Source organism: Bufo gargarizans, chromosome 4 (genome assembly GCF_014858855.1).
Source record: "Bufo gargarizans isolate SCDJY-AF-19 chromosome 4, ASM1485885v1, whole genome shotgun sequence".
In the NCBI taxonomy this organism is placed as follows: Eukaryota; Metazoa; Chordata; class Amphibia; order Anura; family Bufonidae; genus Bufo; species Bufo gargarizans.
Window position 1 is genome coordinate 102,227,959 of NC_058083.1, and position 144,179 is coordinate 102,372,137.

The 144,179-nt window shown below is 44.7% G+C and overlaps 1 protein-coding gene across 3 annotated transcripts; it reads left to right on the forward strand.

The window, feature by feature from the left end:
• The first annotated feature begins 7,369 nt into the window (after positions 1-7,369).
• On the forward strand, positions 7,370-99,977 carry PER2 (period circadian regulator 2). Of its 3 annotated transcripts, none has more exons than XM_044291357.1 (23): positions 7,370-7,487; positions 27,545-28,171; positions 33,539-33,631; positions 34,102-34,256; positions 35,642-35,763; positions 42,615-42,816; positions 51,097-51,148; positions 64,604-64,746; positions 65,506-65,584; positions 66,172-66,278; positions 68,544-68,697; positions 68,801-68,909; positions 73,221-73,349; positions 75,543-75,633; positions 77,281-77,428; positions 83,338-83,432; positions 83,901-84,269; positions 86,761-86,973; positions 87,094-87,923; positions 88,028-88,211; positions 88,334-88,523; positions 91,248-91,398; positions 99,505-99,977. In XM_044291357.1, exons 2-23 carry the CDS (start codon positions 27,591-27,593, stop codon positions 99,601-99,603), a joined length of 4,296 nt encoding a protein of 1,431 aa, XP_044147292.1. In that variant the 5' UTR covers positions 7,370-7,487; positions 27,545-27,590; the 3' UTR covers positions 99,604-99,977. The 3 variants fall into 3 exon arrangements, with proteins under 3 accessions (XP_044147292.1, XP_044147294.1, XP_044147293.1); XM_044291358.1 differs by lacking the exon at positions 7,370-7,487 and adding an exon at positions 24,855-24,908; XM_044291359.1 differs by lacking the exon at positions 27,545-28,171 and having other exon boundaries at positions 7,446-7,487.
• The last annotated feature ends 44,202 nt before the right edge of the window (positions 99,978-144,179 follow it).

Consider the following 144,179-nt stretch of genomic DNA (forward strand, 5'->3'; position numbering starts at 1 on the left):
AGTGTCTTTGCTCATCCCTTGAATCTTTGATGCCCTTGCATATATTGTTCTATTGGGCTGTGCAGACTGTACAATAGGCTGATTTGCATGCCCAGACAAAACTTGTTCCTCAGGTTCTGTAAAGCCAGGAAACTGTGGTAGAGTCAAGTGTGCGCACATCTCATCATCTGATTCTGTTGTTAATTTTGTTGCTACGGGATACAATGGCACGTATGGGGGTGGGGCAGGAGTTGGATTCACAATGGGGATTCTACTTTGTTGTTTTGTATTTGAACTGCACAAGTCAGTCCAAAATTTCTGCACAGATAGCCATGCTTGGCCACAAGTATTCATATACATTTCATTCCAATGAGGGTCTCCTTTGTACCATGGAAAAGTCATGGAAAAGTGTCTATGTCATTCAGACATAGGCCCTTGATCATGGCCATATGAAAGTCTGAAAAAGACCCTTCTTTTGGGAACGGGTCAGTACATTTCATTCCTTCTGTCCATTTACACATATTATCAACCCAAGGATCAGTACAAAATGGACCTAAACACCTCTGGACAAACATTTTTTTAGACTTTCCCCCAATTCATTTTTAGGAGACAGTTTCACCATAGAGATTTGCAGCAGACTCAGGGTACATGATTTTCAGTTCCAAATTTTAAAATTGTTTCTTTATGGGATCCTTCTTACCATAAGAATTGCCCATTTTTTTTTTTTACTTAGCTAAAATATACAGTGAGATCAGCTGAATTTGAAGGTTTATCTAAGGATAATTATGTTTGTGTTCAGTGCGAAAATACTTACTGATAAACCTTATGCTTATCAGTTTATGTTTTTTGTTTTTTTTTTTTTTTTTCCTATTTCTTCTAATTCAGGTTCATAACTACTCCTGAATTTATGGCAGATTTTATACTATTCTGGATGGTATTACTTCTAATTCAGGCTCATATTACTCCTGAATCTATGGCAGATTTTAAACTATTGATGGCCAATTTTATACCTCTAATTTCAGCATGAACTCGCATACAATCTATACATAATCTATACACAGTCTATACAGTAAAATTCAACCTTATACATATATATAACGACTAAAAATGCTTAAGCAACTATACAGCTACATACAGGTTTAGCCAAGGATATTCGTTGCACACAATACTGTTTTTCAAACTAGGGGAATACAGACCCCATTTTTTTCTTCAGGAATATCAGATTCCTGCGGGATTTCAGATCCCTCTATTACTTTAGGAATATCAGATTCCTCTGGGATTTCAGATCCCTCTATTACTTTAGGAATATCAGATTCCTCTGGGATTTCAGATCCCTCTATTACTTTAGGAATATCAGATTCCTGGGAGACGCTTATCAGAAGCGCTTACCGGGTTCAAATAATCCACTCTTACAGTATAGGGCAGTAATAATATATATCTTAAATATAGAATCACTTACCCGATACTGCTTTGGCGGATCCCACCTTCTGACACCAAACTGTTAGCGGTTTTTCTCCGGCAGGTTATGATGGTTATATTATGAGGCTTCAGACCTCCAAACCCATGAATATTTCCCTGTGCAACGAATATCCCATTTGCTTCTGATCAGAGAGATAAGACAGCCCTGACTCAACATAGGTTGTCAATATCTGAAATCTTTATTCTCCCAGCACATAGTTTATAGGGTTTGTTGGGGGTGGGAACATAGTGTCCTTCCAGATTCAATTGGACCAATCCTCCTAGAACTCAGCAGGCGTTTGGGAATCATGTGTTTGTCAATATACAGTTGAAACTTTGCTAAACAATGCTGACATCTGCTATATATAATACATGAAAGGGTTATTTTACATTGAACAGGTTTCTCTCTCCATGCTAATTAAAGCAAGTTAAATAGGAAATCACACGTTCCTGTCAATGTATGCGAGGTGAGATGTTAAATAGCCTTTTGGTCAGGAAGGCTGCTATTGTGTCCCGGACTGGCAGGGTGTGATATATGTTAATGCAAGGTACTGTATTTCCATAAGAGATGAGGCTTGTATAATATATGTGTCTAATCTGTAATGTATCAAAAGTAAGATTATGAAAATCCCTTTCAGAAAGTATGCTCTGATTTTTGCTGCTGGGTGGATAGTGGCAGTCTTGTAGGCTTAAGCTGAGTTTAGAAGGAGAAGTGGAAGATTTAAAAGTGGAAATTGTTAAATTGAGAACTCTTGTCCAGCAGGCAGCTGAAGCTAGTGCTAATTATGAATGTACTGTGAGGTGTAATACTGAGCTGCGCAAGGAGAATGAATGGTGCTGTAAGGGAATTGTCTGCTCTCTGCAGGAGGACAGAAGATGAACATTCTCAGTGCTTAGTGCAGCCAGAGTCATTGAAACAACCATTAGAGAGTAATGTGTCTGGGGTTAGAGGAAATGTATGGGCGGTAAGTATGGAGAAGTCTGAGGACGGTGGGTCACATAGTGGATCCGACTCAGGGATGGAGATGGACAATTTGTCTGACCCTGGAGTTGGAAGTGTTAACACAATGCCAGAAGATTCCTCAGATGAGTCCGTGATGGTAAGTGGACTCAATACAGATAATAGTGTGGGATCTAGTCACGCTGGGATGGTTAATACTGTGCAGCAAGTCAGATCACCATGTGCCCATGCCCAGAGAAGGTATTGTGCAGGGAGACAAGCTATTCGTTGTTTTGCATGCAGGAAAATTGGGCACATTGTACGATATTGTGATGTTGCTAATGGCAACAGACACAGGTATGTTTAGTACCCCAGAACCACACCTAGCAGTAAAGTGGTTTATTCAGCAAGGTGGGGTAATGGTCCCAGACATAATTCTTTGCAAAGGCAGAGAACCCAGGGACAGCCAAGGTCATTGATCAATGAAGCAGATTTTAAATCCCAATATGAACTGTGAAAATGTGAAGCTCAGAGAGGAAAGAGATCGGTTCCTGGAATTCAGCAGTTTCTAATTTTGTGTGCCAGAGAAGGGTAAATTAAGGTCTTAGAGTGATGCAGAGGAAGCCTTTTCTCCGCCCACAGCACAAAAAGTGCGGCTTGAGGTGGGCTAAAGCACATTTGGACAAGCCAGCTTCATTTTGGAATAAGGTCTTGTGGACTGATGAAACTAAAATTGAGTTATTTGGCCATACCAAGGGGCGTTATGCATGGAGGAAAAAGAACACAGCATTCCAATAAAAACACCTGCAACCTATAGTAAAATATGGTGGTGGTTCCATCATGCGGTCGGGCTGTGTTGCCAGTGCAGGGACTGGGAATCTTGTCAAAGTTGAGGGACGCATGGATTCCACTCAGTATCAGCAGATTCTGGAGACCAAAGTCCATGAATCCAGGAATCAGTGACAAAGCTGAAGCTGCGCCAGGGCTGGATATTTCAACAAGACAACAACCCTAAACACTGCTCAAAATCCTCTAAGGTATTTATGCAGAGGAACAAGTACAACGTTCTGGAATGGCCATCTTAGTCCCCAGACCTGAATATAATTGAAAATCTGTGGTGTGACTTAAAGAGAGCTGTCCATGCTCGGAAGCCATCTAACCTAAATGAACTAAAAATGTTTTGTAAAGAGGAATGGTCCAAAATACCTTCAACCAGAATCCAGACTCTCATTGGAACCTACAGGAAGCGTTTAGAGGCTGTAATTTCTGGAAAAGGAGGATCTACTAAATATTGATTTCATTTCTTTTTTGTGGTGCCCAAATTTATGCACCTGCCTAATTTTGTTTAAACAATTATAGCACACTTTCTTTAAATCCAATAAACTTAATTTCACTTCTCAAATATCACTGTCTGTGTCTCCTATATGATATATTTAACTGACATTTTTTATTGTAACAACCAACGATTTATACAGGAAAATCATGACGATTAACAAAGTTGCCCAAACTTTCGCATCCCACTGTATATAGCAAGACTTCCTGTAACTGAAGTTTTCTACATTTTCTTTTACTAACCCATTTTTAGTCTATTATTCCGTTTTTCCTTTTTCATATTTTGGCGCTTTATTCTCTTTCTCTCCCTCTCTCTTCTCTGTAGATTTGGTTGGGAGTACTGGGGGTCTCGTGATATTGTGTGGGAACTACTGTCTGAATTCAAGGGTTGGTGCTGAGCAAGAGGTTTTTGATCAGTCACTGCAAAAAGGGCTTTGTGTGCTGTTCAGCTTGACTATATAGAATAATATAGGCAAAGGAAAGTGAGTTGATGAGCTTTTTTTTTTTAAGGAGACAAGGTGGTATATATCACCTAGGCATACCAATAGCTGTGTGAGTAACCCCTTTCCCCACAGGAGTACTGTGTGTTTCCTGTGCGCCCTTCGTCCCCACAGAGGTACTGTGTGTTCTCTGTGATGACCCCCTTTTCCAACAGCTGGTACTGTATGTTCTCTGTTGATCCTTCCCCCACGGGAGTACTGTGTGTTTCCTGTGCGTTTCTATCATAGTGGATAAGATGTTCAACGAGACAGTCGAAGCCATGAGAGACGTCTCCTCCGAACAGCAACAGTTAAAAACTCTTCTCCTCCAGGAGAAGATGGCTCTCGACTATCTTTTAGCAGAAAAGGGGGGTTTCTGTGAATTCATCGGGGAAGATTGCTGAACCTGGGTGGAAGATACTGGTGACAAGGTTCAGGCCCATCTAGATAGAGTTAAGGCGTTACAGGGGCAAGCACAAGTGATTTCAGATGAAGGTTGGAACCCCTTTAAAGGTCTGGTGGGCTTCGGTGATATGTTGTTTTCTATAGGATCGTGGCTTAAGGAAATAGGAGTGTATGTCCTGTTACTTCTGTGCTTTCTATTTCTTTCCTTTGTGGCGGTGAGAATGACCTGCTGCTTGATTAATCGAGTCGCGAGGAGCCATTCAGAGGACCAAGTTATGATCGCAGAGAACCATCGCCCGGAGCAATCGGATTCTTACTCCAGGAGTACCAACCCAAGAAAAACCACCGCATTTTAAGGAACCGTCATGGAGAATCACCCTTCCTTTTGAAGGCCTTTCTTTATTAGAGACTTTTCACTGTCACCACCCTTGCCGGACGTCACGGTCAAGCAACCGAAGAGGCTCAAGAATGATAGGCCAGGTTCTTCTTGAGAATGTCTCTGTGATGTTATTTTGGAGGAATTGCACACACATCGACGAACACTACACTAAGGATTTCCCGATAGTACTTCTGGCGGTCGTTTTTGGTTGTGAGAACGAGACAAAGGAGCAAACGGCGATATTATATACAGTACAGACCAAAAGTTTGGACACACCTTCTCATTCAAAGAGTTTTCTTTATTTTCATGAGTATGAAAATTGTAGATTCACACTGAAGGCATCAAAACTATGAATTAACACATCTGGAATTATATACATAACAAAAAAGTGTGAAACAACCAAAAATATGTCATATTCTAGGTTCTTCAAAGTAGCCACCTTTTGCTTTGATTACTGCTTTGCACACTCTTGGCATTCTCTTGATGAGCTTCAGGAGGTAGTCACCTGAAATGGTTTTCACTTCCCAGGTGTGCCCTGTCAGGTTTAATAAGTGGAATTTCTTGCCTTATAAATGGGGTTGGGACCATCAGTTGCGTTGTGGAGAAGTCAGGTGGATACACAGCTGATAGTCCTACTGAATAGACTGTTAGAATTTGTATTATGGCAAGAAAAAAGCAGCTAAGTAAAGAAAAACGAGTGGCCATCATTACTTTAAGAAATGAAGGTCAGTCAGTCTAAAAAATTGGGAAAACTTTGAAAGTGTCCCCAAGTGCAGTCACAAAAACCATCAAGTGATACAAAGAAACTGTCTCACATGCGGACCGCCCCAGGAAAGGAAGACTAAGAGTCACCTCTGCTGCGGAGGATAAGTTCATCCGAGTCACCAGCCTCAGAAATCGCAGGTTAACAGCAGCTCAGATTAGAGACCAGGTCAATGCCACACAGAGTTCGAGCAGCAGACACATCTCTAGAACAACTGTTAAGAGGAGACTGTGTGACTCAGGCCTTCATGGTAGAATATCTTCTAGGAAACCACTGCTAAGGACAGGCAACAAGCAGAAGAGACTTGTTTGGGCTAAAGAACACAAGGAATGGACATTAGACCAGTAGAAATCTGTGCTTTGGTCTGATGAGTCCAAATTTGAGATCTTTGGTTCCAACCACCGTGTCTTTGCGCGACGCAGAAAAGGTGAACGGATGGACTCTACATGCCTGGTTCCCATCGTGAGGCATGGAGGAGGAGGTGTGATGGTGTGGGGGTGCTTTGCTGGTGACACTGTTGGGGATTTATTCAAAATTGAAGGCATACTGAACCAGCATGGCTACCACAGCATCTTGCAGCGGCATGCTATTCCATCCAGTTTGCGTTTAGTTAGACCATCATTTATTTTTCAACAGGACAATGACCCCAAACACACCTCCAGGCTGTGTAAGGGCTATTTGACCATGAAGGAGAGTGATGGGGTGCTGCGCCAGATGACCTGGCCTCCACAGTCACAGGACCCGAACCCAATCGAGATGGTTTGGGGTGAGCTGACTGCAGAGTGAAGGCAAAAGGGCCAACAAGTGCTAAGCATCTCTGGGAACTCCTTCAAGACTGTTGGAAGACCATTTCAGGTTTGTTTCATTATTAAAACACAAAAAAACTAAACATATGTTGTAATCGCACTGACCCAGAGAATGAAGGGCACAGGTCAGTTGTGCCGCACAGGGAACGTCGTATGGACAAAACCTGTAAAACTGGAGGAATTGCTTTTTTGCTCCCCAATTCCACCCCACTTGGAATGTTTTTCCCGCTTCTGTCTACGTTGTATGCCATGTTAAATGGTGGAATTAGAAAGTACAACTTGTGTCGCAGAAGACAAGCGCTCATAGGGCTATGTAAATGGAAACATAAAAAAGTTATGGCTCTGAGAAGACAGGCAACAAAAATTAAAAACACACAAAACTCTGGTATCCAAGGGGTTAAGGCTCTGTCACAGAATGGAAAAGCTTATTCTAGTCAATGACAGCAAAGAGCGTAAAACCCCCTTTAATGCAGAAGGAACGAGAAGCTCCGGTAACAATGTGTCCCCTCACGTTCATACTAGCTTAATATCACTCCATTATACAACCCAGCGCTCAGGCGTCTCCCGGTAACGACCACTGCGCCCCCAGGGCCCGCCATGGCTTTCCACGTGAATCTTATGCAATGAGCAAGGCCGCGCCCTCAACCAATCAGCTAACGTGCCCTAGTGATGGACGTCCGCCGGGCCCTATCAGAAGAAGAATCGGGTATGAGAAATCCCCTGGAGACGTCCATCTTCCTGCCAACCAATGACTAGGCAGATGGGGCGGGCCTCTGCGGTAGAAGACCAATGAAAGGGTAACGTAGGCGGAGCTCGGCGCTGCGCTCACGTTGATCTCTGTGTGAAGCAGGGAGTCAATACTGTCAAAGGAGAAGAAGTGGGTAGTAGTGGGCTGTTAGCCGGGTCACTGAGCGGAAGTACCGGGACGGAGCCGGACGGACCGGAGGTGGGTCAGCAACTGGTACTTCTTAGGGTGGGTGTAGCCTGCTGCTAGTGGGGGCGTCCCATGCCGCACTGCTGTGGGTGGGCAGCCCCGGGGAATGCATTATTATACCTGATATCACTGCCATTCAGTATCCGACTGATCTCTGCTGGTATTATTATTATTACTGCTAACAGTTATCATTATTACAGTACCTGTTATTACTGTCATTCGTTATCTTACTATTCATTGCTGCCATTTATTCTTATTAACAGTCATCATTATTTAATATTTCTATTCCTTGCTATTATTTATTATTATTATTAGTATTACTACTACAGTTAACAGTCATCATTATTACTACACTTATTACTATTTATTACTCTTTTTATTACAGAGACCATTTATTATTAACAGTCATCATTATTTAATATTGCCCTTCCTTGCTATTACTGTTGTTATTATTATTATTACTGATAGTAAGTATTACTACTATGGTTACCAGTCATCATTATTACTACACTTATTGTTACAGAGACCATTATTGCTACCAATCATCACTACACTATTATTACAGCTCCATCTTTATTAGTATTTTTCTAAGTACTGCTCATTACTATTAGGCCTAGTTCACACGAACGTTTTTTTTGCGGGTGTACGGGCCGTTTTTTTGTGTTCCGTATACGGTCCGTATACGGAACCATTCATTTCAATGGTTCCGCAAAAAAAACTGAATGTGTTCCGTATGCCTTCCGTTTCCGTTTTTCCGTTTTACCGTTCCGTTGAAAGATAGAGCTTGTCCTATATTTGGCCGTAAATCACGGGTCGTGGCTCCATTCAAGTCAATGGATCCGCAAAAAAAACGGAACACATACGGAAATGCATCCGTATGTCTTCCGTTTCCGTTCCGTTTTTTCTGAACCATCTATTGAAAATGTTATGGCCAGCCCAATTTTTCCTATGTAATTACTGTAAACTGTACATGGCATACGGAAAAACGGAACGGAACAACGGAACGGAAACGGAAACACAACGGAACTCAAAAACGGAACAACGGATCCGTGAAAAACGGACCGCAAAAAACAATAAAAGCCATGCGGTCGTGTGAACTAGGCCTCAGGCTGAGTTCACACCAGCGTTCAGCCTTTCCGTTCTCCTGCTCAGTTATAGGAGCAGGAGGACGGTGCCCAATCCGTCCTTTCCGTTCTGCTCCTATAACGGAGCAGGAGAACGGAAAGGCTGAACGCTGGTGTGAACGAGGCCTTAGTCTGGTGTCCTGTATTTGAGGAGGTTCTCTGGGAATGATAACCTTTCAGCACTGGCCAGGCGCCTCGCTGAGGATTCCTATACTTCTCTCCATGTTCTCTATACTGAGGGTAGGCCATCACATAAAAAAGGCTGGACAACCCCTTTAAAGGGTTTGCCCAGCATTTTGGACATTTTTAACTTTTACTAGCCGCTTGCTCTACTCTATTAAAAAATAAAAACCATATCTGTTCCGCACCGTTATGGCTCCCTGGCTCTGTTCAGTGGTCTTCTGGTCCCCGGCCTGTAAACTTCAAATGGACAAGGTCACGTGCACTTCTGCAGCCAGTGATGTGCTGCTTGGGGACACGTCCCTGCTGTGGCGGGTCATTGGCTGCAGCGGCACACGTGGCAACATCCATCCGGAATACTTCTGCACGGACCTGGGGAGAAGAGGTGCATGGTTTATTTTTTATTTTTTCAAAAGGTGGAGTATGCAGCTAGCAAACGTTTAAAGTGTCCAGAAAGCTGGACACCCCCTTTAAAGAGCCTTTTTGAATACAGCAGAATGTTGCTATTATGACGAGGTATGTCCAGTGGCCATGCTTCCTAGAATACTCTTTGATAAAATTAACGGTTTGTATTGGAGTATAAAAGCATTAACTAGTTTAGACCAGAGCAGTGCCACTCTTTCCCTCAGGCTGTGGTTGGTACTGCAGCTCCGTTCAGACATCTAGCCTTAGGAAAAGCTATCAGTGTTTGATCAGTATGTCTGGCCCCCATGGACCACCGCTCATCAGCAGAATGACTGGTCACTGTAAACAGTAAGGGTGCTGTAGCACTCCATTCTGCTGACTGGTGGGGGTTCAGTAGGTTGGACCTCCACTGCGCATGGAGCGTATACGCAGTAAAGAAAGATGTGCGATGTCGTCTTCATCAGCTCAGTACAATTGTGTATATGGGATAATACCGTAATATGCGTTTCTTTAATAAGTGCGAGTCTTTTGTAGACACTGACCCTGGGTTCACACCTGAGCATTCTACAGCACGTTCCTACGCGCTGTAAAACTCTCAACAAGGAGAAACCAATGCTTCCCTATGGGAATAGTTCTCACCTGGGCGTTTTACAGCGTGTACGATCGCGCTGTAAAACGCCCGACGCTCAAAAAAGTTCTTGAGCTTCTTTGGGGCGTTTTGTCGCGCGTTCCCGTACATAGACTTTCGAGAACGCGCGACAATGGGCGTTCGCTTGTCTCTGTATGCGCGATTGTAAACGCCGGTACAATCGCGCATACAGAGCGCTCCATCGTGAACGCTCAGGTGTGAACCCAGCGTAAAAGCCACTTTCAGACTGACAATAAGAAACTTGTCTGTGTTCTGGTCATTGAGCATGGACGAGTTCTTAAAGGGGCTGTCCAGTTTCTGATATTGATAATCAGTATCAGGGCTCAGTGACCGTAAACGGTCCGCAATTTACGGGCACTGGCCGTGTGCTCTCCGTGATGTGGACCCATTGACTCGAATGGATCTGCAATCCGCAAGATACAACCAAAGATAAGACGTCACCTATCTTTTACAGAGTGGGGGGACGGATTGGAAGCACTAAGGAGCGTTTTCGTGGGCCTTTGGGTCCGTGCTTCCGCAACGGAAGAAGATGGAACGTGTCCTATGTTTCGCTGTATCTTGTGGATCGCGGACCCGTTTAAGTCAATGGGTTTGCAAACAGAGTGCACATGGCCAGTGCCCGTGTATTGCGGAGAGCTATTTGTAGTTACGCTCTGTCCCCTTCAAGTGAATGGGGCGAAGGATCTGTAACACTGCTCGCAGCTGCAAGCTGGATGGCGAGCATTGTTGCATTCTCTTCAAACAGGTGATCGCGGGGGTGCTGGGAAGTCGGACCCCCGCGATCTGACATTAAGGATAGGTCATCAGTAAAGAAAACCGGACGACCCCTTTAAATGGACTTCATATGTGTGGTCTTTTCTCACAGACCCATTGACACGAGTGATGAGTCATGTGGGAATATCTGAGCAGAATGACTCGTGCCGGGATTCTCTGCAGAAGATCTCTCGTGTGCATATACCCGTTTAGTTAAGCGTTCCGTCTGGGAGCTGTCTGTTTGAAACTCGGATGGCAGCCGGCAGAGCGTGGCTGTGTACTGTCGCCTGCTTTCCGCTATTCCTTTAATTGCTCCAGCTTGTAAGATACGCAGGCAGTAGTACTTGCATCTCCCCTTCTCCCCAGGTAGCTTACAGTCGTATTGTCTTCCCTTAGGCCTCATGCACATGGCCGTTGTGTGGCTGTTCCGTGCATTGGGGACCGTAATTTGCGGTCCCCAATGCACGAGCAACATCTGTGCGGCCGCCGGTACGGATCGAGACCCATTCAACTTCAATGGGTCCGTGATCTGTCCGCACCGTAAAAAAATAGAACAAGTTCTATTTTTTTTTTTGTGGTGTGGAGGCTCGGACAGAAACACCACGGAAGCACTCCGTTCCACACCGCAGCTCCGGATTGAGGACCCATTTAAATGAATGGGTCCGCATCCGTGATGCGGGGAGCACGTGGCTGGTGCCCGCATATTGCGGACCCGCTGTTTGGGGGCCGCAATACAGCTGGGCAACGTCCGTGTGCATGTGGCCTATAGCACCAAGTGGTATGGCTGCTGGTAAAGCGAGCTGTAGCCACTACTTATCCCTGGTGTCCATTATCACATAGCGTTCAGAGACGGTGTATACCAGCAGATAGTGCCGCTACTGGGGAAAGAGGGCAGTCACTACAGTTGTGATAATGAGCGGCATAATGTAATAGGTGTTGATAATGATAATTGGGCTGCAGATTGTAGTTCATGTGCTAGTCATTATTCTGAAGTATCAGTGCCTGTACAGCGCCGCAGGTCCATAGTACACAATTGGCCTTCCTGTAATGCATCCACTGGAGGTAAATACATGCCCACATAGGGCAGAAGTGCCGCACAGGTGCAGGAGTGCACGTACACCACTCCAAATGGAAATTCTGGTATTTACTGAAGATGGTGATGTTAAAGGGTCACTGAGCTTTAAGAAACATTTTGATCTGATCGGCGGGGGTCTGAGTGCTGGAATGTAGGACACACAAGTGTTTTCTGGTTGTATATCACTAGGATATGTTCTCCTTTTGGCAGGGATCCAATCGTGAGGATGAAGCGGATGCAGCACAATTTTCCCCTTGCATTACATTGCCCTGGTCACCCACTGTTCAGGGCAGTGACGCACACACCCATTCAAGGGATTCATACTTACCTGCATTCGACCTCCTTTGGTTTGCTGCTCTTGAGTTCCTTGATTGTCATCATCTGGAGTGGACAGCAGTCAGGTGTGCTGCATGAGGGACATGTCACCGCTGTGGCCAGTAACTGAAGTGCCACTCGTGAGCCCCATTCACTCCTGAAGCTGACGGGCATTGAACTGGAGCACAGTGAACTGAAAGAGGTGGGTAGCAGGTCTGACAGAGAGGATGGGCGGGGGGGGGGGGGGAGAGAGTTGGTGAAAATTGTTTTAAAGCTGGACAACCCCTTTAAGCTTTATTTTCACCAGTAGAAAGATCAGGATTACAGGACACCATACACATTAGGCAGCTGCCCAATGCCTACAATAACAGAATATACTGAAAGGAGCCCACCATGGCTGATTTTCTGAGACTGGATGGCGGCTTGGCTCTGCCCGGTGCCCACTTGCATAGAATTTGGCATTGGTCTTTTATTTTCCCTTTTACTGGCGCTGTTTGTTGTGCTTTATTGGTGATTGGCTTTGCATGCCGCCGATGACGAGGATAATTAGGATAATTATATTTGACTCGTTGTTCTTGTTATCTCTGCCTAATTGATTTTTAATGGCAGTATTACACCGCGGCCATCGACCATGGGAATGTGAAGCTGTTCACACTGCAGTACTGCTGTTATTTCTTATCGTGTGCGCCCTGTAATAGGGATGTGAGCTGCCCCAGTTCTACTGTCTCGGGCCCGTATGCGTCTGATGACATCACCGTAAATTTGCATAGTGTAATAGGGTCTAATGTACACTTTACCGCTGGTGGTAATATGACGGGTAAAGATGAGCAATGTTAAATTCTGTGTTCCGTCCGAGAGACACAAACAAGTTTTTAAACAGACTGGACTTGCATGGTGTCCGTGTGCTGTCCGTTTTTCTTGTAGAACCATTCTCTTCAGCTGGATGGTGTGGAAACACACCCATAGACCTTGTCAGTGTTCAGTCCGGGTGCTCTATATTCTACACCACCCAAATGTGAACATCGTTCATCTGAATGAGCCCCTGCTTTTTACCACAGAAGATGATGGTGCAATATAGAGATGATTAAATCAATTAGTCTCATCGACAAGAGTTCTTCACCCTCAAGGGGCTGTACCCGCTGCTGAAGAGGCTCCTCATACTTTTTGATTGACAGGGGCAGCGCCTCTTTCTGGAAGTGTAGCGGTGCACCCACAGTCACTGCTTGAGAAGCAGGGACACACTGTGCTTGCGCAGCAACTCGGAGCAGGTGTGCGATTGTAAGGGCTGGCCGAGATATCTGCTAGTCTCTAGCATTCTATAAACAAATTAGATATTTTATGGCTGGCATAATTGACTAATCAGCTCTGAACTTATCTATTTTTTTGTACTATAAGATGCATATTTCCCCCAAAATGGGAGAAAAGTGGCAATGCGTCTTTTAGTCTGAATGCTAATGACTGCTTCCATTATGGAAGCAGCAACGTCCATTATGGATATGCCGCGATGTCCGGAGCAAGTGAGATAAGCATAATAATAATATTAATAATATAATTCTTTATATTCTTTATAATTCTTTATATAAAACATCTGATCTGGGACCTGACCTTGAGGGGGGGGGGGGGGGGGGTAGAGGGTGCTTACTGAGGCTGTAGGGGTTTGATCAGAGGCTGATATGGTCTGATGCGGGTTGATCTGAGGCTGAGGCGGGCTGTAGGGGGGGGGGGTCTGATCTTATCTAAGCCTGATGGGTTTGATTGGGGGTCTGCTCTGTGTCTTATTGGGGCTGTGGGGTCCCATTTGAGGGTGATTGGTGCTGGGTGGTCCGATCTGAGTCTGATGGGCTGATCTAAGGCTAATGGAGGCTAGGGGGTTCTGATCTGAGGCTGATGGTTCATGGGGGTCTGCTCCGAGGTCCTCCAAATCCTAGGTGTGTGTGTGTGTGTGTGTGTGTGTGTTTTAGTCTAGTGCGTCTTGTAGTCTGAAAAAGAATACGGTAATAATTTTCAATGTAATCCTCCTTGGCTTCAGCACACATTCTATTTCACCTCCGTGATTGGATGCCCTCAGAACCTCTTTGACTGCATTATCATCTGGAAATCCTTGCCCACAGAGAAATGTCTTCAGGTTCTGAAAGAGAAAGTAATAAATGGGATCCAGGTCTAGACTGTAGGGTGGATGGTTAAAGAGGACCTTTCATGCGTCCTGACATTAAAAACCATGTATCAGGATACGTAGGGCATAGTGCTGGGATCTAACTGCACTTACTATTTTTCCTGGGCGCCTCTCCGTTCGCCCGCTGTGGCCCCCCGTTGTATTCTCCTGCCTGGTATGCTAATTAATAGCCCCGGAGCAATGAGGAGGAGACTGAGTCTTTCTCCGTGGGCGTCTCCTTCTCCCCTGGCTGTAGCGCTGTCCAATCGCAGCGGAGAGCGTCACAGCCAGGTAGAATTATATTTTTTTTTCCTCTGGCTGTGACTCTCTCCGCTGCGATTGGACATCGCTACAGCCAGGGGAGAAGGAGACGCCAACGGAGAAAGACTCAGTCTCCTCCTCATTGCTCCGATGCTATTAGCATACCAGGCGGAAGAATACAACGGGGGCCGGAGCGGCGCCCAGGAAAAATAGTAAGTGCAGTTAGATCCCTGCACTATCCCCTACGTATCCTGATACATAGTGTATAATGTCTGGACCCATGAAAGGTCCTCTTTAAACTCCATAAAGCTGCATTCCCTGATAGCAACTTGTGATTGGCAAGACTTGTGAGCTGGCGAATTGTCATGAAGCAGCAACACACCTGCCGACAACTTCCCATGGCGTTTCTCTTTGATAACTTCATTGTTGAAGCCCTAGATGTCTCCAGTAATTGTTGTCTTGTGTGGCATAAATTCTAGTAATAAAACCCTTCTGTATCCCCAAAAAATTGTTGCCATGATCTTTCCAGCTGACTGCTGCACACAAGATTTCTTAGAACTTGGTAACCCATTTTGCTTCCATTTCATGGACTATTGTTTGGTCTCAGGACCATGGTGGTGGACCGATGTTTCGTCACGTTTTAATAATTTAACAATAGAAGTCTCCTGGATTTTCTCTAAGCATTTCTAAATTGCTGGCAACAAATGTAAAATTTTTTTTGCTTAGGCGTCAACATTCGTGGCACCCACCGGGAACTGACCTTGGACATCATCGAATGATACTGGAAACTGTGCAAACTGAAATGCCGAAATTCACGAGCTATAAGGCCTCATGCACACGACAGTATTTTTTCACTGTCCGCAAAACGGGGTTCCGTTGGTCCGTGATCCGTGACCATTTTTTCGTCCGTGGGTCTTCCTTGTTTTTTGGAGGATCCACGGACATGAAAAATGAAAAAAAAATCTAAGTCAAGTTTGCCATTGAAATGATAGGAAAAAACGGACACGGATCACGGACACGGATGACAATCTTGTGTGCATCCGTGATTTTCACGGACCCATTGACTTGAATGGGTCCGTGAACCGTTGGCCGTGAAAAAAATAGGACAGGTCATATTTTTTTCACGGCCAGGAAAAACGGATCACGGATGCGGCTGCCAAACGGTGCAGTTTCCGATTTTTCCACGGACCCATTGAAAGTCAATGGGTCCGCAAAAAAAAACGGAAAACGGCACAACGGCCACGGATACACACAACGGTCGTGTGCATGAGGCCTAACACTGACTTTGACCCAATTGCAGGTCACGATGGGGATGATCCTCCCTAGCATCACGGGTGACGCTATGGAGACTCGTTCCTGTTATGGCCTACTATTGGCTGACCCTGGATCTTTTCATCTGCGTGGCGGCCGTGCCGGTATGAGAAGCAACGTTGGTGCTGGGGACAAAGATAAGTACAAACTCTGCGAGGCGCCCGGGCATATGGGGGGCGGGGATAGAATAGAACTTGGATAACCCCTTTAAGATTACCTGCACTGAAGGACCGGCTGTCTCTGAAATTTCTGTGAATTTCTGAATGGAACGAAAAAAGCCAAGTGTACACGACATTTGTCTCATACACTATGCAGGTATTGTATCACGATGTGATGTTTCCGCCAATAATCCGCAACATGTGCTGGTCGCCTTAGGGTGCACCCACAAGAGCTTCAAACAAATCTCATCCGCCCTCTTTGTAAAAGATCTGTACAGAAATTGACAGGCTGTGCTGATTTCAAATTTGCACTTGCACGCTTGTAACACGTAGATTTTTGCCATGGATACACAGAAAAATCTATGACAGATTTTTCTGCAGCAAATTACTCCCTGTGTAGATGCACCCTATGATTTTATATTTTTTATAATTGGCCCTTTTTATAATGTTTTTTCACATTATTTGTTGTGCACAATTATCTGCTTAGATCACAAGAAGTATACAGTCAGGTCCATAAATATTGGGACATCGACACAATTCTAACATGTATGGCTCTATACACCACCACAATGGATTTGAAATGAAATGAACAAGATGTGCTTTAACTGCAGACTGTCAGCTTTAATTTGAGGGTATTTACATCTAAATCAGGTGAACGGTGCAGGAATTACAACAGTTTGCATATGTGCCTCCCACTTGTTAAGGGACCAAAAGTAATGGGACAGAATAATAATCATAAATCAAACTTTCACTTTTTAATACTTGGTTGCAAATTCTTTTCAGTGAATTACAGCCTGAAGTCTGGAACGCATAGACATCACCAGACGCTGGGTTTTATCCCTGGTGTTGCTCTGCCAGGCCTCTACTGCAACTGTCTTCAGTTCCTGCTTGTTCTTGGGGCATTTTCCCTTACGCTGGGTTCAGACCTGAGCGTTCCGAAAGGAGCGCTCTGTATGCGCGCTTGTATGGGCGTTTACAAGCGTGCATACAGAGACAGGCGTGCACACATTGTCGCGCGTTCCCGAAAGTCTATTGTACGGGAACGCGCGACAAACGCTCAAAAAAAGGGTCAGGTACTTGTTTGAGCGTCGGGCGTTTTACAGCGCGATCGTACGCGCTGTAAAACGCCCAGGTGAGAACCATGCTGATAGGGAAGCATTGGTTTCTCCTTGTTGTGCGTTTTACAGCGCGTAGGAACGCGCTGTAAAACGCTCAAGTGTGAACCCAGGGTTAAGTTTTGTCTTCAGCAAGTGAAATGCATGCTCAATCGGATTCAGGTCAGGTGATTGACTTGGCCATTGCATAACATTCCCCTTCTTTCCCTTAAAAAACTCTTTGGTTGCTTTTGCAGTATGCTTTGGGTCATTGTCAATCTGCACTGTGAAGTGCCGTCCAATGAGTACTGAAGCATTTGGCTAAATAGGAACAGATAATATTGCCCGAAACACTTCAGAATTCATCCTGCTGCTTTTGTCAGCAGTCACATCATCAATAAATACAAGAGAACCAGTTCCATTGGCAGCCATACATGCCCACGCCATGACACTACCACCACCCTGCTTCACTGATGAGGTGGTATGCTTAGGATCATAAGCCGTTCCTTTCCTTCTCCATGCTCTTCTCTTCGCATCACTATGGTACAAGTTGATCTTGGTCTCATCTGTCCATAGGATGTTGTTCCAGAACTGTGAAGGCTTTTTTTAGATGTCGTTTGGCAAACTTTAATCTGGCCTTCCTGTTTTTGAGGCTCAACAATGATTAGAATCCTCTGTATTCACTCTGGTGAAGTCTTCTCTTTGACTTTGACACGCATACACCTACGTCCTGGAGAGTGCTCTTGATCTGGCCAACTGTTGTGAAGGGTGTTTTCTTCACCAGGGAAATAATTCTTCAGTCATCCACCACAGTTGTTTTCCGCGGTCTTCCGGGTCTTTTGGTGTTGCTGAGCTCACCTACGGTTCTGTTAATTCACGGAGGGACAGATGATATCAAGTTCACATCACTTTTTATTTAGGGTCCGATTTCAGGAAGTTTACATTACATGCTTTTTAGTGGAACCCAGGATTTTGAGTATAGCAGTAACAAATCACAAAACAAAAGCCTTCCCGTCTGGGACTAACTAATAACACAAAGAGTTTGACATTCACACAGCATGTAGTCTGTTCCCTGGTCCTCAGTATTCACAGCACTGTGTGCTGTCCTTGCAGGCTTCCGCCTAAGTGAGCCACAGCACTCTGTATATAGTAATCTAACGAGGTTAACTACCTTAAGGTGTTTCAGAGCATAACAACAAACTGGCCTGGAAGGAAGGGAACGGTTGCTCCCTCTACCAACCTTAACATCCGTTCCGCATAATCCAGGTCCCACGTATTCCAAAAATAATCCTGCCTAAACAACTAAGTTTGTTCAGGCCACAGCACTCCCTGGATTACACTTACTTCACCCAGGTGAGAAATCTGGGTGAAATATACCTTCCTTCCACCAGTATTCCACCTGCATGACCACACAAGGTAACACGAAATGGCTGTTTTGGCACTTTTTTTGTTGTTGTTTACAACATTCATCTGACAGGTTAGATCATGTGGTATTTTTATAGAGCATGTTTTCACGGACGCGGCGATACCTAATATGTATACAATTTTTTTTATTTTTCTAAGTTTTACACAATGATTTAATTTTTGAAACAAAAAAAATCATGTTTTAGTGTCTCCATAGTCTGAGAGCCATAGTTTTTTCAGTTTTTGGGCGATTATCTTAGGTAGGGTCTTATTTTTTTGACTGATTTATTGGCACTATTTTGGGGTGCATATGACTTTTTGATCGCTTGCTATTACACTTTTTGTGATGTAAGGTGACAAAAAATGGTTTATTTAGCACAGTTTTTATTTTTTACGGTGTTCACCTAAAGGGTTAGGTCATGTGATATTTTTATATTTTATTTATGTAAGTTTAACACAATAACAGCTTTTTTAAAACAAAACAAATTATATTTTAGTGTCTCCATATTCTGAGCCATATTTTATTTTTATTTTTTGGGCGATTGTCTCAGGTAGGGGCTCATTTTTTGCAGGATGAGGTGACTGTTAGATTGGTACTATTTTGGTGAGCGTACGCCTTTTTGATCGCTTGCTGTTGTACTTTTTGTGATGTAGGGTGACAAAAAAGGTTTATTTAGCACATTTTTTTTTTTTTTTTTTACGGTGTTCATCTGAGGGGTTAGGTCATGTGATATGTTTATAGAGCTGGTCAATACGGACACGACGATACCTAATATGTCTATATGTCTTTTCCCTATTATTTACAATTTTTTTTTTACTTTATTTTTGGAAAAGGACGCTTTTTTTTATTTTTTATACTTTAAATTTTTTCTATTTATTATTTGGGACTTCAACATTACAGGGTCTGATCCCTGTTTCAATGCAGCACGATACATCTGTATTGAACTGTTAGTGTCTTACACTGTAAGACGCTAACAGTTGCCTAAGAGACCCAGCCTGGGGGCTGGGCCTCTTAGACCTCCGTACATGCCAGGCCCCAAGCCTTGAAATGGCTTGGGGCTGCCCTGGAAACCATTGAGTCACCGCCACAGCAGCGCGGGGACTGATGGATGAGGTAAGGGAGCGCAAACCTCCCATATGCCGCGGTCGGCGCTGACCACGGCATATGAGGGGTTAATCCACCGACATCGGCATCATCACCGATGCTGGTGGATGCAGCAGGGATCGCGGCACCGCACGTGGGGGGGGGAAAGGACCGCAGGACGAGAATGCTCGTCTTCTAGCGCTAAGTGCAGTTAAAGCACCTCTTGTTCGTTTCATTTCAAATCCATTGTGGTGGTGTATAGAGCCAAAAATGTTAGAGTTGTGTCGATGTCCCAATATTTATGGACCTGACTGTATCTGTAGGTGAATTTTCCCAGGGTTGTATGCTGGAGGGATAGGCTTCTTGGGAATCATCTGCTATAAGTTGGAGTTGTTGCTCCTGATGTCTTTGTATTTATCCCTCTTGTACTCTTCTCTCCTTTTAATTGGTGTGTGGGAAAAACACAGGAAGATATTGCATTCTTGAATGGGGGTAGGAAGCGGAGTGCTCCTTTTACACTTTCTTGACGACCTGACCTATTTTAGTTTGCAGGTAATACACGTGGCTTCAGGTTTCTGAGACGCTGTGTGCTAAGCAGGGCATCAGAGAAGACCTTTCACCACTTGTCTGCGTGTTACAAGCAGGAGTTCTCGGGTGTTTTGATCCCTGACGTCACTCTGCCCAGGGACCCCCACTCTTCTTCTATGGGTTTGATAGTATACTGATGGTTTTCTGTCTTTTTGTGGTCCAGCTATTACCTCCACAAAGGGCTAACAGAGTGTCTCTTGTTTTCTCCCTGAATCTTACCAGAAACTAGGCATGGTGTAATAAAATGCACAAAAATATCGTAAGATACCCATAAACGGTTAAACTAGGAGGCAAGGCCAGTCTTTCAGCTCCTCAATGCCAACCATTATTGAACCGTCGCTGTCATTGGGACCGAGAGTGACTCATAACAATCGCTCCTCCCAAATGTCCCTTTCAGCTGAATGCCGAGCACAGTATGCAAGCCGACCCAAGCTCTGGAGGCAGCCATATTAGGCGTCTGACGGCACGCTTGTTTTTCTGTTTTAGTCATACAGAAACCTTCAAGGGCAATTTCACAGGTTGCCGGTTTTGTGCAGAATCTGCACAAAATTACAGCACAGTGCTGGTCACACTGTACATTCTGTGTATTTTATTTTTTTTATGTTTAAAGGGGTCGTCTCACTTCCCCAAGTGGCATTCATCATGTAGAGAAAGTTAATTCAAGGCACTTACTAATGTATTGTGATTGTCCATATTGCCTCCTTTGCTGGCTCGATTAATTTTTCCATCACATTGTACACTGTTTATTTCCATGGTTACGACCACCCTGCAATCCAGCAGCGGTGGTCATACTTTCACACTATAGGAAAAAGTGCCGGCCTCTCTGTTGGTCTGGACGGTGGGAGCGCACACGGGCTAGTGCTTTTTCCTATACTTTGTAAGCACGGCCACTGCTGATGGATTGCAGGGTGGTTGTAACCATGGAAACTCAAAGTGTATAATGTTATAAAAAAATGAATCAAACCAAGCAAAATGAATCAAAGGAAGCAATATGGATAATAACAATACATTAGTAAGTGTCTTGTGTTCACTTTCTCTACATGACAAATGCCATTTTCTGAAGCGAGAACGACCCTTTTTAAGATTCCATTATGACATCTGCAGCTGATTAATTTTTGGATTATGTGCAGATTTGCCACTGATAGCATCGCTAGGATATGCCATCAATGCCAGATAGGTACAAATCCCACCTCTGGGACTCGCTTCTGAGAAACAGAATGGGGTCTCCAAAGTGAAGGAGAGAGCACTGTGCATGTGTGGCACGCCCTCCATTCATTGCGAAGGGAGACCTGAAATAAGCCCTGCAAGTATTTTCAGAATAACTCTCGTAGAGGTGAACCGAGGGTGGCTGCTCTCTGTTCACTTGGTGGGACCTGCCCCAATCCTAGGGATATGCTGTCAAAGAATACTATACCTAGAAGGAGAAATGAATTTATTCTGCCACTTTTATCCGTAGAAGGGATCTTTCACATGAGCGATTCGAATCCGAATTTCCATCCGAATGTGATTGATTTTGTGAATGAACAACATCCAGACTGAATCCATTGATAGCAGTGGGTTTATGCCTTTTCAGTGACCATCTTTGCGTTTAGCAAAAATCCCTGAATTCTCTCTCTTTAAGTAATATATAAATATAAACATTTTTCACTCCGCATTGGTCCTATAGAAATGAATGGGGCTGCATGAAAAACTGAAGGCATGTGGATGCAATGGCGGATTTTGATCAAAGCTGGTGTGAAGGAAAACTGGCTTAGTTCTCCATAGGGACCAGTCAGATTCCACCCTTCACTTTTCACAGCTCCTTTAAATTAAATTAAATTAAATAAAATTAAAGGTGGAATCTGGTTGCAAAGAGGAATGAAAGTTTTATGGTGTCCTAACTAAGGGCAACATAAATAAGTGACTGATTCTCTTAGCAAAATGCTGGGTCACTTTCTTTAATTGACCCAGTCAATCTGCCAACATCTTGTATTGAAAAGCTCCAGCTGATAATGATGAGTCATGAATATTTATGAGCTCCTGACTCTCCCCGCCTACTTGCTGCTGATTGACTGACAGTTATTTTCCATATGAACCAGCAGCAGGTGGGCAGGGGAGTGGCTATAGCTCTGAACTAAATATATGCTGGACTCAATAACATCACGCTGGACTCAAATCGGCTCATTAGCATGCGGCATCTCTGTGTGTATATTATGAGATAACATCTGTCACACCAGTAAGTGAATACATCTAAGGTACTTTTTAGTAGTTAATGATTGTATATAATTAGTTAGATTATAATCAAATATCCACATGACAGGTTCCCTTTAAGCCAATTCTACTTTACAGCAGTTTAAGAAATCTCCCTCTTAAGGTTGTATTACACAGCTTGATTCTGCAGGCGATTGTCGGGAGGGAAGCGTCCCTTCCCGGTAATTGCTCGCTTGCTAGCGAAGAAGACCACTGCTATTACTCCACAGCATTGTGATTAGACAGCACAATATGCCGGCAAATCGCAATGTTTCAGAACGCCAAAAGATCTTGATTGCCATTGAATGAGCTCGTTCATCGGGTAATTGGCGTCAGATACCAGATGATTGTTAACGAGCGTTACTACGAATGCTCATTAGCATCTGCTAATCTGCTGCTGTTTTCACACCTAAACTCCTGAATATTTCTGGATTATCAGGTCCGAAGATTTACCAGAGTTGGACTTGTAGCTATCACCCTGGAGATGTTCCATGTTGGGTGCGTTCTCACTACAGAGGAAATGTTCCAGGTCCCTAGGCAAGGGGCGGGAACTTTAGGCATGGTCACTGTGATTTTCTGGAACATTTACTGCTGTTTTCACAAATGCGCTCACTCGGACAAAACCCGGAGTTAGTACTAGGGCTCGAGGGTGAAAAAGTCTGGGTAAAGGCTGGGACGGATACTGCGGATGTTTGCATTTACACATACAGCTCCTCCGGGTAAACTCCAGAAAATGTCTGGATTCCACTGTAAGGCCTCATGCACACGACCGTTGTTTTGATCCGCATCCTAGCCGCAGTTTTTGCGGCTTGGATGCAGACCCATTCACTTCAGTGGGGTCACAAAAGATGCGGACAGCACTCTGTGTGCTGTCCGCATCCGTTGCTCTGTTCCGTGGTCTGCAAAAAAAAATAACCTATCCTATTCTTGTCCGTTTTGCGGACAAGAATAGGCAGTTATATCAATGGCTGTCCATGTCGTTCCGCAAATTGCGAAACGCACACGGACGCCATCCGTGTTTTGCGGATTCGCAATTTGCGGACCGCAAAACACACAACGGTCGTGTGTTTGAGGCCTACGTGTGAATGGGGATTGCCAGTGAGATACATGCTTTAGCGTTTGATAAAGGATTGTGAGCCAAAACCTGGAGTGGAGCCTCCACAGAGATAAGGTATAATGGAGAGATTTGGACATGTCCTGGGTTTTTGACCAGCACCTGGTTTTGCCTCACAATCGCTGATGGAAATCACTGACTGGACACTCTGCCCAATGCCTTATTCACACAATCAGTGTTTGATCAGTGATTTTCAGCCAAAACCAGGCTTTAAACAGAGAACAGGTCCAAATCTTTCCCTTATACCTTATCTCTGTGGAGGCTCCAGTCCTGGTTTTGGCTCACAATCACGACGTGTGAATACATTGCCTGATGGGTCACCCATAAATCACATGTACACTGATCAGGCATGACTTTCCAGCCACGTTTATAATATTGTGCATGTTGTCCATTGTAGGCGCTTTCGGTGATGAACAGGGGTCCCCATGGACTGGTCTGTGGCTACACAACCCCATACACAGCAAGCTGTGATGTCCTGTGTGCTCTGACACATTTCTACCGTAACTTTAGCAAATGTGTGCAACAGTAGCTCCTCTAAGCACATTAAAGGGGTTTTCCCATCTCGGACAATGGGGACATATCGCTAGGATATGCCCCCATTGTCTGATAGGTTTGGGTCCCATCGCTGGGACCCGCACCTACAATGAGAATGGAGCTGGAAAATGAACGGAGGGCGCACTGTGCATGCACTGCCGCTCTCCATTCATTTCTATGGGGCCACCGGAAATAGCAGAGCGCTGGCTCGGCTATTGCCATCTGCCCCATAGAAATGAATGGGAGCATGGGCTGCGCATGCGCCGTGCGCTCCCATTCACGTCTATGGAAGCAGCGCTTGGTGGTAGACTGATCCTGGGAAATCCGGGATCATCCAGCCACAGCGCTCCTTGCTTCGTTCTCGTTGTGGGACCCACACCTATCAGACAATGGGGGCATATCCTAGCGATATGCCGCCATTATCTCAGATGGGAATACCCCTTTAAGGAACCTTGGGTGCTGGTCCTCTGGTTGTCCTTCTTTGAACCACATTTGGTAGGTACTAACCACTACATACTGGGAGCACCCAACAAGACCTGCCAGAACTGATCTTTAGCTGCCTGATATTTCCTACCCCATTGACGGGCGCCATAGCCACGATAATCAGTGTTAACCTCTTTCCCTTGCCAGTGGTTTTAATGTTATGGCTGATCAGTGTAAATCTATTTTATGACCAGAAATGTAGTCTCCCGTATGACACAGGCATTTAGTTGAACTATTTGACAGCAATTTAATTATCTGAGAAGTTCCTGAAATTCCTGACTGTACACAGGCCCGGTGCTGCAGGGGTTAACGGGAACTTGGGGCTGCTGAGAATTTGGCTTGCTGCTTCCCTGCGGAGAGAGAATTTGTGATTATAAGGGATCTGGCGTTGGTGTGCTTCAGTCACATGGGTGCATAGCCTAGATAGGAGCGGGTTTATATAACATGTTTGCGAGGGAGGTGGCGGGGTGAGGTGACTTCTGTGCTTCTCCTTAGCGCTGAGCGATGGCAGGACTCAGATGTAGGTTGTTGCTCCTGCTTACACAACAGCTGTTAGATTCAGGGTCATCTGCAGCCACGAGCTTGGAGACAGGGTGTTCGGTGGTTCTCATTTTCTGGAATTCAGCAGTGTAAGAAGCTGGCTTTTATCGCAGACACTGGGGGTATTTGTGGAACTCTGACCTGCTTTACACATTGTAGAAATCCACTTTACTTCTTAGAACCTGGGCTTTGTGCACACGACCGTATTTTTTCATCTGTGTGCTATACATGCTTTTCTGGAGATGGTACCCTGACCCATTCAATTGTTTACAGACATGTTTATCGATGCGGCCATTACGCAAATTATATAGCGGGTCCTTATCTGGTCTGTATTGGGGATGAAAATAGCAATTTCTCTTGATGGGAGTGAGAAAAATGCAGAATGCACATGGAAGGTATATTTTGCGGATACGTTGTTTGCCAATCAAAACATGGACATGAAGGTGTGCATGAAACCTTATTGCCAGATGTACGATATAGAACATTGCAGTGGTCGGGAAAGATTGTTTCAGGCATGTTATAGTATTATTGTTAAAGCGCTGTATATATGAAAAGGAGTGAACATATATAATACAGACAGTTACACTAAGCGTGAACAAGACGAGTTACAAACTGGTACAGAAGGAGAGAGGGCCCTGCGCATGAGGGGTTACAGTCTACATGTTGTATATATAGGTGATGTGGCTTTTAATGTTTCATAGTGGTGCAAGACTATGTTCGCACTTGGTGGTTTTAAGACCCCCCTTTAAATTTCGTCATTTAAAAATCAGCAAAAATTCTAACACTGGAGTGGGGGACGGACAAGGGAGGACACATCAGAAAAGACATGGGTGACGAGGTGGAGGAGAGAGATGCATTGTCTTTGCAGATAGCACGCTGATCTATTCATTTTTATACAGACAAGGTGGAGGGGTTGATCTTGGGTGACGAGGTGGAGGGGGCGTGATGGTGGGCGACGAGGGGGAGAGGGCGTGATGGTGGGCGACGAGGTGGAGGGGGCGTGATGGTGGGCGACGAGGGGGAGAGGGCGTGATGGTGGGCGACGAGGGGGAGGGGGCGTGATGGTGGGCGACGAGGGGGAGGGGGCGTGATGGTGGGCGACGAGGTGGAGGGGGCGTCATGGTGGGCGACGAGGTGGAGGGGGCGTCATGGTGGGCGACGAGGTGGAGGGGGCGTCATGGTGGGCGACGAGGTGGAGGGGGCGTGATGGTGGGCGACGAGGTGGAGGGGGCGTGATGGTGGGCGACGAGGTGGAGGGGGCGTCATGGTGGGCGACGAGGTGGAGGGGGCGTGATGGTGGAGGAGTGAAGGCAGGCGCCGTGGTAGTGATGTAAGGCCCCTTTCACACGGGCGAGTTTTCCGTGCGGGTGCGATGCGTGCGGTGAACGCATTGCACCCGCACTGAATCCTGACCCATTCATTTCTATGGGGCTGTGCACACGAGCGGTGATTTTCACGCATCACTTGTGCGTTGCGTGAAAATCGCAGCATGCTCCTCTTTGTGCGTTTTTCACGTAACGCAGGCCCTATAGAAATGAATGGGGTTGCGTGAAAATCGCATGCATCCGCAAGCAAGTGCGGATGCGGTGCGATTTTCACGCATGGGTTCTAGGTGACAGTCTATTCACTGTATTATTTTCCCTTATAACATGGTTATAAGGGAAAATAATAGCATTCTGAATACAGAATGCTTAGTATAATAGTGCTGGAAGGGTTAAAAATAATAAAAAAGTTAACTCACCTTCTCCTCTTGTTCGCGTAGAGGCCGGTCTGTTCTTTAGCTGTGGCTGAAGGACCTTTGATGACGTCAGATCACATGCTCCATCACCATGGTGATGGACCATGTGATTGGAGCATGTGATCTGACATCACCTCAGGTCATTCAGCCCACAGCTAAAGAACAGACCGGGATCTACGCTAACAAGAGGAGAAGGTGAGTTAACTTTTTTATTATTTTTAACCCTTCCAGCACTATTATACTAAGCATTCTGTATTCAGAATGCTATTATTTTCCCTTATAACCATGTTATAAGGGAAAATAATACAGTGAATAGACTGTCACCTAGAACCAATGTGTGAAAATCGCACCGCATCCGCACTTGCTTGCGGATGCATGCGATTTTCACGCAACCCCATTCATTTCTATAGGGCCTGCGTTACGTGAAAAACGCACAAAGAGGAGCATGCTGCGATTTTCACGCAACGCACAAGTGATGCGTGAAAATCACCGCTCGTGTGCACAGCCCCATAGAAATGAATGGGTCAGGATTCAGTGCGGGTGCAATGCGTTCACCGCACGCATCGCACCCGCACGGAAAACTCGCCCGTGTGAAAGGGGCCTAAGAGATTATAGAGTCATGCAAGATCCAGTCAACAGCTTTCAGTACAATTGTTTCCAAGAAGATCAGAGGTCATCTTCTGGTTACCAACTGATGAAGTTTTCATATATCCAAGAAAACATTTCACTATGGTTTAAAGCAATAAATTGATCAATTTTTGTAAGCTAAAGTAGATTAATAATGTTAAAATAATTGTCACTAATCAGCACATTTACTAGGCTTTGTATTGTCTGTGTAGCATGGATCCAATAATCACCTTTTTTATTTTTCTTATTAGGCATTTCTCCAATATCTAAACCTGATTAGGCCTTTTGTTTAATGCAATGCCCAGCCAGAGCAAAGGTTTTCAACAGCAAGATCTCCCACTGCAAGGTCCACCTGTTCCCCTTGGGGTGGTGACACGTGTACTAGAAAACGTACACCCTCAGCCAGAATTTTCATCTAGCCATCCACATGTGTGTACAGGAATGCGTAATACCAGCCTTTCCTGTACACAGGGAGACCCCTTTCCACAGGATTACAAGAACAATCGGTTGCCAGTTTCACAAAATGTAATGTGTAGCATGCAAGGGGCTAAAGACTTTGCGAGACCACCTCTAATGGATTCTGTAAATGAAGGAGGCTTTCAAGTCAAAGAGACTTCAGGTAGAAGTTGTAGCTCATGTCACATTATAGACCCAGTAATACAAGAAGACTATAACACATATGAGACAACTCTGCCAGTTAGCAAATCAAGGTCCCACCAGACGGAAGATCTGCAGATGCATAATTCCATGGACGTTTTTGTAAATCCTGCCATACCTTCCCAAGAGGACGGGGAAACGTGCAACGACTCCAGCAGTAATGAACTTAGGAATGAACCTATGGATTCGGATGAAAATGGAAAGGAGCATACACTGGACAGGTAGGAGATGGATGTGGAGCTAGCTTAGAAGTGTGTGTGTGGTCACCCAGTTGGATTTCCTTTGGTCAACTTTTCTATCACATGTGCAAAACTGATGCTTTACAAAAGGATTTATTCTGCTCTTGAAGGTTGCCCATTATGTACCCCAGAGCATACGTTACCCCACAAATGTAAAATCCATTTCTTGATTCCACAAAAACAGTCATTTTTTCCTTAGAAATGGTGCCAGTCTTGACCATTTGAGGTTTGGTATTGTAGCTCAGTCCATATTTAATGAATAAAGCTGAGCTGCAAGACCAAAGCTAGCCTGTGGACAGAAGTGGTGCTGTGTTTGGAACAAAAAAGTAGATCCTTTTTTTTTTTTCTCTAATTCTGGACAAACCCAGATTTTGACCAGATTCAAAAAGGCATGTTGACCTGTTTTGGTTGACTTACTTAACCACTGCCAAATAGGAGAGGATCGTCCGACTTCAATCTCTCCTTGACCTGCCCAGGTATCACTGACCATTATGGCGATATGATGCTTCCATTCAGAGAGAACATAATTACGAATCACTGCTATACTGGACAGTGCAGGGGAGCAAATTCTGCATTACTGATATAAATAAGGGGTAAATGTGGATTACTGCTAACGCTGCACTACTGACCACAGAAGGGGGACAACCGGGTTGTTACATTTTCTTGTCCTGCTATGATATCATGGGGTATTGAAGCAAGGAAGTTCCCTCTGCTGGCCAAAACAGCTCCTGCTTTGGAGGACTTGGTGTAGTTATCTGCTACAGCTTTGCCCGTTCTTTAATACAGACACCACCAAACATGGCAGCTGCAGGAAAAGGTGTGCCTGGCCCCCCGGCGATCAGCTGGTGAGTCAAGACAACTTTTAAAAGTTTTTGTGTTTGCATGGCCACATTGGGCCAGATTTACTAATCCTATAGATGGCATAAATTTACACAGGCAGTCTAGACCTGCACCAGATTTATTACAGGGGCTCAAGACTGGATAGTAAATTGGGTGCAGAGGTAGATACTTCTGTTTAACTCTACGTATAGTGATGGCAGAGTTGTGCTGCAAATAATTTGGGGGCAGAATAGTGCATATTAGTCCATGCCCCCTTTCTAGCAAAACCACATCCTTTCCCAATAAGCCATGCCTCTGATGGGCCTGGTGCAGATTATATCTCTAAACCTAGGTGTGCCAAGTGACTCCATAGAATCTAGGGTCCCTCACATTAGTAAATATGGGATCATTCTTTCATGTCCCTCTTCCTGGGGAGGACTAGGAGGCAGGACACAATTGGGACCAGCTAACTCTGGTTCAGTCCATACCAGATTTATTGGGTGCAGCTGCACATCTCACTCCTGAAGTCCTTCAATGGTTCACCAGTGCCCAGGTACGTTTTCATCAGGTAGTATGATGAGCACTCTGATTCTCCAGCCCTGATATAGTCTGTCCCTGACATTGGAGTTGTTTTTCTGCTGACGTTCGGATGGCGCTTTACTATTGTGCTTGCTTTGATGAAGGGCTCATGTACACAAACATATTTTCTTTCTGTGTCCGTTCCGTTCTTTTTTTTTTTGGTGGCGGACCGTATACGGAACCATTAATTTTAATGGGTCTGCAAAAAAAAAAAAAAAGGAAGTACTACGTGTACATTCTGTTTCCATATGTCCGTATTTCTGTCCAGCAAAAAAATTGAATATGTCCTATTGTCCGCATTATGGACAAGGATAGTACTGTTCTATTAGGGGCCAGCTGTTCCGCAAAATACGGAATACGGACGTCATATTGGTTGTGTGCAAGAGGCCGAAGGCTGATGCTCTTGCACTGAAACGTTAACATTTCTGACACCATGCTAACAGGAGAATGTGGCATTATTCACACTGAAATACTCCAGCTCCAGGGATCACAGTTTAATGCAGTGTTCTAAGCTTTTGCCAGGTTCTATAAATATTACATAAATGACAGTAATACAAGTTTACATCTATTTGTGATGGCCTTGACTCCACGTCCATTATAAAAGCAGATTCCCCCCCCCCCCCCCCCCTTTTTTTCCCCCCTTTATTCGGTTTAAATATCATGGCATCTGCAGTCATGGTAGTTTTGTGACTTTCTCCTTACTGAAATGTTTGCTGAAGCCTGTTGACTCCCAGCTCTGGAACATATATATATATATATACCTGTCCAGAAAATACCCTATTCCAAGCTAGGTCGTCACTTTCTGATCAGTGGGTGGTCCGACACACCTCGCCCCCATTAATCAGCTGATCTGCAGTAGTTCTGCTGCTGAAAATGCACAGTTCTGTGGACTATACAATACACAGAAATGTGTAGTTCTGGCACTTGAGCTGCTGCAGAACAGCTGATCAGGGTGGGATGCGGAGTGTTGGATCTCTGCCAGTCAGATAGTGATGGCCTATCCTGAGTCGACGCCATTAGGCTAGGCCTACACGGTGACTCGTCACATGACAGCAAGTCTCTTCAGAGTTGCGCTACAAAAAATTGTTCAACTTGTCTGCAACTTGCTGATGTGAAGCTATTGAAGAGCTGTTTGGCTAAAAAAAGCACAGCTAAGCCACAGAAAAGTCCCTCGTAAGTCGCAGTTGCACTTGACTTGCATTGTGGTCTACGAGAGCAAAGTCTTGTGTGCGACTTGCAACCTATCACCAAGAATCAGCAGTGTTGGAATTTCTGCACTTCAAAAAGTTGTAAAATAGAGCTTTTGTGATTTTTGTGCTTTCACTGTAGTTTTGAAAGTCACAATTTTGTAATTGTCGCAATCTTTGGAGTTGTAGAAATGTACAGTCCTAGTTCAGCGTAAATATATTACCTCTTATTAATATAATGTGATTAATTTATTAACTTTTATAAACTTAGGAAACTTAAAAAATGTTAATCATAAATATATTTTACGTTCTATCAATCTTAAGGCCCTTATTTATCAAAAGCATTAATGGGCAGGGTGTTCTAGTGGCAATAGAAATTAAATTCTCTCCTGTCCCTTATACTAGTAATTAGCAGGGTGTTCTAGTGGTGACAGAAAATCATTTCTCCCATCTCATGTGTTCTTCCCTGTCCTGTATACTACTAGTAAGCAGGGTATACTAGTGGTGATAGATAATCAGTTCTCACCTCTTCTGTGTTCTCTACGGTCCTTATAGTATACACATTGATGAGCAGAATGTTCTAGTGGTGATAGATAATCTGTTCTCATCTCTTGTTTTCTCTACTACCCTTATAGTATATACAGTAATAAGCAGGGTGTTCTAGTGCGGATAAATAATCGGTTCTCACTTCTCTTCTCCCCTGTGCTTTATACGTACTAGTAATACGCAGATTGTATTAATCGTGATAGAAAATCAGTCCTTACCTCTCCTGTGTTCTCTCCTGTCTTTATAGTATAAACAGTAATAAGCAGGGATGATAATCGGTTCTCACCTCTCCTGTCCCCTATACTATAAACAGTGATTAAGCAGGGTGTACTAGTGGTGATAGATAATCAGTTCTCACCTCTCCTGTGTTCTCCCCTCTCCTTATAGTATACACAGCGATAAGCAGGATGTTCTAGTGGTGATAAAATAATCATTTCTTGCCTCTCTTGATTTCTCCCCTATACTAGTAATAAGCAGAGTGTATTACTGTTGATAGAGAATCAGTCCTTAACTCTCCTGTGTCCTCTACCATCCTTATAATATCAACAGTAATAAGCAGGGTGTACTAGTGGTGATAATCAGTTCTCACCTCTCCTGCTCCTTATACTAAGTATCTTCATGCTGCTCCATGACCCTTGGTAAAATGCTTGAACCTGTGCTGCGCATGCTCAGTAGTGAAGACCAGAGGAGGAAGTTCATTACTGGGCATGCCTACAGTCATCTCAGACAGGACAGGAAGACAACATTGAAGGTATTGTCCAGGAATAAGTAACTTTTCACAGTAGCTCGTAGCCTGCCTCTGGAAAAACACTTACCTCCTTGTTTATCTGCTCTGCTGCAGCCAATAACTGGCCCTTGTAGACACACGGGAGCCCACGGGCATAAACTAGATGGACACACGGGCGCCCACGGGCGTAAACTAGATGGACACACGGGAGCCAGTGCACAGGACCGGAGCTGCAGTTAGAACATGGATATGAATCTTCCCAAAGTGGAGGCAGTAATACAATGTATGTTGGGAGCAGACGGCTCCATCCACAGTGTAGTGGCAGCATCACTACCATTCACTAAAACTTGCACATGAAGCAAAACTCAAGGTCATAGAAACATGTGCAAAACTGTTCTACTTATATAAAGCCGGCCAAGACAGATAAGGCACCTTACATAGCTAACCTATTTTCACGTGTTCTTAAGAACCTGTACATTCCGGCTGTTTCAGCTTTATTATCTTCATCGGCAGAGAGGAAAACGTCATCATTCACAAATAGCAGCAAAGAACTAAAGATGTGGAGCTACATCTACAACATAACCACAGTGTGCTCCCATTTTTATCTATCTGCATAATAGCCTTCGGGGTCATTATAAATATGGGCAGCGGGCAGGCAGAGCACTTCTGGATTCAATGGCACAAAAAAAAGATAAAAGCCATAGGGGGCCCAGCATGCAGGCGGAACCTACACCCCCTGAACTTCATGGTCGCTGTCATGGCACTTAACAGGTTGAACTTAGTGTTAGGTTCCGTCTTACAGAGATCGCCTTGACGTGTGGCAGACGGGCTGAAATCATTTTGTACAAAGTGTATTTGCCAAGCATCTCTAATTTATAAGCATAGCATTAGCAATTATCATGCATTTTTGTACTTTATTTGGTTTGCAGAGAGCTGTTGCGCTGTATGTTGTGACCTTCTCCCCTTACGTCATGACAAATGGTCACATGATGCAAGGGGATCTGGTCACCTCTGTGGCCAGTGATTGGCTGCAGGGAATGTCAGACCAGGCCTGGAGGAGAAGGAGCGGGAAGCCAGCGCAGGTAAGCTTCCCTTTACAGATCCAGGCATGTGGCCCTTTAAGTGACACTTCACCGCTGATGCTAGTCCTTGGCTGCAGCAGCATATGTGGCCATGTTCGTGATCCTGAATACCCCTTAATACCGCAGGAATTAAGTGCTGCTGCATGTACAGCACAACTTGCTCTTTTGATGTCCTATTCAAGTTTTATCATTTTTGCAGTGTAAGCTCTGGAAGTAAATGATGGAGGCATTCACAGTTCATTACTTCTGTCATGTTTTATATAAGAGAGCACAAATGACATTGACAAGCAATTATATTGTATCAGATTCCTTTGCCAATTTTCATGACTGTAACAGGCCTATAATGCGGCATTTCACGTTCTGTTTCTGTATTAATATTTATATTGTTTTTTTTTCTTCTTTTTTTCAGCTGTTCTAGTTGCCGGCTGTCTCCTTGTAGCTCCGATGCCTTTCCTTTGATGATGGCTGACTCTGAACACAACCCCTCTACTAGTGGCTATAGGTAAGCCCCCATTAGTCATGATTCTTTCTATGAACCCTAAAGGGGTTGTCCAACCGTTAATATTGATGCCCTATCATCAGGATAGGTCATCAAAATCGGATCGGCAGGTGTCCGACACCTGGCACCCCCGCCGATCAGCTGTTGGAGTAGGCGACTCTCCATGCGAACGCCACTTCCTGGACTTTACACTACGTCTCGTCTCCTGTGCAGCAGTGGTGTAGTGTAATTACAAGTACTCACTTGAATGGAGCGAGTACTTATATTACACTGCACTTCTGAGACGTAGTGCAGTTTAAGGTTTAAGGACCAGGAAGCGTCTTTAAAAAGCCTGGGGTCAGCCCCCCGCCAATCAGATATTGATGACCTATCCTGACGATAGGTCATCGATATTAATGGCTGGACAACCTCTTAACTGCTGCCAAGTTCCCGGGCAGCTGATGATTGTCCTGGACATTTATTGTGTTTTGTAGCAGCGAGCAGCCAGCAAAAGCCAAAACGCAGAAGGAACTGATGAAGATACTCAAAGACCTCCGCTCTTATCTCCCACCTGAGAAGCGACTGAGGGGCAAGTCGAGCACTACTTCTTCATTGCGTCATGCACTGCACTGCATCCAACAAGTGAAAGGTAATGCAGCTGAGTATGAGCCTCCTTATATGTATGGCCCAGTGCATGCACTCCATGGTGCTATTCTTTTTGAAATAGCGCTAAGCCTAATATTTTAGTGTCTCTTATGCTTTCCTATCTGAAGGCAGCAAACAGAGCCATGACTACGTGGGCCCCAGTGCAAAGGTTTAGCTTTGGGAACCCTTGTCACCAATGACAAAGTCAAAATGTCGTCCTGTATATAAGTGTGTATACATCAGACAAGTAAAAAATCATACAAAGTGGTGTAATAGACATAATACTGCAGCCATTTACCAAGTTATCTACTTGTACCAGGACCAAATATTACCACGGTGCAATGATTAAATATTACTGTGCAAAGCGGCCTGTACTATCAGTGATACCACTATACAAGTCCTAAATAATACTGCCTCACCATGAATACTACTACAGTATTGTGACTAATTACTACAAAGAATAATGCCCCAGTTGTGTCTTCTACAAAGTAATAATGCCCCAGTTGTGTCTTCTACAAAGTAATAATGCCCCATTTCAGCTTTAAAACACCAAAAATTATTCTCATTGTGTCCTCCACACAATACAATTGCCCAACTTCGTGCCCCCTAACAGTTTATAGAGCCCCCAGAACATATATATTATACCTAAGCCTAAATCTACTAATCTACAGGAAGCCTAAAGATGCAAATTAGGCATCCTGTGGCCTGTGAAGATTCTGGTCTGGCATCGGTGGCACATCACCCCAGCACCAATGAAATAAAATACTTACCTTTCCTGTAGGGGCGCCGCATTCATACATAGTTTCATTTAAAGGGAACCTGTCACCTGGATTTTGTGTATAGAGCTGAGGACATGGGCTGCTAGATGGCCGCTAGCACATCCGCAATATCCAGTCCCCATAGCTCTGTGTGCTTTTATTGTGTCAAAAAAACGATTTTATAGATCTGCAAATGAAGCAAAGATGAGTCCTGTCTCCTCCATGCTTGAGAGATGAGTCCAGCGTTCTCTGACTCTGAGCCCAGCCTCGCCCACTATGAAGGAGCCCAGCACCGCCCTGCATCCTCCGAATCTCCTTCTTGCTCCCTGACGTCACAAAGCTAGAGTGCCGTAATCTCGTGATGCGCGAGCTAGCGCATTCGCAGTTCGTTCCCTGAGGCTGATGCGCTCCGGAAACGTTAGTAACACCTCCTTGGGCTTCTTACTTGCCTCATTTACATATATATATAAAATCGACCCGAGGAGCTTGTCTTCACTGTAATGCAGTTTATTAAATGTAGCTCTATTATATACTATGTATATATTTTAATTTTTTTTTATCCTATGAATTAGAGCGTCCACACATACAATTCCTTTTAGTATTGAGCTGATGTGTATGGTGTGTTCTGCAGCAAATGAAGAATACTATCAGCTGCTGTTGGTTAATAATGAGCACTCGTCCGGCCAGGATCTGTCGTGCTATACTGTGCAGGAGATCGCTAGCATCACCTCGGAGTTCACAAAGAATAATATGGTGAGTAGGGCTGCAGTAAACGATTATTTTTGTAATCAAGTATTCTATTGATTATTTTTTACGATTAATCGAGTAATCTAATAAGAAAAAATTAATTAATAGACTGTTTTCCTTTATAAAAACTCAAAAGACCCCCTGCCATTAGTCCCCAACACCCTTAGGTCCCCACTGTGCGATCAGCCCAAGTACATCAGCTCCGTCCCCCCCCCCCCCCCCCCAGTGCCGCCATGGGCTCTCCCCCAGCCCAGTGCCGCCATGGGCTCTCCCCCAGCCCAGTGCCGCCATGGGCTCTCCCCCAGCCCAGTGCCGCCATGGGCTCTCCCCCAGCCCAGTGCCGCCATGGACTCTCCCCCAGCCCAGTGCCGCCATGGGCTCTCCCCCAGCCCAGTGCCGCCATGGGCTCGGTTTCACCAACTTAGCGTTCCAGCAGGGGTTACGCCGACACTCCATCGTTCCGTGCTGCTCTGTGCCTGACTCCACACAGCGCGTCAGGTCACGGTGTGCGTACGTCAAAAGGTCAGTGCTGCGTGGGACCATGGACGTGCTGTGAAGGCGAGTATTCCAAGCGCAACGGGAGACCACAGAGCGGGAGTAATAGCAAGCGCTTCACTCCCGCTCCGTGGTCGCATGACACAAACGAATCTTTGATGCAAAAAATTTGCATCGAGGATTTTTTTGTGTCGAATTACCCGATTTTTAAAGGGTTTCTGTCATCAAAAATGATGTGCTAATGTCAGCAGAACATAACTGTATGACTTATATCGCCCTGCCTGCCGCCGTTCGCGCTAAATAATGACTTTTATAATATGCTAATGAGCCTCTAGGTGCCAGGGGGGCATTGCTGCAGCACCTGGAGGCTCCGCCCTCTCACCGTTTGTCACGCCCTTGTATCGGTGATTGACATCCTCGGTCTCCTCCGTGCCCCGCAAATCCCGCGCCTGGACTGTTCATTTTAATATTAGGCGCAGTGAGGTAAAGGACGGCAGCAGGCAAGCCTCCTTCACTCACTGCGCCCACTCTAATACTAAAATGACCGGTGCGATATTTGCAGGGCACAGAGTAGACCGAGGATGTCAATCACTTTTACAAGGGCATGCCAAACGGTGAGAGGACGGGGCCTCTAGGTGCTGCAGCAATGCCCCCCTGGCACCTAGAGGCTCATTAGCATATTATAAAAGTCATTATTTAGTGCTAGCGGCGGCAGGCAGGGCGATATAAGTCATACAGGTATGTTCTGCTGACATTAGCACATCGCTAACGTCAGCCAGCTACATTTTTCTGATGACCGAAACCCTTTAATCGAGTAATCGTTTCAGCCCTAATGGTGAGAAAAGCATTAGAAAGTTCAAGGCTTGATAAACTTGTAGTGCTGCTGATTTAACCACTTGTATACAGTGTACAGGTGAAACTCGAAAAATTTGAATTTCGTGCAAAAGTTCATTTATTTCAGTAATGAAACTTAAAATTAGAATATTGTGAAAAGGTTCAATATTCTAGGCCCAGAGTGTCACACTCTAGTCAGCTAATTAATCCATATCCCCTGAGCAAAGGGTACCTGAGATTGGGACTTTGGGGTTTTCATAAGCTGTAAGCCATATTCATCCAAATTATAACAAATATCTCGCTTTGCATGTAATGAGTCTATCTCATATGTTAGTTTCACCTTTTAAGTTGGATTACTGAAATAAATTAACTTTGCCTGATATTCAAATTTTTCGAGTTTCACCTGTATATGGTCTTGATCTCTAGCTAGCATATGTGTTTGCCCCTATAAACACCACTTAAAGGGGTTGTCCAGCCTTTATTAAGTAATGGCCTATTCTCAACACAAGCCATCAATAGCTGATAGTCGTGAGTCAGACAAACCCCGACCCGATCATCTGTTTGGGTGTACCTCCGTCGCCAGAAGTGGCAGGTGTAGTTCTGGTTCCGGTGCTGACTTCTGGTGACAGAGCTACACCCGAAGTCAGCTAGTGATGTCCTATGTTGAGAATTGAGGCTGGACAAACCGTTTTATAGACAATCAAAATAGAGTAACTAAATGTGTAAGCTTATGATAATCCCTTTTTGTTAGACAGGTCTTCTGTTGGTAAGCTTCTCGCTGCTTGTACTATCCGCGATCATCTGTAACCTTGGGGAAAGGTGGTGGTGGGGGGTCGCGGGGTCTGCAGGAAACTCCTTTTCCATTACATGAAGTGATACCCCTTTCCTATTGAAATCAGTGGGTTGTCCATCTAATGCATGGATGTGTTGCTTCTTCCACACCTACTGTGTACAACTGCAGTTCATTCTGGCTAATAATTGGGCCCTAATGGAGGACAATCTACTCCCCGCAGTGACGTCATGTTCATCGATCACATAGTGTAGGCTCAGCTCATTAAAGTGAACAGGGCTGAGCTGCGATCCCAAGCACAACTGCCATACAATGTACGGCACTGTGCTTGGTGAGCATAGAGAAGGTGCCTCCTCAAACAGCTGATTGACAGGGGTCCCGGGTGTCAGACCCCCACTGATGAGACACTGATGTCCTGTCCAGAGGATAGGTTATCGGTAAAAAGATCTTGGAAAAACCTTTTAAGGCCTCATGCACACGGCCGTGCTCCATGGCCGAGAGCGGTCCGTGGTAGCCCGGCCGGGATTCCTACTGACAGCAGGAGCGCATGGCGTCATTGGTTGCTATGACGCCGTGCGCTTCATGCCGCCGTTGCACTACAGTAATACACTCTAGTGTATTACTGTAGTGCAGTGGCGGCATGAAGCGCATGGCGTCATAGCAACCAATGACGCCATGCGCTCCTGCTGTCAGCAGGAATCCCGTGTGCATGAGGCCTAACTCAGAATTCCCTAATAAGGTTTTTAGTGATGGATTTTATATACCAGACAATTCAGTATGCGAGTTGTAACATACCGTATACGGGTATGACTGCATGGGGCGTGATTTACCTGTAGAAAATTTGTTGTGGATTTGCTGTAGAGGGAAATCTGCAGCAGAAATCCACAACATAAATCAATATGCTGCGGGTTTAAAATCTGCACCACAGGTCAATGCATGCTGCACATTTTTTTTTTTTTTTTTTTTCAGTGTGTGAATGAGGTTCTTAAAATCTAGTCCCCAGAACACACATTTGCCTCATGCAAATCCTCAGTGGATACGCAGTGTATATGTTCAGTGTTGTGTGTGTGTGTGTGTGTGTGTGTGTGTGTGTGTATATACCCTTAAAGGGGTTTATCCCATATTTAATGCTAAAAAATAAAATTGGACATGATATAGTACATGACTGTCTCTTTATAACAAAGCTAGAACCAGCCCTGTACCTCACATGGATCCAGAGATCACCCCACATATTGCATCAATAGCTCTGCTAGATTTATTTCATGCTGGCAGCTCCGGAGGTGTGTCCTTTCTGCTGCAGCTCTCTCTACATAACGGTCACTGGAACAAGAGTAGATATAGCTATTGGCACTTGAAGGGTGGAAGTGAGCATGTGTGACCACCTCAGCGATATTAGTAAAGTGGACGAAGATATAAAGAAAGGAATAAACAGCAGGTGGTGCTATTTAAATACATCTTATTAGGGTACTTTCACACTTGCGGCAGAGGATTCCGGCAATCCGGACGCAAACAGATATCATTTGTCAGATAGATCCGGATGCGTTGAAATAGCGGATCCGTCTCTCCGGTGTCATCTGGAACAACTGATCTGGTATTTATTTATTTTTTCACAGATTTAGGGTCCATTCACACGTCCGCAAAATGGGTCCGCACCCTTTCCGCAATTTTGCGGAAAGGGTGCGGACCCATTCATTCTCTATGGGGACGGAATGTGCTGTCCGCATCCACATTTGCGGATCCGCACTTCCGCATCCGTGCTTCCGTTTCCGCAAAAAAATAGAACATGTCCTATTCTATTATGTCGGCAATGTGCGGTCCGCAAAATGCGGAACGCACATTGCCGCTTTCCGTGTTTTGCGGATCCGTGTCTCCGTGTATCCGCAAAACACATTGCAGACGTGTGAATGGAGCCTTAAAGAACTGATCTGTCGATGCGGCAGAATTAATGCCGGATCCGGCATTCCGGCAAGTGTTCAGGATTCGGCATGCTGCGGTATTTTCTCCTGTCAAAGAATGGAAGAGGGACTGAACTGATGCATCCTGAACGGAATGCTCTCCATTCAGAATGCATGGGGATAAAACTGATCAGTTCTTTTCCGGTATTGAGCCTCTGTGACGGAACTCTATACCGGAAAAGAAAAACGCTAGTGTGAAAGTACCCTAAAATAACTTGGTGGCTGTATGAAATGTTTAATTAGTTGCAATTACAAAAGTATTCAGATCCACTAAACTAATCCCCATTTTTGCGTGGGGCAACCCCTTTATGGTGAGCTTGTGCTTTATATGTGAAGCTGGCGCTTGGGTATGCTCACACATTCCTCATTTTTGTTTGGCTGCTGCAGTCAATTACTTTATGCTTTTGTAGAGAACAGAATTTTAAAAATCCCATTGACCAACGTGGCTGAAAAGCACGCTCTGCCAATATAAATGTTGCATCTAAATTTGTGTAAATGTCTTTTGTTTATAGAGCTGGAAATTAATGAGTTAAAGGGGACATAGCATTTGAGTAGAGAAGACTGGAATGTGCACTCTCAGGCCTCATGCACACGACAGTATTTTTTCACGGTCCGCAAAAACGGGGTCTGTAGGTCCATGATCCGTGACCGTTTTTTCGTCCGTGGGTCTTCCTTGATTTTTTTGCCTGGCCGTGCGGAGCCAAACGGATCCGTCCTGAATTACAATGCAAGTCAATGGGGACGGATCCGTTTGACGTTGACACAATGTGGTGCCATTTCAAACGGATCCGTCCCCATTGACTTTCAATGTAAAGTCTGGAGTCCCTTTTATACCATCTGATCGGAGTTTTCTCCAATCCGATGGTATATTTTAACTTGAAGCGTCCCCATCACCATGGGAACGCCTCTATGTTAGAATATACTGTTGGATATGAGTTACATCGTGAAAACTCATTTCCGACAGTATATTCTAACACAGAGGCGTTCCCATGGTGATGGGGACGCTTCTAGTTAGAATATACTACAAACTGTGTACATGACTGCCCCCTGCTGCCTGGCAGCACCTGATCTCTTACAGGGGGCCGTGATCAGCACAATTAACCCCTCAGGTCCGCACCTGAAGGGGTTAATTGTACTATCATATCCCCCTGTAAGAGATCAGGGCTGCCAGGCAGCAGGGGGCAGACCCCCCCCCCCCCCCAGTTTGAATATCATTGGTGGTCAGTGCGGCCCCCCTCCCTCCCTCTATTGTAATAATTTGTTGGTGGCACAGTGTGCGCCCCCCATCAACCCCCCCTTCCTCCCTGTATTGTAATAATTATTCGTTGGTGGCACAGTGTGCGCCCCCCATCGGGCCCCCTCCCTCTATAGCATTAACAACATTGGTGGTGGCCAGTGTGCGGCCTCCCATCTCCCCCCCCCCCCCCCACACTGTGCCACTAACGAATAATTATTACAATACAGGGAGGAAGGGGGGGGGGGGGGCGATGGGGGGTGCACACTGTGCCACCAACGAATAATTATTAGCCCCCCCTTCCTCCCTGTATTGTAATAATTATTCGTTGGTGGCACAGTGTGCGCCCCCCATCGGGCCCCCCCCCTTCCTCCCTGTATTGTAATAATTATTCGTTGGTGGCACAGTGTGCGCCCCCCATCGCCCCACCCCCCCTCCCTGTATTGTAATAATTATTCGTTGGTGGCACAGTGTGCGCCCCCCATCGGCCCCCCTCCCTCTATAGCATTAACAACATTGGTGGTGGCCAGTGTGCGGCCTCCCATCTCCCCCCCCCCCACACTGTGCCACTAACGAATAATTATTACAATACAGGGAGGAAGGGGGGGGGCGATGGGGGGTGCACACTGTGCCACCAACGAATAATTATTACAATACAGGGAGGAAGGGGGGGGGCAATGGGGGGTGCACACTGTGCCACCAACGAATAATTATTACAATACAGGGAGGAAGAAGGGGGCGGGGGGGGGCGCACACTGTGCCACCAACTAATTATTACAATAGAGGGAGGGAGGGGGGCCGCACTGGCCACCAATAATATTCAATTTGGGGAGGGGGGAGGGGTCTGCCCCCTGCTGCCTGGCAGCCCTGATCTCTTACAGGGGGATATGATAGTACAATTAACCCCTTCAGGTGCCGCACCTGAAGGGGTTAATTGTGCTGATCATGGCCCCCTGTAAGAGATCGGGTGCTGCCAGGCAGCAGGGGGCAGTCTTGTACACAGTTTGTAGTGTATTCTAACTAGAAGCGTCCCCATCACCATGGGAACGCCTCTGTGTTAGAATATACTGACGGATATGAGTTTTCACGAAGTGAAAACTTAGATCTGAAAAAGCTTTTATGCAGACGGATCTTTGGATCCGTCTGTATGAAAGTAACCTACGGACACGGATGGCAATCTTGTGTGAATCCGTGTTCTTTCACAGACCCATTGACTTGAATGGATCCGTGAACCGTTGTCCGTCAAAAAAATAGGACAGGTGTTATTTTTTTGACGGACAGGATACACGGATCACGGTCTCGGCTGCAAAACGGTGCATTTTCCGATTTATTATTATTTTTTTCCACGGACCCATTGAAAGTCAATGGGTCCGCGAAAAAAAAAACGGAAAACGGCACAACGGCCACGGATGCACACAACGGTCGTGTGCATGAGGCCTCAGAAGAAGAATGTGGAGAAAGTGCTGAGTGTCTGCAGTCTTCAAGGATGTTTTGGCTGAGACTGCTGCCGGACGACGGCTCCTAATGTTCTGCATTTCTTTACACACAGGATGTATTTGCTGTGGCAGTTTCCTTAGTAACTGGGCGGATACTGTACATTTCGGAGCAAGCGTCAATCGTGTTGCGCTGCAGTGCAGACCTGTTCTCCCAGGTTCGCTTTGTGGAGCTCCTTGCGCCACAGGATGTTAGTGTGTTCTACAGCTCAACTACTCCCTACAGGCTGCCATCATGGAGCATGTGCAATGGAACTGGTAAGAAAAACGGAACGTTGGATGCATTCCTCAAGTTAAAGAAAAATATCTAATTTGCAGTTCAGTTCTGTATGGAGTGGCACTACATACTTGTTTGGTTCTTTAGCCTCTTTCTATGATCCCTCTATACGTTTTTGCCTGTATTACTAAAACCAGTTGGTTACTACAAAGACAGATATTCCTCCCTCAAAATACTAGTACCTCACAAATGATGCCTCCTTCCATAATTATTGCCACACTGTGCCCTCCAAAATATTGCACTCAGCAAATAGTGCCCTTACATTAAGTGCTGTAAATGGTGTCCCCCGAAAATAATTGTGATCAGCTGATACTGTACCAGGGTGCCCAGAAAAGTTGCACAAAAAGTTGTAATTTTCTCCCTTAGTAGTAATAATGTCCCCTGTTGTGCCCCAGAAATAATAATGAATGCCCATTAGTAGTTATAATTCCCCTTATAGCCCGCCAGTATTAGTAGGGCCCCTCATAACACCCGCCTATAGTGCCCCCAGTATTATTAATGCCCGGGTTTGTCCTGCTTTGGATGAACCTGATTAGTTTAGATACATTTCTGAGATTCTGATCGCATACATGTATTATTTTGTATGAGCTCCGCTGAGAGTATATTAAGATGGCTGCCATTTTAGTCTGTATTTCATAACGAATCCGAACCTGGATTTGTCGCTTGCACCACATTCATTAACGAATTCCTGCATGCGCCGCTACTTACAGTGAAGGGGTGTGCGTGAGACTAGTAAAGTCTTGTGAAAATGGCAGCCATCTTAGCGTGGTCTCGGTGGATCCCATACACTATAATGTACTCATTGTACAGCAATCGGGAACTCCGTTATTGATTTAAACAAATCGGGTTAGTCCTAAACAGGACGAACCCGATTCGCTCATCACTACCTTCTAAAATGGTGCAGTAGTAATAAAGTCCATCATAGTTCCCCCAATAGTAGTAGTAGGGCCCACCCTAATGCCCCCAGTAATATTAAAAGCACCACGGCAAGAAGGACTTGTGGAAACAGCCGAGCAGGCTGATGTAGCAGAACAAGCTATGTTGCTTCGTTACGTTCAGTGACATTGCAGCCCCTTGGTGCAAAAACCTATGATATTTACTCAAGTTTTTCAGTTTTTTACCTAATATTCTACATCATAGACCATTTCTCACATGGCCTTTGAAACTAGCAGCAAACTGTGTGTACCTATGGGTGACTATGTACCAGTGCTTCTTGTAGACTGTGCTGTAACACATTGAGAGCGGCTGAATGCTGATTTGGCCTACATCTATTCCTTCTGACCTCCCCCCCCCCCCCCCCCCCCCCCCCCCCCATACACGTGCTTGCCCTGCTGTATGCGTTCAGAATGGGAAGAGGGGACTACGCCACTGCCAGACACCTTTGGCAGTTTACCAATTCTGTGAACAAAAAGCATCCCTATGAACTCAAACAGCCCATTGCTTCTCTCCGTCACCATGAGTTTAGAGAGTAGGACACAAAGTGTGGAGGTCCATAGTGCGTAAAAGTCACCACCCTCTGCTGGCTCAGTAACTGCAGAGCTTCAGACCTTAACACTAGCACAAAAACCGTGTGCTGGGAGCTTCTTGATATTGCAGAGGTGGAGTGGCCATAAACTCTACAGGGATACTCCAGAAGGCCACCTGAGCCCTCCTCACTGCCTCTGGCTAGGTACATAGTACTGGGGGCACTGCTGAAGGTAGGGCTGACTTGGTGCTGTGGACCACATCTCACCTCCTAAGCCTCCTGCTCCATGTCTTAATTAGAGCCCTAGGAAAAAGAGGGCAGAATGTGGCAACTATCGATGGCCTCTACAGAGGGACAGCTTCTGGGGAGTTTTTTTGTGCTACATTCTGGTATTTGGTTCTTTAGGATGGGATTCTGTGGTGCACTATGGTATTGCTGACCCTGCCAACTTATATTGGCCCCATCTGCTTGTGTTGCCCTGCCTTCTATCAATTTGGACCAACCTACAACATTGGGGATGCCTTTAGGTTATTCCAGGGCCACTTTAAGTTCCCAATCCACCTCTGTGACATGGGTTTCCCTTGCCAAGCAGCTGCATGCAAGCCTGACATCACCAAGTCCAATGCCAAGAGTATATATCTGTAAAGAATAAATCAAGGCAACTGGACGTACTGTAGATTTCTTGAAAACGTTTCACTCGTTCTTCCAACAAGCTTTCTCAATTCTTTCTCAGAATTGAGAAAGCTCGTTGGAAGAACGAGTGAAACGTTTTCAAGAAATCTATAGTACGTCCAGTTGCCTTGATTTATTCTTTACAGATATATACCATGACCTGGATAAATGAGAACCTTCACAGACAATGCCAAGAGTGTTGTAAAGCATACCGACACTGTCCTCTGGAGCAGTGGAAATGTCTTCTGTGGAGTGATGAATCTCACTTCTCTATTTTGCAGGCTGATGGATGAGTCTGTGTTAAGTAAATGTCAGGAGAACGTTACCTGACTGCATTGTGCCAACTGTAACATTTGGTGTATAATACTATGGGCCTATTTTACAGGGTTTGACCCCTTTAGATCCAGTGAAGGGAAATCTTAACACTTCAGCATACCAAGACACTTTGTACAATTGTACACTTCCAACTTCATGGGAAGTAGTTTGGGGAAGGTCCTTTTCTGTTCCAGCATGACTGTGTCCCAGTGCACAAAGCAAGGACGATAAACGCATGGTTGGGTGAGTGTGGTGTGGAAGAACTTGACTGGCCAATCAGAACCCTGATCTCAACCCTATCAAAGATCTTTGCATGAATTAGAATGGAGGCTGTGAACCAGTCCCTCTTGTTCAACATCAGTTCTGACCACACAAATGCTCCTGAATGGTAAAATCCCTATGCACACTCAACATTCTAGTAGAAATTCTTCTCAGAAGAGTGGAAACTGTTCTAGCTGTAAAGAGGTGGCCAACTCCATATTAATGTCTGTGCATTTAGAATGTTATAAAAGATCCTGCAGATGTAATCATGCCTTCAGAAGGATAATGCTCGCCCCCACACACAGCAAGGGCGCCTGTTCCCTAACCATATTTATCATGAATGGAGTATTTATGGGACCATCTGTGGAAAAATGTGCTGCAGAATACCGTGCACAACCTGTATGCCTCCATGACCAACCGTATCTCATCTTGTATCCAGGCTAGAGGCGCCAACAGGATACTAGAGCCTCTTCTCAATTGTACAGTTTCACCCAATCAATGTATCCTTTCACTCTAATATTGTAATCACTTACATATATAATAATAACATTGACATATAGAAAGTTTCATTCAATTCCAGCAACTCCTTTTTTTTTTTTTCTTTTCTTGTGTGTGTGTGTGTGTGTGTGTGTACTGCTCAAAAAAATAAAGGAAAACTAAAATACCACAGCCTAGATCTCAAAGAATGAAATATTTCAGTTGCAAATCTTTATTCATCACATAGTAGAATGCATTAAGAACAATAAAACATAAAAATGATCAATGTAAATCAAAATTAATATCCTGTGGAGGGCTGGATTTGGAATAATACTCAAAATCAAAGTGGAAAATCAAATTTCAGGCTGATCCGTCTTCAGTGGAAATGCCTCAAGACACGGAAATGAGGCCCAGTAGTGTGTGTGGCCTCCCTACAACGCCTAGGCATGCTCCTGATGAGGCGGCGGATGTTCTCCTGAGGGATTTTCTCCCAGACCTGGATTAAAGCATCAGTCAACTTTTGGACAGTCTCTGGTGCAATGTCGCGTTGTGGATGTAACGAGCACGATGTCCCAAATGTGCTCGATTTGGATTCAGGTCTGGGGAACGGACAAGCCAATCCATAGCTTCAATGCCTTCATCATGCAGGCACTGCTGACACACTTCAGCCACATGAGGCCTAGCATTGTCATGCATCAGAAGGAACCCAGGGCCCACTGCACCTGCATATGGTCTCACAATGGGTCTGAGGATCTCATGGCAGTCTGGCTTGCACATGCCACACACCATTACTGACCCACTGCCAAAACAGTTATGCTGGAGGATGTTGCAGGCAGCAGAACATTCTCCACAGCATCTCCAGACTCTCACGTCTGTCACATGTGCTCAGTGAGAACTTGCTCTCATTCGTAAAGAGCACAGGGGGCCAATGTCAAATCTGTCAATCATTGTGTTCTCTGGCAAATGCCAATTGCCTTGGACAGTGTTGCTCCTCCTTGCACAAAGGAGAAGGTAGAGGTCCTTCTGCTGGGTTGTTGCCCTCCTATGGCCCCTCCCACTTCTCCTGGAGTACTGGCCTGTCTCCTGGTATCTGATCTATGCTCTGGACACTGTGCTGACAGACACAGTTAAACTGCTTGCCACAGCTCGCATTGAGGTGCCATCCTGGATGAGCTGCACTACCTGAGCAACTTCTGTGGGTTGTAGGCACCGCCTCATGCTACCTCTAGGGGTAAGAGCAGTGACAAAATCCAAAAGTGACCATAACGGATGAGAACAGAGAAATGGTCTGTGGGGGTTGTCTTTCTAATTGCCTATCATTTCTACCTGTTGTCTGTTCAATTTGCACAACAGCAGGAGAAATTGATTCACAATCATTGTTGCGTCATAACTGGACAGGTTGATTTTAGAGAAGTGTTATAAGATCTGGGATAGGCTGTCTGCACACATATCCCTCTGCAGTCATGGGTTAAAGGGGCAAATTATCAGAGTAGCTAAAAGGGAGAATTATTGGCTTTTGGGGCAAGGGTGGAAGTATTTCTGAAACTGCGCAGATTGTGAACTGTTCTCGTGCTGCTTTTGTGAAAGTCTCTATCGCGAGTGGACAAATGGCACCATTGTGAATAAGCCACGTAGAAACTGTGGAGCACCAGGTGCCAGTTATGAAGGTGCACAAGGGTGGACCTACATGCTGCGTAGAGCAGCTCACCACTAAAATGAACCAGAGGTTACAAACATGTGTCTAAAACGGTTTATTGAACCCTACTGAGCATGGGGCTCCAAAGCAGACAGATTGTCACGGTACCTCTGCTAACGAAGTTGCATTAGCAGAAAAGGCTTTTATCTTTGCGACCGTATGAGAATTGAACCTCCACTGGTTGGCAAAAGGTAACCTTCTCAGATGAGTCGCATATTCTGTTCCATCAAACAGATGGACGTTGGTGTGTCAGGCGAGAAAGATCAGAGAACAGACACCTTGCAGCCATTGCTGAAAAAACACAAGCTGGTGGCAGTGTTATGGTCTAGGGGATGTTTTTGGAGCATCCTCTGGGCCCACTGATCCATATGTATGGCACTCTCAAATGATTTGTGTGAATTCATCCTTGCAAATCGCGTTCGGATGGAATCTTCCAGAAACACGTCTAGAAATGTCCACGTATGACCAAGACTTCCAAGTACTATCCTGGACCTCTAATTCCCCAGAGTTGAATCCAATTGAGCATCTGTGGGACGACCTCGATAGTTTGGTTGCTCTATGGATCCTTCTCCATACAACCTCCAGTAGCTGTGGGATGCACTGCAGTCAACCTGGCTCCTGATTGAAAGTGTACAAGCTTTGGAATTTCTCCCCTATCTTGTTTCTTGCTGGAATATTAGTGTCGGCCTCTCTTACAAAATTCCTTAAATATGATGAAAAAGTAGAAAAAGTATAACAGAGGCTTGGAAATAAAATGGTCTATGGGTGTAGCCACAGTTGCCGGGGCAATTTCTTCTCCTTTTAGCTCCCACTAAAGATACTTCTGTGAAAGTAAAGCTTTTAATGAGGTGCACAAGCAGGATTTTATGTGTATGTTATATAATTTGATGTGTATTTTTTATAATTCGATAAAGATTGGAAGTATAAAATAAAAAACTTTGTAACCACCACTTACAAAAGCTAGAGAAATACAGGGAGATAGGCCAGTAGGTCAAGGTAGAAGAGGCAAGAAGGAGTAGAAAAGAGTGGAGTCTATTCTAAGGATCCATTCAATGCTGTGGAACGGATCCGGACCCATTCATTTTTAATGGGGCCAGAAAAGATGTGAACAGCACACGCTGTCTGCATCCGCACTTCCGCTCCGCAAAAAAATAGAACATGTCCTATTCTTGTCTGCAGACACGGACAAGAAAAGGCATTTCTATTTGAAGTGCTGGCGATGTGCGGTCCGCAAAATGCGGAATGCACATGGCTCGTTGTCCGTGTTTTGCGGACCACAAAACACTTAGATGCTTGAATGGACCCAAATGGAGTAATATTAGTATGTTACAAGAACATTGTAGCGTAAGTGACACTAGTGGAAGAAAACACGTTATGTACTCCAACTGGGTGAAATGTTCTTATTTATTTTCGCCTTTTTATACACGTGTAAATGTGTCGCTTGTAGGCCCAGGCAGGCAGTGTCCTCTCCTCTACTAGTTTGTGATTAAAGGGGTTTGCCGAGATATATTTTTATTGATGACCTATCCTCAGAAATGTTATCGCTGCAGCCAGCCAGCAACAGATATGACCTGTTCCCCTTGTGTGACATGACCATTTGTCTTCTCCCTGGTCAGAGACACGTCAGCAGAAGTGACAGATCCTCTCTGAACTCATTCAGAGGGTTTGTACCAGGAAATGTTTATAAGCACCTGATCGGCGGGGGGTCTCAAGTTCCTTGAATGAATAGAGCGGCAGTCAAGCATCCCTGCTGCTGCTCTATTCTTTCTTTATGGAACTGCTGGAGTTCACGGTGTAGAGCGAGCGCTCAGTTACCTCCAACAGTTCCATAGATAATAAATGGACCAACAACGAGCATGTTTGCTTGATTTAGGGTACTTTCACACTAGCGTTAGTGTGATCCGGCAGGCAGTTCCGTCGTCAGTGTGACAATTGACAGCATTTGTAGACGGATCCGGGTGCGGATGCAAATGCATTGCAAGAACGGATCCGTCTATCCGCTTGTCATGCGGATGGACGGATCCGTCTTGCAGTCGTTTTCATGGATCCGTCCTTCAGTTGTTTAGCAATGCCGGATCCGGCACTAATGTAAGTCAATAGGAATTAATGCCGGATCTGTCATTCCGGTGACTGATCAGGCATTTTGGACGGACATAATTACCGCAGCATGCTGCGGTATTATGTCTGGCCAAAACGCCTGACGGTGACTGAACGAAAGGCATAACGATGCAAACTGAATGGATTTCTATGCATTCAGAATGCATTGGGATATGCCTGATCAGTTCTTTTCCAGCATAGAGCCCTTTTGACAGAACTCTATGCCGGAAAATAATTACCCTTATTGGAGGTGCTCAGGACCTCCATATTTGTGATTGGTGGGGGCCCCATCAGTCTGACCCCCATCGATAAATACAACATTTAGTGGAAAATTGTTCTAGCAGTGGCCGGGTTAAAGGGCTTCTGTCACCCCACTAAACCTTTTTTTTTTTTTTTTGGTTTACTTATAATCCTTACACTGCGATTTATGCATACATAATCTAATTAATCATTTTGGTCCAGTAGATTTTGTTTAAAACGTGCTTTTAAAATATGCAAATTACCTTGCTACCAGCAAGTTGATTGACAGGGCCAGGGAACTGGATCGTTCTCTGCTGGCCCTGTTGGCATTCAAAATCTCGCGCCTGCGCCGTACCTGTCTTCAATCGGCGCAGGCGCACTGAAAGGCGGCCGCTTGCTCGGCCGCTCCATCCTTAATGCGCCTGCACCGGGTGTAGATGTGACGTCATCGGCGCAGGCGCATTGAGGATGGAGCGGCTGCCTCTCAGTGCGCCTGCGCCGACTGAATATCGTTACGGCGCAGGCGCGAGTTCTTGATAGCAGACAGGGCCAGCAGAGGAGGATCCCGTTCCCTGGCCCTGTCAATCAACATGCGGAGGGGGCGTCATTATGATAGGAGGATGCGGCTGCTACCAGCAAGTAGCCGCCCTACTTGCTGGTAGCAAGGTAATTTGCATATTTTAAAAGCACGTTTTAAACAAAATCTACTGGACCAAATGATTAATCGCAGTGTAGGGATTATAAGTAAATAAAAAAAATTAAAAAAACAGGTTAGTGGGGTGACAGAAGCCCTTTAAGTTTGACTAGTTGATTGCATTGTGGTAGAACAAACATGCTTGAGTGTAGACCTAATGATGGGTAAAGTTCATCTCGGGACGAGTGCATAGCTTGTCTGTACATACTGTCATGTCTTGGCTAACCTGATTATTAGGCCTTTGAGGTGTTGACCTCATTTCTTAGTACTAACTGTTCTTTTTCACATAGTTAGGCTTGGCAAAGAAACTTGCCGCCCTAAAATATGTTCTATTCTTTCCTCAGATTCCGGGTATTTGGATGGTTTGGAAGAAAAGTCATTTTACTGCCGTATCGGGTAAGCCGAAGTTAAAGTGAATCTCTGATTCGGAGCTACTTTCAAGGGCTTGTGGAAGAATGCGGGTGGGGATTTGGCAAACATTCCCACTTGGCCAGACCTGTAAAGGGAAGCTTACTTACCTGCTTCTCGGCTGTGGCTCCCCGTTCCTTTGTCATGACGTTAGAGGAGCCGGTCACCGCCATGACATCTCTGATTGGAGACTCTCGCTATTGAGAACCCTCTTAAATGCTAGGTGACTGCTGAGGAGTATACGATCAGGCCCAGACTTTCTGTCTAGAGAATTTAGCGTTGCCTGGTTTTCCTATAGGTGTTTGTCCTGTCTCAGTAGGTTTGGGCATTGCAGGGATACGTTTTACTAGCTCGCATCTGTCGCACTGACTGCCTGTAATGAAATTCTGCTTATTACGGCTCCTGCGAAAAAGGAGTTGTGAGAAAAAGATTTGAAATCTGCAGGCACCACTTCTTATTCTGGTAGGATTGCTTGGGAGGTCCATGCTGTGTATGACAGCAATTTTTCCATGCTGTTCTACTGGTGAGAAATACCTAAATCCAGTGTTCCTCAACTCTAGACCTCAGGGCCCACCTGCCGGTCATGATCTGAGGCTATCCCACAGAATGAATACCTGTGGTGAGTCCTGATGCACTGACACTAATTATATCACCTGCTCAGTACTAAGGAAATCCTGAAAACCTGACCAGTAGGTGGGCCCTGAGGACTGGAGTTGGGGAACACTGCCTTAATCCACTTGTAATTCCCTCCCTATGGATTCACTGTAGCGTTCCGCTCTGGCGGCCGGATATGTGTCTCATCATAGAATTATGATTTCTTCAAAATTGACTTGGACAGAGCCTATTATAAAACCATATCCCCGCTGTGGGGTGTACTTTGGGAAGTCAGATTTTTTTGTATTGTTCTATGCGTGCCCAATATCGTCGGGGTATTTCACAGCTAGTCAAATGGGTAAAAAGCTACAGATGACATTAATCTATTGTGCATGACCAGTAGTAGGGGACTAAAGGAAAGGACATGACTGCAGGATCAGACTACATGGCGGTGACAAATTGGTCTATATAGAGGCTGAAGGCATAGATTTTAATTAAGTAATTACTGCTGAGGACAGTGATTGGCTGCAGCAGTCACCTTCTGCAGAAGATGGAAGCGAGATGGACTCGATAGGAAGTCTGTGGGCCGATCTCGTCTCCTGCAGTGAGGAAAGGGCACGCTGTTTGAGCACTTATTTCTCCTCCACCTAGTGGTCGGTCGGAGTCTCACTACTCAGATCCCACCAGTCAAAAACCATTGATATAGGTTTCTGACATATCAAATATATTTTTTGAAAGCTCAGTTTAACTTTCTTGGACAGCCCTTTTAAATGTAAGGTAGAGCATTGCTTGTCATTTCTAGGTCAAATGCTTACGAAATACATGTACTGTAGTTCTGGGAACATTTCCAGGAACAACTTCTTGGAAAAAAAATAAAAATAAGTGTCAGAACTGCATGCATCTTAAAGCTGGGTTTTCTGCGGCTTTTGCAGCACTGGTCACTCATGTTATAGCCTGAAAGGATGTAAGACGCTCCTTAAACAGTCAGCTGGCCAAAAAGTTGTATATAATAAAAAAAAAAAAAAATCCCTGCCTCATCAGTGCAGTCTAATGACTTAATTTGCTTAACTTTGTTCCCAGAAGAAGGCTTTGTGAATTCGGTCAACGCCATAATTATGGACTCCTTGACTACCACTCTTAGGTCTTTTTCCTGCACCTGTTGAAGTGCTTTGTTCTGCACATAGACTGCAGAGTCCCTATTCGAAGCGGCAGAAACGGCATTCTTTGTATGCCGCTCAATCTTTGTATACAGTAGTCTTTTATGGCAGTTTTGGGTGTAAATATCTCCGGCCCACCTTTACCACGGCTGATGGGATCACCTAGTTGGCATATGGTCTGGAAATGTATTAGTGGCACACTTCTGTTAGGATACTTTCACACTAGTGTTATTCCTTTCCGGTATAGAAATCCAGTAAAGGGTCTCAATACCGGAAAACAAACGCATCAGTTTTGTCCTAATGCATTCTGAATGGAAAGCAATCCGTCAGTATGCATCAGGATGTCTTCCGCTCCGTCCCTTGTACGGTATTTGACTTGCTGCAGTATTTTTTTCCGGCCAGAATCCCAGAACAATATTGCACTTGCCGGATCCGGCATTAATTTCCATAGAGATGTATTAATGCCAGATCCAGTACCAAGTGTTCCGGAAATTGTCACATCGCCGGGTTTGGTTTTCCTGTTTGTGCATGTGCCGGCATATAGAGGAGCTACTTTCTCTTTTGATCTTTGAAAAAATGTAAATACCGGATCCTTTATTCCGGATGAGACTGATCTGGTATATCACCGGATCCGTCTAACAGATCTAGAAAAAAGAGCTATCCGTTTGTATACGGCCTGCCAGATTCTAATAACACTAGTGTGAAAGTACCCTTAGAAAACGTGGCTTATTAGGCTCACAAGAAGCCAAACGGGGTCATGCTGCCGCCTGGCGTGTTACAGATTTTATCGATGGGCCTTTAGAATTCTGTCTAAACAACCACCTCTTTGATCCATGGCAGTATTTGGGTACTGCCAGACTTTTTTTAAAGTTTTTTTTTTATGCAGTTTTTGAAGCCAAAGCCAGGAGTGGATTGAAAAAAATTAGAAGTTATGTCTGCCCTTAATACTGTTATGATCCACACTTGATTATTTTTTTTTCTTCAAAAACGGCATCAAAAAGCCTGAACGTGTAGCAGAGGCTTTATTCTGTTCCAGACCTCAACCAGGTGGTCTCTGCATCAGGTGTAAAGATGGAGTGGACAAACAGCTCAACATTGAGGCGTCCTCCTGTAGGTTGTCTGGGTAAACGACTGGTCCCAGAGCGTCCTGCTATACAGCCCATTGTTTCACGTTACGACGGCATTTCCTTCCCATGCTGAATTCAGCCGAGTGTGCATGTGCTGTGATTGGGGAAAGGGGAGCAAGATGCCTGCCCGGAACCTGTGGTGGTAGTATAAAATGAAAATCCTCCAATACGTTGCCTGGATAATTAGCTGCAGCAGGTCCCAATGGTGATGTGGGCTTGATTCACACTTAGTTCAATGCGTCTTATAGGACCGTGAGCACAAGGCTGCTGTTTTATCTTTTTTTTATGAGCCTGTAAAATAAAAGTATAATAAAAAACCTGTTTACATACACTTTGGCGACCGTGCTTCACTATCTGAGCAAATTTTCTGTAGAATTGCCTATGGGAGAAAAAAAGAACATGAGGAGCTCGTAATGATGGTATTCGTCTGATGTGCTTGTATATCCACGTGCGCTTGTCAGTATAACACCAGGAGTGCATGGGGTTAATGATAAAAATACTTTATTAGGTTTGAGTGGTTTAAAAATAATTTGAAACGGCAAGAAAAAACAAACCCACTGTGTTTGGCTAGTTTTATGCCTGACTCAGACGTAGCAGATGACAATTTTGTCCATAGCTCCATATAGATGGAGAGATGGAGTCCATTGTAGGGTGCCATAACTGTCCTAAAACACCACGGCACTCAAATTGTAGTTGAAATGTAAAGTAGAATTTTATTGATCCATCCAGTTACATAAATTAGACATGGCCAAATTTCGGTCCCTCCCAAGACCTTGTTCATGGCCAATGAGTCAGGAGATGTTGATGGATGGGGGCTGCGTCCACGTGTCCTGACTCAACTATGATCCAAGTGCTGTGGTGTTTTAGGACATTATATGTGGGAAGTTTCCCTACCATTGAGCACCAGAGCGACAGTGATACGTCATGGTGGCCAAGCATTTCCTTTTCTTCATTAGATACCACAACTTGTTCTAGAGAAAACCATGGGATCAGTTCTGGCCTTGATTTCTCTCCGGTGTTTCTGCACCACCCTGGAATTAAACTACAACAGATGTCTGAAAAATTGAAATTCTAGAATAATTAAATGCCGTATTTGTAAAAAAAAAAATGTACAGAAGATGAAGCACTATTTGTTATGAAAAAGACACAAGAATCATGTTAACAATTATAAAAGCTGTGCCCATTATATCTGCTCAAGCAAAAGTTGCTAAAAATTGTGCGGTCGTGGTGACCCGCAATGCCTGCAGTACTCAAGGGTTAATACTGTTGTGCGCTGCTTATATGAACTGCGGGGTACTCATCAAGAATGGTCCAGAACTGTCATGAATGAGTTTCTGACTCATGAATGACTTGGCCACCTGTGTGAACAATGGATGCTCGCAGGCAGCCGATCGATGTGCTGTAGACAGGGCGCCTGCCATCAGACGAGCAGCTCCTCATTGAGAATTCAGGAGTTGTCGCTGAGGTTTTAATACATGCAGATGAAGCGCTGTGATTTTGTCTGATGTTTTACATAATAAATGACTGCGCAGAAAATGTTCTAGCACTTGGTCATCTTTAGGTGCAAAATGAAGGAATAAGGTTACCAGGGCGTAATCCACCAGAAGCTCGGAAACCATACATTGTCCCCTATGCAGCAGGTCCCGATATAAGAAATGGGAAAGCGCTTCCCTGCCTCCATACCTGCAAGGAATGATTGCTATAGTAGCATTAAAGATTTAGTTATTTATTTATTTTAATTTTGACCAATAAAAAAAAAAATCATGACAAATGATTCGTTCCTAGCACATATTATGCCGGGTCCACTGGGCAATTATATCAAATGACATATAAAAATATTGTGCCCTCTGTATAATGGCAGCTTATTGTGTCATAATCTTTTCATTTAGCCATTAAAAGGTATCGACCACTGAGGAATCTCTTCTAATAGCAGCTAAGAAAGAATAGAGCGGACACAGGCAGATTCATTAGCAGACATTGATGCCGGGGGGTTGTTTGTTACATAATTGGCACAACGTTGTTTTTTTCCCTTGCGTTTGCTTTTTAATAGTCCTTTGATATTCTGCCCTATTTTCATGATAGTTGTGATTTAGCCTGTAAATGCGTGACTGTCTTAGACTACTTTCACACCAGCGTTTTTGCTGGATCCGTCATGGATCAGCAAAAAACCCTTCAATCATGACCAAGACGGATCAGTCTCTAAAACCATTGTAAGTCAATGGGGGACGGATCAGTTTTCTTTTGTGTCAGGAAAAATGGATCCGCCACCATTTACTTACATTGTGAGTCATGACTGATCTGTCTTGTTCCGTACCATATCGTGGACAGAAAACCGCTGCTTGCAGCGTTATTCTGTATGCGATCGGGAAGCAGCTAAACGGAACGGAATGCAATCTGGTGCACTCCGTTTAGGCTAGGTCTACACGACGACATTTGTCACGTGACAGAAAGTCGCGCGACAGGGCGCAACAGTTGTCGCGCGACATTTTGTTGCACTAATGTCGCGCGACAATTTTTATAATGGCAGTCTATGGTGTCGCACTGCAACATGCAACATGTTGCGACTGCGACGTGACAGTCGCAGAAAAATCCATCTTGAATGGATTTTCTGCGACTGTCGCGTCGCAGTCGCAGCATGTCGCATGTTGCAGTGCGACACCATAGACTGCCATTATAAAAATTGTCGCGCGACATTAGTGCAACAAAATGTCGCGCGACAAATGTCGTCGTGTAGACCTAGCCTTAGTTTAGTTTTGTCCCCATTGACAATGAATGGGGACAAAACTGAAGCGTTTTCCTCCGCTATTGTGATCCTATGACTTATCTCAATAGCGGAAAGGGAAAGCGCAGATGTGAAAGTAGCCTTGGGTTAAAACTCCTGCAGTTTAGCCGAAGCAGGTTGGGTGCCTGGTTATGAGACCACCAGTAACCCTGAGACGACAAAAGCGGTGTACAATCACTTCTGTCTCTCTCCGGCAGAATACAGGCAGGAGCACGACAATTGTGTGGTCGCCGGGTGCACCTCAGCATGGCAGAGCTGCTGAGTCTTAGCATACCTAGATCAGCTCTGCCAGTTACTAATGTCACTATGGATGCAGATGAGCAAATTTGGCATTTCACTCACTTTTTATTTATTTTTTTAAAGCAAAACATAATATTTACCTGCTATCTTATGTGCCCCTAACACAGTGATGTACACCCAACACAGTGTAATGCCCCCATAGCTGCCTCCAACACAGTATATTGCCCTGTTATGCGCCCCCAATGCAGTGTAATGCCCACATATGTGTCTCCAACACAATATAATGCACCCTTATGTGCCCCCAACACAATATTGTGGCCCTTTAGAGTCTCCAAAATTAATACTCCTAACTAGTGTTCCAACGATGAACAGAGCAGCTCTCAATGTTTGGTGGCCAGGTACAGCAGCCCCATTGACATCTCTTTATTGCACCTGCCATCGCCATACCACCGGTCACAAGGTGAAAGGTTGAGCAAGGAGCTCAGGACGTGGGTGCAGGTGAATGTGCGCTGCTGCTGGGGGAGCTAATGCAGATGTGGCCTGCAGCAGGAGGCCCCCTGATCTCTGAGACCCCAGCCATTTGCTGGTCAGTGGGAGTCTCACCACTCCGATCCCACCAGTCAAAACCATTGATATGTGTTTCTGACATCAAATATTTTTTGAAAGCTCAGTTTAACTTTCTTGGACAACCCTTTTTAATGTAAGGTAGAGCATTGCTTGTCATTTCTAGGTCAAATGCTTATGAAATACATGTACTGTAGTTCTGGGAACATTTCCAGGAACAACTTCTTGGAGAAAAAAAGTGTCGTAACTGCATGCATCTTAAAGCAGTTTTTCCTGCGGCTTTTGCAGCACCGGTCACTCATTTTATAGCCTGAAGGGATGCACTGTAAGACGCTCCTTAAACAGTCAGCTGGCCAAAAAGTTATATAAAATGTTTTTTTTTGTTTTTTCCCTGCCTCATCAGTGCAGTCTAATGACTTAATTTGCTTAACTGCGTTCCCAGAAGAAGGCTTTGTGAATTCGGTCAACGCCATAATTATGGACTCCTTGACTACCACTCTTAGGTCTTTTTCCTGCACCTGTTGAAGTGCTTTGTTCTGCACATAGACTGCAGAGTCCCTATTCGAGGCGGCAGAAACGGCATTCTTTGTATACCGCTCAATCTTTGTATACAGTAGTCTTTTATGGCAGTTTTTGGTGTAAATATCTCCAGCCCACCTTTACCACGGCTGATGGGATCTCCTAGTTGGCATATGGTCTGGAAATTATTATAGTGGCACACTTCTATTAGAAAACGTAGATTATTAGGCTCACAAGAAGCCAAACAGGGTCATGCTGCAGATTTTATCGATGGGCCTTTAGAATTCTGTCTAATAAACCACCAGTTTGATCCATGGCAGTATTTGGGTACTTTTTCATTTTTATTTTTTTTTATGCAGTTTTTGAAGCCAAAACCAGGAGTGGATTGAAAAAATAGGAGAAGTTATGTCTGCCTTTAATAATTTCTCTCCTGTTATGATCCACACTTAATTTTTATTACTTTTTTTGTCAAAAAGCCTGAACGTGTAGCAGCGTTTTTTTTTTTTCTGTTCCAGACCTCAACCAGGTGGTCTCTGCATCAGGTGTAAAGATGGAGTGGAAAAACAGCTCAACATTGAGGAGTCCTCCTGTAGGTTGTCTGGGTAAACGACTGGTCCCAGAGCGTCCTGCTATACAGCCCATTGTTTCATGTTACTACGGCATTTCCTTCACGTGCTGAATTCAGCCACATGTGCTGTGATTGGGGAAAGGGGAGCAAGATGCCTGCCAGGAACCTATGGTGGCAGCTCATTATCCTTCAGAACAAAGGAAGGGCCATGTCAAAATCCTTTTTTCTCCAACATTGGTTGACCTTCATTCTGCGAATCATCAAATACAAATTGTATGGTCTTCCAGTCCTGCTGAATTGATGGGTTTGGCTGACCATCGTCTAATACACGTGGCCTTCTTTAGTCTCAATACCGTCCTTCAACTAAGAAAAGTAATAGTAAAAAACAAAAACAACTATGGGTGTCAGTAGCCAAGTACGTATACACTACAATAGCGCAGCAATATAAACAGGGCACCCAACATTATATAACTGGGCGAGCTTATAAGATACAAGAAAGAAACAAGAGAACTAAAGCTCATAAACGACCAATAATGAAAAATAGTATGCTTTATTAGTTACAAAAAATCAATAGATAATAAATACCATAAAAAAAGGGGGAAAAATGGAGCAGAAAACAAACACTATCCCAGCGTTACTGAGTCCAAATATATAATATCACATTGACACATACAAAAGTTGATGAAGGCGAGTCCTAATATGAAGACATCATAGTAAAAGCTGTGGCAGGTAATGACTCCACATATGTTATACACAGAGATGCAGCAAGTAGCTGCTATATAGACCTACCAAAGTTCTATACTGACTATATGTAACAGACCATAAATTTAAATAAAAATGACACTCGCCTAGAAATAGCACGGACCTGAATACCTGGGATGGCGTTACCCCGACGCGCGTTTCGAAGGTTTGCTGAAACGCCCGTCGGGGTAACGCCATCCCAGGTATTCAGGTCCGTGCTATTTCTAGGTGAGTCTGTGTCATTTTCATTTAAATTTATGGTCTGTTACATATAGTCAGTATAGAACTTTGGTAGGTCTATATAGCAGCTACTTGCTGCATCTCTGTGTATAACATATGTGGAGTCATTACCTGACACAGCTATATTATTTAGCAATTTTACTATGATGTCTTCATATTAGGACTCGCCTTTATCAACTTTTGTATGTGTCAATGTGATATTATATATTTGGACTCTGTAACGCTGGGATGGTGTTTTCTGCTCCCCCCCCCCCCCCCCATTTTTATGGTATTTATTATCTATTGATTTTTTGTAACTAATAAAGTATACTATTTTTCATTATTGGTCGTTTACGAGCTTTAGGTCTCTTGTTTCTTTCTAAGAAAAGTAATAGCGGACACCTAATTTAGGCTTCCTCTTTATGATGAAAAAATCTGTATATCGTAGTTCAAAAAAATTTGAACCGGCAAGAAAACAAAAACACTGTTTGGCTAGTTTTATGCCTGACTCAGACGTAGCAGATGACAATTTTGTCCACCTTTGTCCATAGCTCCATATAGATGGAGAGTCCATTGTAGGGCGCCATAACTATGCCCTAAAACACCACGGCACTCAAATTGTAGTTGAAATGTAAAGTAGAGTTTTATTGATCCATCCAGTTGCATAAATTAGACATGGCCAAATTTCGGTCCCTCCCAAGACCTTGTTCATGGCCAATGAGTCAGGAGATGTGGGCGCAGTGTTGATGGATGGGGGCTGCGTCCAAGTGTCCTGACTCAACTATGAGCCGAGTGCTGTGGCCTTTTAGGACATTATATGCGGGAAATTTCCCTACCATTGAGCACCAGAGCGACATAGATACCTCATGGTGCCAAGCATTTCCTTTTCTTCATTAGATACCACAACTTGTTCTAGAGAAAACCATGGGATCAGTTCTGGCCTTGATTTCTCTCCGATGTTTCTGCACCACCCTGGAATTAAACTGCAACAGATGGCTGGATATACGGCCTGAAAAATGGAAATTCTAGAATAATTAAATGCCGTATTTGTAAAATCTATATAGAAAATGAAGCACTATTTGTTATGAAAAGGCCCACAAAAATCATGTTAACAATTATAAAAGCTGTGCCTGTTATATCTGCTTAAGCGGAAGTTGCTAAAAATTGTGGGGTCGTGGTGACCCGCAATGCCTGCAGTACTTAAGGGTTAATCCTTTTGTGCGCTGTTTTTATGAACTGCGGGGTAATCGTCAAGAATGGTCCAGAACTGTCATGAATGAGTTTCTGACTCATGAATGACTTGGCCACCTGTGTGAACAATGGATGCTCGCAGGCAGCCGATCGATGTGCTGTAGACAGGGCGCCTGCCATCAGACGAGCTCCTCATTGAGAATTCAGGAGTTGTCGCTGAGGTTTTAATACATGCAGATAAAGCGCTGTGATTCTGTCTGTTTTACATAATAAATGCCTGCGCAGAAAATGTTCTAGCACTTAGTCATCTTTAGGTGCAAAATGAAGGAATAAGGTTACCAGGGCGTAATCGACCAACCAGATTCCCAGGCTGGCCGCATGGGATCGCGGCCCATCTTGGTTAACCTCTCTAGTCACCTCATGAGGGTCATATTGAGGCAGCTATATGAAGCTTGTTACGCCATTTTTATCTCGTAAACCTTGATTATGCTGCACACCATATTTGTGACTTTTCAGAAATGGCAAGGAAAGTGGGTGTGGTTAGCGGGAAGGCGTGGCCTCTAATAGCCCAACCTATTTACTATCATTTTATACTTAATAGCTGATATAGATTTGAATTTCTGGCTCATGGACTACTAGGAGATGCATCAAATTTATCAAGAGGCTTGTACCTAAGGCGCCCGACTATTTTTGGACATGCTGTTGAAGTGAACGGAGGGAGCCGCACATGCACGACCACCCCTCCATTCCTGGCCGAGTGTGGCGGGGAGCAGGTCCTAGAGGTGTCAGACACTTATGTCATATCCTGTAGATATGCCATACCCCAAATGGGAATACCCTTTTAAAGGGGTTGTGCCATTAACATTGTCTACAGTTTTCCAACCAGCAATTGCATCTGAGTATTTTTGTAATTGCATGAAATAAAAAAATTTGTATAGCCACTAAATTGAAATGAAATGTATCTGTATAGCGTCTACTACTGGGTGTTCTTTTCCTTATTATTTTTGTCCCCCTCACTGAGGTGGTCGCACATGCTCAGTTTACATATGTTCTGTCAGAAGCTGTGACAGTTGCAGGAAAAGAAATACAGCAGAAAAGACACGTCCCCCTGAGCTGTCAGCTTGATATAAATCTAGGAGAGCAATGATTGGGGGGATCTCTAGATCCATGTGAGGTACAGGGCTGGTTCTAGCTTTGTTAGAAAGAGTCATGTACTATATGAAGTCTGATTTTCATGTTTTACATTACTCAAGGGATAACCCCTTTAATGACTGTTTTATACTGACTTGTGAAGGTCAGTCTGACCATTGTCTTTATTTCTCGGGTATACCTCACCATGTAAATTGCTTTATGTTGGGCCAGAACATTGTTGTTTTTTCATTTTCTTCATTCTGCGTACAGATTTGTAGCTCTTTTTATTACCTTCATCGGACTTTCACATGTATGTATCGAATGTACACTTCATTTGGACCAGTGGTGTGTCCAGTCTGGCACAGGTTTATGACTCCCATTGTGAACAGAAACCAGGTATAGCGAACTTATCATAGTTAATATGGTTAAAAAAAGACCTAAGTCCATCAACTTCAACCAAGGTAGCTCCAGCAGAGCTCCGTCTTACAATGCAGGTGTCAGCAACCTCTGGCACTAAAGCCGTTGTGAAACCATAACTCCCAGCATGCTCCATTCACTTCTATGAACGTTCCGAGAACAGCTAAGCAATACTGCATGTTGGGAATCGTAGTTTTACCACCGCTGGTGTGCTAGAGGCTGATGATCCCTGGTATAATAATGAGTCAAGCACTGGAGTGACAAACGCTTAACCAGGACAGATCTTCATGTGAATGATGTGCCCTTCAGTAAAATCATATGATGCAGCCGGGTTCCCCATGACGGCAACCTAGCATGAGCGCTCCTGTTCTCTGAGCCAACGATAATTGGCTATATAAAATATTCAGAGCCATACAGAAGTGCCTGCTCTTGAATGAGAGCTGGGCTGCACTATGTCGGCGTGGCCACTACACAGTAGATGGAGCCTTCTTTCCTCCCGGCGCAGGCTCCCCGCTCCTCATCTTCCAGCCCTGCGATGCTCCGCTGGGCTTTCTCACTGTAAACATCTGGTTTGAAGGCATCTGCAGCCAATCACTGGCCCCAGCAGCAACCCACTCATGACAAATGGTCACTTGACACAAGGGGTTCCAGTCTCCGCCATGTCCAGTGATTGGCTGCAGGTCGTGTCAAACTAGTTGTTTACAGCAAGGGAGTCCAGCGGAGCAGCCCAGGCTGGGGGAGAAGGAGCGCGGAGCCAGCGCCAGGAAGGAGGTAAGTAAGTTCCCCTTTACAGATGGCTCGGCTATTTCCGTCTGCCCCGTAGAAATGGATGGGAGCTCGATGCGCTCCCATTCACTTCTATGGAAGCAGCGCTTGGTGGTCCTCCAGCCACAGCTCTCCCCGCTCCATTCTCGTTGTAGGTGTAGGTCCTAGCGATATGCCCCCATTGTCTGAGATGGGAATACCTCTTTAATCCCCTGAAGCAGACCCGCTTTGTCCTGATGGGTTTCTCAGCAGGGTGACATGGAAGCTATTCCTCAGGGGACTTCTGGGAAATCTATAGAGCTAGCATAGTTAAACCCCTGAAGACCATGATGAAACGCCCTATTCTGGGTGATTGCACTTGGAACATCTCTTATCCACGAGGTGCAAAGAAAAGGTATCCATGGCAGAACTGGTTGCTTTGGCCAACATTCACATTCATGCTATGTTGACATCTGTGCTGGAGGGTCCTCCAGGATACAGCGCCATTCTTCATGTCACTGTGATTTACATCGCCGCCATTGGTGTCCATCGCGTGACTCGTGGTTCTCTCATTTTCAGTTTTTTTTTTCTCCTATGACAGACTAGAAAACCAGAAATTATTACTCAAATGAATTCAGCCTAACGTGTATTGCTTCCTCACAGTTTTCAAAATGTCTGCTAACGTTCAGTGAATGGAAACATTGCCCTTGGTGACATAGTCCTGGTGACGTAGCTTGTGACAGTGTATGAACAGAGGCTTCTGTTTCTGCTGGGTTGAAACGGGTTGGCCAGGATTTTACTACTGATGGCTTATCCTCAGGATAGGCCATCAAGATTTCATGGCGGGGGTCCGACACCTCGCACCCCTACCAATCAGCTATTTCAGAGTAGCTTTGGTGGTAGAAGTTGTAGCTGGAATTAAACAGTTCTGTCCATTGAAGTGATTGCAAGCAGTGCTGCAGTAACCCAGTTCATCCACTACACGATAGATGGCGCTGTGTAGTTCTGCTGCTGACTTTCGATGCCAGAGCCAGCCTGCAATAACGGATTGGCGGGGTGTCAGATCCCACCAGTCACATATTGTCCGCCTATACTGAGGGTAGCCTTATGCCCCCCTGGATTAGTTATTTAAATTTATTTAACTAAATTTCTTGATAAAATATAAAACAAGCAATAAATGATGTACATCAATCATAAACTATCACCGAAGATATTGGCAGATGTTAAGACTTTTTAGTGAAATAAACTAAAATAAATAATGCAGGGGGCACGTTCTGCACTAATGCAGTAAATCAGAGCTTGATGTGTGATATGGCTATGATATGGATATCAAATATTTTATGATTGTTTTTTGCTTTTGCCATGTTATTATATGGCAGTTGTTTTATCTTTTGACTATAGACTGCTTTTGTTCACGTGTATTTTCGACACATTTTCGTGTCTCTTCAGTTGTGGGCGTGAGTCTCGAAAAGAAATCTCTTACCAGCCATTCCGCCTCACACCGTATCTGATCCGTGTTCAGACTGAGGAGAGCACCGTGGAGCAGCTGTGCTGCGTACTGTTTGCGGAGCGAGTGCACTCCGGTTATGAAGGTATGTATAGCGGCCAGTTACTGGTCTGGGTTGGGGCTCCTTAGGAGCACGGTGACGCTCACATTAGTAGTTTTGCGGTAGGACCTGCCATCTATTCTATGTTTTATTTTCTGGAAACAGTCCTGGTAATGGCACTTCGCCTCTGCCGTCCCTGGTCATTAGTGCAGGAGTAGTTCCCATTTATCATTGTCAGGTGTCTTTATTTTCCATCTGGTTGCTCCTCTCTGCTAAGGCTGGGTTCACACTTGAGCGTTTTACAGCGCGTTCCTACGCTCAACAGGCAAGAACCAATGATTCCCTATGGGAATGGTTCACACCTGAGCGTTTTACAGCGCGTACGATCGCGCTGTAAAACGCTCGACGCCCCAAGAAGTATATGAACTTCTTTGGGGTGTCTTGTCGCGCGTTCCCTTACATAGACTTCAGCGGGAATGCGCGACAATAGGCGTTCGCTTTTCTCTGTTGGCGCGATTGCAAACGCCTGTACAATCGCGCATACAGAGCGCTCCATCGCGAACGCTCAGGTGTGAACCCAGCGTAATACTGGAGCAGCGGGGCCTCCGCGTCACAATGTTTCCAATTTGATCCTGGCAGATACCCCCTAGCAAAAAACATCACATGGCGGTATTATTCCCCCATGAGGGGGCACCTCTCTGATTATTTCTAGTAAGTTGCTCTGGTTATGCGTTATATTAAAACTGCGTTGTGCAAAATAAGTAAATTGTGTTCCATTTTCGTGTTTTTTATTTTTTATTTTAGCTCCTCGGATTCCGGCAGATAAACGCATCTTCACCACCACTCACACCCCAAGCTGTTTGTTCCAGGATGTCGATGAAAGGTGAGCGGACTGCAGAAACCTATGTCCCGACTTGGTTTGCGTTCATCTCTTTAAGGCAACATTCACACGACCGCATGTATTTTGCAGTCCGTAAAGCGCAGATCCGAAAAATACGGATACTGCATCTTTTGTGTGCTTTCCACATCCGCAAGTCTGTTCCGCATGAGATAGACCATGCCCTTTTCTTGGCCACAAATCCGGACCACGGACCCATTGAAATCAATAGGTGCTCAAAAATGTGAAGGGCACACAGATGGTATCCGCGTTTTGCAATCCATAACAATACAGTCATGTGAATGTACCCTTAGGCTACATGCACACGACCGTATGTGTTTTGCTGCCCGCAAAAAAAAAAACGGATGATGTTCCGTATGACATCCGTCTTTTTTTTTTTTTTTTTTGCGGATACGTTTTTTTTTTGCAGATCCATTGAAGTGAAGCACGGTGTGCTGTCCGTGTTTTTTGCGGACCCATTGAAGTGAATGGGTCTGCATCCTATCCGCAAAACAAAACGGATCAGACACGGAAACATAATACGGTCTTGTGCATGGGGCCTTACCCTCATCTTTGTGCTTTGTTCCCCACAGAGCCGTGCCCTTGTTGGGCTACCTGCCTCAAGACCTCATTGGCACTCCCATTATTCTGCATTTGCATCCAAGTGATCGCCACCTCATGCTAGCTGTGCACAAAAAGAGTATGTATATATTATCGTATATCCATTCCAGGTCATGCACTGCTGCAGAAGAGTCATTAAATGTCTTACTTGGCATTCGTATAGCACAGAGCTTTGCCCACCCCATCAATGCCTGTCTCACCCAGGGCTAGTCTCCCTATTTCAAGCACACCTATACTAGCGTCAGTACATAGAAGCAGTCAGGAAGTCGTACATGTGTGCCTGAACATCCTAAAGGGGTTGTCTAACTTCAGCAAATATCATGTAGAGAAAGTTAATACAAAGCACTTACTAATGTATTGTGATTCTCCGTATTGCTTCATTTGATGGCTTGATTCTTTTTTTTTTTCCATAATATTATACATTGCTGGTATCCAGGGGTTATGACCACACTGCAATCCATCAGCGGTGGACGTGCTTGCCTACTGTTGGAAAAAAACGCCAGCCTCTCTGGTGGCCAGGACCATGGCAATGCACATAAGCCGGAGCTTATTCTCCTAGTGTGCAAGCACGTCACAATACATTAGTACGTGCCTTGTATTAACTTTCTCTAGAGGAAAAATGCCATTTGAAGTAAGACTTCCCTTTTAACACAAATTCTTTGGTTACGTGATTGTAATATCGCATTGCGGTTGTGAACGTGGTTATGTTACTACATGCAATGTGATGCAACCGAGACACGACAGTTGCTAAAAATCCAAACCTGCTGAATTTTTTATTGCAAATCACCAGAGACTTTTTAATGTATGTTGTGAGTGTTTGTGACCCTTTCACCAGTAACCAGGCTTATACCGTGACACAGCCTTTTGTAGACTCCCTTTAAGGGGTTTTCTAGGTCATCTCTACTGATGCCCTTTTTTTTATGGATAGGTCAGTCTGAGTCCCGGCATGCCCTATGATTGCTTGAATAGGCTGCGGTGTTCTGGTGAGCGCTGCGGCCTCTTCCTAGCCCAGGGGCTTCATGTTTATCGGTTACATGACCCATGTTCAGCTTAGTCTACTTTCACACTCGCGTTTAGTGCGGACCCGTCATAGATCTGCACAGACGGATCCGTTCAGATAATGCAACCGCATGCATCCGTTTGTATTATCTTTAACATAGCCAAGATGGATCCGTCTTGAACACCATTGAAAGTAAATGGAGGACGGATCCGTTTTCTATTGTGCCAGATTGTGTCAGTGAAAACGGATCCGTCCCAATTGACTTACATTGTGTGCCAGAACGGATCAGTTTGGCTCAGTTTTGTCAGACGGACACCAAAACGCTGCAGGCAGCGTTTTGGTGTCCGCCTCCAAAGCAGAATGGAGACGGAACGGAGGAAAACTGATGCATTCTGAGCGGATCCTTATCCATTCAGAATACATTAGGGCAAAACTGACCCATTTTGGACCGCTTGTGAGAGCCCTGAACGGATCTCACAAACGGAAAGCCAAAAGCCAGTGTGAAAGTAGCCTTAATCCCATTCAAGTAAATGAGCATGAGCTGCAATACCAAAAACGGCCACTATACAATGTGCAGCCCTGTGCCAGAGCACAGGGGCCAGAGCACAAAAGTGGCCCTGAAAAAAAACCTGGTAAAAGTGGCCCCATGTTGCAGGTCTATCCAAATTGACAGAAGACGGGGCAACATATGTAGGCAGGGACAGCAATACCATAGTGCAGGGCAGTATACCTCCCGAGATGAACCAAATATCAGAGTGCAGCCCAAAATACTGCTACCTATGCAACAGTATTCAACTGTATCGCTGTCCTGAAGATGTCAATACAGTTGAATTCAGGGGGGCACTTGCGGCTGCTGGTCAGGTACGTAAGAGAGAATCAGTTCATTATGAACCCAGCTGTCGGCTATGAGGAGGGTTTAGGTGGCCCTCCTGGGCATTGGCCCACTGGGAAATTCCCCTGTACGGTCTATTACCAATCCGCCCCTACCGGAGCACCACAGCCTCTTCAAACAGCTGCTCGGCACCGGGAGTTGGACCCTCAAGTTGATGACCTTTCCTGAGGATAGGTCATCGGTATTGTACTCCCGGACAGACCCTTCTGCAGGCATCTAGGTTCACTTAGCAGAAGATCTACAATATTGTCCTGATAACTACAAGTGATTAAAGGGGTTTTCCCATCTCATTCATTTCTAACTTTGGAATACCCACCCAGTGTGTTGTCCAAAGGTGACCAGGGTTACAGGTACAGCTGAGTGGACTGCCCTACGCTGTTTGTGTAACTATTACATCTAACAGGAAGGGGAAAGAGTAAAACTCGCTTCCACATGATTGTGTTCTTCTCTAGTTCTGCAGTATGGAGGACAGCCGTTTGACTTTTCTCCAATACGATTTTGTGCGAGAAATGGAGAGTACATCACCGTAGACTCCAGCTGGTCCAGCTTCGTCAACCCCTGGAGTCGAAAAGTGTCTTTCATCATTGGAAGACACAAAGTGCGGATGTGAGTGTGGCATGTGTATAATATGTGCTTAGAATGTGTGTATCTACATTGGATCTTCAGACTTGCTGATTAGTACACATTTTTTTTCCCCCCCTCACAATAGGGGTCCTGTTAATGAAGACATTTTCACGGCACCCAAGCGCTCGGGGGATCGCTCACTTCAGCCTGATGTTCAGGAACTCACAGAACAAATTCATCAGCTTCTCATGCAGGTGATTTTTTAAATGTATTTTTTACTGTAAAAATCAAACATCTGATCCTAGTTAGTGACTAGCAGATTTACAGAGAGCCCAATTCCGTAGATTTTTTCTTTCTACCTCGGGGGAAAGGAAAATGGCAGCCATTGGGTCACTTATCCACATTATGACCTATACAAATGTTAAGGCCCATTTACACTGACCAATGCACAGGCAGTTATGTATGAACTGCAAGTTCCCGATAACTGCCTGGTAGTTAGCGGAGGTGAGAGCTGCATTTATATGGGGATCCAGGCTTTACAAAGGCCTGGATGGAAGCCTGCCAGGAGCAGAATTGATCAGGCCAAATGTCAGTGTAAGACCAAGTTCACACTTCAGTTATCTGGTCAGTTATTTCTACCAGTTATTGTCAGCCAAAAACCAGGTGCGGGTCAAAACCACAGAACAGGTGCAGATCTTTCAATTACAGACGTGGACAAAATTGTTGGTACCCTTTGGTCAATGAAAGAAAAAGTCACAATGGTCACAGAAATAACTTTAATCTGACAAAAGTAATAATAAATTAAAATTCTATAAATGTTAACCAATGAAAGTCAGACATTGTTTTTCAACCATGCTTCAACAGAATTATGTAAAAAAATAAACTCATGAAACAGGCATGGACAAAAATGATGGTACCCCTAACTTAATATTTTGTTGCGCAACCTTTTGAGGCAATCACTGCAATCAAACGCTTCCTGTAACTGTCAATGAGACATCTGCACCTCTCAGCAGGTATTTTGGCCCACTCCTCATGAGCAAACTGCTCCAGTTGTGTCCGGTTTGAAGGGTGCCTTTTCCAGACTGCATGTTTCAGCTCCTTCCAAAGATGCTCAATAGGATTGAGGTCAGGGCTCATAGAAGGCCACTTTAGAATAGTCCAATTTTTTCCTCTTAGCCATTCTTGGGTGTTTTTAGCGGTGTGTTTTGGGTCATTGTCCTGTTGCAAGACCCATGACCTGCGACTGAGACCAAGCTTTCTGACACTGGCTAGTACATTTCTCTCTAGAATTCCTTGATAGTCTTGAGATTTCATTGTACCCTGCACAGATTCAAGACACCCTGTGCCAGACGCAGCAAAGCAGCCCCAGAACATAACAGAGCCTCCTCCATGTTTCACAGTAGGGACAGTGTTCTTTTCTTGATATGCTTCATTTTTTCGTCTGTGAACATACAGCTGATGTGCCTTGGCAAAAACTTCGATTTTTGTCTCATCTGTCCACAGGACATTCTCCCAGAAGCTTTGTGGCTTGTCAACATGTAGTTTGGCATATTCCAGTCTTGCTTTTTTATGATTCGTTTTCAACAATGGTGTCCTCCTTGGTCGTCTCCCATGTAGTCCACTTTGGCTCAAACAACGACGGATGGTGCGATCTGACACTGATGTTCCTTGAGCATGAAGTTCACCTTGAATCTCTTTAGAAGTCTTTCTAGGCTCTTTTGTTACCATTCGGATTATCCGTCTCTTAGATTTGTCATCAATTTTCCTCCTGCGGCCACGTCCAGGGAGGTTGGCTACAGTCCCATGGATCTTAAACTTATGAATAATATGTGCAACTGTACTCACAGGAACATCTAGTTGCTTGGAGATGGTCTTATAGCCTTTACCTTTAACATGCTTGTCTATAATTTTCTTTCTGATCTCTTGAGACAGCTCTTTCCTTTGCTTCCTCTGGTCCATGTCGAGTGTGGTACACACCATATCACCAAACAACACAGTGATTACCTGGAGCCATATATATAGGCCCAATGGCTGATTACAAGGTTGTAGACACCTGTGATGCTAATTAGTGGACACACCTTGAATTAACATGTCCCTTTGGTCACATTATGTTCTGTGTTTTCTAGGGGTACCATCATTTTTGTCCATGCCTGTTTCATGAGTTTATTTTTTTACATAATTCTGTTGAAGCATGGTTGAAAAACAATGTCTGACTTTCATTGGTTAACATTTATAGAATTTTAATTTATTATTACTTTTGTCAGATTAAAGTTATTTCTGTGACCATTGTGACTTTTTCTTTCATTGACCAAAGGGTACCAACAATTTTGTCCACGTCTGTATACCTTATCTCTGGGTAGGCTTCACTACTGGTTTTGGCTCACAATAACTGATGTAAATGACTGACCAAATAACTGAAGTGTGAACTCTGCTTAAGGCCTCATGCACACGGTCGTTGTTTTGGTCCGCATCATAGCTGCAGTTTTTGCGGATTGGATGCGGACCCATTCACTTCAATGAGGTCGCAAAAGATGAGGACAGCACTCTGTTGCTCCATTCCGTGGTTCGAAAAAAAAAATATAACCTGTCCTATTGTCCGTTTTGCGGAGAAGAATAGGCAGTTGTATCAATGGCAAATTGCGGAACGCACACGGACACCTTCCGTGTTTTGCGGATCAAAACACGCACAATGGTCGTGTGCATGAGGCCTAAGGGTCCGCAAATTGCACATCCGCAAAACACGGATGCTACTGTGTGCGTTTCACAACTTGCAGAACGGGCGGTCCATTATAGAAATGCCTATTTTGCGATTGCGGACAAGAATAATACATGCTCTATACTTTTTGTGGAGTCACGGAACAGAGCAATTAAAATAATTGGCAGAACGGATGCGGACTTGTTCATACGGTCGTTTGAATGAGCCTTAAATCTGTACAATACACTGCAATAGGTAAATATTGCATTGAATTGTACCAGCAATTGGATTGTATGTTTAAGTCCCCCCAAAAAAGAAATAAAAAAACAATTTGAAGTAAAAAAAAAAAAAAAAAAAATCGCCCTTTTTCCCATAGAAGAAAAATCAGCCGGCACTCCGTCTATATGGTGAGCGGTGCGCGCGTCCAGGGTCGGCATCCCATCAATCCAAGAGCAAAGAAGACCGGCACGTGCTATATTAGATGCAAACCTTATCCTTTTAATTCGCACATGGAGGTCCCTTTTCCCATAGTCATTTATTTATGATTGGTTAAAAAATGTAATATACGGGCACTGAATATAGCGTTCTGGTAAGCTAGATGAATGGCTGCCGGATTGCCTAGATGGGTTGGGGGGGGGGGGGGGGGGGTCTAGATTACTTTCCTCTGTGCCTTTGCTTGTGGAGAATGCATCAAAATCCCTCGCAAAAATCGACGTCACCATTATCTGTGTTCATGTCCATCAGATCCGTTTTATGCCTCATGTACATAACCATATTTCTGGACTACATCCGATCCGCATTGTTTGTAGATCGCACACAAACCCCTTCATTTCTATTTGTCCACAAAAAAAAACGGTCCGCACATTATAGAACCTGTCTATTTTGGGGGCAAGAATAGGATTTTTTACGATGGGTCCTGCAAAAATTGTGGGATGCACATGGACTACATCCGTATTTTGCGGACGGCAAAACATGTACGGTCGCATGCAGGAGGCTTTATAGGCGTTTTCTGACTTGTATGATTTAGTAGTAGTTTGCGGTCAGTTAATGTGAACACATGTACAGAGGCTTCAAGGGGTTTTCCCTCGTTATTTTTTTATGTACAGAAACAGCCTGTTCCCTGATAAAATTATAAAACCGCGTACAGTGACTGCTCTTTCATCTTGCCAGACTCCAGGCAATCCCTAGGTGGTCATGTGCTGTTCACTGCTGAGGCCACTGTATAGGACGTCACTGCTGAGGCCACTGTATAGGACGTCACTGCTGAGGCCACTGTATAGGACGTCACTGCTGAGGCCACTGTATAGGACGTCACTGCTGAGGCCACTGTATAGGACGTCACTGCTGAGGCCACTGTATAGGACGTCACTGCCACAACAAAGCGCTACTGGCTGCAGCCCAGCGAGGGAACGGAGCAGCGGCACTGGATCAGGGGGGCCTAGACTGAAGCCCTGTACAGACCTAGTCCTGCTCTCAGTGGATACATTGATACGTCTTCTAGCCAGTTTGGCCGCTCACACGTCTGACTGTTTGCTACAATGCATCAGTCTGAAATTCATCTCACAGGGTTTCAGCATGTACATAAGCCTTTATCATTCTAATAGTACTAAGGAATACATATTATTATAGGTCAGGTATCCGGCATGCATTTCAGTAGTGAACAACTCTAGGGCTGTAGGAATGCATAATGTTCATGACTGCCCTTGTCCTCCTAATGCACATGCTGCTGTTTTGTCCGTCTGTAGTTCACTGGCCAACGCAAGCCGAATGTTCGTCATTTCTGGAAATGTGAACCGTTTGAGGGAAATCTTCAGGTTGCTTCATACCTGAATGTAAGACTGCCTAATGCGTGTTCTTTGTCTCCACTCAGCCTGTCCATAATAGCGGCTCCAGTGGATATGGGAGTTTGGGCAGCAATGGATCCCATGAAAACCCAATGAGTGGCGCCTCATCCAGCGACAGTAATGGGAACCTCAATGAGGACATTAAAGAGAAATGTGTAAGTGGAATGAGTGGTGGGTTTGAAGTGGTCTTTTTTTTTAACCCCCCCTTTAGTTGTCTTCATGCATGAGCATTGTTGCCCCCCTCGTCTGGTCCATAATCCCTTTTCTCACCACGGATCACTATAATGAACCTGCCTAGAGGACTTCCCCAGTCTTGCTGCTGCACGCCCCCTCTTTGTGCTCCCCCCTTACGTGCTGTGTGGGAGCAGAATGTGCGTCAAGCCTGAAGCCTGCTGAGGATTTTATTTTATTTTTTTAAGCATTGCAAAGGCTGTGTGCGTCACCACCAGTGGGGCGTGCTATTTTGAAGTGGAGGATTCTGTATTGTGATGAGTGGGTGTTTGGAGCGCAGTAGTTTGATACGTGTGCGATGTGTGACTGCAGCCTGCAATGTGTCCCCGGTGTGTACAGACAGGCTGACTCATTGCTGCTGTAGTAATGTGTATGATATTGTGCAGCCACCATGGAGAATTCTTCTGCATAAGGGTCCATTCACACCTCCACATGAATGGGTCCGCTTCCGTTCCGCAATTTCCGTTCCGCATTTCAAAGATGCGGACAACACACGGACAACACTTCCGTTCCATGGCCCTGCAAAAAAATAGAGCATGTCTTATTCTTGTCTGCAGCCACGGACAAGAATAGGCATTTCTATCATAGTGCCGGCCATGCGCGGTCCGCAAAATGTGGAACGCACATGGCCGGTGTCCTTGTTTTGCGGATGTGTGAATGGACCCTAAAGTGCAGTGTTAGATGCACTGCTGCCTGTATATTATTAGTAAGAACAGGCTTCTGCTTGCACAAACTCCTCGTAGAGTAATCGCTCCTGACGTGTCTGTTTTAATAACTTTTTGTATTCCCCATGTAATAACCACTCTGGAGAATCTATTCTTATGTCTTTATGTTGTGCCATTCCTTTATTTTTCCTGCTAGAAGTTATGAATGAATTACTAGCAGCTTGCAATGAAGGTCCAGATGGGTGTTACCAGTTGGGGTGCATCCCTGCACATGTCTGACACTATCCAATCGGTGCTGACAGTGTCAGAGTGTACCAGAACCCCTCCCCCCCAACTGGTGACAGCCATCTGGACCTCCATTGCAACCTACTAGTAATTCATTCATAATTGCTAGCATGAATAATATAATAGTGGCACACCATAGAGTCCTAAGAAAAGAGGCTCCAGAATTATTACATGAAGAATACAAGGCGTTACTAAAACACAAGGTTAAAGAGGACCTTTCATCTGTTTTACTTATAGGAGCTAAATACCTTTACCTGGATGCTGATGCTGCCACCTGTTTTTTCTTTTTTTTTAATACATCGCTCCTACGCGCCGCTGCGCCCTCCTGAAGTTTTCGCGCTCAGTATGTAAATACTGAGCATCGGAACAGGGAGGAGGAGGAGGAGGAGATGCCAGGGTTTCTCAATGGGCGTCTCCTTCTCCCTGGCTGTGCCGCGATCCAATCACATCGGAGAGTGTTACAGCCAGGGAGGTTTTTCCTGGGGGGGGGGGGGTACCCCGCAAGTACAGGTACCACGGACCATAAAACGTATAGGTCATCCGTGTATAAGCTGGTTAAGGAGACTGGCACTCGCAGTAGCTTTCTCTCTGCTCACCAAGCATTGCGCCGTACATTATGTACGGGCTGTACTTGGTATTTACTTCTATGGGGCTGAGCTGCACGTAGGCCATGTGACCAATGAATGTGAGGTCACATGGCCTAAGAAAAGCTGCAAGAAGGTTGTGATGCTACTGTGTGCGCTTCTACCTTCTTGAAAATCTGATCAGCAGAGGTCCACAACCACCAGTGCTGATGACCTATTCCGAGGATATTGTAATCAGAAGAAAAGTCCCTTTAAATAGAGAGTAGATCAGGAGGTCATGTAAGAAAAGTAGTGCACGCAAGAACCACACTGTTTTAAATAGAGATGTGGGAATTGATCATCCAATTTACTACCTCCGAGAGTATAGCAGAGGAATCAATTTGCCAGCAGATAGTTAATCAATGAGTGTGTTGGCGAAACTTTGAATATGACGTTATCAGTTTGCTGCCGTAGGGAACAGCACGGTTTTCTCTATGCGCTTATTTTTACACGTCTCCTAGTGTAAGTTGACTACTTTGATCTATTCCTGAAGTAATGGCTGCATATCGTAGTGATTTATATAATCCTTTCGATATTCTTGCAGGGTACAGATCCAGGTCGTAGCTCAAAAGATCTGGGCTCCAGCTGTATGAAGGTGAAAGTTCACCAGAGTGGGGAGGGCAGCCCTGAAGCAGGTATGAATTGACATGGCATGTGACCTAGAGGTTTTCCACCTACTATTACCACATGGAGAATGAGGTTACTTGACCACTTCCAAACAGCTTTTTCCATTCTCTGCAAGTAGAGCAGAGAAGAGGATGAGGCAGCTCTTTAGCTCAGTGTTGTGAAGTAACTTGTCCTCCTGTGCGATTAGGACAGGTTTTGTGTGTACTAATAGGACAGCGGCCATTTTGTTTCTCCTAATCATTGCTCCCCAGACAAAACGAGCCATTATAACTAATGAAAGGTATTTGGGAATATATTTATCATGAAGTAATATTTAAGTATTTTTATTTTCTTAATTCCCAGAGAACCCCTTTAACCACCTAACTATTTTTTGCCCGAGTCCAGCTCTGGCAGTGGGAAAAGTAGCTAACTGGAGGGGGAGGGCTGCTTTAGATGCTGCTATCTCCTGAATGGTAGCAGCTAGAAACATGCAACTCCATCTTGTTTGAATGCTGACATTCCAGGCTCTCATACAATACCATAGCTAAAGTCTGAATAACGGAGGAGAAATCGCTGTTAGAAATCGGGTCGGGAATACTCGCGTGTAAAACCTGATGTTGCTTTCACTTTCAGCTGCATTCAGAGCATCCCGATTTCTATCAGTGATATCTTCCCCTGTCCTGAACATATTGCTGTCATTCTTGTATTGTCTGAAAGCTTAGGATGTCATGAGCTTGGGATTTCAAACAAGACCAGTTGCATGTTTCTAGCTGCTACCATTCAGGAGATAACAGCATCTAAAGTAGCCCTCCCCCTCCAGTTAGTTCCTTAGTCCACTGCTGGAGCTGGGCTTCGGCAAAACAGTTAGGTGGTTAAGTCTTCAATTGCCAACAGCCATATGTTCTGTTAGAAGCTGTGGTGGTTATAGGGAGAGAGCTGCAGCAGAAAGGACACATCCGCAGAGCTGCCAGTCTGATGATAATGTAGCAGAACAATTGGAGCAGTAAATGTGGAGATCTCTGGACTTATGAGGTACAAGACTGGTTCTAGCATAGTTAGAAAGAGATTGCCATGTACTATATGATGTCTGATTTTCATTTTTTACATCAATCTTGGCATAATCCCTTTAAGTCGTAATCATAAAGCCGCAGCGAAGCTCATTAACATAGTTAACCATGCCTCCTGGAATCAGTGGCGTAAAAATGCAAAATAAAGTTGACATTTGTAGCACAAAAAGGCCGACAAAGTTGCAAAAGCCTTGTTTTATGACTTAATAGCCAGAATTCTAGAGTGCAGAGTGTGATGAATTCTCCCCATGTATCTAACAGTGGTTGGTAACAACTGGGACCAGCATAACGTTTCTTTGTTTCAGAGTATGCATGTCTTCAGGTCTAGGTTACCTTGTCGGAGCTGGGGGCAATTTCATAGTGACATACTGTATCAAAGGCTTTAATCGGTGGAGGTCGTAGTACTGAGATCCCCACCAATTATCTAACCAGCTATCTAGATTTATAATCTGTGAACCATGAAATAACATAGGCTTGGCTCATATGTGTACCATGAGGTGTTCTGCAGAGAGTTAGAACATGGTACCTCGGATGGACAGGCTACGCCCTGCTAGAACATGATGTAACCCTTTCAGTCTGTTTTACACATGTTACTTTCTTTCCTCTCAGGTGGCAGCCATAGTGGGAATGGCTGCAGCAAAGACATGAATAGTGAAGGTTCAGGAGTTGCTGCCTGCCCCCCACAGAGTCAGCAGGTGCCAGCAAAGCAGCCCCCCTACTCTTACCAACAAATAAACTGCCTGGACAGCGTTATCAGGTGAGAGCATATTTTATGGAATCAATAAATATAGATTAAAGGGTTGTCTCACTTCAGCAGTGGCATTTATCATGTACAGAAAGTTGATACAAGGCACTTTATTACCCTAAGTTCACACCTGAGCGTTTTACAGCGCGTTCAAACACGCTGTAAAACGCTCAACGCGTGAAAACCAATGCTTCCCTATGGCCCTGGTTCACACTTGAGCGTTTTACAGCGCGCTTGAACGCGCTGTAAAACGCCCGACGCATAAACAAGTTCTTGAGCTTTTTTTGGGGCGTTTGTCGCGCGTTTTGGCAATAGACTCATTGGACAACACTGCAGTCAATCACACAAATGCGCGTTTACTATTGCAAAAAACACGCGACAAATACGCGCGTAAAACGCGCGTCTCAGAAACGCTCAGGTGTGAACCCAGGGTTAATGTATTGTGATTGTCCATATTGCTTCCTTTGTTGGCTTGATTCATTTTCCCCATCACATTATACACTGCTTGTTTCCAGGGTTACGACCACCGTGCAATCCAGCAGCAGTGGCCATACTTGCACACTGTAGGGAAAACTCCAGCCTATGTGCGCTCCCATGGTCCCGGCCACCAGAGAGGACAGCACTTATTCCTATAGTGTGCAAGCACGACCACCACTGCTGGATTACAGGATGCTCGTAATCCTGGGAACGAGCAGCGTATAATGTAATGGAAAATGAATCTAGCCAGCAAAGGAAGCAATACGGATAATAACAGTACATTAGTAAGTGCCTTCTATTAACTTTCTCCACATGACAAATGCCACTTACTGAAGTTAGACAACCCCTTTAATATTTTTAAAGGATTTGCCCAGAAAAAAATGTACAGTTAAAATGAGTCAGCATGTGTAGGCCATCAATGTCAGATAGCGGACTCCTGGCACCCCCGCCGATCAACTGCTTGACTGGACTGCAGCGCACTGTGGGGTCTTCCTTGTTTATATGGGGACCTGCACGATATCTGTTTAGCAGCACATGAGCTCCATGGCCTCTTCAAACAGCCCGGGTCTAAAATTACTGACGACTTGTCTTGAGGCTAGGCCACCAGTATCCTGAACCTGGAAATTCCCTTTAATGACCAGAATTACAGCCCTTTATGGATTTTTTGATTTGTATATATGAAGTACTGAATGTGATTCTCCCCACCCCTCTTTCAGTTGTAAACTGCAAGTAAGCTCATTCTTTTTAACGGGAACCTGTCCCCTCTACTGTGCTGCCCTCTCTGTCACTTATGGACTAGAATTCAGCGCTTTTACAGTTCTGACAGTGCGAGTCTCGCAGTGCTGGGAGAGGAGTCTGATGAGACTTGCCACTCCGCCTTTCCCTGCCTCATGCCCATGACTGTTACTCATAGGATAATAGAAACATGCCAGTCATGGGGAGGAGGGGGCCACAAGTCTCATCTGACTCATCTCCCTCGCACCACTGCAAGATGAACTCCGTCAGTAAAAGCATTGACTTCTAGCCCAGAACTGACAGCCCATGGAAATCAGGGGGTCTGTCACTATACGTTGCTGCCCTCAAGGCAAGGCAGGATAGTAGAGGTGACAGTTTCCTGTAGGAATTTTCCTGAGAAAATGATCACTTTAGATCACAGTTTGATGATCCCAGAATTTACTCTGAAAATTGGACCAGGGAGACAGATCTGATGTCTTTCCTGCACCTTGCTTAACTGACCCAGTCAATGCTGGTGATTTGGCCCTAAACATTTAAATTCTGTGACTTCTATATGATCCAGTTTGAGGGTTTTTATTTTTTCAAATCAGTAGTGCAGAGATGTCATTGAGGCAGGTATTTGGTATGTCTAGTCATATATGGAATGAATACAAAGCATGCCAAGTTAGACGAGCAACTTGATTGGTGGCGGTTAGTCCAATGGGACGCCAACTTATCCAGAGAATGGGCATCCTGTTACCCCATCCTGCTGGAGTGGCAGGTCAGTCATGCACCCCATTCACTCTCTACGGCACTGCTGGGGATAGCGGAGTTCAGCTACCTCCAGCAGTAGAGAATGAATAGGACAGCAGGTCGTATGCTCCACCTGCCTCTCAATCAGGACATGCAAACCGGCCCCCTATTCTTAGCATAGATGAGGGTCCTAGTGGTCAGACCCCTATTGACCAGTCAGCTATCCTCTTTTCTGTGGATAGCTGTCTGGCAACGGCTTATCCCCTGCCTGAACAAATTATTGGGTATGTTGAAATACATTGCGCCCAATCATTCTTTTACCCCATGGCAGATCATGGTGGTCAGTCAGGAGGACCACATTCACATTAGATGGTTGGTCAGTCACTCTTCTCAGAGTTCAGTGATGAACAGCTCATCTACAGGGAGTGCAGAATTATTAGGCAAGTTGTATTTTTGAGTATTAATTTTATTATTGAACAACAACCATGTTCTCAATGAACCCAAAAAACTCATTAATATCAAAGCTGAATATTTTTGGAAGTAGTTTTTAGTTTGTTTTTAGTTTTAGCTATTTTAGGGGGATATCTGTGTGTGCAGGTGACTATTACTGTACATAATTATTAGGCAACTTAACAAAAAAACAAATATATACCCATTTCAATTATTTATTTTTACCAGTGAAACCAATATAACATCTCAACAGTCACAAATATACATTTCTGACATTCAAAAACAAAACAAAAACAAATCAGTGACCAATATAGCCACCTTTCTTTGCAAGGACACTCAAAAGCCTGCCATCCATGGATTCTGTCAGTGTTTTGATCTGTTCACCATCAACATTGCGTGCAGCAGCAACCACAGCCTCCCAGACACTGTTCAGAGAGGTGTACTGTTTTCCCTCCTTGTAAATCTCACATTTGATGATGGACCACAGGTTCTCAATGGGGTTCAGATCAGGTGAACAAGGAGGCCATGTCATTAGATTTTCTTCTTTTATACCCTTTCTTGCCAGCCACGTTGTGAAGTACTTGGACGCGTGTGATGGAGCATTGTCCTGCATGAAAATCATGTTTTTCTTACCTTGCAGACTTCTTCCTGTACCACTGCTTGAAGAAGGTGTCTTCCAGAAACTGGCAGTAGGACTGGGAGTTGAGCTTGACTCCATCCTCAACCCAAAAAGGCCCCACAAGCTCATCTTTGATGATACCAGCCCAAACCAGTACTCCACCTCCACCTTGCTGGCGTCTGAGTCGGATTGGAGCTCTCTGCCCTTTTACCAATCTAGCCATCTGGCCCATCAAGACTCATTCTCATTTCATCAGTCCATAAAACCTTAGAAAAATCAGTCTTGAGATATTTCTTGGCCCAGTCTTGACGTTTCAGCTTGTGTCTTGTTCAGTGGTGGCCGTCTTTCAGCCTTTCTTACCTTGGCCATGTCTCTGAGTATTGCACACCTTGTGCTTTTGGGCACTCCAGTGATGTTGCAGCTCTGAAATATGGCCAAACTGGTGGCAAGTGGCATCTTGGCAGCTGCACGCTTGACTTTTCTCAGTTCATGGGCAGTTATTTTGCGCCTTGGTTTTTCCACACGCTTCTTGCGACCCTGTTGACTATTTTGAATGAAACGCTTGATTGTTCGATGATCACGCTTCAGAAGCTTTGCAATTTTAAGAGTGCTGCATCCCTCTGCAAGATATCTCACTATTTTTGACTTTTCTGAGCCTGTCAAGTCCTTCTTTTGACCCATTTTGCCAAAGGAAAGGAAGTTGCCTAATAATTATGCACACCTGATATAGGGTGTTGATGTCATTAGACCACACCCCTTCTCATTACAGAGATGCACATCACCTAATATGCTTAATTGGTAGTAGGCTTTCGAGCCTATACAGCTTGGAGTAAGACAACATGCATAAAGAGGATGATGTGGTCAAAATACTCATTTGCCTAATAATTCTGCACGTAGTGTAATAGTATTTATATCAACTTCTGGCTTAATGCAAAATAAGGGTAAAGCGTTTCGAAATCGTCTCAAGGTAATCAGAAAATGACTTCTTGTTTATTTAAGGTCTTTATCTTAAATATATTATTATATATATTATTATTATAGTTTTCACAATGGACCACTACTGTCACAACTTTTTTTTTTTTTTTTTTGTTCCAGCTTGTGCTGGGTACGCTGGGGTTGGTTTGAGCAGTCATCTTGAATAGAAACAGAATAGCGGAATCGGCGGATCTGGCATATGCCGTACACTGCCAGTGCCTACCAGATCCTATTCAATATAATGGGGTCTGTCTGGTTCCAATGTGAATACTGGCCCTTTGCCAGACTAAATAAATACTGCTCCGTATGGCATTTTGTCCTTTATTTTTGCTGGGATCTATGACGCAGATGTACCCCTGCCGCAGATGTACTGTATATGTAGCCTTAGGTGACATTTCTACTACTGACCATAGGTGATGGGGGCAGCTCCTCCTCCCTCTCCCAGCACAGCAACCTCTCTAACCACAGTGACCTCCCATGGAAGTCAGTGGATCATTTTTTTATGGCCAGGTGCCTGTTCAGCAAATGATATTTCTTTAGAGACGTTTGCCACCAAACAGGATAGGGCATGGTATGGATTAACTGCTGGTAAGGTGCCTACAGCTACGCATGGGATTGCAAGGCAGCAGGTCTCTATGCTGTTCTTGCGTTACTTAGGCCTCTTCAGTTGAAAAAGGTCAGAGAAGGGGTAGGATTCTTTGCAGTAATTGAAGAGCATCTGTTAGCAGAATTACACTATAAAAGGGGTATTCCGGTTACATTGTTATCCCCTATACACAGGTTAGGGGATAACTATTAGATCAGTGGGATCGTAGAAAACCGATAGCTGGGACCCCCACTGATCACAAGTACGCTGGCCCCGTACCCTCTGTAGCCCCCTGAAATGAATGGAGTGGCTGGTTGGGCAGCTGTGCAGCTGCTCCATTCATTTCTATGGGAGATTGCCTAGTACAGCGCTCGGCTATCTCTGGAATTATCATATAAATGTATGTCCAACTGGCCACTCGTTCATTTCAGGGGGTACGGGGCCCCAGTTCTGGTGATCGGTGGGGTGCCCAGCAGTAGGACCCCTCATATCCAATAGTTATCCCCTATCCTATGTAACTGGAATACCTCTTTAAATCAGGTGCACTGCCGTGTAGGGTTGATCCTGCTGATTGAAATGATGTCTTGGGAAAATTTGACGTAGTGTTCTAGAGAATTTTTTTTTTATCCAAATGAGGGCCTTGCCAGCACTGGAAAGCTGAGTGGGAAAGGGTCTGCCGTCAGTGCACTGAAGGTCTCTCCAAAAATAAGTTTCTTTTCTCACAGCCAATTTCACAAGGTAGGTTTCAGTCTTGGGCCTCTTTCACACGAGCGAATTTTCCACGCGGGTGCGATGCGTGAAATGAACGCATGGCACCCGCACTGAATCCTGACCTATTCATTTCAATGGGTCTGTGTCTTTTTCCACACCTCAGTTGTGTTCTGCTTGAAAAACGCAGCCTGTTCTATATTCTGCATATTTTCTCACGCAGCCCTGACCCCATAGAAGTGAATGGGGCTTCAGTGAAAAACGCATTGCATTCACAGGCAAGTGCGGGTGCAGTGCGTTTTTCACTGATTGCTAGGTGATGTTTGTAAACCTTCAGTTTTAATTACCAACGTGAAGAACACATTGCACCCGCGCGGAAAAAACAACGCAATCGCAGACAAAACTGACTGAACTTGCTTGCAAAATGGTGCGAGTTTCCCTGAACGCATCCGGACCTAATCCGTCACGCTCGTGTGAAAGAGGCCTTACCAGGCAGTATACATGGGTTAATATGGTTGATCCTGCTGACCTCTGCTCTTAAAACCAGTTCCATGTCACTTATTCTCATATCGATCACTTTTATACACAATTAATGTATCTGGAGAACCTCCATAATGTATATTTCCCTATTATATTTAGATACCTTGAGAGCTGTAGTGTTTTGGTGTCTGATAAACCTGAAGTTGTGTCATTTGAGAACCTTGCATCTGATGACCCGATCCCAATGCAAGAAGGTGCGTTTGGCCAATAGAAGCTCTTATCTCTCATTTTTCCCAGTAAATACCAGTTTATGCCTTAATTGCATCAAATTCCAGGCTAGTTGCAGAAGTGCCTAAGGTTACATGCACACGAACGTTGTTTGTTTCCGTGTCCGTTCCGTTTTTTTTGTTTTTTTTTTGCAGATAGGATGTGGACACATCAATTTCAATGGGTCCGCAAAAAATCAGTATGTCCTATTCTTGTCCGTTTTAGGCATTGTTAGAATGGATCCGCAAAAAAAATAAATGGATGGCATACAGATTTCATCCATTTTTTATTTATTTTTTTGGGGCGGATCTGCAAAACACATACGGTCGTGTGCATGTAGCCTAAACCTGAGAATAGGGGTAGTGGTGGGGGAGCTTTAGTTACCTTTGCTATGCACTCTTTGTTTATGTGTTTCAAAAATCCTATTAATTTTATCTGTATGTTTCATCATCCAGATGACCGGCGTCTGTCAGTCATGACACACAAGTTGCCACCCTTTCCCCAGAACCACTTTCAGAACCCTCTGACTGTTGCATATTGTGGTCCAGGTTCTACAATTAATCCCATTTCCGGGGTGCCAAGCGCTAGTCCTGGCCGACAGCCAATAGGACACTCTGCTACCAATCCTGGAACTGCTGCCACATCCCGGACTGTGCCAGGTTCTCTGCTCAATCCATCCCTTGCGTCCTTGCCTGTTCCCAGAACCAGGATCACACAGCTTTCTATGGCTGCCAAGGCTGAGAGTGTGGTTTCCCTTACCAGCCACTGCAGCTACAGCAGCACAATCGTACATGTGGGAGACAAAAAACTGCAGCCAGAAGCAGGTATATATTACCAGGATTACTTCATGCATGTTGCCAAATATGTGATCATTACTAAAGATGTTCTATCCTTGTAAAGCTCTGTGACAGGGACTTGCCAGAAAACCTATACTTTATGGCAGGGGCACACTGGGAACTTAAAGTGGCCCTGGAAAAAAACCTAAACAAATTGAAAGAAGGCGGGGAGGTAAAAGTAGGCAAAGACAACAGAAGTAGGTGGAGCCTGCAAAATACCGCCCCAGCAGAACCAAACGGCACAGTGCATCCTAAAGTGCTGCCATCCCCGCTGCAGTATTTAACTGCGTCGCAGTCTGCGATACAGCTGAGTTCAGGTGGGCCGGGCAAGTGTGCAAGTACCTGATGTTCCTAGCATTAATTACTACTGAGGGCATGAGATCATTATGTATCCAGTTGAAGGCCATGAGGAGGACTCAGGCAGCCCCTTGGGTATCGGCCCGCTGAGTCTATGGCCAGTCCGCCCCTGCTTTATGATTTATTTGTTGAAAGGGCTGTTAAAAATGGGGATTGTCTTTAGCACATACAGTAATGGAACAGTCCTCTAAGTCTAGCAACGTGCATAGGCTCTGTTCAAGACCGCTACGCCAGATCTGTTTTCAAATAGATATCGGCAAGGCCTGCCAGCTTTCAGTTATTTTTGATAAGAAAAAGCTCAGTGGAAACCCATAAAAAAATAAAAATAAATGAACACAAGTGTGAATGGAGTCTAATGTGTTCATTAGTCTAATAAAAGATAAACTTTTCAGTAGAAATGCTACATAATGGGGGTCATTTACTAAGCTGAAATATATTTCAGGCGCAGATGGCGGCGCAACGGCTAGGAGGCAGTCTTACATTTAGAACTGTTGCTGGATGCGCTGAAGTTATGAAGAGGCCAGTGCCTCTTCATAACTTTTGGCGGATCCACCGCCAGCACAGGACCTTTATTAAGACCAGCCTCTAACGCCAGTCTTGATAAATGTGCCCCGATGTTTGTTTTTTTTTGGCTTCATTTTTGAACATATCCCTTGTCTGAATTTAGTTTTCTTTTTAGTTATAACGAATTTGGACTTTTTAAAGCCTAATGCACACGCCCATATGTATTTTGCGGTCTTCAAATTGAGGATAACGACTTTGTTGCATCCGCATTTTGTGCAGACCCATCGACTTCAGTGGGTCCCTGTTCCGCATTTTGTGGCTAAGCATAGGATATGTTCTATCTTTTTGTGCAGAACGGACATGCGGATGCAGAAAGAACAGGAATCATCCGTGTGCTTTCCACATCCGTATGTCCATTCCACAAAAAACGCACCACAAACCCATTGAAGTCACCGGGTCCGCCCAAAAAAAAAAAAATCTGTCAACACACACACCGCATCTGTAGACTGCAAAACTAATACGGTCGTGTGCGTGGAGCCTAATTCATTGCCTGTTTGAGATCAGCAGTGGCCCATCTGGTGGGGGTTGTGCAGTAATGAAAGAAACCCAATTACAGGTTCTGCATTCATTAATTTGGTTTAATTTCACCTCCAATTATGAATAATGAATCATAGGCTCTGCTTACTGTAAGCTTCACATTTTCAAAGTACGTCGTCCATTTAGCAGTGACCTGAGCTCCAGCAGCACAGACACCTGACCATCCAAAGCCTTGAGGCGCCATCCTTTTCCATCAGGAAGCCTCACTGTGCTACTCCAATAGTAATCTGCAGATGTTTGGAGCAGAGAGTCCTGATGGATACATACGTGTAGGAGACTGCATGGGGCTGTCTTCTGATGGAGGGTGCAACATGAGTGTCTCATAAAGGAGGAGAACTTTTAGTATGAAAGCTGAAGCTTATAGTAAGTGACTTAGGTTTTATTTAGAATGTATTGGGGTTTTCCTGCAAAGAACATTTATATCTACAGGATAGTGTCTGATCGCTGACATCTGACCACTGGGATACAGCTTGGCTTTCTTTCCAGTAGTCCTGTAGACATGAATGGAGTGGTGGTCACACATGTGCTATGCTGCTTCATTCACATGGGGACTTGGAGTCCGCCATTCTTGTGATAGCTTGCGGACATCCAGCCGTCAGACACATCCTCTAACATGTTGTAAACCCCTTTAATTCCCACTTTGATTTATAGGAATAAAAATGCCACTGTAACAAAGGATATTGGTACCTGAGATATTCCAATGTGTTGCTTGTGTACCATTATTGACCACCTGAAGAGGACCTGGACAAGCAGAAGTGTGCTGGGTGCATATGTTAACATTATTTATTGGGAAAGTAAGCCAAGGAAAATGGTGTTTGAGCATAGCCTTACTACATTTACCATATTCTCACAATTCTACTACTGGGGGTCAGGAGGGTTTGAAGACAGTGATGTTGGACACCACAGGCTAAGGGCAAATGAGAAGAAATGTGTATATATAATTGTCAGACTTCAGCAGCTTTTAATCCAGACTGAATCTGTTACATACCCTGGCTTATTGTCTGCTCTTATATCTGGATAGAATTGGAGGACGGGCAGTCGCATTCGGATGTCCCACCAATTCCACCAGGCAGCACAGAAAAGGAGCCTTATAAACAGCTTGGGTTAACCAAAGAAGTTCTTGTCGCCCATACCCAGAAGGAGGAGAATGATTTTCTCAGTGGTTTCATGGATGTGAAGAGGTTAAGTGCCTTCCAGACTAGGTGCAACACCTACATGCATGAGAAACCAGGAGGTGAGTCTTTTGGGTGAGATAAAGATTCCTGGATACATGTTTGGTAACTTGATTTTTGCGAGAATGTTTTGCCATGTGAAATTGAGAGATATTTCCTAAAAGGCTTTCTTTCCTTTAAAGCCCTGCGACCTTCTGCTCCACAAGTTACAGATGCTGCTGGAAAGTGGACTGGGAAGACTCGAAAGCCTAAAGTGAAACGTGTGCGGCCAGAATCATGGGATAGTAGCAGTTCTGGTGTACCCCAGGCCCATCGCTGCCCTCTGCCAGGACTAAATACTACAGCGTGGTCTCAGTCTGACACCTCCTATGCTAGCTGTCCTCCCCTACCCTATCCAGTATTGCCAGCTTATCCTTTGCCAGTTTTTCCTTCTCCTCAAATCCCAGTGCCAAATGATAATGGTGTCCCAATGCCTAATGGAACTCCATCCAATATGCAGCCTTTCCATGCCCCTTTGCTTTCACCCATGGTGGCCTTTGTGCTGCCTAATTATATGTACCCACCTAACCTGCCACCCAGTGTTTATCCTGGGGCAGCACCCTCACATCCATTTCCAGTTCCTCAACCGTTTTTCACTCCGCAGGCAACATTTCCATCAGCAACTCCCACTTTCCCCGTTCCACAACCTGTATTTACTCCTGCCCAGCATACATTCCCTGTTCCTCAACCCTGCTGTGTTCCTGAGACAGTGCAGAGCCCTAGCCCCATAAAGCCCTTCTCATATCCAGACCCTCGTAGTGAACCAAAGATGAAGGGGGGAATTTCTCGCTCATCCACGCTGCAGGATCCTCAGTCCCCCCCTCTATTCCAGTCTCGCTGCAGCTCGCCCCTTCAGCTTAATTTGTTGCAATTGGAAGAGTCCAAAAAGGCTGATCGGTCAGAGGGAGGCACTGGTGTCGGAGGTGCTGTGAACAGTATTTTCATACCTCAGCCCTGTGAAGACCCCGATATGGTAGTTATAATATTGCAGTGTATTACTGTATACATATCCATATTTGGCTTTGCATTTCTAGTTCTTGGATTTATAACCTGCATTTTCTTTTTCGAATGCTTCAGCCTATTCCCCAGGCAGATTTCCCCTCCGATGAGCACACTAATGATGCTGTGTCTACTGGCAGTGACTTGATGGATATCCTTCTCCAAGAAAACGCTTGCTCTGGAACATGCTCGGGTTCATCTGCAGTTTCAGAATCGCTGACCTCAGGGTCCAATGAAAATGGCACATCTGGGAGTCAAACGGGTAGGTTGGTTACAGTAGCCTGGAAATCGTTTGCCTTAGGGACGCCATTTTCAAGCACTAATGCAGTATTTTTTTTTAGTTTGTTCATTATGATGATCTAAATAGCCTTTTTTTATTTGCAGGGAGCAGCAAGACCAGTCACAGCAGCAAGTATTCTGGAAGTGTTGACTCCTCGGAGAACAATCAAAAAGCAAAGGGGTCAACATCTGGAAGTGGTGCGTCTGCTATGAAGTATGTCCTGCAAGATCCCATGTGGCTTCTCATGGCCAATGCAGATGAAGACATTATGATGACATACCAAATCCCTTTGAGGTAAGATTGGGTAAATTTACAGAAATGTATAAGAATAGAGTTATACAAGTTCCAGTGAGCAGCCAGCTCCTCTAACCAGGACCACCATCCCTTCATTCTCTCCCCATTTAGTCTCTGTAGCAGTGTGGGTTCATACAGTATGGTAAGTAGGTATTGGGTTGGAGTTGGTCAGCAGACTACGCCTTATAGCATTTTAGAATAATACGCTGACCACAGATGTGCAATAACGGTCATTGAAGGTTCATTCATTTAACCCTTAGTATTGTGTGCACTAATAACGTCATGTAATATACAGTCTCTGTTTCCCTGGCCTTAAAGTATCAGGTGAAGGTCTGGCAGTTCCCTATGAGAAACTTCTTAGTAGGGATCGACCGATTATCGGATTTACCGATATTATCGACCGATATTCAGGATTTTGAACACTATCGGTATCGGCATCTATTTTGCCGATATTCCGATAGTGTATGGGGAACACAGATCGCGCTGCTGACAGCGCTCTCCGTGTTCCCCTTAGCAGCACAGGGGAGAAGGAGCAGTGTCTCCTCCCCCTGTGCTGCTCCTGCCGCTGCCGCCAATGAGGAGAGAGGGGACAGGAGGAGGGGAGGAGCTATGGCCACTGCTCCACCAATGAAGATTAATCTATCATTCATTCATATACAGGAGGCGGGAGCTGCAGGATCACATAGCCGGCTCCCGGCCTCTATGAGCTGTAGCTGCGATCTGCGGTAGTTAACTCCTCAGGTGCCGCGGATCGCAGCTACTGCTCATAGAGGTCGGGAGCCGGCTATGTGATCCTGCAGCCAGCTCCCGCCTCCTGTATATGAATAAATGTGGGATTAAGCTTCATTGGTGGCGCAGTGCGCCCCCCCCAAGCCCCCCAGTATCAGACATTGGTGGCGCAGTGCGCCCCCCCCCCCCAGTGGTGGCGCATAGGGCCCCCCCACCCCAGTCGCAGTGCGCCCCTCCACAGGATCCCCTCTCCCTTGCTCCTCCGATCGGAGCCCCAGCAGTGTAATGCTGGGGCTCCGATCGGTTACCATGGCAGCCAGGACGCTATTGAAGCCCTGGCTGCCATGATAAGCTCCATGCTGCTGTGTGCACAAAGCACACAGCAGCAGGGACAGTGTGAGCTCCTATTCACCCTGATAGATCTCTATCAGGGTGAATATGACAAGGGTTCTAGTCCCTAAGGGGGCTAAAAGTTAGTAAAAAAATAATAAAAACACCAAAATATTAAATATAAATGAAAAAGAAAGATTTACAAAAAAAAAAAAATACACATTAACAATAAACATACATTTTCAGCAGATTTGTGGGAATTTTTATTTTTTTTTCAAAAATGAAAATTCCCAGAATATCGGTATAAATTATCGGCTATCGGCCTGAAAGTTCACAAATTATCGGTATCGGCCCTAAAAAATCAATATCGGTCGATCCCTACTTCTTAGGGTTTTTTTCTATTAAGAAATGCAAAGTATGAACTTCCTAGACCTCCGCGAAGAATCAATACAAAAGTCCCATATGAATCATAGTGACGGTACAATGAAGTTGCAGACTGTGAAAACTGAGGGCATTTAGGGCGTTGCTACTATTTTCACAGAACAAGAATCAATTTGAGACTGATTTACCTTAAAGGGGATCTGTCAGAAGTATTGTCCCCTCAAAACTGCTGACAACACTATATAGGTGAAAAGGGGAGCAGTATCTTACGCGTATCTGGGTGATGGTTTTGCAGGTTGCCTGACAGAGAAATCAAGTTTTAATCCCCGTGGCACCATGATCACAGGTGGCCAGGAGGTGGTCCTATCATGTGCAGTTCCCTGGGCTCTCTGCCCTGAACACTTCCCAGCCCATTCCTTTTACACGGAGTGACAAAGCTAGCAGTCTCCAGATTGGACAGCTCTCCCCATCACCTGTATAGTGCCTTCATCAATTTTGAGGCCTTAAAGCGGTTCTCTGTGAATAATATAAAATGGCTGCCAGAAACTTGTCCTAGAGTGTGAGCTGGACTGGTTGCTTCCACTTGCAGAACTGGTAAGAGTTCGGGCCTCACTACACTGCTCTGCAATAGATGTTAATAATGAGGTCCTGCCTATGATATGTATTTATGGCTGAGCAGGATGGGTCAATATAGTTAGCATAATTTTTCTTTTGACCCGATATTTTTTTTTCATATTTATATAAAGCATTTGCTTTATATACCCGACAAGCCTGACGTGAAAGCTCGCCAATATGTAGTATAAGCAAGTGCCAAAGCCCTGCCCCAAACCTCATTACCCCCTTTCCCACAGGTGGAGGCAACCAGTCCTACTCCCATTCTAGGACAGGTTGTTGGCAGCCATTTTAAATAACTCCTGGATGACCCCTTTAAATAGTACTGAACATGAGTGATAAGTTACCTATATCATTCACAGGATGATCTGTTAGGCCTAGTTCACATGTCATTGTTTTGGTCAGAGACCATGGAACAAAACCATGAGTAGAGTCTATACAGATATAAGGTATAATGGACAGATTTGCACTGGTTCTTTGTTTGACAGACATCTGGGTTTGGCTCACAATCGCTGATGGAAATCGCTGACCAAACACTGACTTGTGAACTAGACCATAATTGCTAGAACTAAGTTGTTAGAAAAGTGACATATACCCCGATGGAATACTTGAGGGTACACTTCTATATGTGTCCAGGTGTTTCTATTAATACATATGGTTTCTCGATAATAGAGACATCGATGCAGTTCTGAAAGAGGATCGTGACAGACTGAAATCTATGCAGAAGCTTCAGCCTCGTTTTACAAATGACCAAAAGAAGGAGCTGGGAGAGATTCATCCATGGATACAAAAAGGAGGCCTTCCATGGGCAATAGAGACCACAGTGAGTTACACAGTTGGTAAATGGGGTATCCAGTTCAGATATCCTATTAGGAAATTCTTAGGGAAGTGGTGGTGGTGGTGGTGGTGGTGGTGGTGGTGGTGGCGGGGCTGGTCTAGTGTGGAGCATTTCTTGCGGTGGAGGACCTGTCCTGTATTACACAGACAGAACATTGATATGAGCGAGAACTGTGTAATGCTTAAAGCGGTTGTGTCGCTTCAGCAAGTGGCATTTATCATGTAGAATAAGTTAAAGGGGTTATGCCATGAGTAATGTAAAAAATGAAAATCAGACATCATATAGTACAGGATAATCTCTTTCTAACAAAGCCAGAACCAGCCCTGTACCTCACATGGATCCAGAGATCTCCCCACTTATTGCTCTGCTAAATTTATATCAAGCTGAAGGGGAGTCTCCGTTCTCCCTATCACAGCTCAGGAGGAGGTTGAAGGATGAAACTGAGCATGTGCGGCCATCTCAGTGAGCAGGTCAAAGAAATAAGAAAAAGAACTAACAGCAGGTGGCGCTATACAGATAGATTTTATTGAAAATCTCAGTGGCTATGCTAAATTTTAAATTTCATGCAATTACAAAAGTATTCAGATGCAGGTGCTGGTTTAAAAACTGTAGAATATTTTTGGGGACAACCCCTTTAATACAAGGCACTTACTAATGTATTGTTACTATCCATATTGCTTCTTTTGCTGGCTTGATTCATTTTCCATCACATTATACATAGCTTGTTTCCATGGTTACGACCACCCTGCAGTCCATCAGTGGTGGCCATGCTTGCACATCACAGGAAAAAGCGCCTGCCTCTCTGGCGGCTGGGACCGTGGGAGCGCACTTAAGCTAGTGCTTTTTCCTATAGTGTGCAAGCATGGCCACCGCTGCTAGAACACAGGAAGTGTTTAATGTGATGGTAAACGTGATTCTAGCCAGCAAAGAAAGCAATATAGATAATACATTAGGAAGTAAGTGTCTTCTATTAACTTCCTCTACATAATAAATGCTATTTGCTGAAGTGAGACAACCCCTTTAATTTCTCCTGTTCTGGTGCTGCAGGGAAACTGACCACCAGACTTCCTCCACAAACAACAGCTTGTTGCTGCAGGTGGACACCTAGTGATCAGCTTGTTGTTCAGAATGGCTTCTAAAATACAGAAACCCTTTAAGCCGTGCACACACTGACCCATATTTTTTTTCTGCTTTGATGATTTCTCGGGCGGGGGGAATATGAAGTTGTAGTCTGCAAGATTCTGCTCCTACAAGTACCGTGGAGGTGCTGTCTGCATTGAGCTGCTTCACAGCCCCTCCCGTCTGCTCCGAGTGACAGCTGTAGTTGTCTCTTGGCCGCTGCAGCTGTCACTCAGAGCAGAGGGATAACCAGATCTGGCTGGCTGCTCCAGCACCAGATCCACCGACTGTTTTGGCAGAACAAAAACAGTTGCAGGTATCCTTTTAAGAAACCAGTGCCCAGAACTGAACCAAATATTCTAGCTAATGCTATGCAAAGCATCAAAATTATGTCTTTTTTTTCTTTTCTTTTTTAAATATAAATATATATATATATATATATATATATGACAGTACTCTGCTGGCCTTTAAAACAGCTGACTGACATTGTGCTGTTATTTAGTCTATAATCTACAAGTACAGACTGATCCTTCTCTGCAAGTGACTATCCCAGTGTTACTCCCCCTCATACATACATTAGTACCCAGATGCATAACTTCATACTTCCATGTATGCCATGCCATATACTCCTAGATTTAAACCCTTACATAACTGTATGACAATAGATGTTAAGATCAGAGGTCTATAATAACTTGGAAAGAACATAGATACCGTTTTAAATAGTCACAACATTTGCTTTCAGTGAGACCACCGGTGCTAAACCAGTTATTAGAGAATATTCTTAACTAGCACAGGAACAACAAAATTCAGCTGAGGGTTCCTGGGTGTAACTCATCTACGTCTTCTTATTCAGCCAATTAAGGAGATGTTCGCTTACAAGCAGATTCGATACAGAGAACTGAAACATATGGTCCATGCATCTGAATGGAGTTGTTTCTGCAGTATATGCATGTATTTCAGGTGAATGGGGCAGTCACAGAAATTTCAGAATCAAATCTGCTAGATGTAAATATTCTTAAAAAGGTTGGGCAGTTTATATTACTAGCTGCACATGTGCTGGGAACATGTCCGCTTATGGGGGATTCCGTCTTAGAATGAGGACGAGTTGCATTATGCTTATTTTGGGCTAAAAAATCAATTTTTTTCAATTGTTTTTTATTATTGGTTGCTCGTCTGCAAGGGGCCAAACTGTTTTCTAGCTGTGTGAATGGAACTTTCACTTTGTTCCGGTCATCTAATAACCCTTATCTCTAATTTATGAAGGGGTCAAACTTATTTAAGCCACATTTTTATCCGTAAGATAAGACATGATCTACAGTACAGACCAAAAGTTTGGACACACCTTCTCATTCAAAGAGTTTTCTTTATTTTCATGACTATGAAAATTGTAGATTCGCACTGAAGGCATTAAAACTATGAATTAACACATGTGGAATTATATACATAACAAAAAAGTGTGAAACAACTGAAAATATGTAATATTCTAGGTTCTTCAAAGTAGCCACCTTTTGCTTTGATTACTGCTTTGCACACTCTTGGCATTCTCTTGATGAGCTTTAAGAGGTAGTCACCTGAAATGGTCTTCCAACAGTCTTGAAGGAGTTCCCAGAGATGCTTAGCACTTGTTGGCCCTTTTGCCTTCACTCTGCGGTCCAGCTCACCCCAAACCATCTCGATTGGGTTCAGGTCCGGTGACTGTGGAGGCCAGGTCATCTGGCGCAGCACCCCATCACTCTCCTTCATGGTCAAATAGCCCTTACACAGCCTGGACGTGTGTTTGGGGTAATTGTCCTATTGAAAAATAAATGATGGTCCAACTAAACGCAAACCGGATGGAATAGCATGCCGCTGCAAGATGCTGTGGTAGCCATGCTGGTTCAGTATGCCTTCAATTTTGAATAAATCCCCAACAGTGTCACCAGCAAAGCACCTCCTCCTCCATGCTTCACGGTGGGAACCAGGCATGTAGAGTCCATCCGTTCACCTTTTCTGCGTCGCACAAAGACACGGTGGTTGGAACCAAAGATCTCAAATTTGGACTCATCAGACCAAAGCACAGATTTCCACTGGTCTAATGTCCATTCCTTGTGTTCTTTAGCCCAAACAAGTCTCTTCTGCTTGTTGCCTGTCCTTAGCAGTGGTTTCCTAACAGATATTCTACCATGAAGGCCTGATTCACACAGTTTCCTCTTAACAGCTGTTCTAGAGATATGTCTGCTGCTAGAACTCTGTGTGGCATTGACCTGGTCTCTAATCTGAGCTGCTGTTAACCTGCGATTTCTGAGGCTGGTGACTCGGATGAACTTATCCTCCGCAGCAGAGGAGACTCTTGATCTTCCTTTCCTGGGGCGTCCGCATGTGAGCCAGTTTCTTTGTAGCGCTTGATGGTTTTTGTGACTGCACTTGGGGACACTTTCAAAGTTTTCCCAATTTTTCGGACTGACTAACCTTCATTTCTTAAAGTAATCATGGCCACTCGTTTTTCTTTATTTAGCAGCTTTTTTTCTTGCCATAATACAAATTCTAACAGTCTATTCAGTAGGACTATCAGCTGTGTATCCACCTGACTTCTCCACAACGCAACTGATGGTCCCAACCCCATTTATAAGGCAAGAAATCCCACTTATTAAACCTGACAGGGCACACCTGTGAAGTGAAAACCATTTCAGGTGACTACCTCTTGAAGCTCATCAAGAGAATGCCAAGAGTGTGTAAAGCAGTAATCAAAGCAAAAGGTGGCTACTTTGAAGAACCTAGAATATGACATATTTTCAGTTGTTTCACACTTTTTTGTTATGTATATAATTCCACATGTGTTAATTCATAGTTTTGAATACCTTCAGTGTGAATCTACAATTTTCATAGTCATGAAAATAAAGAAAACTCTTTGAATGAGAAGGTGTGTCCAAACTTTTGGTCTGTACTGTATTAGTGTTTATAATGTCAGAGATCACGGATAAGGAGCCGTCGGCTCCCTGCCCGACAAGCAGAGAGAAAATACAGATCCTGCTAGTAGATGAACTCAAAACTGTGCAGGGAAAGTGGCTCATAATTCTTTTGTAAAAACCAATAGAAAAAAATAGTTTTCGCTCATAATTGGTACAATATTGCCCCTAAAGGTGTACAGTCCTTAAATAAATAAAAAAAATTGGAGGTGGGGGACTGTCAGTTATTCCCTTAGCTGCTCTTTAAAGGGCACATGTCAGCTGGATCAACCCTATTAAACCAGGCATACTGTCTGAAATAACAGCTAGGCTGGTATAGATCCCTCTACACAAAGGGGCATCCATATATGTAAGGTCTCTGCAGAGACTGTGCTGATGCCTGGAAATTATTTCAATGATTGAGCAGTGACACTGTGAACCTTGGCAGGTGCCTGACTACAGCAGGACTATCGCAAAGTTCTGCCGGATAATTCACTAATCTGATTGCCCTCAGCAGATGCTATAATTGGCTCCAGGATAAGTCTGCCCTGAAAATAGCTGAATCTGTCTGGAACTGTAGAGTTTTAGGACACGCTTTGCCTGACCTGAGAACACTACTGCCCACATTTAGATCAGAGAAGGTTTAAAGGTCCTGAATGTATGGGCTATAAACGTGGTTGCAGCAGGTGGCGGATGTTTTTGTCGGTAGCGTCCTGTAACTAGTACACAAAGGGATTAGACCAGGCACGTGCATTGCCTACTGCAAATATATTTGAATCGGGCTGAACTGTATGAAGCTTGCTTAAATAGTAATTCCATAATACCCTAACACACAAGTGATCGGGTAATAATCTGCACGGTATACTGACACTGGAAACTTCCCCCTTGTGGTGGTAAACGGGAGCCTGTAATCTGCAGGTGACAAGTTATGATTGGATCACTCACAATTCCAGCAATTGCATTAAAAGAGTTCTGACTACTCAAATATTACAGCAGGTAATAGTCCAAGATTATGGTGACAGATTCCCTTTAAAGGGGTTATTCGATTATTTCTTATTATTTTTTATTTTTATTTTTTGTTATCTCGTCTCGTCCACATTGGCAAGCCTTACAAGAATTGCATTACGATTCATTTTTTTACTTTACCAGTTGAGTGCTGCGCTCCTTGGTCTAATTGTATAACAGGCACTTCTGGGATCACGTGCCCTGCATAAGGTTTCAACCCACAGTGTTCGTGGGTTGCGCCTGCGCAGTCAGCCAGCCTCTGTTATAGACGGCTCACAGCATCTGAGACTGCCTGACTTCGCAGAAGCAACCCCTGTACATTGTAGGTTGAAACTAAACTAGGATCACATGCTGTATGTACGGCACGTGATCCCCCGAAGTGCCTACGTCGTGATTAGACCGGGGAGTGCAGTGCTTGCCCGGTAAAAAAAAATATAAAAATATTCACCATAATGCAATTATTGTGAGACTTGCCACTGTGAACAAGATGAGATAAAACAAAAAATATCAGATAACCCCTTTAAGCCTGATGTGGAGGTGCCTACTGCAATCTTGCCTATGGGATCCTCGTTGCAGGGAATAACCCCTTTAAAGGGGTATTACGGTAAGTATAAGTTATCTCCTATCCACAGTATAGGGGATAACCAGCATATCGATGGGGGTCCTACCTCTGGGACCCCCACCGATCATGAGATTGGGGGTGCCGCCACTGTGGATCGGGGATCACTTGTATCTACTGGAATAACCCTTTAAGCCTGGAGTGGCGGTGCCCACCGCAGTCTTGCCTATGTGATCCTTTCCGCAGGGAGACTTTTTTCCCCTTGCGATTTTAAATTCAAGGTTCAGGGCTCCATTTCCTGGACCTAATAGTACCAGCAGGCAGCAGGAGTGATCTGGAAACTGACCATGCCAACCAATTAGGTGACTGTGGAGTAGGTGGCTCCAGCCCTGGCAATAGCTGCATTTTAAATGGGTTAGGCTGTGTTACAATAAGGAAGATAAGCCTTCTACTGGCTTAGTGGTATACAGCATGAGACTGCTGAGGCTTGTGATTGGCTGCAGCATTCACGTGTAGTATACAGGCAAGTCACCAGGTGTGGAAGAGAGGAGCACTGGGGCAGAGAGATTTAGGTACGGTAGGTATAAAAACCTCAGACAACCCATTGAAGTTATGGCCTATAACTTCACAGGTAAAACAATTGCATCCCTGGTGGAGTCAGGTCCATAAATATTGGGACAGCGACACAATTCTAACATTTTGGGCTCTATACACCACCACAATGGATTTGAAATGAAACATACAAGATGTGCTTTAACTGCAGACTGTCAGCTTTAATTTGAGGGTATTTACATCCAAATCAGGTGAACGGTGTAGGAATTACAACAGTTTGCATATGTGCCTCCCACTTGTTAAGAGACCAAAAGTAATGGGACATAATAATAATCAGAAATCTAACTTTCACTTTTTAATACTTGGTTGCAAATTCTTTGCAGTGAATTACAGCCTGAAGTCTGGGACGCATAGACCTCACCAGACGCTGGGTTTCATCCCTGGTGATGCTCCGCCAGGCCTCTACTGCAACTGTCTTCAGTTCCTGCTTGTTCTTGGGGCATTTTCTCTTAAGTTTTGTCTTCAGCAAGTTAAATGCATGCTCAATCGGGTTCAGGTCAGGTGATTGTCTTGGCCATTGCAGAACATTCCACTTCTTTCCGTTAAAAAACTCTTTGGTTGCTTTTGCAGTATGCTTTGGGTCATTGTCCATCGGCACTGTGAAGTGCCGTCCAATGAGTTCGGAAGCATTTGGCTGAATATGAGCAGATAATATTGCCCGAAACACTTCAGAATTCATCCTGCTGCTTTTGTCAGCAGTCACATCATCAATAAATACAAGAGAACCAGTTCCATTGGCAGCCATACATGACACTACCACCACCATGCTTCACTGATGAGGTGGTATGCTTAGGATCATGAGCAGTTACTTTCCTTCTCCATACTCTTCTCTTCCTATCACTCTGGTACAAGTTGATCTTGGTCTCATCTGTCCATAGGATGTTGTTCCAGAACTGTGAAGGCTTTTTTAGATGTCGTTTGGCAAACTCTAATCTGGCCTTCCTGTTTTTGAGGCTCACCAATGGTTTACATCTTGTGGTGAATCCTCAGTATTCATTCTGGTGAAGTCTTCTCTTGATTGTTGACTTTGACACACATACTCCTACCTCCTGGAGAGTGTTCTTGATCTGGCCAACTGTTGTGAAGGGTGTTTTCTTCAGCAGGGAAAGAATTCTTCGGTCATCCATCACAGTTGTTTTCCGTGGTCTTCCGGGTCTTTTGGTGTTGCTGAGCTCACCGGTGCGTTCCTTCTTTTTAAGGATGTTCAGCCTAATGATGGCTTGCTTCACTGATAGTGACAGCATTTTGGATCTCATCTTGAGAGTTGACCGCAACAGATTCCAAATGCAAACAGTACACTTAATAAAAACAGCTGGACCTTTTATCTGCTCATTGTAATTGGGATAATAAGGGAATAACACACACCTGGCCATGAAACAGCCGAGAAGCCAATTGTCCCATTACTTTTGGTCCCTTAACAAGTGGGAGGCACATATGCAAACTGTTGTAATTCCTACACCGTTCACCTGATATGGATGTAAATACCCTCAAATTAAAGCTGACAGTCTGCAGTTAAAGCACATCTTGTTCGTTTCATTTCAAATCCATTGTGGTGGTGTATAGAGCCAAGACTGTACATGGAGTTTGATAACTCCAGATTCTTGCCCATGTCCACTTTCGAGAAACATTTGGAATATATATCTGAACTGACGCCAGCAAAAAGTGTTTGCTTCAAACTTTTTGAAAAGCGTAGAGAAGTGGAATCTGATCGGTTCCTGTGGGCATCTCCTCCGCTTTATCTGTGCACCAGTTTTGATAAATGTCCCTGATGATGCCTTTTTTATTTCATGTTTCTGTCTTGTGAGTGTAAAATCTGCCTCATTGCTGATGTTCTGTATTGTCCGAGTCTCATTGCTTGGCATTTTCTTGCAGGGCTGTGTTTTGTGTAAGGACAGAAGCTCGGCTTGTGAAGACTATACAGACACCCTCCATGAACTGGAGCTTAGCGGAATCATGGAGTCATGTGACTAAAAAGACAATAAAGATACAGGGTCCCCTGGCGGTGATTTCCTGCCGTCCAATGAACTTCTGTATACTCAAAGCGACTATCAACCTGTGAGGAACACTAGTTGTGTGGTCACTACATCTCATCGCGTCTGGACAGTGGCATTTGGTCGCTTACATTTCTTTCAGCTAGAAGGACTCTCTCATACAATGTGACTCTTTGTTGGCTGGTGCCATGTTTACTCTGACTGGTGAGCATTGGCACTTGGCTTACCAATGTACTGTACTATGTTATTTATTTATAGCTGGCCTGTCCAGGATTTTATGAAAATGTCCGCAGATGTAACGCTGGATTACTGCTCTCCCTTCGGCCTCATGCACACGACCGTATTTTCACTCCACATCCGATCCACAATTTTTTCAGACCAAATGTGGACCCATTCATTTCTATGGTTCCACAAATGTGGACAACACATGGATGTCATCCATGTGCTGACCACATCCGTGCATCTGTGCCGCAAATTATAGAATATGTCCTATTCTAGTCTGTTTTGCAGACAAGAATAGGTATTTCTACAATTGGGCCATTGAAAAGTGCAGGATGCACATGAACCACATCCGTATTTTGCAGATCCACACTTTACGGACCATAAAACGGATACGGTCCTATGCAGGAGGCCTCACTAGTAACAGGCCACTGAAGTCCGTGTAGGGCCACAGGTAGAAGCGACACACTGCATTTTACATGGAGGAAGCTCATCTTTCAGTTTCCTCTACTTTATACAAAAAGCTATTTTCATGCATTTGATAATTCTAACATTTTGTATGTTTTATAATCCTCGGAGCGCTGGATCTTTACAGCATGTGATAGCAGATAGTAGTTTTACTACTGGCACAGATTTTTAACCCTTTCAATGTGATCTGCTCAAATTGGACACTGGATGACCTGCTACATAACCCTAATGGCTGTTCTATATCAAAATGTCTGCACCCACCAACATCATTGTGGCATTGCCCTGCTACCTGGACTCTACCAGTGATCTAGAGGTTTTGTTGCGTTCTGTACCCGATCCCATACTTGAGCCTTTGTCATGACCCTCTTGATAAGCAATGTATTACCGATGAGGGAGGGTTACATGGTGACATGGGCATGAGAGGAAACTTAGTAGGTGCACAATAGCTTTTCCATCATCTCATGTCCGCAGTAACCTCCCCTCCAGACCCAAAGACTTTGTGTGGAGATGTGTATGGAAGCGCAGACTGCCGTTCCTGTCTGTCCGTCTGTCTGTATACTGTAACACGACTACCGTATGTAAGCCCCACAGAGCAGAATGAATATTGAGCACCGCAGTGTGTCACCATCAGTAAGGCGGTATCCATCCAGATTCGGCATCCTCTTACATATGGCAGAATCATCAGCCTACCGCATACCCGTATCCTGGAGCTTACTGTGGACCTGCACGTCTGTCACCTCCAAAGACGTAGTGACCAAATCTTACACTGTTCTCCTGTGATTTTCAGTATGTGCCCCTGACCTAATCCTGTCTTGTGTGTTCCAACTTTGCTAGACAAAATGGCAGTAAAAACTTTTTATTTTTTACAAAATGTGTTCTGAATGATTTATTATTTGTATATTTTGTTATGTGACTTTCAAGTTTTGTTACAGGGGTTTTACCTTTTGTAAAAAAAAAAAAAAAAAAAAATAGAAAGTAAGCAGATCATAGGTCGTCCTGCTGCTGGGACACAATTTTGATTGGACCTGCTAATGTGTATGGTGGTATCTCTGTCAACAGCAGATGTCGAGTGACATAAGCGTCAGGCATGTTGGAATTTAATGTGCCTGATCATTTTGCTCTTAAGGGAGAAAAGTCCCCGTCAGATGAGTCTGACGGCAGCTAATTCCCCACTCCTCATTGAGAACACGTGAATGCTTGGAATGTCTATTGGCCGACTACACAGCTTTTACGTAAGATACAATATATACTGTATACAAGCTTGGAGCCAGCTGTCAGCATTCTGTTTGTCCACTAGATGGCAGTCTATGGATACAGTTGGAGGCATGCAATGGTGCTAGGCAGAACACATAGCTTTACAGAGGTTAAAGACCACATACATACACATGACGTCTAGTAAGGGGGAAAAAAATAAAAATCTCCTTCCTGCTATACAGGCATGAAGGGGGATTTGGGCTGAGGCCACACCTGTGTAGTGCTACAAGACTGATTTTAACTAGTGACCGCTGCAGCCCACGGGAGAGCGGCAAGTTGCATGCAACTTAATGGGGGTCATTTACTAACATTCCTAAGCCAGTTTTATGTGTAAAAAAACAAAAAACGCAAGACCTCTTTTTGCGACTTCATAAGCACCTGTGTGACAATATTTTGTAGCACGGGTGTTTATACGCCGTTCTCTCGAGCTAAAATATTGGCCTGGCAAATTTACTAACATTTATGCCTTGAAACAAATGTAAATGTTGGCAAAAAACTACTTCTCTCAGGGAGTAGAGTTGTTTTTTACTCCAGTCGCACAGACTGCCATAGATGCGCCTAACTTGCGACGAGGCATACACCTTGTCCTAAATCATGCGGATCCTCTGCCAACGCAAGAGCGAATGAAATACTGGAGTGAAAAGCCGGTCTTTGTAAATGACTCCTAATGTGTTCCCTTAGGTAATAGTTGTAGTGCAATCATTAAAATTGGAAAAATTGTGCTACAAGAAATCTGTGTGTAGCCTCGGCCTGAGAGTCACACAGCCCTAGTCTCCCACATGAGAAAGGAGGGAGACAACATGGTCTCTTGTCCTGAGGTTGAGGGGTTAAGAAGTTAGGAACACGTTCTACGTTTGTGCAACCAATTTTGTCTATTTGCTCATGTTCTGCTATATATGTAGCCAACCTATTCTGCAGCGCAGTACAGACATTGCCATCACTTACATTAGTGTAGGTCCCCAATGAGGCTCAGTAACTAATTTCCTTATATCCGACACACACATAAAGGACACATTTTATAGGAAGTCAGGAGTGGCCCACCTTTACTAATGTCAGTGCACCTGGAACCTGTTGTAAATTTGTGCATTTTTTGCACATCTAGCCTTAGAAAAATGCACCGAGCTTGGCTCATCATGAGAAGTGGCCTTCACACTCTGCAGATTTTATTGCAGTCCCATTCATCTTACTGGAACAGCGGCACAAAAACGTATGTGCAACAAAATATTGTTTGGCCTAAAGTCTCGCAGAAGCACGTCCAGTGAATGCGCTGGACACTCCATCCCTCTGCAGCGTTTGTGCCAAACACGCTCTCGCAAGACTTAAGGCCCAGCTGCCAATATGTTTACACTGCCTGGCCTGTCAGTCAAAGCGATAGGGGGATGGCATAGAAGACGGGGTAGAGCCTATAGGTGCAACGAAGTGCAATGGCAATGCCCTCATTGCACCAAGGGGCTTACATTACATAAACCGCTATTTTGTCAAAGTTTGGGCCGCCTATGAAGATTGGACCAATAGTATTACATACAGCTGGATTATTGCTGATATATGTGGTGACAGATTAACTTTAAAGGGAGGAGAAGAATGAATAACACTTTCTCAGTCAGTTCCACTGAATCCGAAACTGCGCAATGTGAATGAAGCCTTAGTGATTGTATAGTGAACCCATATCGCTGTCATTAGATAAAACCCCAGAATATATAATTATCCCATATAGGTATATGCTGGATATCTAACCTCTGTGTGCTTGTTTTATCCATCACCAGGGATGAACACTATGTATAGACGGATGGCAGGCGTATAGTCCATAGTAGTTTGGATGACTGCTGAATCTTCCTGCATCAAGTTGTTACCAACACTACATCATTATTAACAGGGAATTGTCACCAGCAAGTTCACTGTACAATGGGGGTCATGCCAGTCTTTGTTCCCCTCCCTAATTTATGACATGGCATGCACCTCTGACAGTTCTTGTACCAGTTATCAAAACTATTTCCGACCAACATTTACACCTGTTTTTTTTTTTTGGGGGGGGAGGGGAGGAGAGGAGGTCGGTCACTGTGTCACAGTATGTCATATTTTTTAATAACTGTTTTCACTCTGCACATCTGATGGTTGTAGTAGGGTGAAAAGTAAATAACCTGCATAAAAAATAAAAAAAATACTAACCAGTTATGACTTAAAGGCGTTTTCTACTTTTATTGATTTATTTATTTAAGCAAAGGAACCTGAATAATAGAAAATTATACTTGCTATCCTGAACTGCCGCTCTTCCCCACTGCCCTTTGTTTTACTAGGTGCAGCAGTGACGTGCCGTATACATCACATGACTGCTGCAGCCAATCCCTGGCCTCAGTGGTCTTTTGCTGTATGCCACTGAGGCCAATGATGGGTTGCAGTGGTCACATGTGGTTTACAGGCACATCATTGCTGCAACCTCAGCATTACGTAGTTGCAGTGGCAGGGAAAAAGAGGTGCAGCGGCGCTAAAATGGATGCGATTTGGGATGTGCGTATAACATTTGTTTACTATTCTGATGGGTTGTCTACATTTAAAAGAAATAAATTGGAAAGCCTCTTTTAAATGTCTTAGAGGTTGCCTTACCACAGACATCCCTTTTAGTTAGCCTCCATACTTGAAACTATTAATCTGAATAAATAAGGGCTTAAGCACACGACCGTATGTTCCGTCCGCATCTGATTAGCAAAAAATGCAATTTAGATGGTCGAACATTTCTTATTCTTGTCCGTGTTGAGGACCAGGATAAGGCTTTTCTATTGAAGTAAAAAAGAAAATGGTTGCATGCACGCAACCGGGATCTGTGTTTTGCAGATCCGCGATTTGTAGACAGCAAAATACATACGGTCGTGTGCATGAGCATCGCAGTCACTGCCACCAAGCCAGGGGGCCCACAGGACAACACTTGCTAGTGGTGCAATGGCAATACAGTTAGATGCTGTGGCGGGGCACAAGAGTAATGTCTCCCTGTAGCCTAGTGCCTGTAACCTATAAGAGGCTGGCACAGGCGGCTCATTGACGTAATCATAATCGCGCCTCCTGAGCTGAGCGGTGTACAACTCAGGGAAACGGGCTGGAAGAGGCCTCCACTGCATCGCTGATTTACTTTGCAACATGCTGTTGAGCCACTATTGGGGGGGGGGGGAGGCACTAAATAGGGTTATTTAGTCCCCATATGTACTGGCACACATATGGGGGCATGTTCTTGTACTGGCATACATTTATGAGGTTGCATTTTGCGTTCAGCACATTTTAAGGGGTCATTTTATGCACTGACATCCGTTATAAGAGGGCATTTTTTTGCATTGGCATGCAATATAAGGGGGTATTTTTTGTGCTGGTGCACTTTAGGGGGCATGTTTCTACTGGCCGACATTATGAGAATTATTACTATTGGGGGACTGGGGAACATGTTTACTAGTATGGGCACAATAGGGGCATTATTACTATTGTGACACTGTTCACTTTAAGTGAACTCTGGCAGAAATTTTTATTGGTGGGGACTCTGGGGAGCACTATCACTCGGGAGGGGGGGGGGGCATCCTGGCACAGTATCAGCTTAGCACAATTATTTTTGGGAAAAATTATGTGTACACTATTAGTGTCAGGAACACTATTTGCTGGGTGCAGTTCTTTTTTAGGGCACTGTGTACCAATAATTATTTGTTTGGTACTAGTATTTTCAGGGGGACTGTTTCTGCAGGATAGTATTGGGGAGCCCAGCTGGCACAGTTTTGAGGGTGGCAGGATGGGGTGTTCAGAAGGTGGGAGTATGATGAAAAAGTAAGATGTCCATTTCTCAAACTCTGCAGAGAGAAGAGATGGCTGAAAGAAATAATCATGGCGGTCTGGTTTAAATGGAGAAGATGAGGAAAGAGAACTACATCAGAGGAGAAGTTACTGGATGTAAGAGATATGTGGTGCTGTATTCTCCTGTATGTTTTATAGCACTGTAATTAATGTTTTAAAAGTATTCCTCTAAGGCCAGGCACACGGGAGTGAGTTGAATATAATAAACTTGCAGCGTGTGTCAGTGCGAGGTCCTGCCCTGACCTCTGCTCCTTTGAGAAGATTACTCAGCATTATACTAATTTATAATGCCGTGTAACCCTTAGGACTCCTTCACACGAGCGTGTCTCTTGTGGGAATTATGCTCTGTGTGAGAGAGGGATCGTGCGTTCTGGACTTAAGAAGCACACGGCATTATCATGATTGATAATGCTGTGTGCCTCTGCCTGACCTTTCTGTAACTGAATCATACTGACATAAAGCTGTCAGTATGATTCCATTACAGAAGGGTCACACAGATTCCCGCAAGGGGCACACTCGTGTGAAAGAGCCCTTAGAGTCCTGAAATCTATTGTATTATACTGACGGCATTGTCAGTGTATGCCGCTCTGTTCATTATATGGGGGCTGCAAGGGGGGTACATGGCCCCCATTCTCGTGATCGTTGGGGATCCCAGCAGTAGGATCTCCACCAATCTAATGATACAAAGGAGCCAGAACAGGGGAGATGGAGGATCAAATGGGTCAGTGTGTAGTAGTTTTTGAATCAAAAGGTGTGAGTGCTGTAAATTGGTATGAAATGTTGATTTGACCACTGTAAGGGTTCGTCCACTTGGGCTGAAAATTCAGTGGAGAAAATCTGCTGCAAGAACCACATGAATGACGTGGTTTTCACCTTCTCCACTGCAACGGGTGAAATCTGTGGCGGAGATCCGCAGCATAAGCTGACGTGCTGCAGATTTCAAATGACTGCAAATCCACTGAATGTCTGCCACAAGTGAAACCGTAAAAAATAAAAAGCCATTGTGATCCAACCCCTTTAAATAGAGATGTGTGGATCTCTTTGAGTGTGATTTATGTTGTGTTTTGAGGTTGTGTTGTGACACAAAAATACCTCACTGTGCCATGAACTAATCTTTCTTATATATATGATGCACATAAAAGCTCCCTAGAGCCAGGTGCCAGTGTTTGTCCACTAGAGGGCAGACTATGTATACAGTTTAAAGCATTCACTGATACTTTTAATCTTAGGATATGCAGGTGGAGAAGGTGTTCTTCTCTAGTCAGTAACAAAGAAAGCCTGAAATTTTTAAGAGAATCCCTTAAATTCTTAGTAGAAAAAAAAAATATCACCAGTCAATAAAATTCTTTGAGCTGCCTATGTCTGCAAGGTGCTGGATCACAGGGGAGACACAAGGTGTAGAGGATGAGTGGTGGTTGCGGCAATAAGGGTGGTTGTAGTCCTCACAGTGACTAACCCTGCTCCAGTGCTCCCCCAGGCTTGCCTGCATTGAGTGACTTTCAAAAGCGTTGGACTGGCCATAAACCCTACAGAGAAATTGCCAGTGGGCAGATTACCAGGGGGATGCCCAAGCTCATGACCACTGGCCAGATACATAACGATCTTATGCTTTCAGCACTAATTAATGCTAGGAGCACCAGGTACGCATTCCCCTGGCCAGCAGCTACTCTCCTGAATTCAACTGTATTGCTGTCCTTAGAAGGGTGATACAGTTGAATACTGTGAGGGTGGCAGTATTTTGTGTTGCACTATGGTACCGTATTTAGGCTGCTTGAGCAGTATGTTGTTCTGCACTACTGTATTGCAGGCCCCAACTACTTCTGTTGTTCCTGCCTACTTGTGTTGCTCTGCCTTCTGTCAATCTGGACCTGCCTACAAAATTTAGCCACTTTTAAGTTTTCCCAGGGACACTTTAGGTTTCCAGTCCTTCCCTGACTTTCAGTGTCTCCTGCCTGGTGGTGGATAGGGTGCCCATGATGCTAAATGAGCTGTGGGGAGCAAGGCAGGAGAACAGGAGGTGGATGATGATCAGATTGGTATAGAGACCAATAACTATGCTTGCTTAGTTATAGTAAAATAAATTCTGTCCTGAATAGATGATGGGAGTCACAGTACAAATACATGCAGCAGGCACAGTTCTAAAGTATTTCACAGGGTAGGCTTTTTCCAAAGGTTGTTCATAGGAGGTGGCTATGATGGTGGTCCTACATGAGTCTCTCTCTCTTTATAGATGCTAGCAATCTTCCGGAAAAAACAAAGACTTGCAATTACTCTCAATTTTTCTCTGCAATGCAGATCTGTGGCATGCAGTCCTAGGGCCAATCCATTTCAGTAGTGTGACTAGGGCCAAAAGCAATAAAACCCAAACCACCGCTAACAAAGTCCAAAGCTGTAATCGTGCGTTACCTTTACTGACTCAGTCCAAACATGGCCCTCATGGTACTCAACCTTCTGCAGAAATTCTTTCCCTCAGGTTAATCATTAGCAATATTGCATTAACTGGCAGCTTTCACTCACAGGAATGGTTTTTTTTTTTCTGGATCAGGATTCTGTCTTGGCCTACTTGGCAGCAACACACACTATACACATGCTCTCTCTTGCTTGATCACCAGCAGACACCATTAACCAGGGGAAAATGGGACCATTACCCAGCAACTAACACTAAGAACTGCCAGTTACCTGTTTGTTACCATTACATAGCCTTTTTGGATAATATAGTGCAGTGGTCCCCAACCTTTTTTGTGCCAGGGACCGGTTTCACTAAAAACATTTCTCCCACTGACCGGTGGTGGTGGGTTGCATTGGGGTGTTTGCAGATAAATCACGCACAATAAAACACAACTAGAAAAGCTACAATTTCTGGGGAAATTGTGTGGTGTTCTTGCCTCCACCAGTAGTCTACAACTGGAGTGGGCAGAGTAACTGGGTGGAGTGTTTGGAGTGAGTAAAGATAGTAAACCTTACACTAACCACTTGATCACATTTAAAAAGTGCACATGGCAAGCTAGATAGAGTGAGAAATGCCTTTCAACTTTTATTTATATAGCACATTTAATTGCAATGTTGTTGCTGAAAGTGCTTCACAGTCATTAAAACATATTTATAAAAACATTAGCAGCTGTTTTTGTGTAGATGGGCTTGAACACGAGGGAGTGGTGGCAGTGTAGAAATCATGTCCTGATTTTTCAGCTCACTCCATTTCCACTATGCTGCTGTGGGGCTCCGGATCCCGAAAGCGTGAGTATGAACGGTCCAGTTTAGTCCAGCCTATCTTTGCAGCTTTAGATCTTTCCTTTGAATGGCATGATGATATTCACACTGCTGTAATTTTCTTTTTGTAAATGTAGCTAGCTGAAACTCCTCAAATACTCTCTACTGTATAAAACTTATTTCCAAGCTTTTAAAGGGGTTGGCCACCCTAAGTATCAAAAATCCAAAGTGCCCCAGACAATAGCCCAAACTATGAAGTATTTATATCCTGCTATATGTCATTTTTCTAATCTGTTCACCGTGACATGTTCCCCTGAGGAGCTTCCTCAGACAGGCTGTGTGGGCGGAGCAGCTGGAAAGTGAAAGTAACTATCCCAGCATGCATTGCAGCAAGCATCTTCAGAGGAGCAGTCACATGACATCCCCGCCCACCTCTGTTCCTATAGAGACAAGAGCCCCTCAGACTTCTGTACAGACACAGCAATAGGAAGCCCACCCCGGTCCCAGCAGTAAAGAGGTCACTTCACTGGCGGTTGCCATCTTCAAACGGTTATAAATCCTACAGCGAAGAGCTTTATATTGTGAGAATCACAAGACCCAGACCTACATGCTGATGCATAGGATGTCTCTGAAGTATTAAACATGAAGGCACAGTCACAGTTTAGAAATTGCCCTTCAAATTTGAGGTGGCTAGAGTGGAGTTTCAATGAATGTCAATGGGCGGCGTGAGTTGCAAACAAATGGTCATATTGTGAAAACTATCAGGACTATAGCTTTTAGTGGCAGCAGGGCTAGGTTAATGTTTTGATATAAGATTTGTGTAGGTGGCTTGAATATGAAGGAGTGGTCGCAGTTTAGAAATCATGTCCTGATTTTTCAGCTCCCACTCTAGTTTTGAACATTCCGCCATTCATTCCTATAGGACCAATTCCGCCACAAAAATGCTGATATTTCGTGAACCATTCGGCGAAATGTCCCACAAAGCAGTAGCACACCAATCGGGAACAATCCGCACGTTTCGGTCTATTACTGTCTATGTAGTGTAAAATCTGTGGGAGGAGTTAGGGTGGTAAATTTGGCTATAATAAGAAGAATATATATGTGAGATAACAGTAAGTGGTCTTGCCATGCAATAAAACTTAATAATTAATAATCCTGTTTAGGCCTCCTTACAGATGATGTCTCCTCTGACTGGAGTCGTTCTCTTTCCTTTTTTCTCAGTCCTGCACAGATGATGTCTTCCGACCACAACTTATTTCTCCCTAATAGAAGACACCTATTTAGTATTAATGTCTGCTTTTATGCCCCTATTTTGTAATCATCCCCATTTTGGCCCCAGTAGATATAATGCCCCCCAAGTAGTGTCCTCTTCACATTTTAATGCCCCCCAGTAATGGTCTCTTTGCATATAATCTCCTCCAGTAGTGGTTTCTTCACATATAATGCCCCCAGTATTGCCCTTTTCTTCATATATAATGCCCCCAGTAGTGCCCTCTTCTTCATATATAATGCCCCCAGTAGTGCCCTCTTCTTCATAGATAATGCCCCCAGTAGTGCCCTCTTCTTCATAGATAATGCCCCCAGTAGTGCCCTCTTCTTCATAGATAATGCCCCCAGTATTGCCCTCTTCTTCATATATAATGCCCCCAGTTGTGACCTCTTTAAACAAAGTCCTCCCCAGTTGTGGCCTCATTACATATAGCGCCCACCAGTAGTGCCTCTTTTCATATAGTGCCGCCCACCAGTAGTGCCTCTTTACATATAGTGCCGCCCCCCCATTAGTGCCTCTTTACATATAGTGCCGCTCCCAGTAGTGCCTCTTTACCTATAGCGCTGCCCCCCCCAGTAGTGCCTCTTTATACGTCCAACTTCTCTTCCTTGGTGCCCCCAGTATTCTTCACAACTGAAAAAAACAAAAAAGAACAAAATACTCACCTCCGTCCGGCTGTCTGTGATGCAGGCCTCTTCCAGCCTGCTGCCCTGGCTTCCCGCGCTACATTACAGGCAGTTGCGAATGTTATTGAGATCTGCGGGTCTCTGGTGGCGCTTGTGACCTGGCGCAGGAGGTTGTGATCATCATCGCTATTAGGCCTCATGCACACGACAGTTGTTGTGTCCGTTGTCCCGTTTTCCGTGATTTTTTGCGGACCCATTGACTTTCAATAGGTCCGTGGAAAATTCGGAAAATGCACCGTTTGTCATCCGTGTCCGTGATCCGTGTTTCCAGTCCATGAAAAAAATATGACCTGTCCTATTTTTTTCACGGACAACAGTTCGCGGACCCATTCAAGTCAATGGGTCCGTGAAAAAACACGGATGCACACAAAATTGTCATCTGCGTACGTTTTTTTCCTATCATTTGCAAGGCAAACTTGACTTACTTTTTTTTTCACTTTCCTTCATGTCTGGTGATCCTCCAAAAATCAAGGAAGACACACGGAAACAAAAATGGAAACGGATCACGTGAAAAAATACTGTCGTGTGCATGAGGCCTCATCCTACACCTTAGCACTGCCTCATAGGCCACAGGTCTAGCGGTTTTTTAGCCTATGAGGTTAAACACGGCAGGGCACAGGAGCCAATAGTTCGTGTCCCTGCTGTTCAACACCGGCGCTCCCCGCTGACCTGCACCATCTGTGGCCCAGTGGTTGGGGACTGATGATATAATGCATGGATCATAGTCAGCATCACAGTGAATACTTTAAGTAATAAACATAGCATTAACCCTTTCAGCATGTTACCAGTGATTCACTGCACTTCTTTAAAAAATATCTACACAGCTCTTGGCTATGCATGCTCCTAAAGAAAAAAGATAGGGAATACCATCATTAGAGCCAGAGGTGCAGCCTGATAGGCATACACTGAGGGCATGCCTTGGCCCCTTCACTGGGCCCCCAGCTGCCATGCGAAGACATTAGCACACAGCGATCTCATTTAGGGGTGTGCCAATGCTTGACAGAGGGAACCCCCTGCCTCTTAAACCGCTTAGATGCTGTGGTTGCTAATGACTGCAAAATCTAAGTGGTTATATGGCTGAGATGAGCACTTCTGCCAATTCACGTCGTTGGAGCAGGAACCCAGCTCTCATGCGAAAGCAGAGTTCCTGCTCATCACTGCTTCGGAGACCTGCGCAGCTCTTACACTAGGATGCTACGGTCCAGCCTAAGGCCCCTTAGTAATTGCCGTATAAAGATGTATTGGCAGTCACTAAGGAGTTAGGGCTCGAGCACACGACCGTATCTATTTTGCGGTCCATAAAACACTGATCCGCAAAAAATACAGATGACGTCCATGTGCATTCTGTATTTAGCGGAATGGAACAGCTGGCCCCGTAATGCGGACAATAATAGGACATGTTCAATTTTTGGCAGAATGGACTTACGGAAATGGAATGCACACGGAGTAACTTCCGTGTTTTTTTGCGGACCCATTGAAATGAACGGTTCTGCATACGGTCGGCAAAAAAAATGGAACGGACACAAAGAAAATACGGTCGTGTACATGAGCCCTTAAAGGGATGGCCCAGGACCAGATGTTTTTTTCCTATAAACAACTTTTAATATGTAATTTATATCTCCTACAAGTGCATTGTAAAGTACATTACAGAAGCTGAACATGTGCTGGGGGGGGCACTTTGCCTTGGACAGACTATTCAGGTTCAGGACTAGGCTAGAAAACTGAAGCTTTGCCACTTATGAAAAAGAAAGCTTAGCTACAGCTCTGCATGATATGGAAAGCAGCCTGGTATAGTGTCAGGTCTACTGGCAGGAGTAGCCACATGACAGGTGACTTGACTTTGTAGGGAATGAGATTAGCAGAAAAATATAAATACAATTGGAGATTAGAATTGCACATAAAAAAAACATGCTTATCGAATTCCCCTAGTTTTCAATTAATACTGTAACTCCTTCTTTCGCCCCTTCTTTGCATTATAATACAGCAGATTCCACATGACCTGCCCCTCCATTGACTTGTAGCAGCTGTCTCCCTTCCCTCGCATCATCACTGAACTACATTTACCAGCATGCCTGCCTACCAGACAGTTCACTGGAGAGCTATGCACTATTGCATTATTATTTTGTATGTGGGTTGATTTTATATTTACATGTACACAGCTGCAGCATGTACAGCATATTTCTATTATGGTAACTTGACGCTAATCGCTGGAATAAAGAAAATGTGCAAAATAATAGCTCTCTAGAGATTGGACTTTGCACAGAGCTGAGCTTAGCTGTTAAAGGCAATCTGTCACCAGTGACCTCTCTATCTAAATGTCTGAATAGACATATAGCTGCGGTTCACCTAATTAAAAAGCAGTTTTTCTTTTGTTGATCCGAGGCTCCATTCCTGAGTTGTCATACTTTTTCCTTAATGTGCAAATTAGGCCTTTGGTGCAGTGAGGGCGTCGCCATTGCTCTTGTTACACAGAAGCTCCTCTCATTTCTGTGTCCAGCCCCTCTCCCTGTGCTTTGCCAGGACCTGCCAATCAAAGCAGCGTGGGAGGGCTGCCTATAGAAATGAGTGGACCTTCTGTAGTGCCCCACTAGGTAAAGGTGGGCACTACACAAGGTTCAATTGGGCCACGTTGTCCTCCTACTCCTAAGGGACAGTGGCAGTATATTTAACCGTCCATTTTAATGTATTTTCTATATGCTTTTATATGTATTGTTCCCCTGTGATATATATAGCAGGCCTATTAGGATGTAGTGTAGCATCCTAGACACTAGAGGGAGATAGAGAGCCCCTAGTATAAATGGTCAGGCCCAGACAGGGAGGAGTTAGTCTGTAGTCAGGAGTCTGTGGAGACAGAAGTGAGAAGGCACCAGCCAGAGATATGCTGAGGGCCTCCTCCTGACATGCAGCTAGACACAGTCCAGGCTTCTAGTTGCTACCAGGAGGCTAGTGGAAGGATCCTAGCCTGCCTGAGGATAAAGAGCCAGAGTTAGCTCAGAAGAGTCACCCTATGAGAAGAGTTTGCCTCCTGGGAGAAACCTGCAGTTCCCACAAGCCAAGCAGAGCCAGTGTTTCCAGCTAAAACAAGTAAGCTGAAGGGCAGAACAATCCTTAATGTAAAGCAAGGATAAATATGGGAGGAAGATTTCTACCAAGGATAAAGCCAGTATTAGGGCACATGGGATAAAACCAGACAGGAGTTCTAAGGAACAGTGTACACTATTTCTGAGGAGAAGGTACAGCCTGATCTGAGTGTGTTGTTGTTTACCCTCTGAGTATCTTGCAAGGAACAGTATACCTGCCATTATTGTGAAAGCCTGCTTGTGAAGGGAACCTGCTATATGGAACTGTATTGACAACTAACTGTACAAACTGTTACTAGTAAAGAAAAGTTTGGTTCACCACAACCTGTGTTACTCACTTATTACAACTATAAATCGGTGTGCCACCGTCACAGGCACTGGCGTCACGAATCTTAAAGGGACCTTGCCCCAGGCACATTAAATACCTGCAACATCCAGGGCACCTCATCCACCATCAGGCCTGGTCCCAAAATACAGAGTGTGCCTAAGAGGACCCCTGTGCCAGCCTCTCCTTCACTGCTGTATGCCTGCCCAGGGTTTTTCTACAGAACTGTGAGTAACCCTCGCTTGCCCATAAACCGTGACCTCACAGTCGCAATACCCTGCAGGTCTGGCAGGCTGCACTTCTGTGTAACAAGAGCAATTGTGACATCCTCATTTAACCTAATTTACACTTTACGAAAAAGTATTAAAACGGAGCCTCGGATCAACACAAGAAAAACAGCGTTTTAATCAGGTGAACCTCAGCTATGTGTCTCAAACTGTTGGATGGGGGGGGTCGCTGGTGACGGATTGCCTTTAAAGCGGTTATTTGAGTTCCAAAATACATGGTAAAAAGGCATGGTATGAAAATAATAGCGTCATCCCCCTGATCCTCCCGGACGGGTTTTGTTTACGTGACTGTGGAGTGGTGACATGCCTGATCACATGTGCCCTCTGCTGATAAGCTCAGTGATTGCCATCAGTGGTCCCTTGCGGTGTCCAGGATGTCGTAGTTGCAATGGTGGGTGGGGTTGAAGCATTGGCACTAGACTGGAGAGGGTTGGGAATGGTATAACTTTTCCTTCCAATGACTTTTACCATTCATATATTTAACCTCCCTGACAACCCCTTCAAAGGCGGCATTTCAACTAAACATTTCTCACCACAAACAATGGACCTCCATCTGAACACAGTCCTGGAGCAGACAATCGTGTGAATTAATATATGGACTCCCTTCAGATGTTGGCTGATACTAAAAACCCCTCATGAACAGAGGGACCCTTGACCTGGCTGCCCTTAGATCTTGCAGTGGCCGCCCATATTGTACATACGACCTTGATCCAGACAGCAGCATCTTGTGTCAACTTCGAAACAAAGCCCATGATAGAATGTCACCGGATGGCAGGATATGTATGGGGGATGGGCTTGTATACCAGTAGATAGACATAATAAAAAACATTTCCTAAATAATAAAATAAGTCCTGCATACACCATGCGTCTTGTATGGAGGGGGCTCTCTTTTGGCACAATTAGTGCACTAAGCCCATATATCTGCATTACAGATCAGATGTAGTCATTGGGGCTGTGACTTCCAGGGGGAATAACGCTGCGACCATCATGTCAGATGTCTGTGTGTCACTGGCGGGACATCTGCTCCTCTACAGCAAATGTGTCTTCTTGTTTGGGACAGAGGGAGCGTGAAATGCAGACTAATAGCACGACACATACTATGTCTTCTCTGACCCCGGAGAAGATTTAATCCATGAACTACCAAGGGAATTGTCACATTCCGCTGCAAGCCAAAACTATACGGATGCCTGACGTGAACTGATGAATCAATCATACACTGTCCGTAAACAGGGATTAGATATGCACTGTCCATATAAAAGTATAAAAGACTGTACAAAAAGCTGGACAGCCACTGGGCAAACAACGAAGGAAGTTAACTCTTCAGGTGGACAAGAGCAAAACAACGCTGGATTTTTTTTGTTTTTTTTGCGCAAAACAAGAAAAACAAATAGACAAGATATAAATTAATATGAAGATAAACTTAGATGTGCCCTCTTAAAGGAGCATTAACATGTGCCGACTGAGGAGCAGGAGCATTATCGGGAAGGAACCATTCTTTCCTGAAAACTGTCTGCCCATCAGTGGAGGTCACTTCCATTGTATGGGGACGAGCGATGGCTACTACAATCGCTCGTCCTCGTGCAGATTCATTGTTTCTGGGCAGCAAATCACAGTTTACACAATACAACCTGCTGTCCAGAAACAGTGATTTAAAGGCTATAGTACAACATTGGGGGCATTTTTTTATTATTGCATTGTACAAATTTTAAGATAAAAATTATTTTTTCAATTACTCTTTATTAAAAATGTTGAACCCTCGTCCCTGTGCAGCCCTGAGTTTCTCCAGTAGCAGGCTCTGAATTTTCACTTTCTTCTGTCAGACAGTTCAGCTGATGGCTCCTTAGCTCAGCTCTCTGACCTCCTAAACACTCATTATAGCTCAGTTCTTATCTTACTGATCAGAATGTGGCTTAAATAAGTGTTTATGACCTCTTAGTAATTTAGAGATCAGGTTTATTAGATGACCGGCACAAATTGAAAGTGCCATTCACACAGCTAGACTGGCTCAGTATTCCTGATAATAGTTCAGTGTACATGAACCATTAGGCCACCTGCACACAAGTTATGCACAAATTTCCGTGCGGATTTATGCGCGTTTCTGCAACATATCCACGGATTAGATGTGATTTTGCCACAGATAACTTTGCATAGGGGAAATAGGCAAATGTCCACAAATGTACAAACGTCAAAGTACCCCCTGCTCCAGGGCACTACATATGCAGCAATATGTATATTTTCGCACTGTTTCTATCTGTATTATTCAGGAACTTCTGCCTTTTCCATCTATTTGTTGGTGAGCCGGATCGATGTGGTCTGGTTGCACAGAACAGCAGTAGTTGTATATTAAGTGCTATTGTTCCCTGTTGGCAGCCACATGTATATGCTGATTACTGCTGCTGTTGTCCAAGGAAACCTGCCTGCATTCATGTGGTCTTGTTGCGAAAAACAGCGGTAGCTACATTTTAATTACTGCTATTGTCCCCTGGTGGTGACCACATCTATGTGCCAATTCCTGCTGCTATTATCCGCTGGCACCTGCCTGGTTTATCTATTCACTAATAAACTGCATACATGTAATCTTGTTTAAAAGGTTAGCGGTAGCTTGAAGTTAGAAGCTTCCATTGTTATCTGGTATCAGCCACATTCATGCACTTATATCCCGATCTCTGCATGGACTGATACCATCAGTGGGTTAATAGGCAATTTCACAAGAGCCCATGTTTTCCATATTACCTGTGCTCTGGGTGGCTGCAGGGTGTCATTTCTAGAAACCTCGGTGTTGTGATTGAGAGCAGAGTTTTAGGCTAGGGCTATTTGGTGATCTTGGCTACGACACCCTTTGTGTAACCAAATATCTCTGCGTAGTACTGCAGCCTCCAAAGTGAGTGGAGTCACGACTCACAAATTACTGTCACCATAACCCCACAATAAAAAAAATAATCCAACTCTGCTGCATTTTTTGGTGATTCTGGGGCTGCGGTCACAGCAACTTGGGATTCATGCTGTGAGTGTATTTGCAGGGAGAATTTTTGCAGGGAAATCTGCACCTATTAGGCCCCTTTCACACGGGCGAGTATTCCGCGCGGATGCGATGCGTGAGTTGAACGCATTGCACCCGCGCTGAATACCGACCCATTCATTTCTATGGGGCTGTTCACATGAGCGGTGATTTTCACGCATCACTTATGCGTTGCGTGAAAATCGCAGCATGTTCTATATTCTGCGTTTTTCACGTAACGCAGGCCCCATAGAAATTAATGGGGTTGCATGAAAATCGCAAGCAAGTGTGGATGCGGTGCGATTTTCACGCACGGTTGCTAGGAGACGATCGGGATTGAGACCCGATCATTTATTATTTTCCCTTATAGCATGGTTATAAGGGAAAATAATAGCATTCTGAATACAGAATGCATAGTAAAACAAAATCGCGCATGTTTGGTACCCAAACCCGAACTTCTTCACAGAAGTTCGGGTTTGGGATCAGTGTTCTGTAGATTGTATTATTTTCCCTTATAACATGGTTATAAGGGAAAATAATAGCATTCTGAATACAGAATGTATAGTAAAACAGCGCTGGAGAGGTTAAAAAATAAATTAACTCACCTTAGTCCACTTGATCGCAAAGCCCGGCATCTCCTTCTGTCTCCTTTGTTGAATAGGACCTGTAGTGAGCATTAATTACAGGAACAGGACCTTTGATGACGTCACTCCGGTCATCACATGGTACGTCACATGATCTTTTACCATGGTGATTCACCATGGTAAAAGATCATGTGATGACCGGATTGACGTAATCAAAGGTCCTTTACCTGTATTTAATGCTCACCACAGGTCCTATTCAACAAAGGAGACAGAAGGAGATGCCGGGCTTCACGATCAAGTGGACTAAGGTGAGTAAAAAATGTATTTTTTTTTTTAACCCCTCCAGCGCTGTTTTACTATACATTCTGTATTCAGAATGCTATTATTTTCCCTTATAACCATGTTATAAGGGAAAATAATACAATCTACAGAACACTGATCCCAAACCCGAACTTCTGTGAAGAAGTTCGGGTTTGGGTACCAAACATGCGCGATTTTTTTTCACGAGAGTGCAAAACGCAATACAATGTTTTGCAGATTATGCACAGTTTTATTGCAGATTATGCACAGTTTAAGGCCTCATGCACACGGGGTCCGTAGGTCCGTGATCCGTGACCGTTTTTTCGTCTGTGGGTCTTCCTTGATTTTTGGAGGATCCACGGACATGAAAAATGAAAAAAAAAATCTAAGTCAAGTTTGCCATTGAAATGATAGGAAAAACGGACACGGATCACGGACACGGATCACGGACGCGGATGACAATCTTGTGTGCATCCGTGATTTTTCACGGACCCATTGACTTGAATGGGTCCGTGAACCGTTGGCCGTGAAAAAAATAGGACAGGTCATATTTTTTTCACGGCCAGGAAACACGGATCACGGATGCGGCTGCCAAACGGTGCATTTTCCGATTTTTCCACGGACCTATTAAAAGTCAATGGGTCCGCGAAAAAAAAAAGGAAAACGGCACAACGGCCACGGATGCACACAACGGTCGTGTGCATGAGGCCTTACAGTGTGGATTTTCCTGCTGAAAAACCAAAGCATAATACAGTACCAAAGTGGATGAGAAATGACAAATCTCATGTACACTTTGCTTTTTTTTTCACGTGGAATTTTACCTGCTGTGCAGATTTTTTTTAATCAGCAGCAACTTGTCAATTGTTTGTGCAGATTTCACCGTTTGCAATGCAAAGGGAGAGATTGGGGCAAAACTGCATTAAAATCCACAACAAAATCCGAGAGTAACATGTGGAATTTGGTGTGGAAACGCATAGAGATCTGCATGAAAATCAGTGCAGAACTTTTCAAACCCGCATCCATGTGCAGCTATCCTTATGTTTTGTGGTGGTTAGGGGCGGATTAAGTGCATGATAAGCCCAGGGCTGTCGACCCAACTTAGGCCCCTCCCTCCATTTTAGTTTAGTTTATTTTGTATGAAGAGGCTGCGGTGCTTCGTGAGCTTCCTAGGTCATATGACTGCACCAGACAAAAAAAAAAAAAATACCCCAAATTACCCCAAATTGGCTCCTAAACTGAAAAATTTAGTCACCAATTTTAAAATACATATAATTATAATAAAAAAGACTTGTAGGAAAATATAGCACCACATACCTCTTACATCCAGTGACATCTTCTGTCATGTAGACCTTCTCTTTCCTCTTCTCCTCCGTCTGACCCAGACCGCCATGACAAATTCTTTCAGCCGCATCTCGTCTCTACAGAGTTTGCAACACAGATATGTTAGATTTCTCAATTTTTCCATCAACCTCCCCATCCAGGTGTCCCCACAGTGTCATCCTGCTGCCACTTCCAATACTGTGCCTGTTGTGCTCCCCAATGTCCCAGGTACTATACTGCGGAAAAAATAGTGACCCTAATAGTTATAATTGGGGTCATTTATCAAACTGGTGTAAAGTAGAACTGGATTTCCAAAAGAGCTGTCAAAAATGAAAGGTGAGATCTGATTGGTTGCTATGGGCAACTAAGCCAGTTCTACTTTACACCAGTTTGATAAATTACCCCAAATGTCCCTATAGTGTCCACAGCAGCTATAATCTCCCCTAGAGTGCCCCCAGTAATAATAACACTCTATATTGTGCTCCAGGTAATAATCCCTGTATAGTGTCCCCAAAAATGATAGAATTGCCCCTACAGTGCCTCCCCAATAGCAAGGCCCCCCACGCTGCCCTTATATAGTGATTTCCCCCACACTGCCCCCATAGTAATTTCCCCCCACACAGTAATTTCCCCCACATAGTAATTTGCCCCACACAGTAATTTCCCATGCACTGTCCTCACACAGTAATTTCCCTTGCACTGTCCTCACACAGTAGTTTACCCCACAGTAGTTTCCCCCCACAGTAATTTCCCCCAGAGTGCCCCCACACTGTAATTTCCCTGACACTGCCCCCACACAGTAGCTTCCCCCACACTGCCCCACACAGTAGCTTCCCCTACACTGCCCAACAAAGTAATTTCCCTCACACTGCCCCCACACAGTAATTTCCCCCCACACTGCCTGCACACAGTAGATTCCCCACACTGCCCCACACATTTGCCCCTACATAGTAATTCCTCCCATAATAATTTGCCCCCACACAGTAATCCCTCCCATCATAATTTTCCACCCACATAGTAATTTCCCCCCATACTGCAATTTCCCCCCAATGTACTGTCTCTTCACTTGTCCTCCTGTGTGCTCCCCCCATGTCCCCCAAAGTTGGTGCATCAAATAAAAAATAAAAATAAAAGCTAAATACTCACCTATGTCCAGTCGTGCGATGGCAGGTGCGCACACGTCACTGTGCTGCGTCCTGGCACAGGAGCACGCCATGACGTCATCATGCACGCCTTCGTCAGAATTTCACTACTGCATAGGCCTCAGGCCTACTAGGCCTAAAGCCTATGGCAGTGATCGGCGGCGGGGCAGGGAACTATGCTCTCCCGTGCCCCGCCGCAGTATGTGGGTGTTTGGGTCGGCATTGGGCCCCCCAGCAGTGCTGGGCCCAGGGCTGCCGACCCAAATGTTCCTATTGTAATCCGCCACTGGTGCCACGTTTTTGCAAAAGTGACCACAGGAAGTTCAGGTGTGCTGTCCCAGCTACTGGTTCAATTGCATGCTGTGATATATTTGTTAACCACTATGCTTAGTGTATTTTGCTGCGATCTAGTGGCCATTGTTATATTTGGTTTATGAAGTTATCTATGATGTAATTCATTATGTCATTCATCTTGTAACTCCTCTTCTGTGAACTCACATCCTGTGTCCTGCAGTCTTTTCCTATTTGTCAGACATGCATCACATAGATGGGGAGAGGGTTTTCCTTTGACCTCAATCATCATTTATCAAGGTACCTAAAGGTATATCCATTGCATCTCCCTCACTGGAATTCTACATGAACTTGGTGTTGCTATGGTAATGCTTTTAGTGAGTTCACTATCTTCCATTCCTTGTACAAGACATTGCTACGCACGCTCAGAGACTTCTCTCATGTAGATCAGTGGCAGAACAGCAGCCACATTTGTTGTCTTTTTAAATGAGTTTTCTGGAAAAGACCATCAACTTTCATCATGCTGTATCCATAACAAAGTGATCGCTTTATCATCAGTTCCTGAGAAGTCAAATCAAGAGTGACAACCAATATGGCTACACTTACAGTTGACTACTATCACAACTCAACAGAAAAATCTGTGTGTGTGTGTGTGTGTGTGTGTGGGGGGGGGAAATAACTAAAAGCGTGATCACGTTTAGCCTGCTTAGCCTGCTTAGCCCTGTCATTTAAAGTGCACAGGGCATGGCAGTTGCAGAGAGAGCAGAGCCTTTAGGTGTAACGGAAACACCCACGTTACTCCTAGAGGCTCATTTGCACATATAAAAACTTTTCTCAATTTTCTCAGAAATACGGGCACAAATGAGGATGGGACCAAGGCGCATCTTTTCTGCTGATCAGTACACGTCACAGGTCAGCCTGTTTTCCTGCTAGAAATCTGCTCTTTAATAAAAAATTCAAAGGAAAACTCAAGATCTCGCATTTACAAGTGATTTATTAGTATTACGCAACAAAATGCTGAATATTCATGAAGATGATGTCAACCCACTCTACTCTAGCATCTAGTAAGCACAGAATAAAGGAATAGGGAAACATAAGGACATTACGCCATCCTTCCTCCATACAGAAAACAGGTGGAGGCATTGTTGATGCTGCTGCAGCCAGAATGCAGCCTGGCTAATTACCATTCCCCTGACTCTATATGTACAGCAATGACCTAGTAACAGCCACAATATTACATAGCCATGAAATATATAGGAATGAGCTTTTGTATCCCTATTGTGCATCTGCCATGCAAGCTCCTGCATAATTAATCTGCCTTTGATCAAACAACTTTTTCTTTTTAGAATTCTGTGCATCCCCTTCCTCAGCATCTGGTGTCAGGCTGGGCAGCTGTCGCTCGCTCCTGGGAGAGGAGGAAGAACCAAGTCCTAGTTCTCTTGTGCTGGGCAGAGAGTTTTGTGAGGCTTTTTTTGGTATGTTATTGTTCTGCGGAGAAGGCAGGTGCTAGGGGCAGAGGGCGAGCGTGTGTGGTTGGGTATGCGCCGTCTGCTTGGTGGGATAACAAGCCTATTCACACAAGTGACAAATATAGGCTTTAAAGGAGTATTCCAGTTGGAAAAAGTTACCTATAACTATTAGATTAGTGAGGGTCCTAGCATTGGGACCCCCACCGATCATGAGAAATGAAAGGAGCGACAGGTCGAGCATGTACACTGCCACACCATGCATCTCTGAGACAGCAGAGTACAGCAATAGGACCCCCACCAATCTAATAGTCCTGTGAATAGGGCACAGCTTTTAACAAGTTAACCTCTTAAATTTGTTCCTTTCCCAAAGTTACAGGAGATATTTCCTCTCCAATGTGAGCATCTATGTTTTTGACACATTATTTGCTTGTATAAGTTTTTCTTGTCCTCACAATGTACACTATATGGAGAATAGTATTGGGACACACCTCTTAATTATTGAATTCATTCTTTCTTATTCAGTCCCATTGCCACAGGTATAAAAATTCCAGCCCCTAGCCACGCAGTCTGCCTTTACACACTATATATACATTACCACATGTACACAGGTGTATAAACTCCAGCCCCTAGCCATGTAGTCTGCCTTTATACACCCATGTGCACAGGTGTATAAACTCCAGCCCCTAGCCATGCAGTCTGCCTTTACACACTACATACACTCTATATACACTCACCTAAAGAATTATTAGGAACACCATACTAATACGGTGTTGGACCCCCTTTTGCCATCAGAACTGCCTTAATTCTACGTGGCATTGATTCAACAAGGTGCTGATAGCATTCTTTAGAAATGTTGGCCCATATTGATAGGATAGCATCTTGCAGTTGATGGAGATTTGAGGGATGCACATCCAGGGCACGAAGCTCCCGTTCCACCACATCCCAAAGATGCTCTATTGGGTTGAGATCTGGTGACTGTGGGGGCCATTTTAGAACAGTGAACTCATTGTCATGTTCAAGAAACCAATTTGAAATGATTTGCGCTTTGTGACATGGTGCATTATCCTGCTGGAAGTAGCCATCAGAGGATGGGTACATGGTGGTCTTGAAGGGATGGACATGGTCAGAAACAATGCTCAGGTAGCCCGTGGCATTTAAACGATGGCCAATTGGCACTAAGGGGCCTAAAGTGTGCCCAGAAAACATCTCCCACACCATTACACCACCACCACCAGCCTGCACAGTGGTAACAAGGCATAATGGATACATGTTCTCATTCTGTTTACGCCAAATTCGGACTCTACCATTTGAATGTCTCAACAGAAATCGAGACTCATTAGACCAGGCAACCTTTTTCCAGTCTTCAACAGTCCAATTTTGGTGAGCTTGTGCAAATTGTAGCCTCTTTTTCCTATTTGTAGTGGAGATGAGTGGTACCCGGTGGGGTCTTCTGAGCAGATTGTGAAATACTCAGACCGGCCCGTCTGGCACCAACAACCATGCCACGCTCAAAATTGCTTAAATCCCCTTTCTTTCCCATTCTGACATTCAGTTTAAAGTTTAGGAGATTGTCTTGACCAGGACCACAACCCTACATGCATTGAAGCAACTGCCATGTGATTGGTTGACTAGATAATCGCATTAATGAGAAATAGAACAGGTGTTCCTAATAATTCTTTAGGTGAGTGTATACATTACTGCATGTGCACAGATGTATAAAATCCAGCTCCTAGCCATGCAGTGTGCCTTTACACACTATCTGGGTCATTTATAATGACATATATATGCCACAAAGGGGTTTGCGACAAAATATGCACCTTTTTCCCCATGTACGCTACTTACCCTTTTTTCGCCAGAAGAGGGTAGGCCGGTAGGCCTGTCTCATTCATCATTTTCTACACCTGATTTTGGCATTAAAAATTACTTAAATCGGGGGCGTGGCCTGAGCATGGAGCTGTGAACACGCACTTTACAGAGCTCCCGGACCCTGGGCCCTTTCATATGCCTTTTAAACGCAAAGACACTGCTCTATCAGATTTGAGGAGGATGGTGAGACGTTCGGGCTGCCGTGGGTCCACGTATCTGACCTCGGAACTACACATCGTGAGGTATTTCTCCCACACTTCGGCTCCAGCTCACCTTCCCGAATCCCCCAAAATAGCGCCTTCAGAGGAACAAGTGGCAGTGGCACCCGCTCCCCTAAGCCACGCTCCTTCCCCCAGCTTACCGGCTCCAGTGCAGTCGGTCTCCTCGTCGCAGACAACTCCTGCTGCTGGTCCAGTTGCAGTGACTCCCGCGTCCGTAGGCCACACTCACCTTCCATGCCTGAGGGCGCAAGAACAGTTGGCCCTCCCGTCCAAGATGGCGTCCTCGGGAGTGCAGGATACAACTGCTCCCGCGCCACAAGATCATTCTCAATGCCTCAACATGCCGGCATCACTACAAATGGTCCACCTGCCTCAGCTACCGGAGACCTTCTTTCAAGGCTCCTAGAGATCCCACCTGGCTCTATGGAAGCAGATGATGCCACCTCTCTAACTATCCCGGTGAGTGAAATGCCCCATGGCGCCATATCCAGTCCTCACACTCACACTCTGCCGGCCTCTCCACCTTTCTGCTGTCGGCCTGAGACATTGGCCCCACATTCTGGTGGCATCCAACTTCCACTAGTGCTACAGCCATGTACACTTTCACCACATGCCCAGGATTATTTACCCGTTGCGAACAGGGACGATCGGCCCTCCCAGAACTCACATGTTGATCTCCCTTCTACCCCTGCTATTTTTCCCTCACCAGCCGTTTCTGATTCTTTAGAGACTCCATTTTTTGCCTCTTCTTCACCTGGTAGACGTTCCAAGCACCCGAAACTAAGAGATATATGGTCGCTCTCGGTACTCTTCCTACTAAGATGGATCTGGAGGCGATTTATACAAAAGGTCGAATCTAAGCATGCCCAGGCTATAGCAGAGGTCAAGGCGGAACTAACAGACATTTTCTAATAAACTGGCTTCACAAGCTCAAGTTTCAACTGAGCTGGATGCTCTTCTCACGAATGTGGAAACAACCATGGCCTCTCAAAAGGCTTTAAACAGACATCTGCTTTTACAGCTGGACGATCAAGAAAACAGGGGTCGACGCAATAATATCAAGCTGCGTGGGATTCCCAAGGAGGTCCCCGTCACAGATTTGTGCAAAGCAGTGTCCACTATATTCAATTCTCTTCTATCCAGGCCTGCAGAGTCAGAAATAGAGCTCGATAGAGTTCACAGGGTCCTAGGCCCTAGGCTTTTAGAGAACTTAGCTCCGCGTGTCGTTCTGTGTAGAGTCTATTTTTTCTGAGAAAAGGAGGAACTTTTGCAAAGAGCTTGGAGGCAGGGCCCTACATTGTTTGCTGGATCACAGATTCAAATCCTACCTGATGTGTCTAGGAGAACTTTGCTTATGAGGCGTTCTCTCTAAGCTCTCTCGCAAGTTATCACGAATGCTGGAGCCACCTATCACTGGGGCCATCCGTTCCACCTGATCATCTGTAAGAATAGAACGACTTTTGCCCTACACACCCCAGACCAGGCGGGAGATCTTGGACGGTTCTTGGACATCCCGCCCATTTCACTGCCGGACCGGTTTGATGTTCCGATCTTCTCAACTTCAGCAACTGGGCTCCCACCACGTATGAGAGTCGGACCTCTGCGAGACCGTTCCCAGGACTCGCAATTTCCAGGACAGGGGACTTCCTCAAAAGTAGCTCCGGGACCAGTGGGCTGAGACCCGCCCCCATCATTCGACCTGCAGTGCCTAGTATAGACCTTGATTGAAAGTAAATACAGTGGCAAGTATGTGGTACCTGCACGCTTGACGGTTTTTCCGTTGGTGGTTCTTAAACCCTTTACTGTCCTCTGTATCTTCAGTCTCCTTTCGTTTTCTGAATATGTCCGGCCCGGGGAAAGGGACGCATCTCAGATTGCTCTCCTTCACCCCTACGAGGACCGTGAGTCTTGGTTTGCTCATTTTGGGCTTGCCAAGAGTCGCATAGTGGAAACTTTCTTCCACAGTTTTGTTTAGTTCAGTTCTAGTTTATCCATTTAGTATATTTTCCTTACTACTTATCTGGTTAATTTTTGTCCCACTTGACCTGGATTAGCCGGTTTGGGTATTTGGCCTTACAGGCATACTTACCTTTCTTTGAATTAAATTTTGTGTACTGTCCACCTATCCTCTTGTTTTTTTCCTTCCCCCTGTTGTCCCTCTCTCCACCCTTCTGTTCTTTTACAGGCCTTGACTATGTCAGATATTACCTTCGCATCAATCAACGCCAATGAGCTGAATATGCCTGAGAAACGCTCCTCCATTCTCCGGCTCCTGTGGTGTAAAAAGGTACAAATTGCCTTTATTCAAGAGACGCATTTTCGCAAAGATGTGATGACGATTTTTAGATACCCCGATGCATACCATAGCTGTTACAACGTATCAAAATCGAGAGGCGTGAGTATCCTCATTGCTAGATCCACCCCCTGGGAATTGTTGGATACTAGCTCTGATGACAATGGCAGGTTTCTGTTTTTCAAAGGTCGTATAGCGGGTCAATTGTATAGCTTGGCCAATATATACTTGCCTAGTACTAAGCAACTCAGGGCCCTGGCAGGAATCCTATCTAAATTGGAGAGCTTTGCAGAGGGCACACTTTTGGTCAGAGGAGATTTAAATGTCGCTTTGGACCCACTTGTAGATGTCTCTAGAGGAATCTCTCATTTAGCTTACTCCTATCTCCGTCACATTAAAAATCTCCTTCACACTCATCAGCTGGTGGATGTGTGGCGAGCGGTCAACCCGGACGCTAGGGATTTCACTTAATACTCTGCAGCTAGGGACGTTTACTCTAGATTAGATTATTTTCTGCTCGGCCGTTCCACTCATTGCCTCTTCCTCAATTGATCCCATGATATTCTCGGATCATGCCATGCTCCATGTTTCTTTGAAATCCCCTCTTCCGTCTCCCAGATCTTGGCAATGGCGCCTGAATGAATCTCTATTACAAGATTTAGAAGTCTCTCAAGAGTTTAGCTTGGTTCTATCTCGCTATTTTGAGGAAAATCAACTTGACAATGCCTCTCCTCTTATGGTGGGGCTGCGCACAAATGTGTAGTAAGGGGGGAGTTCATCAAGCATGGAGCTCGGTGTAAGAAAGAGAGGGCGTCTGAAATATCTCAGATTCTGATGGAAATTGCCTATCTAGAGCAGGCACCTAAATGTTCCCATGGGCTGACCGTTCGGCTCTATTAGTGGCCGGGGTAAAACATTTCTTTGAATATGTTAATAAATGTGGTAGGTATTTAGCACGATTATTACGTGAACAGAGAGCGAGAAATTATGTCCCCCGAAATGCCCCCCCAAGGGGCCACATTCTGAATAATCCTGATTCCATAACGGAGGCCTTCGCCCACTTCTACCAGAACCTATACAATCTCCCACACCCTAACCCCAATGGCCTGTCTCTAGACCTGTCTATGTGCACATACCTTGCCAAGTCGGATTTATCCAAACTCGCGAGAGAGGCCCTTATGGGCCTAGGCGGACCGATCACTGCTGAGGAACTTGGAGAGGCACTGAAGTCAATGCAGCCCAGTAAAGCTCCAGGCCCAGATGGCCTACTAGCTTCATATTACAAGAGATATCTCCCCCTCCTCCAGACCCCACTTACCAATGCCTTCAGTAGAGTAGATTCGGAAAACCCCCTCCCCAAAGATATGACGCATGCACACATTACAGTAATTCACAAGGAAGGCAAGGACCCTACAGCCTGCGCTAGTTACCGCCCCATCTCATTGCTTAATGTTGATCTTAAGTTATTTGCGAAGGTACTGGCCACACGTTTAGTCCCGCTCCTGCCTGATCTCATACACACTGACCAGGTAGGTTTCGTTCCTTCGAGGGAGGCGAGAGACAATATCACCAAAGTGCTGAACTTGATTCATCATGCCAGGATACAACGATCTTCTCTATGTCCTCTATCCACTGACGCCGAAAAGGCTTTTGACAGAGTGGGATGGCCTTGGTTATTTGCAGTGGTGAATCATGTGGGTATAGAGGGTTCTATGTTAATGTGGATCCGCTCCCTTTATACCTCGCCTTCGGTGGCCACAAAGGTTAATGGTGTGCTCTCATCCTCCTTCGATATCAGGAATGGGACCCGCCAAGGGTGCCCTCTCTCACCCTTGATTTTTGTCCTTACCCTAGAACCTCTACTCAGGACGATCAGCAAAAAAGCCTGACATTTCGGGACTGGTAGTGGGTGACCAGGAGTTCAAGATAGCGGCCTACGCGGACGACTTGATGTTTATGATTACCAAACCCCGGATCACGTTCCCTAACCTAATAGCTGAATTTAAGCGTTCCACCACCTCTCCAACCATTGACTTTCAGAAATCTGAGGCACTTAACATATCCTTGCCAAATTCCCTTGAAACTGACCTAGCAACTTCTTTCTCATTTAAATGGACAGCGGGCGCTATCAAATACCTGTGTACGATGATCCCGAGAGACCTGAAGGAGGTGTACTACAGGAATTACACCCCTCTTTTGAGTCGGATTAGGGGAGACCTTAAGAGATGGTCTAAAGGTTTATATACCTGGTTTGGTCACTGTGCCATCTTCAAAATGAATGTTCTTCCGCATCTGTTATACCTCTTTCAGACTCTCCCCATACTCGTACCAGCTAGTTTCTTTGATACTGTACATCGTGACCTTTTCAGATTAATTTGGGCTGGGGGGAACCCGAGACTGGCCAGATCCCTACTCCATGTTCTGAGGGACAAGGGAGGACTAGGGATACCTGATCTCCGGTAATATTTTGTTGCTTCTATGCTCCAACAGGTTGTAGATTGGTGTTGACATGCTTCATTCAAACAATTGGTCTCCACTGAACAACTCTCTTCCCAGACTCCTCTGGCTCTCTTGCTGTGGACTGGGGGGGAGAACCCCTACTGCACTCTCTAGTCACCCAATCATTGGGCCAACCTTACTTTAATTCCACAAATATCAACACATCCCCATGATCTCCCCAACACCCAGACTTTCCGGGAGGTTGTTCTGGGGGCCCCTTCATGCAGCGGCGTTCAAATAGTAGGCGTCGTGCACCTTTCTTTAGAACCTCTGGATGGTGGTTCACGTATGCTGAACTGTCGAGGTTGTCTGACCCCTGTGCCCTCAGACCATGGAGATCCAGACAATTACATAATTTCCTTTCCTCTATCCCCTCCTCCCCGGGCCTCGTTAGGTCCCTTACACCCTTTAATAAAGCGTGTATTGGCTCAGGAGTTTACCGACATTCTCCTTCAGAATTCTTTAAAGCGCTAGTATTACCTGACTCGGACATCCACCCTCCTTTTATTGACAAGTGGATTCAGGATTTGCAAGTTGATATCTCCTCCGACCAATGGTCAAAACTGTTCCAATTGGCTCATAAATCCTCCATTGCCAGTAAGTATCAAGAGGCCAGCTACAAAATACTATCTAGTATTATGTTCCGACCCGTCTTCAGAAAATGTTTCAGATGACCTCCCCATTATGATGGCGTTGCAAAGCATTTCATGGCTCGTTGCTTTATATTTTCTTGCAATGTGACAAAATCAAACGATTCTGGGAATCGGTTCATAAGACCTTGGCAACTATTTTTTCTTTTTCTTTTTCTGTACTGAATACACCGGGTTTTTTCTTATTTTCGGACTTACCTTGGAGTTTGCTCCGCCGGTCTTCCTTGCGCCACTTGTTTATTGCGGCCAGGTCTTGCATTCCAGCGAAATGGAAATCCCCCGTTCCACCATCCACTGAGCTTTGGATTCAGAAAGTGGAAGAGATCCGTAGAATGGAGGAACTAACAGCGTTTATGAAGAATAATCATAAGGCCTTTGTTACTGCCTGGACACAATGGTTTACCTTCCAGGACTCCCCGGAATACCAATCCTTATTGACCTGAAGTGGTTGTTTCTACTCCTGTTACTTGCTCCATCCTGTTGCTGTCTTCCCCTACCTTGTGTGGTCCACCTTCCCTTTTGTGTGTTGGTCTTGTTACCCCTTGCTGTTGTCTAGTCTTAACTGATTCCCCCCCCCCCCCTTTTTTGATTTGGAATACCGTATTTTTCGCCCTATAAGACGCACCTAGGTTTTTGAGGAGGAAAATAAGAAAAAAAATATTTTTAACCGAAAGGTGTGCTTTTGGTCGGCTTTGAACTAATGGTACCCTGTGAATGACACTATTATGGGGGTCTGTGGATGGCACTATTATGGGGGTCTGTGGATGGCACTATTATGGGGGTCTGTGGATGGCACTGTTATGGGGGTCTGTGGATGGCACTGTTATGGGGGTCTGTGGATGGCACTGTTATGGGGGTCTGTGAATGGCACTGTTATGGGGGTCTGTGGATGGCACTGTTATGGGGGTCTGTGGCTGACACTGTTATGGGGGTCTGTGGCTGACACTGTTATGGGGGTCTGTGGCTGACACTGTTATGGGGGTCTGTGGCTGACACTGTTATGGGGTCTGTGGCTGACACTGTTATGGGGGTCTGTGGCTGACACTGTTATGGGGGTCTGTCGCTGGCACTGTTATGGGGGCCAAAGTACATACAGTGGGAACCTTGTTAATCATGATTTTCCTGTATAAATTGTTCCGGTATAAATCGTTGGTTGCTACGATAAAAAATGTCAGTTAAATATATCATATAGGAGACACACACAGTGATATTTGAGAAGTTAAATGAAGTTTATTGGATTTACAGAAAGTGTGCTATAATTGTTTAAACAAAATTAGGCAGGTGCATAAATTTGGGCACTGTTGTCATTTTATTGATTCCAAAACCTTTAGAACTAATTATTGGAACTCAAATTGGCTTGGTAAGCTCAGTGACCCCTGACCTACATACACAGGTGAATCCAATTATGAGAAAGAGTATTTAAGGGGTTCAATTGTAAGTTTCCCTCGTCTTTTAATTTTATCTGAAGAGTAGCAACATGGGGGTCTCAAAACAACTCTCAAATGACCTGAATACAAAGATTGTTCACCATCATGGTTTAGGGGAAGGATACAGAAAGCTGTCTCAGAGATTTCAGCCGTCTGTTTCCACAGTTAGGAACATATTGAGGGAATGGAAGACCACAGGCTCAGTTCAAGTTAAGGGTCGAAGTGGCAGACCAAGAAAAATCTCGGATAGACAGAAGCAACGAATGGTGAGAACAGTCACAGTCAACCCACAGACCAGCACCAAAGACCTACAACATCATCTTGCTGCAGATGGAGTCACTGTGCATCGTTCAACCATTCGGCGCACTTTACACAAGGAGATGCTGTATGCAGAGGAAGCCCTTTCTTCGCCCACAGCACAAAAAGCATGGAGGAAAAAGAACACAGCATTCCAAGAAAAACACCTGCTACCTACAGTAAAATATGGTGGTTGTTCCATCATGCTGTGGGGCTGTGTGGCCAGTGCAGGGACTGGGAATCTTGTCAAAGTTGAGGGACGCATGGATTCCACTCAGTATCAGCAGATTCTGGAGACTAATGTCCAGGAATCAGTGACAAAGCTGAAGCTACGCCGGGGCTGGATCTTTCAACAAGACAACAACCCTAAACACTGCTCACAATCCACTAAGGCATTTATGCAGAGGAACAAGTACAACGTACTGGAATGGCCATCTCAGTCCCCAGACCTGAATATAATTGAAAATCTGTGGTGTAACTTAAAGAGAGCTGTCCATGCTCGGAAGCCATCAAACCTGAGTGAACTAAAAATGTTTTGTAAAGAGGAATGGTCCAAAATACCTTCAACCAGAATCCAGACTCTCATTGGAACCTACAGGAAGCGTTTAGAGGCTGCAATTTCTGCAAAAGGAGGCTCTACTAAATATTTATTTCATTTCTTTTTTGTGGTGCCCAAATTTATGCACCTGCCTAATTTTGTTTAAACAATTATAGCACACTTTCTGTAAATCCAATAAACTTATAGAAACATAGAAACATAGAATGTGTCGGCAGATAAGAACCATTTGGCCCATCTAGTCTGCCCAATATATCTGAATCCTATGAATAGTCCCTGGCCCTATCTTATATGAAGGATAGCCTTATGCCTATCCCATGCATGCTTAAACTCCTTCACTGTATTTGCAGCTACCACTTCTGCAGGAAGGCTATTCCATGCATCAACTACTCTCTCAGTAAAGTAATACTTCCTCATATTACTTTTAAACCTTTGCCCCTCTAATTTAAAACTGTGTCCTCTTGTGGTAGTTTTTCTTCTTTTAAATATGCTCTCCTCCTTTACCGAGTTGATTCCCTTTATGTATTTAAAAGTTTCTATCATATCCCCTCGGTCTCTTCTTTCTTCCAAGCTATACATATTAAGGTCTTTTAACCTTTCCTGGTAAGTTTTATCCTGCAATCCATGTACTAGTTTAGTAGCTCTTCTCTGAACTCTCTCTAGAGTATCTATATCCTTCTGGAGATATGGCCTCCAGTACTGCGCACAATACTCCAAGTGAGGTCTCACCAGTGTTCTGTACAGCGGCATAAGCACTTCACTCTTTCTACTGCTTATACCTCTCCCTATACATCCAAGCATTCTGCTGGCATTTCGTGCTGCTTTATTACTGTGTGTGTCTCCTCTATGATATATTTAACTGACATTTTTTATCGTAATAACCAACGATTTATACAGGAAAATCATGACGATTAACAAGGTTGCCCAAACTTTCACATCCCACTGTATGTATGGGTCTGCGCTAGGTTTCCACAGGCAGGCTTTCACTCACAGGAAGATTCTATGGAGATTCTACAATGTTAAAGGCACATCTCCAATAACAATCCCGATACCGACCAGCAAAGTTTCTTTCCTCCTCTCCTTCAGGAGAAACTGAACATAGTGCAATACCCAGGGTGTTTAATATTAAGTAAGGTTTATTGTACTTACAAACATCAATAGGTAAAAAGCGTGTGTAGATGCCCGACCCGGGTTTCACCTTTGCTTCATCTGGGGCGTTGCCAGTCTCACCCCATGACTACTGCTGCTTCATACAAACTTGTCTCTTGCCTGCAGGTATGACTTGTGTAAAAACATTTATGTGCACCCTACATACATAGTCAATAACACAGAATTACAACCTTCATCGCGTACCCTCACTCTCAATGTCCTCAACTGTCATGCATGAACCCAGAATACATGGCCTATTAATAGTGACAGTAACATCACTATTTGTAATCCACATAAGGCAACAATGTCATTTGTAATCCACATGGAGTAAGATGTAAAATAGCAGCACAGGTCATGAGAACCGTTTTAGCAAAAGGGGGCTCCCAATTAACCCGAGAAGGTGTAAAAAAGCGAGTGGGCACTGTTAAGCACAACATAGAGGTAGATGAAGATGGGGGGGAGTCCTAACTAAACGTGACCATCCGGGTGAGGACAAAAATCAAGACAACAAAAACATAAAACAATGCCAACAGGCCATCAACCTTCAGGAGTAGTTCCCAGAAGTCCTTATTTTTTCTTTAGATGCTGAAGAGGCTCCTTAGAGGAAGGACCTCAGATCCTCCTTGCTGCTGAAATGGATAAGAGGTTTATCCTGCCTTTGAACACTGTTTGTGTAGATCAGGCATGTCCAAACTGCGGCCCTCCAGCTGTTGCACAACTACAACTCCCAGCATGCCTGGATAGATTACAGCTATTAGGGCATGCTGGGAGTTGTAGTTTTGCAACAGCTGGAGGGCCGCAGTTTGGACATGTCTGGTGTACATTTAATTAGATGATCTGCACTGACATTCTTCTGTTTGGCCACAAGATGCCGCTGTTTCCTAAAGATAGCTAGAGACTGCATATTGCCAAATTCATGAGAGGTGGAGTTACAAACAGAGCCTGGAGAGGAAGAGAAAGAGAGAGCAGTCATCTTAAAGGGAGGTGAGACTGAGGAACTGTGTGAGCAGAAGATCCGACGGCATCCAGGTGTGAGAGCATCCCCCAGTGACCAGAGAGGCAGCTAAGTGAAGCTGATCGTGTCCAAGACCCTGATCCTGTCCAGAGGAAGGAGGCTTGCTTTCAGGAACGCTAATGAGAGCTGAGGAACAAAGATACACACACTGCGGGACCGTTTGTTGGAGAGGCTTTTGTTCGGTTCAGAGTCACCAGCGGATGCACAGCAGACCCTGGTCGGTAAGATCGTACAAACACCTCATCACAGTGTTGGCACCAATAGACTGAGACCAGGCCTGTAGTTAGTTAGGTTCTCTGTTTGTGTCAGGCCACAAGTGTTGCTATTGTTCATTGCAAAGACTCCATAACTTAAAGTGACATTTCACACTGGAGAGCTGATAAACTTCCCCATAAACTCAAGCCAGGCTGACATTTTGCTCAGAAGGAATACTTTGGCACGTGCTACAAGACCAGTTATGGGAGGGAAAATTCTGTAGAGCAATATAAGATTGTAAACTGTTGTGCTGCACAGCAGGCTAGCCCGTACCACACACCCATACAGTGATTCTTGTTTTTTAGGGTAATAACAGGTAAGGTGTGGCAGTTTAGTTGAGCCCGCCAGTAGATAAATTACCACGCTTTCCTCCTGCATCCATCGGAGGGCCCCGTGCTGTGCAGCACAAGGGTCTCAGCCTTCGGGCTGGGTGTATGTAAATGTATTGTGTGTTCCCAGCATTTGTGGTTGTGTTCATTACCACGTTTAAGTAAAATTCTGTTTTGGAAAAAGCTGGTGGTGTTCTTTTCCTCATTTATAACTTCGCTGTATCCTGGGGAACCGACCACAGCGAGAGGGCGAGACCCTGATGCAGTACTCCAATGCCCTACAGGAGACACTAAATGAAATACAGTGGCAAGACCCAGAGGTCATTGGAGCCTTCCCGAAAGTGCACCGGCTACTACAAGACCAGTTCATAGTGGGGCTCTCCAACAAGTTCTTACAGGACAAATTGCAAGAGATGACCGGGACGACGGCCGAAATGACATTCTGCATCGTCTACCTAGCCGCCGTGGAGAGAAAGGAAGAGCACATGCCTGTGGCGGCGGGAGAAGTGAGTAGCACCAATGCTACAGGGAACCGGTCGGGGTCTGAAGACTCAAAGGATGTCCTTAAAGGATGTGGTCTAGGCCCTGCGAACAGAATTGAGAGAACTTCGGCTGGAAGTGTCACAGATGAAGGCAGGATCACACCGGCCTCCGGAAATGACCCCAGCACCCCGCGCCACTCCACCCAGGATAATGCAGATGCGGGGGCTCGTCAAAAGAGGGCCCCTCTGCTGGGCTTGTCGACAGTACGGCCATATGGCCAGAGACTGCCCAGAACAGATGAAGTCCAAGCTGACGTTAAACTTCCGATCGCTGAAGTAGCTGGGCGTCTTGTGGAGGTACACCAAAAGCTAAGCCCTATGCGTGAGGAACACGACCTGTATGCCAGCAGCCCCATTATGGAAGCTGAGTTGAAAGGCCAGAAGGTACACTGCCTAGTTGATACAGGGTAGGAGTGCACCCTAATGCCTCTGGAGTTCTTCGAAAGGCACTTTGGACATATGATGGAACCGGAAGACAGGAGCGTCATCAGACTAAAAGCTGCCAATAACAGAGAGATGGACGTCTGAGGTATAGTCTGGATGTGGGTCCGACTGTTTGGACAAGACATTGGCAAGAAGGGGGTCATGCTGGTGGTCCATTCAGCCCGGATAGGTATGAATGTGCTGAGAGACCTAGACCATTAACTCTATGCCAAAGAAAGGGCCAAAGTATTATCAACGGGCCACCACACACCGGCCAACCCAGAAGGTTCTACAGCAGATGGTGAGGAGCTGTATTCTGTGAAAGAGCAACATGTCTCGTCGGCCCTTTGGACACGTTAAGGTGCCGCGGAGGACCCCGGTGAAGATCCCACCTCGACGAGAACAAATATTGATGCTGCCGAAGGGTGCTGGACGACAACTGAATAGACTGGAGGTCTTGATCAGGAGGAAACACAGACTTGCCTACTGGTAGCCCGGGCCCTCGCTATTGTGAAGGATGGATCTGTGCCTGTACGCTGCCTCAATGTTGAAGACTGCGGTTAACTGTTCCTGGGAATACCTTGATGGCCAAAGTTTATGTATCTGAGGGGGATATCCCTCCACCAAGGAGCTTCACGCTATAGCCAGATGGGGGATCAGCCTGGATCTATGCTGTAGAGGCCCATCAAAGGGAGACCCCAACAGCGGAGTTGAACGGTCGAGTTATCATGACCCGGATGGGGGTGGACTGCTAGACCCTGACTCCAGGACAACAGAAGTTGCTTGGAAGACACCCTTTGGGAATTTCAGGAGGCATTTTCGAGACATGATGAGGACTTCTGGTGTGCTTCCGCCATCGAACACGAAATCCCCACCAGCGATGCTGCACAGATCAGGGAACGTTACAGGCAAATCCCACCTAAAATGTACAGTTGTGGCCAAAAGTTTTGAGAATGACACAAATATTAGTTTTCACAAAGTTTGCTGCTAAACTGCTTTTAGATATTTGTTTCAGTTGTTTCTGTGATGTAGTGAAATATAATTACACGCACTTCATACGTTTCAAAGGCTTTTATCGACAATTACATGACATTTTTGCAAAAAATCTGTATTTGCAGTGTTGGCCCTTCTTTTTCAGGACCTCTGCAATTCGACTGGGCATGCTCTCAATCAACTTCTGGGCCAATTCCTGACTGATAGCAACCCATTCTTTCATAATCACTTCTTGCAGTTTGTCAGAATTAGTGGGTTTTTGTTTGTCCACCCGCCTCTTGAGGATTGACCACAAGTTCTCAATGGGATTAAGATCTGGGGAATTTCCAGGCCATGGACCCAAAATGTCAACGTTTCGGTCCCCGAGCCACTTAGTTATCACTTTTGCCTTATGGCACGGTGCTGCATAGTGCTGGAAAATGCATTGTTCTGGATTGTTGGAAGAAGTTGCTGTTGGAGGGTGTTTTGGTACCATTCTTTATTCATGGCTGTATTTTTGGGCAAAATTGTGAGTAAGCCCACTCCCTTGGATGAGAAGCAACCCCACACATGAATGGTCTCAGGATGCTTTACTGTTGGCATGACACAGGACTGATGGTAGCGCTCACCTTTTCTTCTCCGGACAAGCCTTTTTCCTGATGCCCCAAACAATCGGAAAGAGGCTTCATTGGAGAATATGACTTTGCCGCAGTCCTCAGCAGTCCATTTACCATGTTTTCTGCAGAAGATCAATCTGTCCCTGATGGGGTTTTTTGGGAGAGAAGTGGCTTCTTTGCTGCCCTTCTTGACACCAGGATATCTTCCAAAAGTCTTCGCCTCACTGTGCATGCAGATGCGCTCACACCTGCCTGCTGCCATTCCTGAGCAAGCTCTGCACTGGTGGCACTCCGATCCCACAGCTGAATCCTCTTTAGGAGACGATCCTGGCGTTTGCTGGACTTTCTTGGACGCCCTGAAGCCTTCTTAACAAGAATTGAACCTCTTTCCTTGAAGTTCTTGATGATCCTATAAATTGTTGATTGAGGTGCAATCTTAGTAGCCACAATATCCTTGCCTGTAAAGCCATTTTTATGCAACGCAATGATGCCTGCACGCGTTTCTTTGCAGGTCACCATGGTTAACAATGGAAGAACAATGATTTAAAGCATCACCCTCCTTTTAACAGGTCAAGTCAGCCATTTTAACCCAATCAGCCTGACATAATGATCTCCAGCCTTGTGCTCGTCAACATTCTCACCTGAGTTAACAAGACGATTACTGAAATGATCTCAGCAGTGAAAGGCAGTGGAAAGTTTTTTGGGGGATTAAGTTAATTTTCATGGCAAAGAAGGACTATGCAATTCATCTGATCACTCTTCATAACATTCTGGAGTATATGCAAATTGCTATTATAAAAACTTAAGCAGCAACTTTTCCAATTTCCAATATTTATGTAATTCTCAAAACTTTTGGCCATGACTGTACCAGGAGTTGAAGGATATGGTGGCCAGCATGTTGGAAAACCGGGTGATCCAGGAGAGTCAAAGTCCTTGGGCTGCTCCAGTAGTCTTGATGCGGAAGAAAGATGAGTCTCTGGTTCTGCATGGATTATCGGAAGCTGAATGCCCAGACCATCTGGGATGCCTACCCCCTTCTGCGGATTGAGGAGTCATTGTTTGCCCTGCATCATGTGAAGTTCGTTTTGACTCGACCTGGCCAGTGGGTATTGGTAGATACCGGTGGCCAAGAAGGACAAAGACAGCCTTCATCCTACCTATGGGACTCAACTGGATGCCGTTTGGCCTGTCTAATGTCCTGGGAATATTCCAGCGGTTGATGGAGCACTGTCTGGGGGATCTCAACTTCGAGTCGGTATGGATATACCTGGATGACATAGTAGTGTTTGGGGCCTCCTTTGAGGATCACCTCCAGAAGCTGCGACAGGGCCTAGGACGGCTGCAAGACCATGGGCTCAAGATCAAGCCCAAGAAGTGCCAACTGTTTAGACAGCAGATAGATTATTTGGGACATTTGGTCACCCAGGAGGGGGTAAAGCCGGCCCCCAGCAGGGTGGAGGCCATCAGGAAGTGGCCCCAGCCGCGTACACTACAAGAGATGCGGGCATTCGTAGGACTGGCCAGCTACTACAGGAGGTTTATACCCAAATTTTCTCATTTGTGGGCCTGTTAAACTAGTTATCAAGGGGCACTGCAGGGGGGGGGGGGGGGGGCAAAGAATTGTCCTATCGAGTGGGGACCGCGGCAACAAGAGGCCTTTGAAGCAGTGAAGGAGTCGCTGACCAGTGCGGAGGACTGCCTATGAGGAGCTAGAGGATACTGAAACTCCTGGACGTGGCACATTCAAGTACTGTACTCTGCAAATCAGGGGCCAGGGCTTTACTCCGTCTCTCCTGGGGGGCCCCGTGGGCCCCCCTGACTTAGGGGCCCAGTCGCAATTGCGACCGCTGCGACCCCTATAGCTACACCACTGGGGTAAAGGCATTTTTAGGAGATCCGGGCTTACCATTGGGACTGCTAGGTGATGGCTTCCGTCCAACAGTGAGCCTGATGGGTGGGCTTTAGCGCTGCCCTAGCCTGTAAAATGGCTGGATGGAAGCCTCCGCCTAGCAGTGTGCAGAGGTAAACAAACAAGCCCTTGCCCTGCATGATCCAGCGCAGGGCACAGGAGAGCATTGATGCTCATATTAGGAGGGCTGACAGTGTTATCAGGGTAATAGAGAGAAAGCTAAGAAGACAGTAGGATCGCTCTTGAAGTTGAAGTTTTTTTTTTTTTTACTAGGGTTAATTTGTCATTTTTATGAATATTATTAAAGGTTACATTATATTGGGTAATATTTAGTTTCTGCTGTGATGCTCCCATAAATTAAGCCAAGATGTCTGGCAGTGGCTTTCTCCTTCCTCCACACTGAAAACATAATGGGGGAGATTTTCTAATCTAAATGCAAAAACTGGTGTACATACTTCACATTACACAGTGTTTTGGACACTTTTTTTTTTTTTACTCGTCCATCAGGGCATGGTATAAAATGAGCCGAGAATTTTTCTCACAATTGTGCCCTAAAGTAAGCCAACTAATTAGTAATATAAACTAGACAGTCTAATGGTGCACCCGATTTATCATCCATCATCTGCCTCTGATAAAATATTTAGACCTTTTGTCTAAATTTAAATTGTCTAAAGATTAGGCAAGATTAGTAAATCTGCCCAATAGTGTCTGTGTGTGGAGATGTCAGAAGACAGCCACAGCTATTGGAGGTGTATAGGCGCCTTTAGAGTCTTTACTAATAGGTCATATGCTGGATATGTCACTGTCCATGGTCCTGAATGCAATAAATGACAATTGAAAGTGGAATGAGTAACACACGTATCGTTCATTTATTCTACACCACACAGGGCAGTGTTTCCCAACCAGTGTGCCTCCAGCTGTTGCAAAACTACAACTCCCAGCATGCCTGGACAGCCTTTGCCTGTGCGGGCATGCTGGGAATGGTAGTTTTGCAACCGCTGGAGGCACACTGGTTGGGAAACACTGCTCTAGGGCCTTTGATAAGATGTTTTACAATATTTGCACAACCTGGCCTGTGGCCGGAGGAACACATGTGGCCGGTGAGGCCATTTTGTGTGTGTCTTCTAAAGAAGGGTTCCTGAACTCCAATCCTCAGGGCCCACCTATCGGTCATGTTTTGAGGATTTGCTTAGTACTGAGCAGGTGATATAATTAGTGTCAGTGCATCAGGACTTACCACAGGTATTCATTCTGTGAGATATTCTCAAAACATGACCGGTAGGTGGGCCCTGAGGACTGGAGTTGAGGAACACTGTTCTAAAGTGTAGTTTCCATGTCAGAGAGAAATGGAGTGTTACACAACTCAGGGTCATGGAAGGCTCTATTGATACACAGTAGATCCTCCCATATATTGTGATCCCTTAACCCCTTTTTTTTACTCTAGAAAGGGGTATTTGAGTTATAGATGGCCACCTCTCCACAGTGGGCACTCCACACGGTCTCCTCCTCTCTGTAGTCCAAATTGAGTGGCAGGGAGCTCCATTCTTCTGAGAAGTCGTAGTCCTGGAAGTGGAATCTGCACTTATCAGACATTTATAGCATATATTGTACTTTTGCTATACCATAAAAGTCTAAGGCTTGTTTCATACTACCTGTACAGCCTTCTAGCAGACTGTTCTGGCATAGCCTGCTGGGAAGCGGCCAGACAACAATCACTGCGCACAGTGGTATTTGTCTGCCTGATTCTCAGCATATTTTCCATGTTGCTGCTGGATCTCTGCTGGACCCGGTGGGTATTCAGGCAGCGTCTGGCAATGTTGGATCTGGCAGGCTGTTCTGTGAATAATAGTCTGAAATAAACACTTTTTTTTTTTTTAGGCACTTAGGAGTGTTCAGTATGACATCAAATAGGAAAAAAGGATTGCGCTGCAGGAGAGTATGCTTAATAATTAAAGTCCAAAAATTATTTGTGTTCTATTGTCTATGAAAATCTTCAGTCAAATAGGTTCATCCAAATACATCAAACACAGCTGCGGTGTGAAAATCTGAAATAAAATAGAAACCGCACTATGGTGTAGTAACTTCTCAAAAGGAGTGTCACCTGAAAACAGGTTATACTCACAAGACTCAGATGATATTAGGCATAGAAAGCAGGCTCAGTGCTGTCATCCACCCAGGAACTGCACACCTTGGATGTCGTTCGCTAGACCACACGGACGGACAGGGTGCTTAGCCGCTTATGTGAAATCTTGCACAAACAGAAGCAGGATCCCAAAAATGAGCACCACTTTGGCAGGATACCACCGAACTCCGCACTCTTCAAGGTCTCGGAGAAAAGATGTCAACCAATAGTGAAGTACGTACCACAGTGTTGAATAAAAGGATTTATTATACTCACAAAGAACGCAAGTTTTGGAGCAAGTTAAAACAAGTACACAGTGCCCGACCCGGGTTTCGCCATGATTTCTAGTTTAGTGCAATTCTTAGAAATTCGTTGAAACTGGCTTTTAGGAATATTCCTCAGCCAGGAAGGGTGGTGGCAGCTATTTAATTCAATGTAGGTATTCACATCTACAGTCTTAAAAAAAGTTTTAGTTTTAAGCCTATTATCTTCTATAAAGATGACTAAATCTAAAAAATCGACAGAGGTGTCACTAATATGACTGGTAAACTTGAAGTTAAAATGATTCTTATTAATGTCCGTTATGAAGGACTCGAGTCCCTCTTTTTCGCCTGACCAGATGAGGAGGCAGTCATCGATGTATCTGCGCCAAATTAAAAGTCGTCCCCTTCCAAGGTCTGTTCATGACCATGTGGGAAAGAGGGAGGATAGATACAATCCTCAATAAAGACCTTGGAAGGGGACGACTTTTAATTTGGTGCAGATACATCGATGACTGCCTCCTCATCTGGTCAGGCGAAAAAGAGGGACTCGAGTCCTTCATAACGGACATTAATAAGAATCATTTTAACCTCAAGTTTACCAGTCATATTAGTGACACCTCTGTCGATTTTTTAGATTTAGTCATCTTTATAGAAGACAATAGGCTTAAAACTAAAACTTTTTTTTAAGACTGTAGATGTGAATACCTACATTAAATTAAATAGCTGCCACCACCCTTTCTGGCTGAGGAATATTCCTAAAAGCCAGTTTCAACGAATTTCTAAGAATTGCACTAAACTAGAAGATTATAGGGAACAGGGACAGATGATAAAAACTAGATTTCTTGAAAAGGGATACCAAGAAGATCTTTTGGATCACTGTATAAGAGAAATAGAAGACAAGCGGTATATCACCCCAATTCTAGTAGACAAAAAAAGTGAAGAAAAAATGAAAGATTCTAGATATATGTTCATAACACAATGCAATAACCAAGCGGGCCATATCAAACAGATGATCAATAAAAATTGGCACATACTCAAAAATGATCCTGTTTTGAGTAAGGATCTGCCAGAGAAACCCCCTTTAGTTTTTAAAAGAGCTAGTAACCTTACAAATAGGTTAGTACATAGCGCTAGCTTTGCTACCAATAAAAAACATCAAATTGCACACAAGAGCAAGTTCACATGGTGCGGTTTTTGCATACCTTGCAAAAAACGCATCTTTAAAGATTCGAAAAATGTTTGTGGACTCTGTAGCATCTAAAAAAAGAGCAGGTACTAATTTTAAAATAAAAGGTAATCTGTCATGTAACAATGTGGGTGTCATTTATTTGTTGGAGTGCCCGTGTGGCCTCCAATATGTGGGGAGAACCACATGTAGTTTGAAGACCCGAGTGCAAGAACATATTTGCAACATCAAAAAAGGATTGGAGACCCACAGCGTCTCCCTTCATTTCAAAATTCACCACCCAAAAAATCCCAGGGGGATCCTCTTTACTGGTATTGAGTTGGTCCGCACCCCTATACGGGGAGGGGATTTTATTTAAATATTAAATAAAAGGGAGGTGGAGTGGATGTTTTTATTAAACACCATTCAACCCCAGGACTTAATATTGAATGTGATGTGAATGCTTGCATAGTTTAAAACCCTTTTAATGATGTTTGAACAATAGGTCCGCGTTGTCTATGATAGGGAGATGTAGGTCTCAAACATGATTGTACTAGGTTTTAGACCTTATTTTAGTAACTATTTATTTACTTTTCTAGCCCGTCTGCGTGCGGGGGAGGATAGTAAGTATGTGTGTGTATGTATATTTTAGAAGAAACTGCTATTTGAAAAGTCTCATGACGCCCAACAGGGTAGGATCCCTGGATCCTTCAACAGGGGAGGATCCCTGGATCCTTTATTTACAGCTGTATCCACTTAGGAATACACGCCCCAGACGAAGCATCATGGCGAAACCCGGGTCGGGCACTGTGTACTTGTTTTAACTTGCTCCAAAACTTGCGTTCTTTGTGAGTATAATAAATCCTTTTATTCAACACTGTGGTACGTACTTCACTATTGGTTGACATCTTTTCTCCGAGACCTTGAAGAGTGTGGAGTTCGGTGGTATCCTGCCAAAGTGGTGCTCATTTTTGGGATCCTGCTTGTGTTTGTGCAAGATTTCACATAAGCGGCTAAGCACCCTGTCCGTCCATGTGGTCTAGCGAACGACATCCAAGGTGTGCAGTTCCTGGGTGGATGACAGCGCTGAGCCTGCTTTCTATGCCTAATACCATCTGAGTCTTGTGAGTATAACCTGTTTTCAGGTGACACTCCTTTTGAGAAGTTACTACACCATAGTGTGGTTTCTATTTTATTTCAGATTTCCACACCGCAGCTGTGTTTGATGTATTTGGATGAACCTATTTGACTGAAGATT

What these genes read in the sequence shown, in the direction of transcription:
- PER2 (XM_044291357.1), top strand. Translation starts at nt 27,591, where the DNA reads ATGCCCAGCCAGAGCAAAGGTTTTCAACAGCAAGATCTCCCACTGCAA. An exon ending in AAAACTGCAGCCAGAAGCAG is followed by an intron (nt 84,270 to 86,760) that starts GTATATATTACC and finishes ATATCTGGATAG; the next exon opens with AATTGGAGGACGGGCAGTCG. An exon ending in CATGGGCAATAGAGACCACA is followed by an intron (nt 91,399 to 99,504) that starts GTGAGTTACACA and finishes ATTTTCTTGCAG; the next exon opens with GGCTGTGTTTTGTGTAAGGA.